Source organism: Polyodon spathula, chromosome 16, assembly GCF_017654505.1.
Source record: "Polyodon spathula isolate WHYD16114869_AA chromosome 16, ASM1765450v1, whole genome shotgun sequence".
Lineage (NCBI taxonomy): Eukaryota > Metazoa > Chordata > Actinopteri > Acipenseriformes > Polyodontidae > Polyodon > Polyodon spathula.
In genome coordinates, this window is record NC_054549.1 from 30,844,275 (window position 1) to 30,982,262 (window position 137,988).

General features: G+C 34.7%; 1 protein-coding gene across 11 annotated transcripts; it reads right to left on the reverse strand.

The window, feature by feature from the left end:
* Positions 1-44,720: 44,720 nt before the first annotated feature.
* On the reverse strand, positions 44,721-109,576 carry LOC121329026 (neural cell adhesion molecule L1-like protein). Of its 11 annotated transcripts, XM_041274227.1 has the most exons (31): positions 109,399-109,575; positions 75,345-75,544; positions 74,411-74,428; positions 74,017-74,125; positions 73,241-73,431; positions 72,375-72,497; positions 69,821-69,991; positions 69,570-69,611; positions 68,962-69,073; positions 68,341-68,522; positions 67,597-67,728; positions 66,689-66,817; positions 65,270-65,381; positions 64,564-64,730; positions 63,685-63,850; positions 62,838-62,962; positions 62,196-62,297; positions 61,548-61,745; positions 61,126-61,196; positions 59,654-59,876; positions 58,782-58,897; positions 57,571-57,775; positions 57,098-57,220; positions 54,302-54,481; positions 53,292-53,315; positions 52,538-52,609; positions 50,754-50,867; positions 49,912-50,073; positions 48,994-49,125; positions 48,745-48,817; positions 44,721-47,955 (listed from the first exon to the last, which is right to left on the reverse strand). In XM_041274227.1, the coding sequence occupies exons 2-31, from the start codon at positions 75,475-75,477 to the stop codon at positions 47,739-47,741; spliced, it is 3,924 nt and encodes a 1,307-aa protein (XP_041130161.1). In that variant the 5' UTR covers positions 75,478-75,544; positions 109,399-109,575; the 3' UTR covers positions 44,721-47,738. The 11 variants fall into 11 exon arrangements, with proteins under 11 accessions (XP_041130161.1, XP_041130164.1, XP_041130163.1 ...); XM_041274230.1 differs by lacking the exon at positions 69,570-69,611; XM_041274229.1 differs by lacking the exon at positions 53,292-53,315.
* Between the last annotated feature and the right edge of the window lie 28,412 nt (positions 109,577-137,988).

Sequence of the window (137,988 nt, forward strand, 5' to 3'; positions counted from 1 at the left end):
ATAAAGCAAGAATAAGATTATAGTATATTTCACAGGCATTGGCAGCAAAGTAGGAATTATTATCCTGAATTTAGGAATTTGACAGAAAATCTGAACCAGAGTGACTATGGTGGCATGGTAACCTGGGATGTTTTACTCATATAATGCCTTTTTCTGTTATAGAATAAACAATGATTAGTGACATGTGCGCGATTAGTATTCAAATGAAGTCTTCCTAAATTATTTTACCAGGTAGCTTTTGTGTAAGTGAGGAATGCTGTTTGATTAGCATTGTTTCACAATGGATTAAGGCCACTTTGTTGTCTTTTCTGATGCATCTTCCTCTGTCGTTTCACATCTATATGCTTTATAATGCCAATGAATGATATTTACATCCAATTTTCACAAGGAGGAGCCAGACTTTCTTAAAGGATAAAAAATAATATTACACAAAACTTTTAAAATCAATAACCTGTCCAGGCTATAAGTAAGACTTTGATAATAAACTGTACCAATGAAATAATGATAATATGGCAGAACAAAAATATACATATACTATGCCTAGTAATTGCACTCCACAAGGTGCTAAAAAGTGTCTTAACGGATGTTAATACATTCAGTCAATAATATTTTACACACTTGGAACAAATAGGTAGGCAGAGGTTCATGATGATGAAAGTGTCAATCAAGTTCGATTGAATTGGAATACAGAGATTGTACTGGCCATGGAAGTTGCTTAAAGTTGCACTACTCAGGCACAATGCACACTCCACTGGGTAAACAGGTTCTAATAAAGTGGCCAGGCATTGTATATAACTACTGTACTATATATTAACACATGTGTGTTTTTTATGGGTTAAATTCCAGGGCTGAATTTATATATTCTTTTTCCTCAAGTGAAACAACATTTGGGGATGATCTTAGAGAAAGGACAAGGTAATGGTTATTGAATTATTAAACTTTAATAGCAAGAACCAGCATCACCTCCCAAGACTCCAAACCCATCTTGGAGAAAATGTTTCTTTTGTCTCTTTCCTCAGCTTTGACAGGCCTCAAATGTATCAAGGTAAAATGATAACCACCACCTTGGGAAATGTGCCTCCTATTGTTGTGAGGTTCTGGGTCATTTCTAAGATGTTTATTATTTTTGCTGGGCTCAACTGCAAATAGCTGAGAACTCAACACACAAGTTTATGAACTCTTTACAGCTGAATGCTGCTTTATGTATTTTGGTAACATGTTTATGTAGGCACACATTTGTTGTTCATAAACTGTAATGGTTCCATGTCATCTTATAGGTGCCTCTGTATTTTTGTATTGTCCACATGTCATTTTTACCTCCATTCTGTAACTCACCTTCTTTCACCTAAGCATGAACTTGGGGTTCATTCATTGTTAATTCCATGTATTCACACTTACTCGCTTGCTTGGATGAAAAGCATTAGGATGACAGTGCTTGTGTAAATAACCCATTTCATTATGTTATGTATGAAATATTTATAGCTATGATTTTTTTACTGTATTGCATATCCCAACATGTTGGGGATGTCCATGAATGGGTTTCCCTCCTTACAGATAAGGTCTCTGCTGCCTTTAATAGCAATGAGCCAACAAGTGCAAACATATTGGTTCTGTTTTTATTGGGATCACTTTGGGGGCCTCTTCACCGAGGGTAATATGGATCTGTTGATTTTGACATCCAGGTTTCTGTAAGCACGTGCATAAGGAATGCAGTTGTTTTTATTCCATATGCAATACACATTTTAAAACCTTACATACTTTAATTCAGCACTATACAGTAGACACTGGTTTTATAGACCTTGGTTATTATTAATCTTGGACTATTAAATGTTATCTTAGGTAACATTCCTTTTTGGTCACAGAAGAATCAAGGCAGCTTTACAAACACACTGGTGTAAAACCAAAAACAGAAAAAGATAACATTTTCATTATATATCATTTTTTTAAAAAATAATAATTTTAGCTGGTAGGAACATGGTGCAGATGGAGACTCCTGATCAAATATGCAGAAGGACCCTGTCTCACATAAGAAGGCAGCTGGCTTGTTAAAAGGATCACAATGCATTTGACAGTATTAGCTTGTGGGGTCAAGACCCACAATGTCAACTGAGCTCTATAATAATAATAATAATAATAATAATAATAATACATAACCTTCACAGCTTAAATAAAATAGACGGTGGTTTGCTCTATGAAGTGATTCCTTTTGATGTATTTTGAAATGTGATGTCTATGTTTCCTGGAAACTCACGGAAAAGGTTAACATGGCCTATTTCATGCTGCATTTTTATATTCACATCCTTTTTCCAAGCCAAGTTTGTGTGGTAACACTTTTACAACCCATGATTAGTGAGTGAAATGAGAATATAAGATATCAATACTGTCCTTTTGTACAATGGGCAGCACTTATGTACTTTTGTATTGGGATCAGAAGGTAACCAGGTGATGCCATGTCAATGTATCTGGACGATGCAAAGCAGCGATCACATTCTCCACAGTCAAGTAAACAAATTAGGCTATAACGAGTTCAGAGCAGGCAGTTATAGAGTCTAAATGAGCAGTAACAGAACTTTTAACCTAATTTCTCAGAATCCGTGACAACAGTTCATCACACACTGTGACGCCTCCACCAGTTACACCTGCACCGGGCCAGCAGATGCCACATTCTCAGCATTCATTCACAACTTTAATTTCTAAAGGGCTTAAAAAGTGACATCTGCCTATTAACTTCAGTTCTGTTCAGTATTCAACCCTGTTTAATGAACATTCCCAAATAAAATGATAACATTGTAAAGGTCATCTTACTGAAATCTTACAGAGTACTTAATTGCTTTCTTTTGTCCACAACTGGCATTTAAAATACATGCTGTGGAAGCCCATCACTAGCATCTACAATATTATCCTAACTTCCGATAAATCACTCTGACAGTTATGAATTATTTATGTTAAAGAAGCTGTGATTGCCTTCCCAAGAGCTAGTCAGTGATGAGTGAAGAAGGGCTAAATTGATGTAAACAGTAGGACAGTGACAGAAACATTGTGTGGGAGGTTAACTGGGATACCCTTACAGAAAACTGATTTCCGTAGTTGTTTTTTTTAGCAATTGTCTGGCCTTAAACAACATATACGTCTAAAGTGACCCACTGTTTCATCCTGTTCAGAATATCTCAACTGTTCTGCTTATTTATGATGTTATAAACTATTTATTACTGCCATCCTAAAGTCTTAGCAGACCTCAACTGTAATAAAAATGTTAATACACAGAGTGTTTAAGGGATTTGTAGAAATACATTAACATACAGTAAAACATGATTTAAATGCTGGCATGATGCTTGGATACATATACACAGTTAAATCACGTTTAACACTGATAAACATGTATGGTATAATACAATACATTTTAAATTAGAAATAAAAAGCAATTTGCAAATCAGCAGGTGAAGCAGTCATGACTTACATGCAGTATAAGGTTATATTTCCATTGAAATCCAAAACCTTTTTCTAGAGAGAATACCCAATAGGAATATGTTAAGGTTGGCAGCTGTCAAGGACACCATGAAGAGATGTACGTGTATTTATTTCTATACTGTATGCAGACTATACAACTGTCAAGGTTATTTCATTATCTCTGCCGTGACAATTTATGATGTGTTGTATAACACTGCTAGGGGAATCCATGACATTAAGACCGTGCACAAATCATACATAATGTATACAAAGCATAACTGGTGTGCATACTGAGAATCAAAAAAAAAAAAAAAAAAAAAAATTCTGACTTGTTGAACCTTGATTTCATAGAAACTGCTTCCTTTGGGCAAAATCATGCTTTGCATGAATGACCTATTTTACTGAGGTAACACACTGCTTTACATTCAACAGGAAATCAAATATAATGATGAATGTCACAGATGTGTATATATATATATATATATATATATATATATATATATACACACACACACACACACACACACATATATATATATATATATATATATATATATATATATATATATATATATATATATATATATATATATATATGGGATCATACTTTTCTACCATCTATTAAAAATATAAGTTTGTTCCATAAGGGCAATACCTCACTCATAGTTATACCATGTTTGAATTGCATTATTTGTGAAAATAATGTGCTCAATTAACTAAGATGAGTGTAACTTCGAGGCACTATTTATAAATATAAATATTCATTAAGTGCAGTTCAATAATGAGATAGTGTTAAGAAAATATATCATTAACTCTTATCTAGCGGCAGAACATTTTAATACTTGCCGTTAATGTGCTTTGTTCCACGGTATTTAAAAAATAACTAGTGTTTTTAAAAAACATGCTTACACAGTCTTAGGGCATATATTAGCATGTATTATAATATTATCTTTGTAGAGCAAGTGATTGATCAATATGTAGTTCAGATAAGACTTCGGCACACATACTGTATTTCTCTATATACATCCTGCATTCAGGCCTTTGCAGTACAAATGCTAGAATAGTAGTTATTGTTTTGCAACTTGATCAGCCTCCTGTTTTATTCATTACACTGTGGATCTCTGATAGAAAGAACATCTAAAAAATGAAGATTTCCCAAACATCTTGTCAAGTTGCTTTGTTACTTCACTCTCCCTTAAGTAATTAGAAACACTCGCTCTGAGGTAACATATGCCTTTTCATTAACCCTGGTTACCAGCAAAATAGGCAAACAGCTGATTTAATAAACCAATAAAACTAACAGCATTTATTACTGAATCCCAAAGAGGCTTCTTAGACTGGTTTCCAGGCAAGAGGCAAAAAATAACAAGAAGTGAGCAGAGATTTAAAGTTACAATATTGAACATGGGATTTTATATTAGAAATTATAATGCTCCGCAGAATGATTTTTGTTACTATGGTGAATTCAGATTTCCTGCATGCACAGAAAAACATATGTGAACTTAAAACCATTTTAATAAACCAAAATAGTATCATCTACCACACTGTTTTCTTACTTCAATGCATTCACTGTTTCTTTCTTTCTTTAAGAGAAGCGGAACAAGTAACACAATGTGAGTTACACATTTGAACTTGGGTCCCTATGAACATGGATCACTGCATTATATCTGTACTTTAAGTATAACAAGCCAGGGCACTTACACTTGTTATAAATAACAGGACTCCCAACAGAATGAGGATTTATCTTTGCTGTCCATTTAAGAACATAAAAATGTTAAAACCCAACAAACAATATCCCCACATATACAAACATTCAGGCATTCAAATATTGCACTTAGCCGCTGGGAACATGTCCCTAAAAATCTAAACTGGAGCTGATTTGAGAGCTGAATACTAACCTATGATAAGCACTTTCTCAAGGGCCCACCAAGCCAGGTTTTATTGAACTATATATTCGAGATTAGGTAAAGTAGCTGACACCTGCAAGTTCTGAATGTTTCTGCTATGCCAGTAGTTGTATAAACATTATATATGTTTAGGGGTCAGCAGAGATGTATTTTGCACCCATTATGGATAAGGATTGCACTTTTTCATTATATAGTTTGTTTTCCTAGAAAAGGAGTGTCATGTAAATTGTTGAACCAACAGAGCAAAAGTATATTTACATGCAATTAATTGTTCTAACATATATAATTACTCAACTCACCAGCATAACGTTGTATTGAATGATTTAAAATGTCTTAATCAATAAGGATAATTAAACACATGCATAGACATAAACATCATACTGATAAATAGGAACAGTGGTATCTTGGTTTCTTATTTTTCATCACAATGCTGCTCCACTATATGAATCTGTCTTTTCAAAGACAGCACATATTTTAAGACATTGAATTAATGTTTTAGTGCAACTGACCTTAAGCATATCACAAAAAGGCCACCATCTGTGAACTGTCCATAATAAAAAAGGTCTTGACACTGCAAGATAATCAACATCAGCTGAATGAAGCTGATACACACATACACATGCACATACTCTTTCACTGAATATGCAAATTCTTTCAAATAAAAGCATATATGTGTTGTTGTATTACTTTCTGTTGGTATAATAATGCGTAAAGTAATGAGGCATGTGATTAAATGATATTAAAAAAATGTATTTTTTTAAAATATGTAGTGAGAAAAACAGAGCACATGAACCTTTAGGCAAGTTGGTACTGAGTTACTGTTTTCATTTCCTATTTTCAAGTTTATAAAACAAATACATTTGTAATAGTATCACCTTCATTTTCTTTACATTATCAGACAACCACCATAGTTAAAGGATAGTGGGAATTAAGCCAAATGTACCATGTGCATTGTGCACATCACCGAGCAGTTTCATTTAACAGCCCTTGTATAAGTGCATCCCCTGTAAAACATGCTCTTCTCGTAAAATAAGCTGGACTGATATGCTGAAAGCACAGGTGAAAAAAAGAATGACAGTAGGATAAATCATACTTTAAAATTATATATAAGCAATGTACCTATAAAGCATCATTTGTGTACCTGTTATAAAGTCGGAAAATCCAAATATAAAATCTTTTGGTTTTAGTTAATTTTTTGTTTTTCATTAATAAAGGCTTGACTGTAGCATCACGTTATAAATATCCAGTAGGACGGATGGGGAATTCTAATATAATTACTGAATGCTGCTGTGTGTGCTGCAGACATAAAAACATAAAAAGGATTAATCAATAACCCCATTGCAGTGGAAAGTGACCCCCATCAGTGCACAGAGAGATACTGAAACTCGCAATCTGTCATAAGAGTTTTGATCTCAACCTGACAAGCAGTTGGAATTCCGAATCAGGATGCTGTGATGCGAAAGGGTCAATACAGTAACACACTAGGGGCAGTTCCCCTAAAAATGACCTTTTTTTTGACAAGTAAACTATGAATAAGGTATTTATTATATAGATAGATCATTGGTCCCTAACCTTTTTGAAGTGTGGGCCAACGTTGCGTTTACATTTTCCGTCGGACCAGTACCCATTTGTATTTATAATGCAAACTTATACTTTTAAGACTAGAATGCTTCTAGAAATAATAAAATAGCTATAATCTACTCTATGTAAGAGAAAACTCGGACCATGGGTTGGGCATTAATTATCAATCCCAATCCAACTTCTGGCACATAAATACATTGGTATACATGACCATATAACCTTATCATCTTCAACGCCTTTCAAAAAGCCTTTAATTAGCAATCCATCATACAAGTGGGTTATTCATTTACTAACAATGTAGAAGCTTGGATTTTCATTTTTACCCCATGCAATAGTTTTCTGAGATTTTCACTGAATATGGCATTGAAATTAACGAATTAATCAATAAATCTTGGAGGTGAAAGACTACTTAAGAAATGTTGAATTATCTCATCCATTAAGAACTAAATGTCTTATTATATATATAAGCTGTTAGCTGGAGCTGCCAAGCAAGAGCAAACTTCTGCAAGGAATATAGCCATTCACTGCTGATATAAATGAAATCACACTTTTTACAATTGTGTGCTATTGCTTGCTTTAGTTGGTGAAATGGTGACCCTGTCAGTCCCTGAAAAAAAGAACTGATCTATAGCTCCATGACCTTGACAAATAGACAGCAACTTGCTTCATTACTGCAAACAGAAGACACGAACCGTCAAACACAGAAATGTTTTTTAATAGCATAACTCTTGTTGTTCATTTCAGTTGGTGCAAAGATGAACCTCATCTGGACAGATATAATCTGATGGGCTCAAGATCCCGACCGACCCAAGGAAATTAACTGTTAAATAAACCCTGGAAGGACCTTGATAGGTGTGTCCTGAAATCGGGGTACATCTGATTTTTAAATCTATTGGTCTAAGCCAGCCTTCAGCTGCTGTGGCAAAGTTAAACAGGGCCTATAATTGTTGCATCCTTGTCGTGTATGGTAAATGCCAAGCTGAGTCATAAAATATTGGAACCGCCTCAGGGCTTTAAAATGCCTGTAGCTACCAAACTAAGAAGCATCCACATTTCGTAATGAACAATCTAGTTACCAAGTCAACCCTTAACTATGCTATCAGTTGTATTTCTAAGATTGTAATACAAAGCTAAGTTATGTAAGTAAATATATATCACACCAAGGATTTTAATATCAAATTCAAGTTGGCAGTGCATGTGAATATTCTAAGAAATGCATAAGGGTCACTATTTAAAGAAATGCATAAGGTTCATTACCAATCACTATTTAAAAGTAAGTTGCATCTAAAGAATGTTGAATAGTAATATATACTGAAAACAATAGTTGATTTCTTGTAAGTTAAAAGTAATTGTAAAACATGTTTACAGGTTTATTTGTGCTGCATTATAACATCTAAGTTGAAAAAGTCCATTGAAAATCTTGACTGGCAGCTTGCTCATCCAGGAGACAAACATGCACTTCTCCAACTGTATAACTCACACATAATATGGTTGTGCCAGGACAGCTACTTAAACCCACAGCAACACCTTCAGCATCAGGCTAAAGTTTAAGATTAAAACTGAAGTAACCCAAACCATCCATAGTCATTGTGATCATCTTCAATATAATGTATTATCCTCCACTAATACTTCAGTACGTTAATTCTCCTAATTGTCCCCTGAAGAAAGTTTTATTTCAAACAGCATGATATCTCCAAGACAGGCAGACAGCACAGCCAGAGCAAAAACAGGATTAGGGTTAACAAACATGTCATGATCAGCATAGCATTACAAGTTCACCCCAGCAGGCATTGCTACCCAAGGCCAGAGTACAGTAAAAAAAAAACAAAAAAAAAAACACCAATAGAGCTAGAATGGAATTTTGAAGGACAGTCAAGGACAACACAAATAACTTCAGATATAAACTGTGGTCTGTTTGTTAAGCAAAAAATAAACCCTCTAAGGTCTACCTTGTCAAAGGATGCATTGAAATCTAACAGGATAACAGACCTAACAAACAATGTACAGAACATGCTTGTTGTTCTAATTGCACCAGTTTTTGTTACATACAATGTAAATGGTATAAAACACAGCAAGAAGCAACTAAGGGTTAGGAATAAGCAGTTCAAGTCATGTTGTATGTCTGTTGTCTTCGTGGTGTCATTTTTTTATTTTTTTTTATGCACAAATGTCCTTTTTGGTTTTTGAACTGATTAATTGATGTTACTTATTTCAGTATTTCTACAATTTGACAAGTCATTTAAAATTAGAATATAATATTATGACAATGACGTATGATTGATTTAACCTTCATAAATGTAACACATACCAATACATATATTTGGTGCAAAAGCCTCTTTGTACAAACCACTGAGCAATTTTACGCAAGTACAGAAAATAAGGCAAGGCATAATTTTGACTTTAACATTTTAATTTTATATTTCCTGAATCTATGAATTTATGATGAAAAGATAATGACTTTCATATTATTTTTTCTTGCCATTAGATGTAGTTCCAAACCAGAAAGGGCATGTTGCACTAACAAAAATATATTTGCTTTAGAGCTATTTAAATATTTAAGCACAAGGGCAGCTATGGACATTTTAACTATCAAGAAATGCAAATTCCATTCTTTGGAAAATTTGAATTATTTACTCATGTAGACCTTAGGAATTCAAAAGAGAGCATGAATGATGATCTTCCCAACCTGCTGTAATTAAGTGTAAGTAAAAAGAAATACAAACCAAAGAATCACATCAAAATATTTCCATTGTTTAGATATTTAAAACAATGTGACTTTGTTAAAAATAATGTGCCTGAGTCTCTTATAGTTTCCTATAAGTTACCGATCTTGGGAGTCGCATTATTTCTGGGTTTTGCCATTTTTAATTTTTTTTAAAAATTTGTGTTCTTTTTATTTATTTTTTGGTTTTGTGGGTTTCTTTAATTTGAGATACATGGCTACTGTAGTGATCCAGCAATGGAGTTACTAAATAAAGTACTGTAAAGATCCAAACATAGCCCTCAACCTTCCCTGGGGATGCCAAGCAAAGTTTGGTTGCACTGGCTCCTGCAGGCTTTGAATGCTTAAAGGAACAAAGAGACAGACAAACTTTCTTCTTTATATATTAAGATTCAGTTATTTTAGTGTTGGTGTCTTTGTCGATAATAGTCACTATATTAAAATATTGTATTGAGGCTTTACATTAGCCTAAATAAACTGGAATTAGTCTAATCAATTTTAATACATTTGCAAAGCTTATTCCCTTGAGTTCCAGTGTTTCACCATTTTTCATACAACTATTTAAAGAAAATGGGTTTCTGTTTGCCTTAGGACAGCGCTGTCATCCTGATTAGATTCTCTAATATTAGAAAGTAGAAGAACAAATGAGGTGTCAGCTTAACAACATTACATGCATGTACTCCTATGTGAAGGCTTTCTTTCTGTGTCTGGGGTCCTATACATTTTTTTTTTAAATGTCTGAATTACATTGTTTAGAAACTTTGAAAGCCCATGTTGAAAGTATCAGCTCTGTAGGTGTTTCATGTTATATCAATATAGCATACAATCCTTCAATGGTTTCAATGAAGGCAAGAAGCCCATACAAAATTGGGTGGTCTTTAGGACCCAGGGAAAGCCAAAACTAGGAATCAACTGCCCTCAACAACATTGGAAATTGTCACAGTAGGGCAACCATTTTGTTGGGTTGCTTAATTGGAGAACAAAGGACTAGCACCTGTTGACCCTTGTCTGCCAATCCAAGGTCCCTGAACTAATTAACCAAGTATAAAAGCCAGGTCTTGGCTGGGTATTTTGTTTTGAACAACTGAGCAAGAAGCTTGACGAAGAGAAAACAAAAATAAACCTGAAAGGTGTTTTGTATGTTGGGGAAAGGAGAGTAGCTCCCCTCATTTAGTTAGACAGACAACAAGTACATTAGTCAGATACTTTTGAGTTGGTTTGTTTTGGCTATCAGACCATTCTTCTTCTTCTTTTGGAAGTAGTTTTGTTTATGGTCTTAAAGGGCAACAACCCTTAAAATGAAAGTGCACCGATGGGCTGAAAATGAATATACAAGACATGTGTTTATTGTTTATTCTCTGAAAGAGCCTCCGTACCTCAGTAACTGCTTTCTTTACCCTCACCAGTGGGGGTGTTGTGCTACTATATATATATATATATATATATATATATATATATATATATATATTACAATTGAATTATATAATATCGTTTGTAAGTCCGTTTGGACTCAGAGGCAGTTCTGCTTCCAAAAAAGATTAGCCTCTGCCTGGGGCAGATTTGATAAGAGCACACAGGAAAATTACATCTTCCTGCTTAGTAACTCTACCATTGTACCAAGCCAACATTCTTCCCACAGATCCTACCTATTGTAAAAGCAAAAGGCCAGGAGTTCTGCCAACTTAGAAGAAGATGCTTTACAAAGCTGGTATAGTCTATTGTTTGTATGTCCTGTGCCAGGCAGTTCTGACTGACAAACCTAAGGTTTGTTTTTTAATCAGAAAGACAAGCTGACCTCTGATGTCACTCAATAAATAAGAAAAAGAGAAGAAATATAAATTATAAAGAGAACTATACATAGTTTATTGGAAATCCAATTTTCATTCAGGTCATCACAACTATTCTCTATTCCAGCATCAGTGTGTCAGAATGCTAATATTTTGTTTCATAGTCTTGTTTTTATTTTTTAATATCTAATTGTCAAACTATCCACTTCACTGCTTCTACCAAATCATTTTAAAACACCACAAAGCCAAGATATATGCAGTTTTATATTCTACATAAAAAAAAGTAAGAATTGTATAAAGAAATACATTATTTATTTGGTTCATGGTGTAGTAAATGTCACAGATACTACAGATAACATCAGGTCCATTTTAATATGTTAAGATTTGGCAGCTTTTGAAATCAAGAAGTTCACTGATCAATAGCCAGAAATCTGGGTACCTTGGATTTGAACTGACGGCTTCTCAATAAAGAGGGTCAAGAACACTCTAGTATTGAACAATCAACCTGGCAGACAAAACAATTAACCCTAGCACTATCAAAAGATGTATTTTATAAAGCTGCAGGGTAATAAAAGCCTCAGAAACCTACTCGAAAAACTGTAAACCCCACAGTCAAAAAAAACATTTTTACAAAACCAGTATCATTTGATGTTGGTTATGTTCAGTTTCAGTACAGTTTAACTCTGCATTAAAACGATTTGTCCAGAAAGAAAAAAGCCAACAAGAAAATGTAAAGTCTTATTTTAAATGGAAAAGCACTACATGTGTGTGATGTGCACATAGAAGTAGACATACTATTACTGCATATGTGTAAGGGACATCAGTTGTGTATATTGTACCTGTTGTACAGCGCTATTCCCCCATCACGCTAATTGGGGAATGGGCCCTTGCAAAATGGACCCTGTGTTTATGATTTTTTTCCTTGGTTGTGTTGGAACTGGGGCTAGCACATGAGAGAAGGGTTAGTACTAACCCCCATTGGCTGCTGGTCTATGATGTCAGTAATAAAGGAGTGACCAGAGGAGTTAAATAGTGGAGCCAAGAGGATAAACTGAATCTACAGTAAAAAAAATATATATATATATTATGCAGCCTGCTCAGACTATGGATCTCGGATTGAGGATGTAATTCTATTTTACCTGCTGGTTAATAAAAGCACCATATGCCTATATAACGATCTGTGCATTCTGTTTCCCTCCCTGTATTCCCGCTGTTCGTAATGTGTTTACCCTCTGTCATTGTGTTTCCCGTTCTGTATTCCCACCACTGTTGTGTTTACCTTTGTGTGCCCTGTTTGTTTGTGTTCTGTGTCACCTTTGTGATTGGTTCTGTCTGTGTGTGCTCTCATTGGTCCGAAGTGTGCGGCCTTGGACAAATGAGATGTGTGTATGCACTGCATCCTGATTTACATCAGGGGTGGAGCTAAGTGTATAAAAAGGGGCTGTGCCCGGCAGTCTGCATCATCGTTGTAACTGTTTGGAGTCCTCTGTTGCTGACAGAGCTGTGGCATCTGGTGGGTGCTGGGAGAGCATCCAAATAAATTGAAAGGAAACCAAGCATCACTGCTGTTTTCTGCCTCTTGCGTGAAATGCTACACCTACGCTCCACGGTGCTTTTTTTTAGGTACAACAATGTACTTGTGCTTTTTATGTACTTGGACTCGTCCTGATTTTCCTACCATTTCTTTCATTTTCATGTTGGTCTCCTTAAATTCACTTCATCCACTGATGTGACCTTATATTACAGTTACAAAAATAGACCATGACATTTTCAATGATAAAAATAACTATAGGTTTATACTGTGCACAGCAAATTAAGAATATAGGTCCTGATTGCACTGGTGATATTATTGTAAAATACTTCATTGGTCGTCGTTGACATTTGTCAACACACAGTACCACTACACTATACTGACATTTGTCAACACACAGTACCACTATAAAGATGCAATAAAGCACAGCAATACATTTTAGATAGAGGAGATAAGGATGTGCTTAGCACCAACATTGAAACATGACTGTGGGGAGGACGAAAGAAGCAGCTTTAAAGTTTGCCAATGTACTAGTAAGAAACTCAAAAGTAATCAATTAAGACAAGGCAAAACCAAACTTTTGTTTTCAAATATTTGTCCTAATAGTAATTTAAAACTGATTACAATGATTCCACTGAGATACTCTACATGATCTGATTGGGAGAAACACATTATAGCAGTGCAACAATATTTAGAAGTATCATTTATTTCAGTCCAGCATGTACCTACCAACCTGTTAGCAGGTAAAAATCAAATGGGTTGATGTAACAATTTCTAAACCCAGCTATATGAAAACCTTTTTTATGTTTCAAACTACAAATTATGTCCAAGCATCTTCAAAATGTACATGATTGTGTGTAAATACCCTTAAGAAGAGTTGCCAGGCAACAGAAAGAAAGACTAGTTTCTATTTTAAAAAGATGTATATGATAACACTTCATATTAAGTGTCCTAAATAATGTTGTATTTAATATTTAATACTACATCACGATCGTTATTAATAGTTTAGGGTGTATTACTCACTGTTTATCAGAAAAAAAACAAACAAAAAAAACAAAACTGAATTCATTTATGAGCAAAAGTATTAATTTAAAGTTAATATTCTGTCTTGTTGTAATTAAAAGTTAATTTACAGTATGTTAAATCTACAGCTCATTTACAAAGCGGAATGGTATTAAATATTATTTTAGGCAATGCAAAGTTAACTGCAAAAAGAGAGATTTATTTATCTGTGATTTTCTCCAGAATTGTCTTAATTTTATTCAGCAGCAAAATGGACACCTGTTGATGCTCAAGTCTTTTAACAGTGGACTAACCAAGGGTCATACATGTTGGTTGTTTGTTTATATGCAAGGCTTAAATGTGCCGATTCAGTATATATCAAAAAGCAAAACAATAAAGCACTTATTAAGGTCATAGTGGGAATAGTACCTCCCCACAGTTAAAAGTAATTTGCATCCACCTGTAATTATTTTTAACAATGACATATCATTAATTAATTTAACAATGACAGTAATTTGCATCCAAATACAATTAAGTTTAACAATGACATATAATTTCTTTTGGGTTTACTATTGATGCAGCATTACAAATACTGCGGTCCTCTTACAACTCTGAAGCCTTCACTTGGACACACACCAAACCAACAGAGCTTTTCACAGCTTGGGCTTGTTAATTGTAAATCAAACTAAAGTCTGCAGACAGTGCATTCATCATTTTAGGATGATGGTGAGCAGCTATTTCAGCCTTGTCTGCAATTAAAGGTTTGACCCAAAGCTGGTTTTGATCCACCAGCTATATGCAAAAGGAACCAAGGCCTGATGTCTCACCTAAAAGCACTTGCCTAGTACAGACAGGTAAATAACTGCATTCTTTTTTTCTAATTTCTGAAGTTCTGCCTTAAGTTTTAGAAATGCAATATCAGGCTATTTTGTTTTGCAGACTTCACCAGAGTTTTTTTGTCAAAAGCAATTATTTTGTAGTTTTCAATGGAACTTTCAATTAAGACTGTGCTGGCATTAAAGGAATGTATTGGTGTTAATTCATTTAGTAGTGATGAAGAGTGTACATCATGAAATGTAAATTATGTTTTATATTCTTAGAGATACAATTTGCCATCGGTAATTGGTGTGGCTAATATTTAAGAATTATGTTATGGCAGTGTTGTGATATGCTGAAATATCACAACGGCTATGGCCGTTATGAGGCATTATACCTTAGGACCGTTTGAATTTGGATGGTTCTTTCTTCATGTCTCACTTGTCAATAACTTCTGATGGATACCTTATGTTTTGTGACCCGTTATGGACAATATTTACTGTGTTTCACAGGAATACGTTTAGTTTGGTAGAAACATAAATACACAAGCTCACTGAAATGTCAGTTTATAGATGTTATATACAACAGAACACCCAGGCTACAATTTTTATGTGAAATGAAAGTGAATATGAAATTTCTGCCGTTTCTCGTCAATTTCTACTGGTATTCATTTATGCACAAAATCAACATTGATAAAGAGCATAATGCTATTTAAATAAACAATTAAACATAAAATGATTTATTTTCTAACTTGCCACATATAAAGCACTACTTCAAAAAATTAAAAACTATAATAAACATTTAAAAAAACTGGTTTATGTACATACAGATTTGTAAAAACAAAATTTCTTTTTAATCTAACGCGAAAGTAACATATCTTGTGTGTCACTCACAGCACAGAATCCAAGTTGAGCACACACACAAATATAAATTCTAAGTAGTAAAACTTGTACGTAGTAGAAATTATATTTCATATAATTGTGTGTGTGTTTATGCGTGTGTGTGTTGGAAAGGTAACCGGACAAACAAGTAGCTAATAAACGGCGTGATTCAGAATGTGCATGACAACATGTGAATTCATGCATGAAGCTCTCCCTGTGATATCCAGAGTCATTCTTTTTTTTTTCCCTAAATCAGAACTGCATAGCAACACATTTCCTAAAAAGTAGGGCAAACACGTTGCAGGGAAAACTGACTTGTGACTTGACAAGACTCATGACTTGGCGTATAAATGCTACCACTACAGACTTTACAGAGGTAGGCTGTGAACTGTGCAGTATATGCAGTCACTTACAACAGGACATTGATTTAACATCTCATCCGAGGAGGTTAAGTGACTTACTCAGGGTCACACACAATGAGTCAGTCTGCGGCAGAGGTGGGATTTGAACCAGGGACCTTTTGGTTACCAGCCCTGGACTTTAACCACTGGACCACACTGACTCCTTGCACTAACTTTCTTCAAACTGTAGGTAATTTGCAGTACTTTTGCATTGAACAATGCTTGCATGTCAGTGTGTCCTTTCTACTTCAATTAATTGCACTCATGTTGCAACAGCAGTGTATATTGTAGAGGGGCACTGGAGTGGTCATCTTGTGAGTTTAATATAGCACAAAACTAAGGAGCTCCCAAATAACAGTTTATACAATCCTCTGTCCTTTCTGACTATGAGTAAAGTGGAGTCAACTCTCAATTGTGTGATCAATATTTCTAAATATCTATTCTTAAGGCATGTTGGACTGGCAGCTATAGATCTTAGAACAATATCTACAAGATGTTCTCTGTATTTCCCAGAACCTGCATTTAAACCTAGTGCAGTTTCTTTTTCTGTACTTTTATCATGTGACAGGATAATAGCCCTAAGCAGTCATTGAAGCTTTGCAAAGGCCGTCAAGGCAAGACAAGAAAGAAAAATGCTAACCTTAATGGAAGAGCTCTCCAGTCACCCATAGAAAATGCCTGGGACCTATTGCACCAAACCACCAGAGAAAGATATGTTTTTAAGGAAATTTGCAGTTACAATGTGTGAAAGACAGCTAGCGCAAACCTAAAGGTGCTCCTTTCATCTGTTTGTTTAAAAAAAAAATTTTTGAAAGAAGTTTAGGTATTAATAGAGCAACATGTAGAAAACAGAAAGTACTGATTAGAGGAAAAACCTCAGAATGGAGTGTGGTAACCAGCGGTGTACCACAGGGATCAGTATTAGGTCCTCTGCTATTCCTAATCTACATTAATGATTTAGATTCTGGTATAGTAAGCAAACTTGTTAAATTTGCAGACGACACAAAAGTAGGAGGAGTGGCAAACACTGTTGCAGCAGCAAAGGTCATTCAAAATGATCTAGACAAGATTCAGAACTGGGCAGACACATGGCAAATGACATTTAATAGAGAAACGTGCAAGGTACTGCATGCAGGAAATAAAAATGTACATTATAAATATCATATGGGAGATACTGAAATTGGAGAAGGAATCTATGAAAAAGACCTAGGAGTTTTTGTTGACTCACAAATGTCTTCATCTAGACAATGTGGGGAAGCTATAAAAAAGGCTAACAAGATGCTCGGATACATTGTGAAAAGTGTTGAATTTAAATCAAGGGAAGTAATGTTAAAACTGTACAATGCACTAGTAAGACCTCGTCTTGAATATTGTGTGCAGTTCTAGTCACCTCGCTATAAAAAAGATATTGCTGCTCTAGAAAGAGTGCAAAGAAGAGCGACCAGAATTATTCCAGGCTTAAAAGGCATGTCATATGCAGACAGGCTAAAAGAATTGAATCTGTTCAGTCTTGAACAAAGAAGACTACGTGGCGACCTAATTCAAGCATTCAAAATTCTAAAAGGTATTGACAGTGTCGACCCAAGGGACTTTTTCAGCCTGAAAAAAGAAACAAGGACCAGGGGTCACAAATGGAGTTTAGACAAAGGGGCATTCAGAACAGAAAATAGGAGGCACTTTTTTACACAGAGAATTGTGAGGGTCTGGAATCAACTCCCCAGTAATGTTGTTGAAGCTGACGCCCTGGGATCCTTCAAGAGGCTGCTTGATGAGATTCTGGGATCAATAAGCTACTAACAACCAAACGAGCAAGGTGGGCCGAATGGCCTCCTCTCATTTGTAGACTTTCTTATGTTCTTAAGTACGTCTTTAAAAAAATGCATTACAGCGTGTTAAAGTGCATCATGTTTTGTTTATACTATTGAACAGTACATAAATAATCAGTGATGTTTTATAAAGGTAAGTATGCACAATATTAAACATTATGAAAAATACAAATAGGCTAAAGAAAACCATGTTATAAAGCATGTAACTAATAAAAAAAATGCATTATAAATTTATAACATGGCATTATTCGTTCTTAAATTCCAAATAAGCAAAACTACCAAACCACCACACACCTATTAGCAACATTGTATTGCATATTTCTCCTTAAGATGTATAGTTTAACACCTTTTGAATAAAACACATTTTACAATACTGACATACGCATCCAACAGTTATATGATTTGAGATAGGAAGTTGCTGAGAGTTTGTTTGTGTAACAAGGCAGAGTAACCTGTGAATGCAAATCAACAATCAATAACACAACAGAGTAGAGGGAAACCTACTCATCCATTGAAAAGGTAGTACTTGTTAAATCCTCTTGTCAGGTATATGTTAGAATAGTTTGACCTTTCTTCTGTTTGATTTTTGTATCCACTGGGGTGGTACAGATGTCAGTTCTGCTAAACTGCAACACTAATCACATATTCACAGGGAGAACGACGTCTTTAATCATTCAAAACCCAGCAGTGCTTTAGAATAGCACAACGACTGCTGTCACCTAATACATTACCATTATACTCAAGTGGCAGAGACACATTTTTCCAATTTAGCAGGGTTTCCTCTATAATAAAATTGTGTGTGTGTGTGTGTGTAATATATAAATTATACACACATACGTGTTTGTGTGTGTGTGTGTGTGTGTGTGTGTGTGTGTGTGTATCTCTGGTCATAGAAAGAAATTTTGTTCAGTGTGACTTTGAGCACTCTGGGTGAATGTGATTCCTTCCCAAAACAATAGTTACAAATGCTGTGATATGGTAAAACCATACTGAGTTTGAACTGCATTAGATTCTTAAAAGGAAGTCTACTTTTTCATTTTTTTGTAGTTACAAACTAGAAACTGTCCTTTCTCGTTGCCATGAGTAAAAGCTTGCTTATCCTTCCCAGAATCCTACTGGAAAGTGATGCTGTAGTGTGGTTGAGCATTCATCTCTAAATATGTGCATCACACCATCTGTACCCTGAAGCCTTTTGGGTTTCTATTGCACTGCTTCGTCATTTTTTGTGCAACGTTGGCGCTTCATGGCACAACACACGTGCAGAGTCATGAGATACCTATGTCGTGCACATGAGATATATATATTTTTATCATGGAGTTTTTATGCATGTGTTGTTTATTTTAGCTCGAGCCATTTGCTTGAGAAAAATGTTTAGTGTAAAATGCTTTTTTGGGGTTTCCATTCTCTCAGTTTATTTTACTCCTGTAAACTGGGCTTTTCACTCAACGTCATGAAAATGAAGGGGAAAGGTGTGGGTTGATATCTAAATTACCTCTACATAAAAGCACTCATGCTTTGAAGATTACTAGTGAAATTTTGTAAAAATATTGTTTCCATGTGCAGAGAACTAGTATGCACGTGAATCTAGGCTGCTGTAATAAAGCAAAATACCTTGTGCCTGGTTGGTTAATAATGTGTTTTACTGCTCTTGCCCACATTGTTTTTTTGTTTTTTTTCATTGCTAATTATTTTTTTATTTTCTCCCAATTTTGAAATGGCCAATTATTATTTTTACCCTGCACTGACTCGGGAGCGGCGAAAACGAACACATGCTGTCCTCCGAAACGTGTGCTGTCGGCCACCCGCTTCTTTACACACTGTGGATTCGCCATGCAGCTACCCAGGAGACAGTGTGGGAGGACAACGCAGCTCCCGGGCAGCTAACAGGCATTATCCCGCATTATTATTAAGGTGAACTACAGCACTGCTAACCATAAAACCACCCATCACCCACTTACTTTCTGCTGTCTTGGAATCCACAGTAACAACTGACCTGCTCCCTTGCAATATTTATAGTGATGTCACTAAAAGATAAACAAGCTCTCTAACAATTACATGTGAAATACGGGTTTCCATTCGAAACTGGGCATGAGATTTACCCTATCCCTCTCTTTGGCCATTTTTTTTTTTGGCCACAAAATTGATTTACATATCGCCATTTCACGTGTAAATTGCCCCGTATGGAAACCCCATGAATGACAGACAAGTACACATTTCAGATCATTTGAAGCTTCTTACACTTTAACATATATATTCTTAGGCCACAACAATTCTTTTATCAACTCAAGCAATTTCCTTTCCTATCCATGCTCATCTTTTCCCAATTTTCCAGTGTGTGATTTCCACAATTCCAGCCAGAGCGCTTTACAGCAAAAAAAAAAAAAAAACCTCTTCATCTGCTGTATTCTTTTCACAGCAAGAACAATGGTTTTATTGGGAAATTGCAATCAATCAGGACCAGATCATGTTCAATTTCTAGGTTGATTTGCTGCTGGCCAGTGAAACTGACAAGCTGCTCCACAGACGCTCAAAATAATTTAAGAAAATAAACCCCCACAACAACAGAATGTTAAGTTTTGATGATCAAATAGAAATCCCCAGTCATCATTGTCATTCACCAATTCAATTGTCTCTGAAACAGCATGTGCATAAAAAAAGATTCTTCAAATTATGCATGGAGCAGGGATGGCTCTTTTTAAGAGTAGAGAGGTGACGCATCCCCTTTTGATAATAAATCATAAATGCCTGTGAAGTGTTGTGTATTGTCAACAACACAGTGCTCTAGTGTTGGCCATGTTCTGCGAGTCTAGCATCATGTATTGTACAATTGTTTTTCAAGTTGTATTACTTACAGAGAGAGGGAGAGAAAATTAACCAGTGTATAACTTGTTGCATTAATTTTTTATTTTTTATTATTTTTTTTTTTACTAGCCTCGTTCAAACGTAGGCAGTCTATAACAGGTCACTAATAAAAAAAGTTGTTCTGATCTCTCATTTATCTACACAAACTACTCCACGTTGATACATTGATAAAATGCATATAGAATGTAACTAAGTAAGATTTACTAAGAAAAAAATTATTAATCCTATGTTTCATAAGTATTCAAGCACTCTTCTACTGCAGTCCTAAATCAGTTCAGGTACCATGATTTGTTTAAAAGGTCACAAAATTAGTGAAATGGTTTCAGCCTGTGTGTACTTAAAATGGTTTAACTTGTAGATGATTTCTCTTGGGTAAATAAAAACTTTCAAGCTGCAACTCATAGTGATCCAACAAAGCAATTATGACCAAGCAGCTTTCAAAATAAGTCGGGGATAAATTGGTAGAGAGGCACAGAGCAGGAGAAGGGTACAAGAAAATTTCAAAGGCGCTGATTATCCATCTCAGAACAGTGAAGTCCATCATTTAAGAAGTGGAAGATGCATCATACCACCCAGACACTACCCAGATCAGGTCGTCCTCCCAAACTGAGCAGCCGGGCAAGCAGGAAACTGGTTTGGGATGTCACTCTAAAGCCAACAATGACCATGAGAGATTTGCGAAAAAGACGCGAATCAGTATTCACACATCAACAATAAGCTGGTCCTTACACAAAGCTGGCCTGTATGGATGGGTGGCAAGAAAGAAGCCATTACTCAAAAAGCCTAATCTTAAAGCACAGATGGAGTTTGCGAAAAAGCATGTAGATGATACTGCAGACATGTGGAAAAAGGTTTTGTGGTCAGACGAGACAAAAATTGAACTTTTTCGCTCTAAATTCCAATCGTTGCGTCTGGTGCAAGCCCAACACTGCACATCAACTCTCAAGCATGGTGGTGGCAGGATCATGTTATGGGGATGCTTCTCTTCAGCAGTGACTGGGAAGCTTGTCAGGGTAGAGGGGAGAATGGATGGTGCAAAGTACCACTGTGAACCTTTGAGGGAAACCTGTTTGAGTCAGTCAAGACTCTGAAACTGGGGAGGAAATTCACATTTCAGCAGGCCAATAACCTGAAGCACAATGTCAAAGCCACACTGGAGTGGTCAAACAAGAAGAGAATTAATGTTCTTCAGTGACCCAGTTAAAGTCCTGACTTGAATTCAACTGGAAATTTACGGCGAGACCTGAAGATTGCAGTCCATCGACGACCCCCAACAAACTTATCAGAACTGGAACAATTTTCCCATGAAGAATGGACAAAAATACCAAGTACTGACTTAAGGTACTGAAAACTTATGCAACCAGTAAATTTCATTTTGTACATTTTTTTTCTTTTTTTTTGCTGACATTTAATTGCCTCCTCATGTAACAGTGTCCAGTTTAATTTTTGAATAAAAAAAAGTTTGTTTGAAAAACTGTGCACACATTATTTGTAATGGAACCAAATGTGATGGTATTGGTAGGGGGTGAATACTTCTGCAAATGACTGTATATGATATATATTAGTAACTAGCTTCCCACCAAATTAGACAGGAGCGTGAAAGTATGGATTTGACTGTTTGTTTTTAGAGGTGCAAAATGTAACATTGGATTTCAGATTTAGACTTTAAAAAGGTATGTAATTTCCTTACGTATAATTCAAGTAATGTCACAAATGAGAAATACCAACGATTAATCTAGAGAATGCAGTAAAGTTAATATGCAAAAAAACCCCAAGAAAACCAAGGCTGTGTAGAGATCAATTAGCTGTAGCTGTCATTGCTTTTTGTGTGTCAGCAAGAGAGTATTAAAACATGTTCAGATTTCAACCTCACAAAACATAAATGATTTGTTGTTCTTAATTCAGTAAACCAATAAAATTATCAACTGGTAAGTGGGTACCATTGAGTTTGAAATAATACCAGTACTGATTGTGTTGATGTAGTACAGCTACAGACTTGATTTACAAATCCTTACCCAGGATTTACTAAAACACTCAGAGATTGGTTTTGACATTATTTCTAGTCAATAGTGCAATCAACGAGTATTTGAAAAGACCAATAAATCCGAGCAAAATCATTTTCCCTAGGTTTGTGGAATAACATGCTCCCTATTTGACTTGCTTATCAAAAATTCATGAAATAGTGACTGATCTTATACAGTAGCACATAGGATTTACTGTAAACATGGCCTAACCATGTGAAACATTTAGAATAATTGTACAGAATAACGTGTTCACCTGCTGGGGATGATATGTTGTGGCCCAACTGAATTTCAAAATACTATTAAGAACCTCAAAATGAAATGTCTGAGCTGCTTGTTTGTGGTACTTTATTGGGTGCCGCTTCATTTCTGATAAAATTATTATGTTATGAACAAGGATCCATGAACACACATATAAAAAAGAATTACTCATCAAAATATATTTATATTAAAAAGCATAATACAATACAAATTGAGAGTGATAACTTGGTTCAGTTGGTAGCCCATTTTTAAAAAAATACGACGTTCATACACCAGGAGGGGGGGGGGGGGGGGGGGGGGTGGGGGGGGGGGGGAAAAAAGACAAAAGGTGTAACATTAATCAAACATCCCTTGCATTATAGAATGTGACTTCCAGAACAAAGGCAGCCAGACAATGGCTTTACAATCAGAAATGTTTTTCTTTTCACATTATTCTTCAATAGAAGTTCACGATTCTTCCATCTCCAGCAATAAACGACTTACAGTGTTTTACAGATTTTAAACATAGGCATAATATTAATACAGAAAGATATTGCCATTTTTTTCAAAGAATTCCTCACATAATACAATTCTGGATTTGAAGAGGGACTGGGTCTCATTGAATATCACTTCACACCATTTAACGATAGGACTGTATTGAATAAATTGCACAATGAGCTGTTTAACATTTTGTATAATTTGCTGTGTGGTTTTATACTGAGCCTTGCAGGTAACTGCTATAATCAAATATGAGGTGCTTGACACAACTGTGGTCTACTATTGTAAAGCCTTGTGATTACAAAGAGGGTTTTGTTGTTGATAAGCATTGCTTTTTGGTGCCTCAGAGAAAGCAATTTTGAGAGTGGATCAAAGAATAATCCCTTAAAAGTATAATAATTACATTCAGTTTTACTAGTTATGCTTTCAATTTAGTTTTGGTTTCACTCACCTGTTATTTGTATATTCTGAATGGCCTAACAGTAAGACAAAATCCATTTAAAATAAAATTAAATGCACCCAAATACAAAATGATGTTTGACGATATCTCTGCTAGTATTTTTTCCTACAGCGATGTACAGCTGTGGCCAAAAGTTTTGCATCACCTAGAATTCTTGGATTGAGACATAATTAAAAATAATAATTTAGATCTTTTATTTAACATCATGTAATCAAACAAATTACAAAATGATATCAGAGAAGTCTACCGTAACTCACATTAGTTCATGGAATCGGGTGATGAAAAAACGTTGGCTGTAGCTGTATATTATGTTGTCTTGTATTGTTGTACAGATACACAAATAGCATTGTCATGAAAGCAATTATGTGTTTGTATTGCTGCAAAAAGATATATGGTCTTTTTAAAATGGTATGTTGTGATACTGTGCCTCTAAATTCCATGCCAACACATCATAGATGCAATTTTAGAAATAGATGCAATTTTAGATGAAATGTGCAGCTTACCTAGGGAATGACACAGCTAATAAAATGTATGAAATTATTTCATTAGCTATAACCCTTTTTTTTAAAAAAGCAGCTGAGCTACAATTTACTTCCATCACATTGATTTGCTCATATCATTCAATCAGTTTGAAATATCTTAGAGTGGTCTCGTTTATTTATGTATTTAACGCATTGAAGAGAAAATTCATAGGCCTTTGAACAGGACTCAGAATATTGATGTTTTGCAAATCTGTATATGTGCAAGCTAAAGCCTGTCAAGTTAAAAACAGTAGGTTTCTAATATTGTCGAATATATCCGTTGCTTTTTGCTGTTTATCTTCATTGCACTGCCTTCTGGCTTTGCAGGCAACATGTATATTTATATAAAAAATGCAGTTCAGTAGTCTGTGGGGTTTCACAATTAAATTGCACATAGTCTCCCAGGTGTCTGGTATGATTTGCATATGCGAGTACTCTTATTAGCTTCCAATTAGTACTTTTGAGATGAGATTGCATTTATCAGCAGCACCTGGATGAGCACAACAGCCCTTTGGTACTCTCTGTATTTCAGCCGTATGAGGATTCTTTTTTTTAACCTTACTCTGAGGTTCCGGTCTTGCTTTATCTCGTCTGTTTTGAAAGATGCCTTTTTATAGACTATGTTTTGCATCTCTGTTAGTCAGTCACCTCGGTCTTCTGCAGTTTTGATCTCCCGGTGCCTGCTTGTAAATTCCAAAACACGACTCTATCTCCTGCATGCATCTGTCCCCCGAACGAACTTATCTCCAGCATCCTATTACCCAGAGGTTGCTTTGAACTCTGTGTATTGATCCTCCAAAGGTTGATCTGACCTCTCCATCTAGATTTGTACGGCTGCAAATTGTATTGTGCAAGTCCTTTGACTCCAGTCAGTAGCCTTCATAGGGTTTTTGAATCCCTCAGATTCCTTGATAGTAAGGTTTTATTCACCTTTAATCTTCACACATCCAGGGGCTTATGGTTTGTACAGGAACAGGCTATAGAGCATTATTTTTTGCATAACATTACTCCTTAATACATGTTCAAGTGATGTGGTACAGGCATGGAAAATTGTTAAATATTCAGACTAAATTACCACTGCTGGAAAAAAACTGGCTACTCCTCTAAAATACCTTTAGAAGACTTAATAGGACAATGTAACATACATTTCCACCACATATCTTCTGGATATTTTAAATGTGCTGGAATTTTCTTTTTATAAATCTTTTTTTCAAAGTGAGCCTGTATATCGCAGCGATACCAGAGGATATATGGCTGTACTGACAGTGCAGTATATGTGTCTATTTTAATTGTTGCCTTCATTCATCTGCCTGCCTACGTACTGTATGTAACGCAATTTTCTCTTCAGAAAATCAAAACTTGCTCCTGAAAATCAAACAAAATGCAGTTAGCTTTTGGTGTATTTCAGTTTACTTTGTAATAATTAATGTTAGAAAACATTATACTCTGAGATCTCCTTTGCAAGCATTTGCATATAGAGCACCTAATGATTGGAACTGTGTACCAGAAGGCATATGAAATGAGTACGACAAACACATTAAAAAGTACTTTACTGAATTATTTAAAAACAACTTTGTTCGTAGTAAGTGTTGATGTTTGATTTGCTGTTTTCATATTGCGAGTGATAATGGCTGTTGTCTCCCTTGTTAACAAAATGTTGCATTTCTAAGGTTATATCCTGCAGAGCAAATGTTTTAAATAAATATACTATAAACCAAAAAAGTAGAGAATGACTTCCCTCTGTGTTTTGGAAAGCAAGTGCATATAGGTTGGTGCAATCATCAAAATTACTTAAGTCATAAATCAGCCAGTATATGACCAGGATTGCCATAAAAAGTAAAGGATCAAAACCAGAAAAAAAGATTGTTATATCACCCAGTTATATGACATATTATTGTCAAATCTTGAAAAACAGGAATGGTTATAATGGGAAAATGTGCCATATCAGTGGTAAGCCGTGACCTTTTAAAATGCTGCAAGGTATGTGTCTTTTGCACCTAAGTCATTACTTGTCAGGATTAGCTCACCAGTTTCATTTATAGCTGTCACTAGGAACCTGATAACCCCCGAATTAAATACTGAAAAGGTGTGTGTGTTTTTTTTTTTTAAATAAAAAAAGGATAAAATTAATGTCTATAATATTGTTAATGTTTTGGTATAACTGAATAGTAGGCTGAAGTTTTGTGTGTCAAGATATCAGACCCTTGTCAGAACAACAACTTTTATAATGCCTAATACAATCATAGATCATCATAAACAACACAATCGGTTTTTAAAAAGCTTGACTTGTCATCACTGGTAGTTTAAACTGTGTGAGTATATTGTGGGATATTTGTAATTCTGCCAGCAAAGAGGTTGGTTTGTAAAATAGATTAGTATTGACAGTGTGGACGCAAGGGACTTTTTCAGCCTGAAAAAAGAAACAAGGACCAGGGGTCACAAATGGAGTTTAGAAAAAGGGGCATTCAGAACAGAAAATAGGAGACACTTTTTTACACAGAGAATTGTGAGGGTCTGGAATCAACTCCCCAGTAATGTTGTTGAAGCTGACACCCTGGGATCCTTCAAGAAGCTGCTTGATGAGATTTTGGGATCAATAAGCTACTAACAACCAAACGAGCAAGATGGGCCGAATGGCCTCCTCTCGTTTGTAAACTTTCTTATGTTCTTCTTATGTTCTAATCTCTGCAGGCCTTTCCTGTATACACATTTTTTGCTTCTTAAAAGCAAATAATATTTACTGGCCGTTTTAATTAATTGTGGAGGAGGGTGGTTCTTTACCAAATGCCATTTTTTTTTCAGTGCTGAGACCAGGTACTTTATTTTCTGCATGGTTAGTTTTTTGGATGTGTGTAAGCATTGGACTAGTTATTGAGTTATTCCACTGTTTCTTCAACAGCTTGTAGAGTTCTGATAGAGCTATTTCTTTCTCCTCTCTTTACAATAGAGCAGGTTGTATCGTTTGACTTTTGCATCACTCACTTAACTTCAGAGTCCCAGAATAATCATGATCCATTCGACCAATTCTGGAACACTGCCTGGATGGAATTTTAATAGGCAATCTAGCAAACTATATCCCTGAGCTGTAATTGCTCTTAATTACTGTAAATTGTATGCTGGTTTTTGGCTATGTTGCGGCTATAAGCCAGAAAGTTTGTTTAGGAGATGCTGCATCTCAGTTTGACTTGCATTGTTTAAATAAAATAGTTGTGAAGCAATAGTTTTAAAATGAGACTGCATTGTCAGTAACATTAAATCATAATATTGTGGTTTATATTTGTAATACCTCACTGGAAATGAGATTATGATGTCGGGTGGGTCATTCTCGGTACATATTCTTTATCATCAATTTTGAATGAAAATGTAAAAAGTTAAATAGATTTCATGGTTTGGAATTTGATAATGCATGACATATTGAACGTTTAAACAAGCAAAGCGTAATGCCAAACCAGTTCATCATTAAGATTGTCCTTTGGTAATGTGCCAACATGGTGCATTATTTCCTAGATGCTTAATGGTTGTTTCGCTGTTGCATTAGAATTGTGGCTGCCGATCCTGCACCAGTAAGCTCCTAAATAATGCATGTGCTGAATTTATAGTCACAATGAGCAGTAAACTCTTTCTTTTATCAGGTTTGCTTTCATTGCCGATTGATCACTACACAATGTGCACACCATGTACATTCCCACTAGGAAGAAAAGTTTAAATAAATCAAGCTCAATTCTAGAGGAGTAATGGCTTTTATTTAAAATTACTTGGCCAGAAACCAACTAACATCTCATTCAGAGTCTTGGAGTGCCTTCAGCAATATTACACAGCACATACCTTTGAAAGCATATACATGGCAGTGGTACTTTTAAAAAAGCCAAACACTTCAAACTTTAATGTGAAGAAAGACATAGCTGGTTCATAAATGTTTACTATTTTGGCTAAAAGTAGGACAGCTGTTGATGTTTGGAAACTGTCATAATGCATCTCGTTCCCTGAATGAGGGTATTCTGTATGCTGAAGACGCAGGTAAAACATTTTTATTCATAAAAAGTTTGCTGGCCTCTTTACGCTGTTGTATTGAAAACTGAAATGAAAGTTGCTATCCATCAAGAAGTTTTGTGTGCACCTGTGAAAAAGCAGTATTCTGCAATTGTTTTTAAGTTTTAATGAAATGTTTCCTTTTGAGGCAGATTCACTAAACTCATATTCCACTTGTAAAGTGTCATTGCTCTGTTGTGATATTTTTTATTTATTTTTTTACACAATAGCAGCTCAAAAAGACGACTGTAAGTGAGTTTTACCTAGTATACCACATAACCCTCTATCAGAGACATCAGCTATCCAAGTGCTGTCCTTTTAATGCCTTCTCTTACATGTGAAATGGACCAATTTGGTATCATGATGTGTGTTTCTTGGTATTGGCTATTAGGGAATGTATTATCCAGGTAGGTTGTTAATCCTTTTTGCTTTGTTACCTTGAGGAGTAATGCCAATCTCGTTGTACGGTTTCTGCTTTAAAATGTGGGATAGTATTTGTTCATGGTGTTGCTAAAAGTGCTAACTATGCATCACAACCACTTGAACATCACAAGAACATAAGCAAACCAATAGTCACTATTGACTCAACAAACTCATTAACACTTGATGACCTTGCAGTGTATTAAAGTTCTCATAATACATCAGATTTTTACAGCACATGTGTATAGCACATTTATTTGCTACCCTCGCACAGTTGTTTAACTGTTTTTTTTTTTTTTAAGATAACTCGCACATGAATAGCTAATGTAAATGCTACTTGGATACATGCTTTTTTAAAGAATATTTCCTCATGTGTTTTATTGACAAGTGAAATTAATTCTGGATTATTATTTTTTTCTATTACATTGGATGATGATAAATCATACAGTGCACAATATGTAACATAAACAAATTCGTACAACATTGTAAGTATTTTATGCAGATCAACTCGCAATTGATTTTGCTTTTGAAATGCTGGAGAACTGCAAGAGCTGCATCTTCTTTCCTGGCCTGTGCCAGGAGAATGGTGTTATTAGCTTTTCATTACACCTCTAAATGTTTTCTGTCAGCTTCCTTTATGCGTAGTGATTATCTACTGTTCTGACACCAACTCCCATCTTTGTTTCCTTGGTTACAAATACCCAATCTTTTCAAACCATCACTCAGTAATGCCAACAGTAAAAGTTTCAACAATATATTTAAAATGCATTTATTTTTTTTTCCTCTAGTACAGTGCATCTATAACTACAATGTAATTACTAGGCTTTGCAATCAGGAAATATAATTTAGCATTTTGTTATTTTGACCCTGTTTTATTTTTGTCTGTTATTTCTAATGGCTAGATGATCCAGCCAGACTGAAACAAAGTAGTAACCAATACTTTCAGTCAATCTTTATTTATCACAAAACACTTTAAAAGATACAGTAAAAAAACAATGCATAATACATTAACTACTGTGAAAAACAAAGCATAATACATTAAAGGCTAGGATGTGCACATTCTAAACTTTGCTACAGTGTAACTTCAGCTGCAATTAAACTGCAAGTAATGACAGATTTTGCCAACTCTGTACCAATTATTTTTAATTGGTGCATCATGTTTATCATTTATGTTGGGCATTTTAATTAAGTTGGATGTCACAGGTATTTTGTTATCACCGGTGTGTTGTCCTTGTTTTGAATGGATTATTTTTAAGTTCATTATTTTTGCGTAAGGCTTGCTGCATATTTTGAATATTAAATATATTTAAGGTTTAAAAGGAGGAAAAAAAGAGAGACATCTGAAAATGAGACTTAAACTGCATAGCATATCATTTTGATTGTCTAAATATGCATTGCTATGGCAATCAAAATGTCCCTGGTGCAGCTATAAAATCTTGATGAGATATGAAGGGCACTCTATAGACATGCTTGTAAAGAACATGAAGTCCTAGCAACAAAGGGTAAACAGATTTATTAAATCAATCATAAAATTACAGATGGCAGTCCACAATACTTCAGCAGATAAGTAAAGCAATGTTCTTCATAATGCTCTCTTTGCAGCCTATCGCTCTTTATACTCCATTGTCTTTTCAATGAATTGGAACATGAATATTCTGACCTGTTTATATATTCCCCATTGCAACACGCCAGAGCTAAATAATTCTGTTTTATGTAACACACAATTAATCTAGACTACATTCCGCACTAGAATTATCTGGTTTTGCTTTTAACACATAATATTGATATATATTGTATATACATGGTTTATTTATTTTATGTTGCATGGGTTTGCTGATGGATAATGGGTTACATGATGATTTGGAAGTGGTTAATTATTACTTACAATTCCATTGTCTGTTTCGTGGCTTTCACACACAGCATTTTAAACCAAGATCCTCAAGCATTAGAAATGATGATGCATACCATGATGACACTAGGGACAGTTACAAAGAAGGCTACATCTGCTCAGTCACTAGAACATTTTGGCTTGTGTTTCTTGAAGATGGAGTCATTTTTAGTGGTCACAGTAAATTCTGACATTAGCCAAAAATGCTGAAATTAGTCACAGATGTGAATAATAACTTGTTCAAACTTCAATGTGCAATATGTGGCCTGATTTGGAAACATTGCTTGCTTTTAGTCAGCCATGTGAAACACCAAGAAAAATGTTTTAATGAAGTCTTGCAACCGAAAAATCCTATTGTGCCAGTAACAGTAAATGAATGAATATTATCGATCATACTTATTTTGTAATTCCTTTTGAATGTTTCAGCAGCATGCACCAACTACTTAACTTTGTCTATTAAAGAGACTATCTAAAGAGACTTTAGACTGTATATATCTATAAGTCCTGAAGTACAAAATGATGAATACCGTGAGTGAGTCTGCATATTCATACTAACTTTGCATAATAAACATAATCCACTCAATATGAAGTGATTTATATTTTAATCCACTTCTTCTAGTTTTGCCTAAGTGTCCATGTTATATTATCAATGTCAGTTATTATAATGCTGTCTGATATGCAGCTAATGCCAATAATGGAATAACTGCTAATTTAACAGCTTGTAATTAAAATTATATATATATATATATATATATATAATAATATATATATATATATATACTTGTGCAGTTGAACAAACCTTATATTTCTTATTGGTATGTGATCCACTAACTTGGAGACACACTTGGTTGCACACTCTGCACAAGATGAATGATTGTGACCAATATTTAACTGAGACAGTTCTTATATATATATAAGGTGACCTAGTATCTAGAAAGACAGGTCTGTTATTTTTGTTTTTTTTAAATCAGCTAGTAACATACACTATTAACAGGTCAAATTACCTGGCACAGCAATATATAAAGACAATATAAGAACTCACTGTAGCCACAGGACAAACAAAAGAAGTTTAGCTGTAAAAGGCTGGTAATTCACACTTTTTGAAAAATGAAAACTGTCACCCTGGGCACACAACTAGTGTGTTGTGATATTCAGATAACAGTGTTTAACTTCTAACCTCTGTCTTCGAAAGCTTCTTACAGAAAATCAAAATGCAAGATATCTTTTGTCATCAGAAACGGTTTTCCTGTTGTAAAAAGTCACTGCTTCAGGGTATTTGTATTGTTTATTATTACATTTGCTTTCATACTGTATCCCTTGATTAAATATAAGAAATACACTTTGTGTAAACATGCATTGTGCATTAATGGTTATGGTATAAATACAGCTCTTCTTACAATGCACTTTTTGTTGTATAGACCTATTTCTTTCCTAATGTATTGGATCCTTTTTGAAGCAGTTGAGGTCTGGTGTGTGTTAAATAGGGTTAAAGCTGAAGTAATGGTGTCACTTTAGGAATTCTCTGTTGGTTCACTGTTGGATACATTGATCTGTGTATCTAGTGTTAGAGGTTACCAACCGAGAAGGAAAAGTATTCGACACAACTCCCCCTCATATGATTTCACTATTTCAATAGGACTTCCAGACTGTGCTGACTTAATTGTTTTGGTGCAATTTGGTTACAAACAACCTATAACTGATATCTGCTCTCGAGTTCCTCGGTGTAAGAGAGGAAGTTGGCTCGATTGTGGGATCATCGACACCATTCATTTATATGTAATGTGTAAGGCCTACTGTATACTCTGAATATATATATATATATATATATATATATATATATATATATATATATATATATATATATATATATATATATAGATCTGAAGTTGCCCACTGAACATTCAGGTCCTCTGAGCTGTGTGGGGAAATCGCTGCGACTAGGGGACAATATTATTGGACATTGCAAGTTGGGGAGAACGATTTTGGGGTAGAATAATTGGGCAGACTAAATAAATAAATACAATGTGAAAAACACCATTGCCTCTTGAAGCTGTTATTTTGACATATCACTTGATGGGGGAGTTATGGGATATTCAAATGAGTACTACTTAATTACTTTCTGAAATCAGAAGTTCAAAATCCCTGTAAAAACCTGAAAACTGGTACCCTTTATCATGTGATAATTCAAAATGTGACAATGACCCAGGGGAGTAAATTAACATTACTGCACAGTCATGGTTCTGCGAAGTCTCAGTAAAACAAACTGTTCCTGTTTAAATATCTCCATATCAGATGTAGCGAGCGTTGGAAGATTAACACCAATAGTTGCCATTTCACACATTTGGAGAAAACCGACAAGGACACTGATTCAAAAAGGACAATATATTTTTCATGGAAGGGGTTGGTTACTGAAATGTTGTGCAGACCTTCTACAATCCCAGGTGAAGTAAAAAAAAAAAAGACTGAAAAACTTGATATATCATATGGAGAGGTTAGGCAGCCCCTTGTGGTAAAACTCACAAGTTAACTAAAACGGGCTTACATGTCCAATATTCAAGAGAGTGTATGCCTTTAATATCTTAGTGCAACAAAAGTAGTTGAGGACCATATGTTTCTAATGAGATTTTTATTTGCTATGACTCGGCAAAGAGTAAAGAATGCCAAAATAATTTAACAAGTCATTGATCACTCTAATTTATATCTTGAGATCATGCAGTCACAAGAGTATAAGTATCCTATTTATACCTAAAGTAGGTCAAACAGTCATTGCACCCATCAAAGAAACACCAGTAACTAAGGTTACCCAACAGACACATGCATAGCCTTGCCCCACCCCTTCACCCCCCCACACATAGCTTATACATACAATTCGTGACATCCCATCATTTCAGAACAACACTTTGACTCTCATGTTACAATCAAATTGAAATCAGATGAATTTGCCAGGTGACGTCTGACTTATTTAAAAGGCACTCATGAGCCAAAATGTAATTAAAAACTGCCCAAGATAGAAGGTGATGGACCTCATTGAGTTTGAATGAAGGATGACAGTGAGAGGATTACTAAAATGGTAACAACTAGAGGGAGTAGAGAAATGTCTGATTTTACATAACCTTGCCACAATTATAATACCTGCAGGCCAACAGTAGTACTTTGCTGAATGCAAAAATTGTGTTTGAACTAAAAAATATATGCGATGAATAAATTCAGATTTTGGAAGTAGCTGTCACACTGTAAGGCAGACACCAAAATTGATGGGGGTGGTTCCTAAGTGACATTTGAGAAAAGCATCTTTGGACCATGTAGACTGATTCCCAGAATACATAGTAACTGTAATAATACACAGAGATATGGAAAAGGAGTGGGGGTCACTACTGGTGTGGAGTAGCAAACTCTTCTGTGGCAGAGAAAATAAATAACAATTAGACCTTGAAAACGGTAATGAGATCTAACAAGCTGGTGATAGAAAAGCCTGATACCCATCCCCTGAATTCAAATATAAAAACCTTTAAAACATGCATGTTTTATTATAGATTTATTATTAACTATAATTGTACAATACAGCAGGGGGAGAGTGAAACACAAATCTGAGATTTTATTCCACTTTCAACATTATATGCATTCCCACTATTAGAAAATAAAGGCTTGCAACAGGCATAAGATTCACCTCATTAATGTGTCCTTAACTGTGGAGGTACAATGAAAAACATACTGCAATGTACTAGAGAGGTATGGAAACACAAACTTGAGATTTTACTCCACTAACATATTCATGTATTCCTTTAATACAAGAGTTGCTAAAACATTATTTTGACGGGGGTCTTTGAAACAACAAGATTTGGTTCAATGTGATTTATATTAAACATCACCAAAGTGATGATCTTTTGTATATTGGCAATTATACAAACCTTGTATTTTCAGAATACCTGAGAAAGGAAATGGACATGAGGAAAAGGCAATTGAATGGCCCAAATATCTGCTATCAATCTAGTCAGGTCTAAAACTACAAGGTTCACAAATCAAATGTCTGTAAAGTACTTCTGGGTCACGATATGCACATACAAGAAAGCAGGTAGATTAAGAGTAAGCAAAATTTATTAAATGCCCTATTTTAATCCTAGCAACTCTGCTGTGGTTGTATAGCCACTAGAGGTATGCTGCCGATGTTCAGATTAAAATAGGAATATCAGTGTCGGGAGCAGATTTTTTATTTTTTTTCATGCCAGTTTAATATAATAAAATCAGCAAACGTGCTAAACATACCAAGCCTTTTGTATTGTTTGTATTGTTTTGTTAATGTGAACTTTTTGCAGATTTATGTTATTGTTTGAATACATTGTTGCAATTACTTGTATTTGTGACAGTATAAGTACAAAATAAACACCATATCATACAGCCTTGGTTGTATTTAATAACATGTCTAATTATTATTATTTATTTTTTTTAATATTACTAAGATAATCGCCACAAAACTGTTAATGCTCCCCCTTCACTACGCAAGGAGATTTTTTAGTTTTGAGAAACTTCATCTCAAAGCAGGGGGGGGATTTCCTCCCCAACAATCACTATTACTAGGAGTCTGTGTGGGCCAATGGTTAAAGAAAGGGCCTCTAAGCAGGAGATCCCTGGTTCAAATCCCGGCTCACTCACCAACTCACTGTGTGACCCTGAGCAAGTCACTTAACCTCATCGTGCTCCGTCTTTTGGGTGAGACGTTGTTGTAAGTGACTCTGCAGCTGATGCATACTTCACACACTCTAGTCTCCAGAGTCGCCTTGGATAAAGACATCTGTTAAATAAACAAATAATAATAACTAGAACTGGCAGGCAGTTTTACGGCTCCCAAACCCCAGTATCAGTACCCCGCTAAGCGTGTTTAGTTCTCAATGTGCCAAGTTTGAAATTAGCAACTTCAACTTTTCCACAGAAGAACATTTTGAAAGGTGTTTTTTTTATTTTTTTAATGCGTTAGGCAGCCATCTTGTTTAACATGAGTTTCTTAAGTCAGTTGTATTGCTACAGTGTCAAGGATGATGCATGTGAACTTTTTAGTTAGTCAAGTAAAGAGTTTGTCAACTGAGGCGGTTTTAAATTTCAGCTGAAAACATACACCTGGTGGTCATCTTGTTTGATAAAACCTAACCATTTTGACATATTTGTATTGTTTTGTTACTGGGACAATAACTACCATTTTTGGAGTTTGTTGGTCAAACGGTGTTCAAATAGCAGCAGTTTGCTGTTAAGGGCGCGTTTCGATAAGATTTGTGGCAGCCATTTTGACATTAAAATTTATCGCAGCAACTTCTGCTTAGCAAACTTGACGCGGGTTTGGATGCTGATGATACATGCCAAGTGTCAGATCAATCGCTTTATCGGTTCCCAAGAAGAAGAGTTTGAAAGGTTTTATCAAAAAATGCGTCACGGCGCCAATTGGAAGGACTTGGCAGCAAAAATTTTTCAGCATCCGACAGCCAATGTATCCAGCTTGTTACCTGCCAAGTCAGAACCTGATCAGACTCACAGCCTTGAAGCAGCAGCAGTTTAAAGTTTTGGAAAGGGGGAAAAAAAAAAAAAAAAAAAAATAACAATAACAATAGGCTTGGAAGCGTAATAATGAACTCTTTATGACAATGATACTGTACATTACTATAGTTTTAAGATATATGTAATTAGTTCAAATGTCTGTTATGCTTTACAAAGACTACAATACACAAAACATATTGGGGAATAGTTCACAAGCATAAACCAAAACAAACATGTAGTTAATAAATGAAGTCTGAAAGAAAGATTCAATGTTACCTTGTATCCATGAGTCCGTGGGAGCTGAAAAGTGAATCTAAATTATGCTACGTTGAAAAATGGTAATACAGTAAGTCTCGTGTAGGTACTGCCCCTTTTTAAAAACACCTGAACGCATGAAGACAAACGCTTGCTGGATCTCCACCATGGTCATTCTGAGGTTCGTATTGAGAGTGCTGAATATGGTATTAAGTTGGGTCTTGTCCCTGCTTTAAAAATTTGTCCCATGGTGTCAAGACAATTCTTTCCATTATTGGCACTTACACAAACCCTACATGTGTAACCACCTGCATTTAAGCAGTTTGGTGTTGGCAGCTTGTCCTCCTAAAGACAAAATAGATGTGCCATGTCGTTAACTGTACCGCATGGAGATGTTGTCAGGCTTCACATTTAAGTAATGAGTCGCGTGTTGACAATCTGATATGCTCTCTGAAATTAGAATCCATTTTTTTTCTTTTTATTTTCAGTTTAGCAGAACTCCTTGCTCAGCAGCTGTCACAATGATTAGGGTATGCATCTGCCAAATAGATAATAAGAATGTGCATGAAGGTTGGAGAGTTGTGGGTGTATGTTCAAAGTGTATGTGTAGGAAGTATGCTAATAAGTTACTACATGATAGTAGCAGGGAGTTGGATGGGGTTATGGGGTCTACAATCCTCATAGGATACTGCTTAAAACCCACATTACTTTTGGGTCAAATTTTGTCTATGTGTAACTACATTTAAAACTAGGCTTTGACTGTAATCTAAACTTTTTTCAAAAGATTAAAAGCATGAAAAATGTGAGTGGGATGAAACAATATTATCATGACTGTAAATTAACTTGTCTTTGATGTTCTGAAAATCATGATATAGATTATAATGAAAGCTACATTATGTGTCTCATTACATGATCAATCTAGCTACGCCTCTGCAGAATATTATCTATCTCGGCCAAAAGTGTCAAAGGCAGCATGCTTCATACTTTCAGGACACTAATAATAACTCAGACTCCATACCATGCTCCAGTGAAGTGACAGCTCATGAAGATCTGGTTGAATTACAAGGCATATTGTTTTGCCTTTAGGTGGGATGCTTGTTTATCAGTAGTTGCTGTTTCCATTTTGCTTTACTGTTTAAACACCCTGACAGGATTAATAATCTCTGCATAATGGTGTGCCAGTAGTTAAAGTACAATTAGCTATCTAAATCTGTGTTGATCACTTAAATATGGGTTTTCAAGAATGTACAACCTACAGCTAAGTCCTTACGAGCATAAACGGTCTAGCTATATATATATATATATATATATATAGCTATATATATATATAATTATATAATATATATATATATATATATATATATATATATATATGCAAAATAAACATGTAACTTTGTTGTAAAACAAATTCATTGTGGGATGCAGAAATTATCCTGAAAAACAATGTGATCATTTGTCTGTCTTGTCTATGTTTTTTTATTTTTGGAGAGAACTATAATTAAATGAATTAACTTTGACACAAGCATGAAAACAGAATACATTCTATAACAATGGAACTACTGAAATGTATGCCAAATAACATTTAGACATACCAGTCAATACATAATTTTCATTTTTATATGATGTCCTAAAAAATGGCAAATCTATTTGGTTCCCACTGCAGTTGAACTCTAGATCACATCATATACTAGCCAGCTATTTATGTAACCACAGAAAATGACTACAGCATTAACAAGATAAAACCACAGCCCATAATTCATTAAATGTGTTACTTGTCCTTGTACCCTGTAGCATAACCTTCAGTTAGTGTTTCACAATGCTGCTACTTTAACTACAAAAGCATGAAATTGCATATTCCATACATAGACTATTTATAACAATTAATAAACACCCCTAACACAGCCTGCCCTCTTTAAACACTATGTATAAATACATACATACCGATAAAATACATCTTGTGTACAATTTATCATAATCCCAACTGTGACTATATGGAAGCAATAATTGCTGAGCCATGAAAAGCATAGATAAAAGATAGCAGCTCAGGGCCACCCGAGTTGACAGATTAATTCTAAAGGAACTACTGCTCGTTCACTTTTGTGGTCTGTTGGTGTCCCTTCATTTATTTGAACTAATAAAAGACCAAAACAATTGTCACATACCATTGTGTTATCTTCTTCCTGGATTCAATTTATTTTGTCTGTGGATTGATGTCCAAAGACCATTTTAATCACATATGTACAATGCTAGGATCCTGAGACCTATACAATCCAATTTTCCTGTATATTTTTGATGTATGGATTATATAAATTGAGATACTTTCTGGATGGTTGGGACACTTTTTTTTTGTATTGATTTAATATGTGCAATATTCTTCTACTGAATAATATGTATATTTTAGTTATTAGTTTTAAACTCAAGGGGTGTAGCTAATGTTATCCCATGATGACTAGCAGGGTGTCGGTTTAGTGTGTTAAGACAGTTCTGTAGGAGAATCAGTATTGGGGTCCAGTAAGTGATGTTTTGTAAGTTAATTTAGGAGTGGCTATTGAGCTACATTACAGTGAGGGCTATTCAGTAACTTTATAAAAAGGACAAGGATCTATATGATAGAGATTTTACCTTCAAGGGATGTGTGTTTCACCTTTTCATGGGTATAAATGAGCTTAAACTTGTCTATTACCATATTGTGCATCCCACTTGTGCAATTTTGATCATTTATTTTTCCTACTTCCCATCCATTTTTGTGAGTGCCATCTTTAAACAACTATCACTGAGATATTATCAATATTAAAATAGGTTATTGGTTAAAGACTATTGTTTCAATCCAAACATGTTTTAAAAATGTGTACATTTCTTGACATTTGAGTGAAATGCAGAGAAATGTTTTGTAGCATACCTGTCTCCCAAGATACTCCATAGGGACAGATAACTTTCTCCCATGGACCTCCCCCCACCCCCCCCCAAGAGGTTGGCTTACTCGTTTCGACACCTTGACAAGTTTCTCATAAATCATCCATTCAAATTGTATCCCAGTGATAATACTTTTAATAAGTCTATATATTTGTAATACAGTGTGGATTAAAACTGAATAAGACTCAGTGCCTGCAAAATGTGTCTACAGAAATTATTAAAAGAAACTTTCAAACTGACAAGTGTATAAGTTACATCCCCATTTTGCCCTTATAACTTCGAAATTTTAAAAATGTATTTTACAAAATGTACATTGTGCTTACCTTGGCCTTTTTTTATCAAAATTCTAAGCATACAGCCTGATTTTTAACGCATCACCTAAATCGACCACAGTATACAATGATTCCAGTTATCAAACCACAGCTATTTTGCTCATTTTGTCGTAGATAACTACAATGTACAAAGCTTTGATGCTGGAAAAGCTGGTGCAGGAAAATAATTATTGGTATGATATGAAAACCTCATTGTCTGTTTCCTTTGCGCCATCCGGAAATATTTAGTGTTGTTTTTTAACCTAAATGTATGTTTTAGTTGGGATTAGTGCCCGCTTGAGGATTTAGCCAAATAGTTTGGATTTATACAGACACATAATTTTACACATGTTTAAGTCTCAATGACATGAACCAAATATATAGCCTGTATATAATATATAGTGGAAAATACTTTCTTTGATCTAGCCCTGTTTTAATGACATGGCTCTCTGCTAGATTTTTTTAATTCACTTAAAATTCAAATGAATGCTATATTTAATCCTTATTGCATCTATATACTGCATAGTTTGATTAATTTGATAATGCATTCTTTTTAATACCTGATATCCTGCTTGTTAAATCAAATGGCTGATATCAGAACTGGTAATTAGATACATTCATTGAACACAATTTTTTAAAACAACAAATCATACATCTATTATATAGTCTATTATACAGCTGTCAATAGTAGTCTAAAAAATGAATAGTTCCTTTCTTTATATAATCTGCTGCATTATTAGTTAAGTCTGGAAAAAGGAAAACAGCTAAAGAAATGCGTTATTTGAAAAAATCTGACTAACTTTTGAACATTTTTTCACAAATACCACAGCAACAGAATGTAATGATTGTCTAATGAAATATGTTTTAGCAAGTACTCTTTTGCAGCTTTTTTTTCAATATTTATTCTTTAACGCTCACCAGGGATGTTTTTGTTCCCTTCTCTGATGATAACGTTCAACTTGTATTTTATACTACAATAGAATGATGTGGCGAGTTTACAATTATTTTGCTGAATGGTGTTATTTTGGTTGTAAACAGTATTTCCCAATTACAGTGCTCCATTGTTATTTCACATTTCAATGATTTACAAATTCAGTTAATGTGTTGGAGTAAATTGCACCTGTACTGTTTTACTTTACATGAGCCATCACCAATTGATTTTTTCAAATTAATTGACGTTTGATATCTACAGTACGATACTGCACTGAAATAATCAGACCACTGTTTTAAGTCAGCATGTCCACTTAAAGATGTACTATCCATATGCATACCTAATATTTAGTCTATTTATATGTCAAAATAATATTTACATTCAATTGCAGGTAATAGTAGTCTCTTCTTTTTTTTCAAATTCACTTTAGAACTGGTTGCACTATTTTTAATGGGGTTTCTTAAAAAAAGAAACCGCTGTAACAACACATTAGTAGGTAAGCAGTTAAAGCACATCCAAATTAATATATAGTCAGTAATGTTTCATTCACTTTACACTTTTAAGTCCAGAAGTGAAATTGAAATACCTTATTGAGTAGGCCACAAGGCATCCTAAGATATCATGAAAACCACCTGTCACAAAAAATATGAACCTAGTGATGCCCAGAGGCCACTATTGTGTAAACATGACTCTAACACACGTATGACTTCTGAGGGCAGTCGCTGTGAAAATCTACAGACAACAAAGCACAACGTGCTAAATGGTGTCGAGTCTTGGGGATTGAGTCATGGGTTAAAGGGTTAAAGCAAATACAAAAGCTAAATGAGAGAACTGTTGTATACTGAAGTACTAAGCAGCAATTCACTACTTACCTCCATTAAGAACAAAGTCCACTGGCCCCAAACTTATTCAATTAGCCATCAATTGCACTTGTTTCATGAACTAGGGAAAAAATGATAGATTACCCTATAAATCCTAGCCACGCTTTGCTCAATTCAAATTTTTGTATGCTTAACTTGCCTAATACCACATCTTTTTTATTACTGCGGCGTGTGTGTGTATGTATGTATGTATGTGTGTGTGTGTGTGTGTGTGTGTGTGATTATATATATCAGCAGGAGAAACCGGATGGCATATTTAGAACATTACATTATATGCCCATTAGTGACCACTGAAATGTAAGGACATTATTTAATATGTCAATAACATATTCATCAAAAATAAATAAGTAATGTATGTCTTCCTTTATTGATGCTAAACCCTTCTGTTACAGTACCCTCCTCTACTCAATTGCCCAACCTTCCATTCTTACATTCTGCTGTGCACCGCATCAACCACATTAACGGTCCTTTTAAAACATTCTGCAGACAGTAAAGCACCTCAATATAATGTATGTTTATTTTTTTTAAATGATTTGAATAAGGCATTATAGAAGACACGATAGTTGAGTAAAGCACCACCAGGGGCGGAATCATGCAAGCAGCTTACTCCTAAATAATGTATCAGTAGTTGAAAGTGCCTTTACTTCATTATATTTGTAGCTGTAGGCAGTTGTGCATTTTTCACTGCACTGCTCAGCAATGCTTCCTACAAGGGGACAAATGCACACATGCAAGCTCCCAGCAGGGCATTTGAATTGCTTGTAAGGGCTAGAACACTTAAATCATGAACTGTAAATTAATTTGAAAAGTGCATGTTTTAACATTGTACAGTACAATAAGCTATTGTTTGTTGTCAGTGTGCTAACCATTGCCGTCTTCTGCTTTACATGCACTAAAAAAAAAAAAAAATAATTCTTAGAATTTACAACTTGAATAATTGGCTGTGATATAGTTCTCCTGCAGAGCTTGGAAAATAATTCGATTGCAACGAATCTCGTCGTACCCTCAGACATGCAATCTTCTACTCGGCTTTCATATTCTCCAAAAAAAAAATAGTATTTAAGTGGAGCATCCAAACCTGAAAGATTTAGAAATGTGAAGTGCATGTTCCCTGCTTTTCCTTTCTTATAGATGGTGCACTTTTTCCTGCAGTTGGTTTGTGGTCCAACACTTTTTCCCAGGGTGCTGCACTTCAGGATTTCAAAACCATGCTTTTCATCTGTTACACTATTAATATAGTGCATCTGAAAAGATTGCAAGTTGTAAAAGCATATAAATCATAATTCCAAGCCAAACCTTTTGCATAAATATGCAACACAGCAACCTTAATTAAGCAACATTATCTGTAAAACTCAATTGTGCTCTAAGATACATTCAGCTGTATGATGAACCCTACTGCACTTTAGAAAGTAGCTAATTTAATTAAAAAAACAAAAAACAAAACAGTATTTTGATAGCTTGCTCATTGTCCTTTTCTTAATCGAATTGGACTACACGGAAAAGAAAATGAAAAACCGCAAGTGTCTAACATGAGATGAAGAAACGAATTTTCCAGTGCTGAGATTATATCTCATTTCTACAAAAGCATTTTGCATCCAAATACACTGAGAGGTTAAAATATATAACCTATTAACCAATAGGGAAACTTCATAACAATATATTTAAGAACCAAAACTTCTTATTCAGTGTTTCTAATACTTTGATATAGTTTTCTTACTGGTGTACATATTGTCAACCATAACGCTGAATCATAAGAAATAAGAGTACCGGTAGTATCCTTAGAGGATAAACCAGACCCTTTTGTATCCATATTAGCAGGTTCTTCATACAAATAGAAAGTGTTGTTAGAGTCACATCTGAACTGTCAAACTATCATGGGTCAGCAGGACTTTATTAACCAATAACTTGCCTTGCCATTAATCCATTAATTCCATAATACATAAGGACACACATTGTATGAGTCTAAAGGTTGTTTTTTTTTTTCTCTGAAAAATTAAAACATTACATTGTAACATGTTTTTTTGTGTTTAAACCATTGAACTGTATTTTCTTTGTCAGCAAGTCAGCAGTTTGTGAAGAACTTGTAGAGATTTCATAGCATGTTGACTTTCTGCTCCTTTAGGGGGTCAAATTATTTCTTATTGACCGGTTTTCAAGTTCATTTATAAAATATCTCATATCCATCTTCCACTACACCCCATCTATCTGCGCCCTAAGGGATTCCTTACATCTTTGGCTAACACTATGTATCCTTAATGGCCTGTATTCCTGAGCAGTGTTGTTCATTTTTAATGTAGCCAAGGAAACAAAGCTATAGTGAAAGAAATACAGAAGTTATCTGTGTTGGGGTGTTAATGGACCAATAAAATGTGCATTACTTAGAACATGTGGTACAGCTAAACGTAGAAAAATGGTTTAGAAGATTCTATACAAATCAATGTTTCCTTCTGTCTTTCTCTGGAACTATTTTGTTGATTTTAAGTTATTTAAAGGAACATTTATATGAAGAACAAACGGTCATATAGAACAGGTTAAATCTAGACTGTAACTATTAGGTGGTAATAATAATAATACTAAAGGGGTTGCTTACCATTTAAAAATCTTGGATTCTGATCTTCCCAAGTGCATAAGGTACCGGTAACAATAATTTAAAGATAAGCACTGTATACCATATACCTAACAGGAGACTAAAAAAAAACATAAAATGAGCACCAGAAGCATTTACTTCTTAAATAAGACAGTGGTGAATTAAGCTCTCATATAGTGACTACACAAGAAATTGCTTTTAATCCACAGGTCAGAATTAGTCATCTTTTTGTCATCTGCACTTAAGTTGAGCGACCACCCACTGGAGAGATGGAAAAACAGTAAGCATACAGAGTCTGCATGCTGCATTTGACAGTGGATTCAACTTAAAGTTGTTTTCTACTATTGAGAGTTAAGAGACAAAGTTTGCCTCCATAGCACTAAATAGCTTAGTTTTGGAAGCCATGTACTGAATCGACATGTTGGGTAACAGAAATGTATCATACAATTAATAGTATACAGACCTAATATGCATTTTGGGAACTTTATTAATAAACTATTAAAATAAAACAATACAATATGCAAAAATACACATAGAAAGGCTTGCAACATATAGTCTATCAAGTATGCTTCATGCTTTAAACTACCACATTGTACTGGCTGTTGAAAATAGAAACTGGCAAACATAAGTGGCAAATATGAATTGGGATGCTATTATTCACAACTTTATCAGATGCCACGGTACAATATCAAACTTTTCTTTCTTTTTTTTTTTCAGTTGCTGATTCCTTTAATACCAAGATATGCCAAAAAAATCAAATTATAAAAACAGGTCAATGTTAAACTTGATACAAGTAATGAAAGAAAATCTTATTGTACAAGTAGGATAAAAAAAAAAAGAAAAAAAAAAACTTTGGTTCAACAGTACCATTTTTTTCCACTGAAGTAAGGGTGTGCAAGGTCATTTTTAACTACAGAACAGGTGCCTTGTACAGTTAATAAAACCCAATCCTGTTATTTTGCTACTTGCCAGGACAGATCAAACTATTATTTACTAAATCCAACCCACAAAAAAAGCTTATTCCAAAGATGAATGTATGAAACAACCTCTGATTGGGGAAATGACTGCTGAAAATGCATGACCAGGTTAAAATTGGGTTCAAACAGATCAATACCAGATCACCACATTTTAATTAATATTATCATCAACATGTATTTTCTGGAGGAAAAAAAAAGTGTAGTGGGGGAAAAAAAACTCAACAACCGATAAAACAGATACAGATTTCAGAAAATAGTCGAAAATAGTATGCTACCGCCACAACAGAATCAGACAAAACAAACCAATGTAGGACTGATACCCATTATGGCCTGGCAAAAGCAAGGCTTCTGAAAACAGCATGTGGGTCCACTCAGCCCTGACACTTTTTTTGTGTCAATGTCAAAAGTCAATGTGTTTCGTTAACTGCTACACTCATTTTTCAATAATCAAATGCAGCTCAATCAATCGGTCACGCTATCACTCTAGTTTGAATTTAATGGGCAATAGGAATGGGAGGTATCTGGAGCTGGCTAGTATCAGCAATGCATTTCTGCTTTGTGGCAAAACAACCTCCATTATGTTTGGACAATGGCATGTTTAGTACCAAAAAAGCCCGAAGCTGACAAGTTCTGACAACATCTTATTCTTATCAAAAACACACCTGTCAATCCCACGCATTTCTATTGATTTGATTGTCAATTGAACAATATTTTTTTAGTTGTTTCCATAATTTATTTTGTGTAAGCTAACGCAAGAAATTTTGGTAATACAAGATACAGATTACTAATGACATACCGTCTCAGATTTCACAAATGCTAAATCTCAACTGCTTGCACACCCATACCATAGAGGGAGAAAAGAAATGGGACAACCTGGCAAAATAGGATTCAGTATGTTAAGGGTTTGTCATTTAGAGAAGCTGTTTCTTGTCAAAATCTGTCGAGAGAGACTTTCTCTAAAATGAACACATGACATCTGTAAATGTCAATTGGGTTCTCTGCAATGAATATCACAAATGACACATTTGCAAAATCTTGAATTAAAAAAAAAAAAATAAATAAAATAATCTGTCACACTTAACAAAAGACAAAGTAGTTGTACTTAAAACCAAGCTGTAATTATTCAACAAGTTCCATGCATTTTGATAACAGCTTTAAAGAAAGGAAATATACACTGTACAGGTTGACCTTTTGAGAAGATTTGTTGAAATGTTTATAATTTCATGCCCCTGAATGTTACAATGTGTTCTTTTCTTTTTACTGGCAGACACAAGCTAGGCAGATGTTTCAACTTAACACAGAACCATAAAATATAAAACACTATATATATATATATAGTGACTGTGTGTTCTGTGTGTCCACTTTATATTGAATGAGATTGCAGTCTTTTGAATGAGAAATTGTTTGCGCAGTACATTAGTCATGTGACAATACTAAAAACACAAATTAAAACCCTGGAAGCTTTCAGTGATTTGTTTTTATGGCAGAAATTTGAAATAACATAAGTGTGTGTGTGTGCGTGTGTGTGTGTATGAGAATCACCGACACAGTGAAAGAATGAAAAAAGTGAGGAGGAGGAGGAGGAGGAAAAAAGCTAACGCAAGAGAAAGAGCTGAGCTGTGGTTGGGTTTAAATACGCAGTCAATGGTGACAGACAGGTGAAATTAGGAAATAGCGAAGCCCTGGTTCACGCCCCTGACTTTCACAAAATATGCCTTTTTTTTTAAAACATACTGTTAGGGTTCAGATAAATATTATCTGCCTTTTGACACAAATACATTTGAGTTGCTTCTAAAGTCTAAACACTTGGTAACTTTAAGTAGTTATATTAAAGGACATTTTCAATCAAAACATTAACTCTAGACTTCATTTCTGAACTACTGGCATACATGTTTAAGTCTCAAATTTAAGGGAATCTTGTTTCTTAGTTTTTACTAGTGCATGTGTTACAGTAGCATGTAGCGTACATATAATTGCCAATAACACATTTCTTTATCTAATCAGGGTTCTTTTTTACATATTACATTTCTGCTGCAACAGATCAGTACTGTCTTCATATCTAGTGATGCACACGTGACTGCTATGTATAGGCATTGGATTATACATGTGGAGCTGGATAAAATATATTCAGCTACATATGACATTGACAGTAAAAGGCTACACATGCATTTCTCACTTTAGTCATACATCAATTTACAGAAGATATCAGTTACTTTTATCTTAAGATCAAAATATGAAGAGTGTTGCATTTTCAAAAACAGTAGAAGCAAAGTAGTTTATATTTCATCAGACAATGTATAAAACAAACCACAAATGTATAAATTTCAAAACAATTATCCCAAGTCTCATACAGTATGCAGGCACTTGCCATACGGTGAACTTGAAATGGCAGTGTGACACAATAGTAATATTTAAGATTTCTCATTTGAAATTGTTCTTTAGAGAATATGTTTTAACCTCCCGTTCACTATACTGTATTGTCTACAGTTGTGACACAAAATAATTGTTGTGTCCATTTCCTTATGCAGTGACTGGATGTAATCCTTTTGAGTTTCCATTCACCCCCACTGGCCCTTTGTTCCTGTGTGCAGCATACTCTCCAATAAAAGAGCCATCTTCATTGAACTGATCATGTTCTTCGTCTGCATAACCGGCAAGACTGTCACCACTCTCTGCAGCTTTCATTTCTCCATCCAGCGACTCAAGGCTTCCCTTTAGTGGTTTTTCATCATTATCACTTAATATATGTGTGAAAAACAATAAAGAGTGTTACAATTTTTACACTTTACAAAAGGTTTTGTTTTCTTTGTACAACTCGAGATGTTGGCCGTTTTTAGTACTTGTATACAAAGATGCCAACAGTGTTAATGGGATTTGGATTGTATTAGATGAAAATATTATATTATGTGGGAAGTTTTTAAAATAAGAAAACTACAGTAAAAACACAACTTGAATCTTGAATGGAAACATTCATTCTGATGATGCAGACTTTACTTTGACTCTGTTGGATTTGATAAACTAAAATGTAAGTTTAGTCTTTGATCTACTGACTGTGCTAAGTGAGTGCTGCCCCCTGGAGGTCCACGAGTACACAAGTAAAATTATACCCATTTATGGATTAATAAAATGACATTCAGTATGATGAACCCTTCTCAAATAAACAATACATATTTACAGTAGTAAGATGCAACTGCTTACCATTCAACAGTGTAGATTTATACTACCTAATATTGACTACAATAAACACATACAACAGCTTTAATGAAACATAAATAACAACTTTATCAGCATCAGTTGTTGTTTATTACCTACATTCAAGTTACCTAGATGATAATGTGACTGGAGCTTGGATGTCTGTGATGGTCCTTATAAAACTCTTATGTAAGGTTTGCTTTCAAAATAAAAGAAATATGTAAGAACAGTATGCAAACGATTAACATGCATAAACAATGCAAAGTGTTAATGTTACACAGAAAACACAATTCAAGGCTAAATAAAACTCAAGTTTAAGAAAATATAGATTTACCTGTATTCACAGAAAGTATCTTCATTAATTCCTTGGGATTCTAAGTCTGGATGTAAATCTTCTTTTTCTTTCACTGAAATACAAAATGTTTTGTAATTTTGGCATATTTTCTTTCGAATATTTGCTTAACCCTTAAAGTAAATGTTGGCACTTTTTCCAACTGTATTACTGAGACAAAAATAACCTAAAGATATTCAAATAAAGACATTTTTTAAAGCGTACTTGTCAAAATGAAAAGTTTACACATACCTGAATATTTCCCGCCTTTATTCCTCTGTACAAAGCAGGCAATGAGCATAATTAGGGTAAGAAGAGCTACAGCACACATCACGCCAATGAACCATCCTTGTGTGGAAATCCCATCATAGATACCTGCATAAGCTGTTGGATGCAACATACCATGATTATTATTTCAACTGTATCAATAGATTTTATTTCATTATGTATAGCTTCTTTGTATTTGAATGCTGATGAAATATTGTAATCAAATGTCAACATATGGTTTAAAATAAATGGCATCCTCACATAATCAATAAGACAAATTATTCTTACTTGAGTTCTTTCTAACTCTGAAGTTCATCAACCTGGGTGGAAGCATTAAAGATAGTTTCTTTCTCATAATTTTTTTTTTTTTTTTTTTAACTAGTGTCACTCAGAGGGTTTCACTGTGTATATAAGCCAAGCTACCAAAGCAAATAGCATAAGCAGGTCATGCAAAAATGGCCCTTTTGCAAAAGGATTTTGATTAGAATAAATATAAGCACAAGAACAATGAAGGGAAAACAACAGTAGTATGTCATAGCAAACGCAGCCAAAAAGCACCTACATAAACAACTCTGGCAAAAGAGATGTCGTTCTACCACTTGTAGGTACAGAACTGGAATCTAGTCTATTTTGGCAAATTCATTTCCAGTTTGTCAATGTAAGGTTTACAAAATGTTTTGAAACATGATCCAGTCCAAGGTAAACTTTTTATACAATACAAAATATTAATTTTAATGGAGAAAATCAATTCTCATTCATACATTACACTGTGTTGATAATCCTGTAAATGTTTATACTTCAAATATTTAGTATCTAGTTTACTGTTTTTTTTTTTTTAAATTTTTTTTTAAGGTACTGATCATTTCTCTAAGAATGCCTTTTTAAACAGGGTTAACTCCTCACCTTTCCCCCTGGTCTCGACCACATCTTCAAAAATACTAGTATTATCAACCCAGTTCTTAGTCATAAGACGGATTGTATATTCAGATCCAGGATCAAGCCCCTCAATGATGTGGAAATTTTGTGAAATATTTACTGCTTCTGAAATCTTCCAGTTACCTTTACCTACAGCATGAAAGGTGCATAACCAATTAAATAGTAAATAGTTGTTATTTTTGCATTGTTAAAATTCAAAATCCAGCAAGCGTATTAATGGCCAAGGAAACGCTGAATGTTTAGTGATTATTACAGTATTCATATACGTTTTGTCATGCTCACATTATGTGCTTGTTTGCCAGATATTATAGTAATGGTACCAAACTTACAAACCCTTCCATTTCAATTCCCTGGATGGTGTTTATCAGAAATAAATCAAAATGGAGAGAGTTTCAAAGAGCATTGCTCTACCATTCTGTCAAGAACGCCAGTGTGAAAGTATGGAAACAAAGATGGGACACTGTTTTAAAAACATACAAACACTATTGCTCTGTAATATGTCATTCAAAAAGACTGTATTATAATGACTTTTTCTTTAGCCAAGGACACAAATTCATTTGAGTGGCTAATTAAATGTACTGACAGGATACATGTTCAGTTTATTCAATACATCATCCAAGGAGTCATGATTGATGTGGTCTATGTAAAAAAAAAAAAAAGTATGTCAAATTATTCCAGAATACTTTTACAAATACAACTGAGTAAAAACAAAATAATTCCCATTTTCTTAATCATTACTTTAGCGTAAGTCAGGCTAATAGGAAGTGGAGAAACTAAAGACAATAACGTGGAAAGGAACAGTGGCTTACGATTATTCATATATGCAATGTAAAACTCAGATTCCTTTTGTGCCATCCCAGTAATCCAGCTAATGTTAGCTTTGGTGTCACTGACAGAAGAACTAATGTTCAGTAAGGCTGGTTCTAATGAACAAGAAGGAAAGAGGAGAAGCAAGTGTGTTAGTAGATTATCGTTAGTAGGAAAGTTAGGACAGTTATGGTTCAATTATGTAATGCGAACAGCAGGGTCTTTAATTACCATACAATTATATAAAAGCTAGGAAATACATGCCTGCTGGTTCATAGAAAATTACCAGCAGATTGCAAGATTAAACATGTTTAATGCAGTATTATGTTGATAATTTAGTTGTTTTTGATATCATACAAGCTGAAATATAAAGGTACTGTAATTTAGAAATAAATGACACATGATTTAATTAATGGCATTTGTGTTACAATAGGTATATTCTGCCAAGCCCTAGTGGAGTGGATTGAAAGACATGTTTTGAAATGACATGGACAAATGTCTGTTTTCAATGGCCAATACCAGCAAATTGCTTGTCTTTGAACTATGTATTGGAAATATTTACTCTTCAGTTGCTGTATTCAGAGAAAGACATAGATATTCCTAAGGGATTGAAATCACTTCAGCATACTGATTGTGTTTTTAATAATAATAATAATAATAATAATAATAATAATAATACTGTAATACACATACTGTATGGTGTTATTTACCAGTATTGTATATTGAATCACTTTACAGGTGCAGCACACAATGACATGAGATTTAAACTGAAAACATCCAACTCTCAGTAAGTGTTTTTCATCTTCCTGTTTTCGCTGAAATGAAATCCTGCTGAAAGCTGCTGCTGCCACAGCAGGATGCCTTATCAGGAAGAGACATCAGAAAAGATGTTCGTTTTCAGAGCAAGTAAATCTGACAAGTAGGAGAGTTATACCTACTGTACCAACACATTCTTTTGAAGTCTCTACATAAATGAGGTTTGCTCCTTTAAACAATAAAAATCGTATCTTGGTCTTCAATGTCAGTTTATATAGCTTCTGAAAACACAAATATAAAGCTACTAAAACGTAGCACTTTAGCACTGCAGTGAAATCGTGACGTCACTTTACCCCCTTTATATATATATAGATATATATTATATCATATATATATATATATATATATATATATATATATATATATATATATACACACACACACACACACATACATATATATATATATATATATATATATATATATGTGTGTGTTGTATATATATATATGTGTGTGTGTGTGTGTTTGCAATTTACAAATAAAGTACACAAGTCTTTTATTGTATGGTAGCATTGCTGTATTGCCTATATAAACTAGGATATCATAGTACTTGGTGGTGGTTCTGTAGCCAAAACTACTTAATCTCTGTATCAGTTCTCCCAAGTCTTATGTGAAATTTGCAATATGAGAGCTCTGGTTTGAGCCTTCCCCACATGGGTTACTGATTTAGGGATGGTGTTTATAAATCTCAGGTCATTACCAGGTAGCATACAAATATTGGCGTCAAACACAGCAAAACAGGTCATCAGCAGAGTGCATAGATAAAATAATATTAAGCACACTGGACAGCTGAGAGTTTGACCCGTGTTTGATCTTCTACAAACCCCCTGATTAACTTACTTGAGTCGGTCAATGTTAAAAAGCAATTTACTGGTAGTCATTTTACAACTATAGCCTGAATAAGCAGTATAGCATTTATTTTTTTTCATCAGAACAAACAATTTAGGGAAGTTTGTATATAATTGAATACCTATGGAAGACAGAGAGACATTGGCAACTGGGGAAAGAGTGGTAGTTGGAATAGAAAGATCAGGCGTGTGTCCTGAAAAAAAGCAGAGATAGACTTTTGAGCATATGCATTCAGTATTAGGTTAGAAGGAATATTAGTACCCAAGGAAGCTACATCAGATAGTATTGATTAGTAGCATACAAGTTCTATATTTGCAACCAAATTAGTGTTTTATACCACAATACACTTAGAATTACTGTACACTTCTAGTAAAACGTATGGCATATAATTTAAAATATATGAATTTAAAATACTGCAAATAACTCTGCATACAATAATGTATTGTAATTTCAAATAAATCATCATTATGCATACAATAATATGCATGTGCTGCACTTATGTCTAGTAGTGTTTACTGTTAACATAGGACCAGCGTTAAACTCTGGGTTAAAAATATGTAATTGCCTATTGTGCAGCTCATCTCTGTGTTCTTTGACTTTCATTTAGTACTAGACAGCTACAGTGTTGTTTTGAGAGACAAGTTTAAATTAAATATGGTTATTATGTTTTAATTATACCATCAGGCCTGTAATGATGATTATATTGCATTACATGGAGACACAGTTTGCTGTTTTTGGGATAATGGCGAATACCATCATTATTGTGAAGTTTGAAGCATGAGGGTACTAACACAAAGAGGTTAGTTCATTCTACTATGTGAAGGTGGGAGTCATTTTGTTATTTTCTACTGCTAAAGAAATTGAAAACCACATACTGGAGTTTGTATCACTTGCCACCACTGCAGATGAAGTAAAATCAAGAAACAAAGGTAAGAGTAATACAGGTTGAAAAGTAATAGTTGAGTTCATACCACCGCTACACTGTATACCATGCATGTATTGCAACAGGTTAAAAGAAGGTAATATGAAGTACAAGAAACATGCAGTACAGAGAGATAACAGTGACCTAAAAAGATTAGCAAAACACCTCTGCTATAAATGTTTAAACAATATTTTGATATTGTTTTGCTAAATTCTGTCAGAAATGTATTTAATTTCAATATTGTTTTGTCATTCAAAAAAGTATATTACTAGGAGCGTGAAGGATATTACACTAGGGGTCTAATGTTTTAGCGTGTCTTTCTCTAAAATAATCAAACTAAATGACTGTATTTCAAGTGCAATACAAGTGGCAACCATTTAGCAATATCTAAAATGAAAATAAAAACGATTGTGCCGTTTCAAAACCAGGATTAATTTTTAAAACCAGTTACAGTGTGCGTAACCCCTAATCCTAAAATGAATGCTGGCCCTAAACCTTAAAAATCCCCAGTTTAATAAACTGCAATGCAAGTCATCAAGGTTAACATAGTGTACACCAGTTAATGGGTACCGGTATGACAAATATTTGCAGAAATCCTTGTTGAATAGATGAGACAGAAATCAGGTGACAAAAAGCTCGATATGCAATCTTTAAAAAAAGGTTTGAAAGCCCTGTTCATTTTGCTACAGAACAAGTCAGCTGTAACACTGAGAAAGCTTTTTTTCCATACAATTAAGAACTGCAGTTTCTACTCTACATCTACTAGATGTGTGTTCTTTGTTCCAAACAGAGTATTTCTGCGTTTTAGTTTTCACTGTCAATTCAATATATAGTTGTACATTTATCAAAATGATAAATGGCACACCCACCATGATATGCCTGTGAATATAGTGGTACAATGATGGAAATATGACAAGCTTGGCAGCTTTCGTATAGCTTTGATCTCCCCTTCTTTCCTTTTACCTCCTTCCATGGTGGTTATCCCTTCTTCTGTAATTGGTTTTCCGCAGCCCACCCTGGTACAGGCACTCATATAGAACTTGTACTTGCTGCTCGCCTCCAAGCCCCCAACCTTCCACCTGGTCACTGTGAGGTCTGAGATGGTGATGTTGTGCAGGTTGCCTAGCTCTTCAGTGTCATTAACTGAAATAAAGGAGAAAAGGAACATATTGCCACCTACTGTAGTTTTTTGTTGTATTTTTCCACTCATCGCAGACTGTTAAATCATTGGAAGAGGAGGCAGAAGAAGATGGCAATTAAAGAACATATCCAGACAAAGAGGGCATTAGCAGCTATTGATCAATTTTTTTAGGAAAGTCATTGTTTTGATTCAGTCTGTAAATTATTATAGGAAGTAAGGATAGAGTGCAGGCAACCTTTGCACTGAGGTACAAGAAGACATGAGACCCCAGTACCATCACTACCATTAACACATGATGTGGTTTAATGAGGATTCTTAACAGCAGTGCTAAGTAACCAAACTATTCTGTAGCTGTTCAGTTGCCACTTGTAGATACGTACTGAAGGCATCATATACATTTTACTTCTCTCTTAAGACAACAGAAGGGCATCTTAGACACAGTGAAGTTTTGGTTATTTTTCCCGTACTGTATTTTCATTGTCCTTTTAATATTTTCCAACCCTGATTTAGTCTGTCATCAAGCATTTCACATGATGTTTTGAAAAAGATCTTTTCACTAATGGAGCCGGGTGCTCTGACCATGACTAAGTTGTTTTCCCATTACTGTTCTTTACAGCTAGGACTTCCCAAGCAGTAAGACTTTACACCAAACCACTTGTTCTGTGTAAGGCAAATTAAACTGACTGTTGTTATCTGGCGAATAGACTTCATTGTAGTTAACAGATTTGTGAAGATATGTTATGCTGTATATTTCATGTTTTAAACTTATTTGACTTCATAGGGTTCATGTAGTGGGCAAAATAAACTATTTTGGTTCCACAGCGTAAAAAAAAAAAGCCTTGCCTGTAAGCTAGGACTCAAACATACTTCTGCCATTGACTACACAATTGTCAATACCTAATTTGAGTGATGTAGCAAACTAATGCATGAGTCAGTTTTACGGTCACTCACCTTTCATGAAAATGTGTTCATTTAAAGGGTTAATAGCCACATTTTATAATGTAATCTTACTAAAATGCCATATATTGCCCAGGAATCTGACTGTGTCTTTCATTTACTATGGCATACTATGGTAAATGTGTTGCAACTTATTGTGAAATGATGGTAAATTGTCAGCAAACATGGAAAATGACAGAAAAGCACATCAGTCTTATAATAAGGTAAATACAAATATGGTAAACTGTAAAATGCCCCAACGCAAAGAGGAATAAAGGCAAAAGAAATAACCGTTATCCACTATAGAAAAAAAAAAAAGTAAATATTCAAACCTTTGTTCACCTGTTTCACCAATGTTACTCTGAAGACAGAATTACCCCCTTCAGGTAACAACTTGAAGTGTAGTAACACTGGTTGTACATGTAAAGACCTGTAAAGCATATACTGCACGATGATGTGATTTATACATTTGTCTTCCATGCTTTTTTCCCCATGCTTTCAGCTGTCCGGATCTAGTGTATCAGCAGCTGGGAGTATCCATATTTCCTGCTTTATAAGCAGTTTAAATGTGCATATCTAACATAAATTGGACTACAGAGTAATACCATATGGGGAAAGTACTAGCTTAAATAAAAAGGAATAGAAAAGGGTGTCTATGCAAAAGATTCGTAAACAATGTACTGCAATTTACAAACAAATCTATTCATAGAGAAGAAAATAAGAAAGACAAACTGAATAAAATGTTGTTTATATATATATATATATATATATATATATATATATATATATATATATATATATATATATATATATATTAATTTCCTCCTCTTCCAAGAGTGTCTGGTCTATGTCTATTTGAAAGACTGTCCCATTCTAACAGGCGTATTGAAAAGGAAACCCAGAAACACTGCAAGTGTTTGCCCTGGTATTTTTTGTTGGATTGGGTGTAAGAATTTCCTGAAGCTGAGCTCATGCCATTGATCTTGATCTCGAGGGACAGCCTCATCATTTTGCATGCTGCCCTACAGGCTAGAATGGATGTGCTGGCAGAGCCTGACACAGCCTTCTGTAGCTTGCTGTTTTCATTTTGATCAGAATCAGAAATTGACAAGACCCCGCCAGAAGGAAAACTTAAACTATTTCATCTCTGTCTCACTGGTATCTATTTTTGCCTTGAAGACATTTCAAAAGAAATCAATGTGAAATACACTCCTGGGAACACAACAAAGTATTGTTCTTTTTTTTTTACTTTCCAGTTTGTTTGTTTTTTCTTGCTGGAGTGTTATCTGGTCTGTTTTAGCCCATATGTAAGGATGGGATTTTATTTGCATGGTCTATCATTCAATTATGTTTCTACTATGCTTTAATAAAAAAATACTAGTAATAAATATAATGTTACGTTCCCAGAGTGCTTTATAGTATTCTGGCAACAGCTGGTGCTAGGGAAGTCTCAGGAGAAGTCATGATACCAGATGCTGTGGAGGTTAAAATCTGGGTTAATGGCCGTGTTTAATCATCACACTACAATTAAAAGCAATACCCAAATACATTGATTGGTTAATCCTGTCAACACTTTTACTGCCTAATTCACCAGCGATGTAATACTGAGCAAACCATTTAACTGTGTTAGCTAATCCCACCTTATACACAGACTGGATGTGAACATTTTAACTTGCACTTACTTAGTTGGTATTGCAGCATGTGTCCTGTGAGGATGCCATTTTGTTCCAGTGGTGGTACCCATAACAGAGTTATTGAATCCTTATTGAAACTTGCAACTCTCAGTAAAGCAGGATGTTCTGGAACTGGAACGCATTAAACAGATGGCACTTAATATCATTCAGATAACCTTAAACTAAAATGTATTTGGTCTTCTAGAAACATGCTTGTTATCGTGTAATGGGTAGACATAGTACAGTATTGAAGGGATTTTGTAACCCCTCAAAAACCATTTTATCCAGCAGCATCTTGCACACCTATGGTTATTGTTTCACCTTTATATGTTGCTTTTGTCCAGATTTACATTCTAAATATTATTGTTTTTGTATTATTAATGTATTTAATAGTGTATTTTTAATCTATAAAATAATGTGTGCTCAACAATATATTATCTCAAAGTAACTTTTGTTTCTGGAATGTGAAAATATTTTCCTACCTCCTTCTGGGGTTTTAAATGTGAAAGGCGCACTTGCTGGTCCATTTCCTCTCCCATTAAAAGCCATAACGATTAGACTGTATTCAGAGAAAGGTTTCAGTCCTGGAACCATTCCATGGTTTCTGTCCCCAGGGAATGTCAAAGAATGTTTTTCGCTATGCCCTCTCTTCTCCTCCAGCAAACTTCTCACCTTCCACCAGTGAACCTGTAACAAGATATGCTCAAAGTGTCCAGTATTTAGTTAAAAAAAATGTCTTGCTACAAGCGGGTTAATGTGGAATGTTCATCATGGGGGAGGAAAATGTTATAGGTTATACCTGTCTATCCTTGCATCTACAGTATTTAAATAGGTGGTGGAATTTTCATTATAAACCATGGATGGTAGTTTGTTTTGGTGCTTGGACTTTACTTTTTCTAGGTCCTCACACACACAAACACAACATCGTCTTTGCATGACTTAAAAAAATTACAAATTAAAAATCAATTTAAATAAATGCAGGAGCTTAAATAGGTCAAAAGAATATCATGAATGCATTCCCTGAGGTAGTGACATGACTCTGGTAAAGTGGCATAATCCTGGAGCTATCCATCCTCCCAAACTATTCTTTACAGGGACCATGCAGTGCTCAAAAGCAAAGTTTGATTATTATCGTCAGCTGTTGGTCATGTTTTGTTCACCAGGGGCAACAGTTTTCCACTACAAGTCAATGTGTTTTATTAAACAAATATAACTAATGCTGTATTTGTATCACTGTAAAAATAGGTATTTCAAGATATTCCACAACTAAACATGATATTTATTAAAGCAGAAAAAAGTGTTGTCACATTAAAAATGTATAATTTTCTCTGCAGTTAAGTGATTACCTGAAAAACAGCAAATGCTAAATGGCTAAATATTTCAGTTTTTTATGCCCACCTTTTAAATACATTCTACTTTCATCATCAGTGTGACACACACACACACATATATATATATATATATATATATATATATATATATATATATATATATATAAATTTTGTAAATATAAGTAAAATAACAAGAGACACGTGAAATGTCCCCTTCTTGTACTGGACAGATCGATCTTAAGCAGTATTTCCGATCTTTGATGCAGCTTGTGTCTTTTTTGTTGACATTTTTTAAGAAATCGTGCAGTGTGCTCAATCATTTACCAGATAAGTTATTTAAACAACAAAAAATTAAAACCCACCCTATATCCCCCAAGATGGCCACGGATATTCTCCTGTGGAACTCTTAACCAGTTGACCTTGATTACTGTGCTGTTCATGATCTCCACGGCAACATTTTGAGGAGCAGATTCTGGGACTGAAAAAAGCAGAATGAAAATGGTGATAGGCATCATCAGATGGTCTTATAAATCTTCAATACAATGTCAAATATATTCATTTTCCATACAAAACGTTTATTCTTCGGTGATCTTAATAGCTTCACCAGCTAAAGATGTGAAAGTAGTGATACGAATGATCTGCATTTCACAGTGTGGTTAGGGGAGTGGTGGCACAAGCTATGCAAAGTGAATGTGTATATAATTGTCAGTGACGGCTCCCCACACATGAATAGGTAAACGTGAGCTAGTGGGAAGCCTGGAGCAAGCTGCCCTCCCAGTCTACAGCAGAGTGTAAAATGTTGGCTGTAAAGCCTAATTATTGTTAACGGGGAAGAATGCTACTTTAATTGTGGTTCATGAGTAGAGTACAATCCATAACTACTTAACACTATAATGCTGAATTTATAAATACAGAAATAAACTACAACTAAAATGTCTGACATCAATAAAAAACTGTATTCAAGTGTGGTGTTTTTTTTTTTCCTATACCATTTGGTTGTCGTGACTCAACACTCTCAGGTCTATGTATATCCACGATATGAGTAAACTCATTTACTTTTGTTTTTAAGATCACATACAGTGTTGTTCAAATCGTTGATACTTGCTTATTCGATATCATATTCTGATAACATGAACCTAGGTTGCCATGATTAGGGCAGTAAAAGAGGAACATTTCTGCAAGATCATTCTTCAATTGGAAACATTTACAACACTTCAAATTCAAATACACTCACAATCCTCTCCTGAAAATCCAGTGACCACTTTTGGCTCAGGACCAAAGCCGAGATGATTTATCGCTTGGATTTGAATCTCGTATGGTTCAAATGTCGGAGTGTTACGTATAAAGAAGGAATGCCTTTTTACTATTTCTTCATTCCAGTTATCCTCAACTCCTTTTCGTCTCCAGCTTACTTTGTACTCCAGTCCAGGACCATTCTGTTCAATGGGCTTCAGAGGCTGGGATGAGGTTAAAATGAACACTTAGACACAAACATAAAGGTCACACATCAGTTAAAAAATATTAGGACCAATTTCTGAACTTCTGCCCAGCTTTTCTCATTTAGAATCTGCATTAGGTTGTCTCTGAACCTTTCAGCACTCTTGAACCTTCTTGTTTTCCACTTAGCTTCTGTTTGCTCTTGCAGTTGATGCCAAATATCTGTCACTGCAATGATCTATATAAATGACTCCTGTAATCTCTTAAATGTGGTTGATATATATGTCAAAGTGTAGAAAAGCATTGTGAAGTATTTTATGCTTGAGAGAAATAAGTAAATTATAATGCAATTAACAGAAAACAATTAATTGTAATTATTAAAATCCAATTAAATTAAAACTAAAAGCCAAAAAAAAAAAAAAAAAAGTCGCTATTCAATATTTACCAAGTCATACTGTTATTCTGAGAACAGCAAATGTTATAATGTATGCAGCTGAGCCTTATTTAAAAACAACAAATTATTTATTATTATTTTCTTGTTATGCTCAGTGACAAACTAGTAGATTTGAGCTGAAAAGAGAAGTACAGTTTTACTTGAACATATTGGATTGCACTATTGCATGGCAACCTGCTGAATTGAAAGCAAAATTGGAATTGAAAGAACAAATTATATATATATATATATATATATATATATATATATATATATATATATATATATATATATATATATATGATGGGTATGCTTCATGCTTCACACTGTGGGATACAATTACAGACCATAAAACTGTGGGCATTAATGATGACAGATTCAACACATTCTGTAACCTCTTTGATGTCACTGTAGGCTGGAGAAAGAATGCATGCAACATTCTTCTTTTAAGTTAGAAGAAACAGAATACATGTATGGATACTCTTCTTTAGTTATTATTATTTTATGCAATCTCACAAACCTTTACACACGCTCTTCTTACACAGGGTCTAATTATACCAAAAAAGAAGGTACCTCTGAGTTTAATAATATGAAAACCTTTAATGCAATTTAACAACCACCAGTACGCTGCAGCTAGTGATTGCCATCACACACCACTTCTATGTTACTATTTATACTTTGAGAGTAATATTCTTTTACTGTAGCTGTACATCACGTTTACTATACTGCATTTTTCAATATTTTTACTGACCTAAAAAGTGTGCACATACACGTGTACAATATTAGCAGACCCAAGATAAAATCCATACATTAAATAAATGTATATGCTTCCTTACCTCCCATTTAATATGAATTTCGTTAGGCAAATTTCCTTCCATTACGATACCACCTGGATTGTTTTCTGGCGCTTTTAAAAAGAAACCTTGAATTATTAAAATGGATCATCTATGGTTATTTACTGCACAGTATTACTATTAAACAGACAACACACAAGCAAAAGAGGGTACAAATGGCTGGATCTGTCAATCCTCTTGAGGTAAATATATCAGAATAAAGAGATGAAATATGAAAATAACTGTTATTTAAGGTTAAAACTAAAAAACCAACAATATGTACAAGAAAGCATGATTAAAACATCATGTTTCACCTTTTTTAAATGAAGTAGGTCATATCTTATCATTGCAGCACAGTGTCATTGTGATGCAACGATTCTAAATAGCATGCAGCTCAGACAATGACAGTATCCATTAAAACAAACCTCTGGGTAGAGTTTTGTATCTGTCTGAAGGGTCACTGGGTTGGCTTCTTCCAATTTCATTAACTGCTGAGACACGGAACTGGTAGTCTACATGGCCATGTAGCTTCAGAAGTGCTGAAGTGTGATTCCCAGCAACTCTGACCAATTCATGCCAATCCCCTGGCTTCCATCTGGATTCTTCATATTCAACAATAAATTCTATTTAAAGAGTGACACACATATTATGTTAGGTCCCCATGTGTGTAACAAAAGCAAGATTTGCAGACAGAATTAGAAAAAAAAAATGAAGCATGGTGACACCACTGTAGCATATATTGTAGCAGTCCCCTGTACTATGCGGTTTAGAAGCTGTGAAGATATGCCTGGAGCCGTGAAGAATTAGGTTATTACACTGATCTTGTCATTCTTGATTCTAAGCATGGATACATGTGGATTTGAGATTTTAGCAAGAGAGTGTAGTCTTAACAGCAGCATTGCTGTGTTGAAGTACCGAGAGATATAACGATCATCAACAATATCAACATAGTGCTCAAGAGTGAACTTAATTAGTGAGGATGTTATACACAGTAGGTGTTCTGTAATGCTTTTAATGTGTTCAGTAGAGGGTGTTGAAGAGCAGGATGTTCACTTGTAATGGCCTTGATGTACCAGTTATTGGCTTGTTATGACTGTTCCCAGGGGTCCAGTTCAGTCTCACACTTGTGTTTTTAGGTTCGGAGAGTTTCAGATCTTCTGGTGGGTCAGGCACATCTAAACATAACAAAGTACATACTGTTTTAAAAAAAAATAAATAAAATTAAAGTAATGTAGAATATGCATTTATAATGTAATCCAGAAATCAGTGTTTAACATTTAGTACTTTTCCTGAATATTGCAATAGTTATATTTAAATCTGAATGTTCGGTGTAATGAATGTGCCTGTTCCTTTAATACTACTACAAACAAGTTAAAGTAGGCAAATGTTTTGCCAAATTGTTTACTCAATGTATTTTTTTCACATGGAAAGAATATAATATTTAAATGTAGTTGTACAGGTAACAATATCATTATCTTTTTTACTTGCACAGTAAACTAAAATGAAAGTTTTGTGGACTGGGTTTATCAATTACTGGTGTACAGCATATTTACAGTTAATTTTTTATTTTAAAATGTTTATTTATATCCACATTATAAAGGTGTGCTGTTGTGACTGGTGTAATGTTATACAGCTACAACACTACAACTACTTTCTGATCACACTATCACAACTACAAACTAAAAGCAAATGCTTGAAGTGTTTTAAAACCTTACCCAAGACAATAAGCGCTGCTGTTTCCTGAGCTTGGTCTAAGGCAGTGCTAGCTACACAGGTGTAATTTCCTTGATCCTCACTACTCACGTTGATTATTTGCAACACACCATCTTCAACATAAAATCTGAATTTAAGGACAGAAAAATGTCTAAAACAAAGTATAACATATAGGGCAATTAATGGTAACCATTAATGTATTTCTTAATTATATTAAAAATAAATCTGTATGTTTAAACACCTATTTTGAGCAAGGAGTAAAACCACCATTTCGTTACACCAGTGGGGCCCTGCTATGACAGGTGGAGACGAAGCAGCAGTGTGCTTCCTTTGGGACTAAAACCTGCCGTTTTCCACTCCTCTTCATTAAACAACAGCTCAGACAGTGGCAAGACATCTTTAATAACATCTTGATTTTGTGTCTTCCCTGGAGAGCGGCCCCGCAACCCAGCTGAGAAATGTGTGAGCAGCTGCCATGTCTGATTGAAATCACAAACTTGCTTTGTCTCTCCTGTGGAGAGTCAGTTTCAACACTGCAGCACAATGGTGTTCTGTGTCAACTCATAGTTTGGAAACGCAACTGAAGTTTCACAAAAACATTAGGAATGAGCTGGAGAAAATTACACACTTTACAAGTTTTTTTTAATTAAAACTCTAGTTTTTTTCTACTTTAAAACCTGATGCCTGTGGGTTTTCAAAGGGAAACATGCCCGATAGCTGAACTACAGTATGTGTTTATAGACAAGAGAGAGGAATGTGCATTAAACAGAAATATACTGTAAATAAACCACATGTACCACACAAGTAATACATATAATTATGAGCTACATAAGCTGTGGTTGTTCTTACCTGCTGTTGTCTGTGTGGATAAAAGTTATTTCCTCGTTATCTTTATTCCACGAAACCTGGAAGTCATTTGCGGAAGCAGAGTCATACTTTGCTCCACATGTGAATTGAGCTGTGCTTCCCCTTAGAACCTTTATATTTTCTGGAGGTTCCACAATTTGTGTAGCATCTAGAGCATAACAAAAAAAAAAAAAAAGGTTTTATTATGCAGTTTTGTATTGCTTGTGAATAGATGATAATAATAATAATAATAGTAATAATAATAATAATAATAATAATAATAATAATAATAATAATAATAATAATGTTATCCTACAGCACAGTGCCATCGTTGCCCAGCCCGGGGCTGCTCCAGTAAGTGTTACTACTACAGTCATTGCTTTGTTGTTCAATCATGTTTACCCACACAAAATGACGACCCATGCTAATGCATATACGTGGGTTAAAATAATAATTATCTTGTATTTTCTTCAGATATACAATGCATGTTGCATTGACATAGCCAGACAATATAGAATTGGAATATCTGAAATCCATTCAGAGATGTGTGTTCATTTGAAAAAAAAAAAAAAAAAAAAAAAAAAAAACATAATAGCTCATGCTTAAAATAGTATTTGGGGAGTACAGGAAATTTACTAAAACACTTTTTTCGTAACACATTAGTATCTGTTATTAATGTAACCGATGTATTAAAAACCTGAAGCATAGTGTTATTATGTGTTTGTAATAAACTGTTATCCCACATTCATATTTTTCTTTTTTTTTTTTTACAAATGGATACTTAGTGTGACCTTTTAAGAAAAATAAAATAAAAAAATAATATGGCACATTTCATCAATACTGGAAGAGTTTAACAACTTTTGTTGCCAAGATTAAAAATACCTCTTATATCTAATATGGCAGTGATTGCAGCTTTTCCTTCTGTGTTTCCAGTCAAACAGGTATACAGCCCAGAATCTTCCTTTATAGTATTCTTTATGTTCAAGGAACCATTTTCATATATAAAATACTTTGGACCTTGAACAGGAGAGGCTGAGTCTTCTCTGTCCCTGTTGATATGCACATCAGAATAAACAATGTCAGGAGATGACGGTCAGATGTTAACTGCAGGATTATCTTTGGAATGTAACAGATTATTTTAAAACATTTCAGTTACAATGGAGATTTAAATGTTGATGTCAATGTAATATGATTCATAAAAAGTGATACAGACATTGCTATATATGAATTATGCAGAACAATATTGACAGAAATGTCTTCAGCAGGTTCAGTTATATTAAAACAGCATGAGCAGCATACACAAATATAGCATGTGCCAGACTTCATAATTTTGGCCCATTGACAAAGAACTGATATCACATGTCACATACCACACTGCTGATGTTCGCGCATACAGCCATGCCTTGCAAGTTCAAGATACATTTCCTAGCCATTGACTTATTTGTAGAGAAGCTTTAAAGAACTTATACACAGACAGTTTCCAGTATGTTTTTATGATCACCATTTCTGGCAAACTGTAAAGTCTCCACCCTTATATTGCGTACGGTACACAGTAAGTTACAAGAGTAACAAGCATGTCGTCCTTTACCATTCAACTACAGGGTGTGGTGATCCAAACACTTTGCAGTCCAGGAGAACATCTTTCCCTTCCACTGCTGCATATTCCAGATTATTATCAGTAAGTAACATTGGAGGAAGATCTGTGAAGAAAACCAATACACTGAAAACAGCATGTCGTGTGTCACCTCACATTAGAATAGGGTAAATAATAGTTCTTTAAAGTGGAGGGAATTATATAGTGAGGTTGCTAGTTTTTTTTTTTTTTTTTTTTTTATTATTGCTATTATGATGATCAATATTTTAATATAAGAATATAGCCTAGAGAATTTATAAGCTTCAGTATGCACACACAAACCCTGCAGGTTTATGGAAACAACTGATTGTTATTAAGTAAAATGTGTCCTCATGGTGGGAGAAGATAAACTGCAGGACTGACTGTGAATCCTATCTGGAAGTGGCAGAAAACCCACAACCAAAGTCACGCTGGCAGCTGTTGCCAGCTTGAAGCACCACACGTTTACAATTAATATTTGTTTGTGAAGAAAACTGATCTATTGCCATGTTCCCTGTCTCTGCAGAAGAAAAACCGAATCTCTGGGGTAGCCAACAGGCTGTGTAAGCCTACTGTGATTTTCTCTTTGGGGTAACATTAACTTTAAAGCAAGCTTTTATTTGCACTAAACCCGATAAACAGCACCCATTTAAAATAATGAATACCTATTTTTTGTCATTTTAAATAAAAAGAACAGATGTTCAACATCATTCAGACACAATGGACATGTTTTATTTATTTTTATTAAGAGCCAAAACATCTGGAGAGACAGAAGGACAAGCAATAAAAGCAGAGCTATAAAACTGTAAATAGATACACTGTAAGATGTTGACCTTGATGTACCAAGAAGAACTGTCAAAGACTATGTAACTGTTCATACTGTTATTTTGTAGCAGTACAATTTTGATAGGGGGCAATGATCTGTTGGGGGCTCAGTCTCAGTAAGATGTTAAACACAGGTCCTGCCTGGAGCCTATTTTAAAAGGTTTGACCTCTTAGACTTAAATTATCACAACAGCATGTTGGTGAAATTGGGCACATGCTGTGCATAAACCATAGGCCGCACACTCCTTAAGCAATCATCTTAACCACTGTTGAAAAGAGCTAGGCTACTTTACAAGAGCAGTTACAGAGAATTTAACACACAGTATATTCCAAAATTGAAAGTCCACCCTTCCATCAGCAGATTGGATAATTTGCAAAATACACAGTAGGGACGTGATTGGCTGGGGGTGGAATGAATCAATCTGCGTGTTTTTTTTTTTTTTTTTGGCTGCAGCAGTTGTGCGTCTGCCATTTATCAATCTGAATCTTGGGAACTTCACGTTGGGATACTCATGATTTGCAGTGGATACTTATTAAGATGTTGATATCTGTATAGTTTGGTATACTTACTCATTACCAGGATATTAGCACTGGCAAGAATAGTGCCATGCTTGTTGGAAGCTTCACACTGATAGACTGCGCTGTCAGTTTTTTTTACATTCCTGCGCACAATTTGATTGTCAATGGAGACTGGCACATCTAGAAAAAACACATTTAAAGGAATTAATAGCAGAGTAATTCAATTCATGGAATATCCAGAGAATGGGAAACGTTGATTAATTAGAAAACATAAGAAAACAGAAGTGTACTGAAGAGTACTTGTAACAAAGTAATATGTAGCACTTACAGTACATTTTTTAGGTAAAGGTAATATTATTTAATACTAGAACTGGTAGGATAATAATAAACACCTGTACAGTAATCTGTCACGTATTCCGACTGCGGTGGGACCAGAGTAAGGGTGGATACGTAAAAAGGCAGTTAAATGAATCCTGTTTTAAATACAAGTATACACAACTGTAACAATTGCTATATGCACACAATTATTGTTTATTCACTCAGCTTTTATTAGGGAGCTGCCCCTAAATCCCTTGTTTAGAAAGATACAGGGTATTAATGCTTGTGACAGACTAGCCGTCTGCTGTGTGGGTGCGTGCATTCGCTGCTGAGTGACAGGCAGGAGATCGAGACGGAGGTTGAGGTTGATACGCCCCCCGCAGGCGAACAGGATTTATTTACACATCAACACACTGAACAGCTCACGTGACACTACCAGCAATGACAGCGCACGTTGCACATACAACACAGTGTATGAAAACTTTGGTAAGATCTACAATCTCTGAACTAATCTTCTCTGCTCAATAATAAAATAACGTTGCTTAAGAGACTGATCATGGCACTAAGTGGTTAGGGCAAATATGTGACGAGTGGATACACGACGGATATTAATGGCAAGCATTTTGTGATGTACTTCTTACTTCTGAGAGGCACTCCATTAACTTTCCATTGTATTGTTGGCTCTGGCTTGCCAGCAGCTTTGCAATCTAATGTAACATCTGCTCCAATTGTATATATCATACTTTCAGGCTTAGATAACCATCGAGGAGGCTCTGGAAGATGAAATGTAATATTAATACACCAGTAAAACAGTACACCACTATACAAATGCTAAGGATACAATACTAAATCCAATAACATACTTTGAAGTCATTATGAATTCTGCTCATTTATCTAAGTAAACAAGTCATTTTAAAAAATGACACATTTTGCTAATTAATATTTTTTAACTAAAAGAACTGTATTTACTGAACTGCATGACATCATTATTCATGCAGCATTAATTTGACATTAATTTATAATGCATATTCATTATTTGAAAGATATTAATATAGCTGAACCTGGTATTAGTGATACTGACATTCAACACTGCAGCACAACGCAGAGGGTAAAAATGGTGCCTGTGTTGCTTCTGTTGCTTACTGATAAAAGGAAGGTGATGCAGTAATAATAATATCCACTAGATGGAGCATTTCACTTTTAAATCATCCTCCTGTATGGGTTTGTAATTATCAGTCAAATAACACGAAGAAATAACCCAGACAAAAAAAAAAAAAAAAAAAAAAAATACAGCAAAAGAAGTGACAAAATCTCACTTTCTGGACTGATGTTGATTGCATGTGAAATGTAAAGTGGCATTATTTAAATGAACATTGCCTCGTTACCTTCAACTGTAACTTGGAAGTTATGCAGTACTTTCCCCAAAGCATTAGCAGCGTTGCACTGATATAAGCCATTTTCAGCTTCTGTGACTTCAGATATTTTAAGGAGTTTTCCCTGGTTTGGAAACGCAGCTCTTTTTGGTAGTTCTCCATCCAGCCGGGTCCATTCGATTTTAGGAGTTGGGCTAGTAATACATAAAATAATCAAAAACAGTATGAATCCTACTATTTCCATACAAGTGAGGCACATTTTCGGAAAGGGAACCTGTGGTTTTAAAGTTTTAAATATTCCCTGCAACTAAGTTGCTATTTTTAACAAATTAAGCTGCAGTTGTAATATTCATCAAAAACACTAGAATAGATTTTAAGGGGGAGGTAAGAAATTAAGTCAAGTAAACACATTTTTTCAGCTGGTGACTTCATCATGATGATGCTGACGAAAGCAACTCCCCGAAAGCATCTGTCTACTTCCTCTACTCATTACTGGTCCCAATGCTCCTAATGGATGTAAGAAATACAAAATACTTACTGAAACTCAGAGTAAACTAGTGGAAGACTGTTGTGGCAGAGGGTGATGGTAAATATGTTACATGATATATTGTTATAGTAAATAAATATACTGACAGTCCTTCTGCAATGCACTCGAGCTGAAGTACATTTCCCTTCACAATGTTTATTGTAGAATGACCACCAGAGGGTGTCAGAAGCTTGGGTCTTCTCTGCAGAATAGAGTTTGCTGTACAGGGAGGTAGTGTTCTTATTAAAACTGTAATATGGAACTTTATTAGATCAGCAGCAGTCTTTAAATACATGATGTATTAAAATTTCTAGAAAATATAACTGTAACTAGAACATCAATTAACATTTACAAATTGCAATCAGTTAATTAAAACACAGAGATGGTAGGACAGAAACCTTAAACAACAATGGTTAAAATGTTCCTGATTGGCTTATTTAATTAATTTTAAGATAAACAAAAAAAATAAAAAATACAACATATATGATAAAGTCTATATTATCCTGCCTGGCATTAGTATTATGATGCATACAAGTATCATATAGCAAAAGTATTATTTTATTTTGTCAGGAAGGGTACTGCACATGTATGTGCAATGCAAGCCCACACTAAAACACACACACACACACACACACACACACACACACACATATAGATCACAAGAGACATGGGTAACACGTGTCATAAACATGGCCCAGCTTGATTAATCACTCACCCCCAGAGGTAACAGATGATTCTGTGTCATTGAAAGATTGAACTGAAATAAAAATATGGAAATGATAATGCTTACATGCAACAAAAAGTCTACAAAAAAACAAAACAATATAATGAACATGAAAGCATGGTTCTATGAAAAAATGAACAATACATACAATGAAAATAATATTTAATAAAGCATAAAAAGAAATAAATTAAATGCATTGTGTTCATGAGTATACCATGCATATCCACCACAATAAAACTTACTTCTATTGACAATCAGCGTCATTGGTGTCTTCTGCACAATAGTTCGGATTCGTGGAAAAGCTGCGAAACAGCAATAGTCTCTCCGACTGTCCTTTTCCAAGACATTCGAGAAATACAGATCTCCATTGAGCCCCACAGAAACCCTTTCATCTTGATCAATATGCTGCAGACCTGTTCAGGATGGAGATATTTATAAACACAAGTCTATTTCTGATAATTCAAAGTCCAATGTGTCCCTTCATTCGGAATCATCTGTTTCTGGAGCGCTCATTAATTTAAAACCTGTGTGGTTCATTATAAATCTGTACTGAACTTGGAGCAGATGATGCAGGGGACTTGGTAGTTTGAGGAAATGTTAATGGTGTTGCCTAATCCCAGTGAAATACAGATCCAACTGTCCATCTGAGGGATTTATGCTACACACACACACACACACACACACACACACACACACACACACAGTATTCACTCCCCTTGGACTTTTTCACATTTTATTTTGTTACAATATGGAATCAAAATGGATTTAATTAGGAGTTTTTAACACTGAAAAAAAAGGCCATAATGTAATTATTTGAATGGAGTCCACCTGTGTGCAATGAAGGTGCTTCACCTGATTTCAGGTTAATTAAATACACCTGTCTCTGGGAGGTCCCACAGTTGGTTAGTACATTTCCTAACAAAAACTACAACATCAAGACGAAGGAACATTCAAAGGAAATCCGGAATAAGGTTCTTCAAAAGCACCAATCAGGGGCTTGATATAAAAACATTTCCAAGGCACTGAATATCCCCCGGAGCACAGTAAAGTCCATTATTAAGAAAAGAGAATATGGCACAACTGTGAATCTGTCTAGAACATGCCGTCCTCAAAAACTGAGTATCCGGGCGAGAAGGGCACTAGTCAGGGAGGCCACCAAGAGGCTTATGGCAACTCAAATGCAGTTACAGTCTTCTACGGCTGAGCTGCATACGGCAACAATAGCCCGGTGCTTCACAAAACTGGCCTTTATGGGAGTGGCAAAAAGAAAGCCATTGTTGAAAAAAACTTGAATCAAATCTCAGCCAGAGTTTGCCAGAAGGCATGTGGGAGACTCTGACACCAAGTGAAAGAAGATTCTATGGTCTGATGAGACCAAAATAAAGCTTTTTGGCCTCAACGCTAAGCACTATGTTTGGCGCAAGCCTAACACCTTCACATCATCCTCAGAACACCACCCCTACCGTGAAGCATGGTGGTGGCAGCATCATGCTATGGCTCCTGAAGATAGAGGGCAAAATGGATGCAGCAAATTACAGGGAAATCCTGGAGGAAAACCTGCTGAAATCTGCAAGAGACCTGGGACTTGGGAGAAGATTCATCTTTCAGCAGGACAATGACCCCAAGCATACAGCCAACATAAAGCCTGGACCTCAATCCAATTGAGAATATGTGGAGAGAGTTGAAAATTGCTGTTCACCAAAGGGCCCATCCAACTTGAATCAATTATTTTCTGTTTTGTATTTGTAATTAATTTAGAACAATTTGTTGATTTTATTTGTCACTTTGACATTATGGACTTTTTTTGTGTTGATCAGTGGCAAAAACTCCTAATTAAATCCATTTTGATTCCATGTTGTAACACAATAAAATGTGGAACAGTCCGGGGGGGTGAATACTTTTGAGAGCCACTGTGTGTGTGTGTGTGTCTCTCTCTCTCTCTCTCTCTCTCTCTCTCTCTCTCTCTCTCTCTCTCTCTCTCTCTATCTATGTATATATATATATATATATATATATATATATATATATATATATATATATATTATATATATATATATTCCATCTATAATATAACAATCATTGTTAAATCCCTAGGGGATCTTTGCAAAAACAGAAATGTGTATTAAAAGATGCCCACTATATGGGTAAATAATACTCACCCTTAAAACAAGAAATTGAAACAAAGTTGCATCTGAATATTAGGTCACATAATGCAATACATACAAGTGTTTTTTGAAAGTGGTGCCAGAAAAACATGGACGACATTTATAATAAGCATGTAAAAAAGATGACACTAGTAATCACATTCTGTCTCTGAAATATTCCAATCACAGATGGAAGCCACTGCAGGCAATATCCAGACTGCACTACATTTTAGCTGCACTCTCATGGCTTCTTTCAGTGAAATGCAATACTGTAAATTTGTTTCCCAGACAACCAGCTACAGATTTTTTTTTGTGTGTGTAGCTGGTATTCTCAAGTGATTAGTGCCAAAAGCACTGCAAGATGTTACTGCACATGAAAGCTTTTATAGTTCGATGCATTATTTAATGCAGTGTTTCACAAACGTTTATGCACATTAAAGAGGGGTGCAGCAATCCACAGTGGTTGCAGATTCATCTTTGAGGTCACAATACATACACTTTTTAATATAGATGAATTATCTGTCCTTAAGGGTAAAATTACCACAATTGTGTTGTTTTTTGTTAAACTTTAGTAATTTGGCATTGTTGTTTTGTCACCTAATGACACCTTTAAACACAATTTAGAAATAATAATGTGAAAGGAAATATTTACTAATTGTCATCCAGTGTATTTTTAAGGGAGGGATTCCTTTAGGAGGGTTGCACTGCAGAACAACAGCATTTCCTTCTTCAACTGTTATTGGTGGATTTTTTTCTTTAGGAAACTTCGGGATGGCTGCAAAAGAAGCAATAGTATGTTGTTTTAAACAGTGTGGTACTCACTTAAAAATCAATCAATCTATAAATACTAGGTTCGAGAATGCCAGAAGTCAGCAATTGCATTTACTTTAAATGCAGTGCAAAGACACCACTAGGTGGCAGTTGCTTCATGTTGCTGAGCTGCAATAATTAATAACATGCAAAAAAAGTTAAACAAGCTAGACCGCATTATATACTATGTAGGACTCTCTATAAAGACAACCTTAAAAAGCTTGTATACTTTTTTGGCAATAGCATTACCAAGGGACATATACGCAAGTTGCTATATATATATATATATATATATATATATATATATATATATATATATATATATATATATATATAAAACAATGCTATATACATAATTTTCCTTTGGAAACAACTCCTGTACGTGTGGGATTATAGTTAACAGCACTTACAAATAAATACTGCCACAACATTTATAAGTAGAATCTGTCTACTGTGAGTCATGGAATCTAATATTATTTAGGGCACAGTTCAATTATCTTAGGAAAATAAAATAGAAAATACAAGTAATATGCTCAGAAAATTTGGAGCCACTTTTATTTTATAAAATTAACAGATGATTGATCACGTACCAAAATGAAATTTGATTTGTTATGTTTATTGCATGAATTTTCATTTGTTACCCAGCTAAGAATAATATTTACACTAATTTGACATTATTAGGAGAGCACAGAAGTAATTCTCACTTACTTGGTATTATGATTTCAATCTCTTCTGAAATGGCTGTTCCCAGTTTGTTCGTGGCAGAACAGCGATAAACACCCTGGAACTCTGATATGTTTCCACTGTTTCCGATTATAAATGTTCCTGAATTTTCAACCATAGTCACCCGTGGGTCGTTTGAGGGATCGAAAGGCTGACCGTCCTTAGTCCATTTAAATCTAATTAAAAAAATAATACACTGTCAGACACCAATTGGGGCTGTAGAAGTACACTGTAATAATACATGGTGGTTACAAAACCAAAACAAAACAAAAACAAAAAAAAAAAAAAAAAACAAGCCCTCATCAAGATAAATGGTGGCCTAGACCAGCACTTACAGCAGAAATGAGTTTGCATTAATTGTTAGCAGTGCATTGTGGCTGAAACAGTGTTCTGTACATATAATGTCAGATAATACAGTTCTTAACGCAACCTGCTATAGTGCGGAATAGGTTATAACACGATAAGGTGGTGGCTCCCATCTACCCCATAATGCAATTTGACTCAGAAATGTTCCAGATATACAGTAGGAAGCATGGCAGACAGCACAAAACGAAAATCTTTCTCTGTTAAAATGAAACTCGATGCGGTGGACAGAGTAAGAAAAGGTGAAACTCATATGAAATTCTTCTGCGATTTATATTGGGGTTTTCACCCATTATTCAGCCAGAATAATTCACCAGTATATCTAAGATCATTACGAATGAACCTCATTGATCATATGTCCGAAGCCATCCCCCAAGGAAGGTGTCTTAAGAACTCACTCTGGGTGCGGATTCCCTTTTGCTTCGCATTTAATTGGAAACTTTTCATCGAAGGGAAACGCTACTTGAGAGGTCGGTGACTGCTCTGTGATCGTTGGAAGTTGTTCAACTGGGTTAAAAAAAAAATATATATATGCTCATCAGTCGTACAGGAAGTATTTAATACAGCATACAACTATCAAATTATATTTTTATATTGTCAAGATTTGTTGTGCACAATACATATTACAAAGAATGTCAAAAATATATATATATATAATGTAGTAATAGTTTTTTCAAGAATGAGATTTGATCACCAACTTAGACATCTTCAATATTATCACTAAAGTGCATTATACAGTATTGTGTTTCATTCTGTATTGGTGATTTCACATTAGGATACTGGAACACTTACTGTTTGTATGACCTAAGGCTAGGAATCCAGGAGAGCAGAGAGGCAAGACATGAGAAATTAAACAGGTGAACAGGATGCATTTCATTTTTAATATTCAAGAAATTTCAACTTCATTGAATAATGTGCATCAGTAACTGGAAGAATATATTAAATTGAATAAGTCCTCATAAATTGTTAATGGCTAGTGAATAATAAAATCATAAATTAAAACATGTCTTAACAACCAAAGCAATAATAAGAACACAACAGCACCAACACCAGTACAGTTTATAGTGATTTTTAATTAAATCTCAGTACACCCTAGAGGCTGTAGTTGACGTGATGAAGTAAAATCACACCAGCTCAACAGCAAGACAGTATTAGTATTCAAGTATCATTTTTCCAGTTTCCTTGTTTACGCCTGATGTAGTTTCATTGAGAGCATTACCACAGTTATATTATTATATTCTGCTAAACCTACGAATGTAGAGCATATCTGAAAAGAGGTTATCGGAGGTTAACTCAAGTCAAAGACCAGACTTGGTTGCACCTGCCAAACGCATGAATGAATACACCGTTTTAAAATACAACATTAACATACTGTTTTGATTGAAATTGGGAGGGGGTGATGACGATAATTATTCATATATGATAAATATGCTTGAAATGACTGGTTTAGAAGGTGGGCTATGACATTGGCTTTCACAACAACGCATTAGGGTAATTATTGAGATAAGATGCTGAATGTATGGATTCTGCCCATTTCTGTTACCATTAGATATAATATAACACAAAATGTAATTTAATAAAAAGCTAAACAGTAATGTGGTAAGAAAAAAAAAACAAGAATGTTGTTAACATACTGTACATCCCCCACCGCATAATAAAATAATGAATGAATGACCGAGTTAATTGAAACCAAAAGGCAGTATGCAGTACATGAAATTGAACTTACCCTCAAGTGGTATGTCTAGGGCTGCTGTCCAGTTTAATAAGCACAGTGTTGCAGACAAGGAAAATGAGAATGAAACACCTGCATTCCATAGCATCTTCATCATTTTGCAGCTGAAGCACGTTGCAAATCCCATAAAAGAAATGCTGATCCTATGTCTTTTCCAGCTTTAGTTCATCTCAGTAAATGGAATGGCTGAGGAACTGGAAATAAACAATACGAAACACATATTAATCTTCCCACGCTACAAGAAAACTAAATTGAAGAAATCTGAAGTGGTTGTAAGCTTTTCTGTTATATATTTGGAATATTGTTTTCCTTACAGAAATTAGATTATACTATTATATTTTTGGGGGGTTGGGAAATATGTTGCCACTGTTTTAGATATTTAAACAGAGTATAGAAATGTCTGCAATTGGTAATGAAAATTACATCCTTGTGTGTTCTATCCAATAATGGTGGCCAGACCTGTGCTTCCATATTCAGGACTGCATAAATTATTAACGTTTGACCAGTAATAGTTTCAAAACCAATGGGTATATGGATTATTATATTGTACTATTATTATATTGTATTAGATTGTATTATACTGTTATGTCTGATGTTTCAAATTTAGTTTTATCTAAATACATATTACCATACTTTTTTTTTTAATCATATTAAGTTGACCCTTAAAATGTAACGTTTCTACACAGCTAACCCTAAAACAACAACCAATGCTGGTCATCTGTTCTTTAATCATTTGTATTAAATGTGGTTGCAAAAACGATGAAAAGACTTGTTCTACCAGTACGCGATTGACATGTTTGAGACTAAAGTTTAAATTTAAGACATAACATCAATCCTAAAGTTTGGATGCCTGCTGATATCCATTACTGGTATTATACAGAATAATGCATATTCAGAAGACAAGTAGAATTTGGGATATTTCACAATTCTTTAGAATAATAACTGAATACTCGTACATGTAAACAGTTGCTTTCAAATCCCTTCACACATTTGCATGACTATGCGAAATGTTAAATAATTCCTTTAAAGATAACACCAAGCAGTGAATCAAGTTATGGTCTCCTACAATAAGTATTTTAAACAAGTAGACAATTTTTTGTGTAGTGACTACAACTCCACAAATTACATGTGTTTTTTTTTTTTTTTAAGTTATTTATTTATTTTTATATATAGTTTATACTTTGAAATAAATACTTGATTTTTTTTTTTCTAAATGATGTTTCAGAAGTAGATAAGCCACAGATGGTTTGTATGTACACAGGAACGAGTTTATGAATTGTTAGTAAGCCAACCACTGAGCTGGGGAAGTTTGTGCAAGATCATTTTTTGAGGCGAGACCATGTTTCAATAAGCTTGATTAAATTCACCTCCTGCCTCTGTCAGTTAGGTTAGGTTTGTCTTTAAATAGTCTGTATCATAGAAATAAATAAATAAACAACCATGATCTTGACGATATTGGCCTGCAGTGTTTTAGTTGGATTCCACTGTACAAGAGCAAATACACAATTTGACACATAGTTTCTCAAAGCTATTAATGTAAATATTAGGTATTTCATTCAGTGAGGGTTTCAGTTTTTCATTTAGCCACAAGTAGGTTATGTCAACGCCTAACAAAAGGTCAAGAAAAAACATTTGACATAAGATGGAAAATACATAAATATAGGGCTGGTTTCACAGATTATCTTGGACTAACTAATGTTATTTAGGTAAAATAGTCCTATACTAGTGCCCGACCTCTGTAATCACTGACATTCAATTCTTATGCATGTTTAGCATACATTCAACCTTTAATGGGATTAGCAGGTTCTGTCCTGTTAGGGAAGATACAATAAAACAAACTGCTCTATTTAATTTCAAGCAAGTAAAAAAAAAAGATATTTCACGAACAAAGCCTTGGACAGTATATGTACAAATAATTGGTGTTGCTAGACATGATTGGTAGATTACTACCTTAACAAAACATAAAACACTGTACTGCCTTCATACTGCATCTGCAATGTTCCTGTTAAATACACTGAAGTAAGACAATGAAGAAACAAGAATGGGCTTCATTCTGGAGTGTATTTGTATACTGACCCCCAGGTTATTGTGGTTATAGATCTGATACACTATAAAGACATGAAGAACATTGCATTAATTAATAATGAATGCCTGTAGAATGAGTCTGTTCTTGGTGCTCAGAAGCTTCCACTTCAGTTATAGAAGCACTGACTCCAATTTAGCATTTGGGGTGAGGATGGATGAACTGTTCTAAAAAATAAAATCAAGTGAGCTATATTATAATTTTTCTATACGTATAACGACAAGTATTTCAAAATGTCTTACATACATACATTCACTCAAAATGTTCTCCTAATTATCTACACACAATGTAAATAGCTGAATTAAAATGATTTCATCCATATGTACACTAAGTAAAACAAAGATACAATACAATGAAGAGCAGTGTGTTTGTCTGTAAAACTCATGAAAGAAAGCTTTGTGTCCAATGTTACATACATTGACAGGTTTGTATGCTACGTCTTGTACGATTGTAGAATCACAGGGGTTCATTTTAATTTCTGTAAGAGTACAGTATGTATGTACTCTGCATTCCGTCACACTGATCTCGTCAACATCAACCAATAAAACATGTCTAAAACCTGTTCAACTTAACTAAAGAGGTATTAACACCTTTAGCCAGTGTAAATACACGAACATAGTTTGCATTATGGTTTAATAGAAGTCCTATGACTGTGTCACTGAAGTGAGACTTGACTTGGACGGACTTTTACTGGGTACAACTTGGTATTACCTGACCAGATGGACCATTACTGGTACAACTTGGTTTATATACCATATATTATATATATATATATATATATATATATATATATATATATATATATATATATATATATATTAATGATTAACAAGATGATTTTATACAATATCTTTTCCAACGTGTGCATTGCACCAACAGATGTCATTTTAGAAAATTGAGTTTTTAAGCAAGCGTCTGACAATTTTGCACTATAAGTGAACTTGGTTTATTTGACAGTTGACAAATCAGTAGAGAGATAAGGGTTCAAATGGAAGGGCACTGGAAGTGCTGTCCTTCTTGGTGTCTTATTAGTCAACCTTTACAATGTGTTCAGAATTTCAGTTAAATACATTCTCTGACAGCATACTTAAAAACCTTCCAAACCTGAGGTAAAAGCTTATATACTGGAGAACTAAAACATGTCCTGTCCTTGCAGAAACAGCACAGTGTGTAAATGCATCATTCTTTCATAAAATTGCACATAAGCAGAACATTGTGTTACTTTCAAATTGATCCAAGGGAGATATTTCAGCATAAACTGGCAGATAGTGACCTCAGGGGGTGGTTGGACCCGAAGCTGAAATTGTGTCTTTGATTAGTATTTACTGTAAAAAGCCGATACTTGCGTGGATTGACTTTAAATTTGGAGCCCCACTACAGCTGGAAGCCGATTGGCAGAGGTACTGAATGGTTTTCTAATTTTCAATCTTTGCACCTGTCATCGTTGTGACTAATTTATGATTCACTGATGGAAGTCATATGCAGAGTCAACAGAACAAGAGTAGAGATCAGGTTCAGAGGTCAGAGAAAGAGATTCTGCAGTTTCGCTGAATAGTTGCCATGGTGATTGGGAATTCTGGTTTGTTCAGTGACAAGTTGATGAAGAACACATGGAACAACACATACTTTGACCTGTAGGCCAAAATGATTTATTTAAAATGAGTAAAAATACTAGTTATAGACACAAGTCTCCTCAGCAGCTAGAAGAGCGTTTGTATATTTGACTTCTGGTGAAATATTCTATTGATGTTTAACTTGATTTTCTAGGGGTTTCAAAGCCAGTCTAAGTCTATATACATTATAGACATCTCTTGGAATAATTCCTTCAAGGCTGAAAGGTTTCAGGGATAGAGACTTTTTTTACACTGGAAAGCAATAATCTTAGACTGATGCTATCGGCTTAATCAAATGTAGGCACCAGCAGGTTGTGATGGATGACATGGCAAATCTAAATATATTTAGCACATGTTAAGAGTCTGGGATTTGGTTTAAATATTTTGCCTGTCTAAAACTTGACACCGATTTTTCAATAGGAAATAACATCTCTTTCATAACTTATATCTGATTAAATTTACAAATACATTTTATTGGTAATAGTTTTGCATTTATTTGTCTGTGGCAATGCGTGCAACATCTGAACTGTAGACAGAATCCTACTGGAGAGCTTTCATCTTATACAGATTTAATAAAATCTAGGCTACACTTCTTTACTTATTCTCTAAGAAAAAGCAATTACAATGGAGCTTGTAGAATGCTATCGCAGTGTATGCCGTGGACATTCATTTATATATTTGTTTATCAATTATAAATTATTTACTGTACACCTGCATTTTTTTACCCAGGCAAATTCCTTTTCATAATACCAATATTCCACGTATTTGAATTTCAAATTTCTTCAAGTGGAACCTTTCGAACAATAGAACCTTTATATATTATATATATATATATATATATATATATATATATATATATATATATATATATATATATATATATATATATATATTATATACTATGCCTGTTATGACTAATAGGACTACTACAATACTAATATTGGTGATATTATAATAACATTTACGTATATATATGACTTATAATATATATATATATATATATATATATATATATATATATATATATATATATATACATATACACACACACACACACACACACACACACACACACACACACACACACACACATACATGGTTCACACAGCTAAATAAATATAGCTCACAAATAATTGTGTTATTATCTGATTAGTTACAAGACAGTACCCATGTACACATATATTTCAAAACTTACTTACATGAAAGTGAATTTATTTCTGTTAAGAGATCATCCTCCATATGGTTGTTACTCTGTAGCTTTTAAGCAGCACTGTCCATAATTGGTAAAACACTCAAATAAAATGCTGGTACACTTTACTTCATATAATATGTATTAGTAAAGACACAAATAGTATAGCACTACACAATCGGTCAGCAGCAATGGGATTCACTGTGGACATATGTTACCAAAGCCTTGCAAAAAAAAGCTCATTAAGTTTCTGACAATCACCTGAACAAAGCTGAATCCAAAGTCTATTCAGAGTCTGTGTGTACAATTGTGAGAAAAGATCCAGAACCAGGCAGGAATGTTTGAAGTTGTGCTTACTAATGTTTGAAAGACTTAAGACTTAAGACTTAAAATGTTTGAATGACCAGTAACAAATAAAATAAAATAAAAAATGTTTATAAAAAAAACAACAACAATAAAACCTTTTCTCTAAAACCCTATTAATACTGCATTAAAATGGATTATGCCAAGTCGTCTTCATTTTAACACATGGAATACAAAAAAAAAAAACACAATATTGCATTCAGGAATTAGTTCAGAACTGAAATGTTGTAGTGCCTTCAAAATCGTAGTTCTTTCAACAGTATTTAATTGTATTAATTTCTCCCACAGTTGTAAGGTAGTACAGCAGATGAAAAGTGAAAAGGACAATTTTATTTTCAGCTTGGTATGTAATGGTTTATATCATGTTACTGATCTACAGTGTTATGAATGTTATGCATTTATTAATTGCATTTGTCAATCTGAAATTATACAGTAGTGCATCTTTTTTTATCACTTTAACTTTTACCTCAAAAGTCTAGTAATTTTCTTAAAATATATAATATATATAGTTTTTGTTTTTTTTCTGGTACAAGACCATGTTGCCCTATTGCTTTTTAACAAAGACCATGTTGCCCTATTGCTTTATACTTTGCACTACAAGACAATATTTTAACACCATGCTCTGCGGTTTGATTAAATTACATTTTAATGGCAGTTCAGTAGAGTATCTTTTTTCAGTCCCTTAATGTGCTGCATGTTTCGCTGGCTTATGCACCATATGAACATAACTAATGTGCCACTTGGACAGCTATGAATCAGATAAATTATGCTGTCAGAAAAATAAAGAAAACTTACATAAAACTGAATTTGATAAATAATTTGATTGCACCACAGATGACATGTGCTTTGAATTTTCTCTCTGAATATGCATGTCAACATTTCAGTATTTTATTTTTTCCTCATGAAAGGAAATACATCATGCAAAACATGTCGGGTGATTAAACTGTACACTGGGTTTTTGTAACTCCAGACCATTTAAAATAATATCCTAGTTTATCATTAGCTCCAGAGTCAACTTGTGAAGCTGTGCAATGACGCTTGCTGCTACACTAAAGCAAATGAATATATATATATATTCATTAGTAACCTATATAATACATATTTCTGTTCTGGGTCACCACACACAAATATAAGCATGAAACTTGTAAACATGCATTAGAGACTAAATATGAAGGCGTATTAGTATGTATACCATAAAACCAGTGAAATCTGTAGCTAGTTATCACTTCTGATAAAAAATTATAAACCTGTAAGATTTTGTGCCCTAAAGTTTAACTAGGAGTTTAAGACATCCGCCATTTAAATCAGAGCTAGCACAAGCTTATTGTAACTTAATGGTGATTTAAACATTAAGCTTGGATTTGGACATCTGTAATGCAGGTTGCACTTCATCAAAACCCTAGCTCTCCTCTGTGTTCTATCCAACAAATCTTATAGTCTTGTGTTCAGAAAAATCTACATCCAGACCTGGAAACAACACATATATATATATATATATATATATATATATATATATATATATATATATATATATATATATATATATAAACTACTTTTTGTCTTGGTAGTCTGCATAACGACATGATATTAAACAGAACCATCAGACGTATTTTGACTAAATTGATGTGTAATCCTATTAAAATTTACTAAGAGGAACGGCCGGCCTATTGCCGGCAAGTAGTAATAATAACAATATCACTATGATCTACAGTACATCCACATTACAGAACATATCATATAAAGCATACATTAGTTTCAAGAACCCTGGTTAAGCGTATTTAGATATGATTCTCTTTATATAAAAAAATTACAAACTATATCACATACTGGAAAGTATGAGTGGGACACCATAAATATAAGTGTACTTGCCATTGGTTTGTAAGGTTTTCCAGCTTCTTTATAACTCCAATGGTTATCTACACTTTGCACAGGTCTAGACAGTTGGATAAATTATTTCTGGAGTCTGCACTGGAGGGTACAGAGGCAAGCTGCCAATGTGACCCTCAGTATGTAAAAACCATGAATGCACAAGAAAACCCATAATTGTGCCTCAGTTTCAATGTCATGGCATCCTACCTTTTTTACACAGAAACATACATACATCATGCTGCCACAACATTGTAACAGCCCAACATCTATATGTTCACGTTGTTTGTATACTGTTGTCTTTCAATCTCAATCAAAACGTAGGCTGTAGAGACTTAGGTGGATTAAATCAGGAAATATGGTCTTTATTCAAGCATTTTTTAAAGGTCTTTTCAAACGTCAACACACATTTTGAACCTTTGCCTGTGTGAACAATAGGTGTGCTTGGAAATGTTTTAAATCAATAGAGCTGGACAATGACCCAGGTCATAACACCTATCTGTATCTTTCAGTATAGTTGTCAAGGTAATTAAAACAAGTCTAGCGCAAACAGTTTTGATAAAATTCACCAGGCCAGGTTTCAAAGATAAAGCATATATATTTAAATGATGTGCTTCAAACCCATTTGTTTTCCCAAGAAATAACATTGATCTCATCCCACTGGGAGCTGAAGGGGCCTTTCACAGAGCTCCAGCTAGAGGACTGTACAGCACTGAAACCCTCAGTCAACTGATCCTATCAATAATATCAAGACAGGAAATATTGCACCTTGAAAATTCAGGCTGATAAAAGGATTAACAGTGTCCCTTGAGAAAATCGTTGAATGGGTTGATGTGGTAGCACTGTAACATTTCACAGTCTACAAGATTACATATCCTCGACGACCCACAAGGTACAATAGCTTCATACAGAGAGCTGAGCACAAACTGTCAGGAACATGTTATCTCTGGTTTAACTGAAGAAGATGAATCTGCCAAACAATCTAATTCCCCGCAAATCGATCAAATATTCCTTACCCCACCTCTTTTTCTTAAGGTGTATTGATATTTCTTGGCAGATTGAGTCGACTGCATTAACACAAAGCAGTTGATTCTCTTTACAAGAAATCTTAAAATCTTTACAATCACATCATTCATTGCACAGTTAAAAACTGTTATCTAAATATAATAATACAAAATTGTAATAACATTTTTTTGTTTTTTAAAGTATCTTTCAAAGGATTTTTTTCAATTAAGTTTAAATATGAAAAAAGTGGTTGTTCCACAGAAGATCTTGTTCCACGCTGGACTGTACATTTCTATAGAGGGGTGCAGTGGCCATGTATACTATTAACAGTTAATAGTATTATATTAACATTAGCATATATACAACCCATTCACTAATACATTGACATGATACTTGTATTCCATTGGTAATAACAAGCTTGCCTTACTTAAAGTCATGCTTTCATAACAACAGATAATGCAACCTAAGCAACAACAATCCTATCAGAACAACCACAAGGAGAAAAGAGTTACATTTTTTATCCTACACCCAATGTTAGCAAAATAATACAACCATGTTTTCACATATAGTAATATAAACATTTCTAGCAAACCATCTGCCCTAAAAATGTGTAATTTATAAGTGAACAATATTTTATTCATATAATTTATATCTGAATTACAAATACCCTCACTGCTACTAATTAATTATTTCTGGTTTTGTATGGAAATGTCATAAACAATTAAAATCAACCTAAAACAGTCAACAAAACAAAAATAAAATACAAAATGAAGCTTAGGGATTTTAAACTGGTACAATATTGAGTGGCATTTTAGAACTGATTTTATCGGACTAACCTGGGAATTGTTGTCCATAAGTTTTGTAGATGTAATTTATGCCCAGTCTGATTTTAGGATGTTAGAAGAGCTACATCAAATTGAATCCATGCATCATCCTTAGCCCAACATAATAGATTAATAAATTATCAATATATCTACTGCAGTCTAGTCTAAGCTGAGTGAGTGAGAGCGTGCATTTTGCTCAGTGATAAAAAGGGAGTACCCTGCATATGCAAGATTAAGTCAACTCTTTACTTTAAAGCACTTTTTGTCTAAAACAATGCTATGTCGTCTGCTGCATCTCCCCAACTGGTGTCTGCAAAACTGCTGTATACTTTACAGTTGCTGCTCTTTCTATTAATCAAATGGTATAACATGTAACTACTGTACATGTACCAATGTAATATATATATATTTGAAATGTAAGCTAAACAAGGCACACCAATTGATTTAACATAGTACCACATAGGTACAGGGATTGAAAAAAAAAAATATAGTTAGTTTGTCTGTTTGTTTGTTTATTTGTTTGTTTTTTAATGGCATATAACATCTTGCTGTCAGCACCCAGTGCCTCCTTGGTTGCTCATAGTGACCCATCCTTTTGACACAAAGTTAAGCATGATGATTCCAGTATCTCTAGTGTGAAAGCTAACCGTAAAACAATGACAGCATGTTGCAAAATCAGATCCTTTCCTGTAAATACCAGGCCTGCTATTTGCATAACAGGAGCAACTGAATACATGTCTACAATTAAAAAATATACTAACGATATATAAATGGGTTTTCATACAGAAGGTCTCATCTGAGATTTTTAAGATCATTTAAAAGTGGAAATTGACCTCTTGCATGAAAATGTATGGATTGTATCCATACTCAACTCAGCCACTATTTTCTACATTTAAAACGAAAATGTGAAGAGCTGCCACTGCATGTCAGTAAAACAGCTCCCCAGACCTGTAGTTCCTGTATTTTTCATAATCATTTCAACCCAATTAACCAGCTGAAAGACTGTATAAGCATGTTTAGTCCTGGTATCTAAAATTCAAGCTTCTCTTATTTCAAAGGCAAACAGGAATCAAAGTGTACAATGTACTGTACAGTCCTGTGGGGTTCACAAAGTCATCTCTAAGAACAAGAGGACCTACTTTATTCATTAATGACATATATTTTATGCAAAATGCTATAGAAATTTGGTAGAACTCCTTTGCTGTGTTTATTGTACACCTCAAAATAGTGGGCTACTGCAGGGCAATGAAAAGTACGGGTATCAAATGCACCAAATGATGGACAACAAGATTCTTTGAATGGGTTATAAAGGGTTTACTTACTGTACAACTGCACACTTACTTGCTGTATTAATATAGACATCAAAATTAAAAAAAATCATAATGCAGCAATTCCAAACAGACACACACAATCCTCCAAATCAGTATTTTGTCCCCACAGCTGCATTGCAAGTTATTTAATCACCCTTCATGTGAACTAATTGTATCCAGTAGCAACTGAATCATCCAGTTACTGCATTATTTGTTGTATATTGAATCAAAGTAATGAAGAAAAATGGACAGTGGAGTAAAATGAATCAATCATCTTGGGTCTTCCAATGTACATACCGTACTGTGTTAAAGTATGCATTAGGTATGCCGTGGGAATTCAAGTATTTTATAGAATGGTGTAAGACAGTGTTACGTATACAGCAAGGACTTGTTTACTTTGAGTGAACATTGCAATTCCTCATGCTACAGCACCAGAAAGGTTAGCTTATATCAAACGTCTTGGAATGTGTCCCACAACCATTAAGCTAGAATAACACTGTGTAACAATTTTATTTATTTTTTGTTCCTGGGTAGTAAGTGTTATTTCCTAATTGCTTATGCCTCAAAAGTATAGAAAATGGCTATTATTCCCCACAAACTTTACTTTTGTGAGCAGGACAGGTACATTTCAAAATATCACTATTTCCAATGAGAAAATGGGTGAATTTGTGTCTTTTCGTTCACATAAAGTCAGAAAAAAACAACATATAAATCCAAATTAACATGTATTTATATTAAAGTAATACAAAAATGACTATAAAAGAGTTAGAAGTGAGTAGTTTTTTGAGATTTATGATTATACTAAATTTACAGTTTAATCGTAAATCTCGAAAAACTACTCATTTCTAAATCTTTTGTAGTCATTTTTGTATTACTTTAGTATAAATACATGTTAATTTGAATTCATATGTTGTTGTTTTCTGACTTTATGTGCATGAAAAGACACACATTTGCCCGTTTTCTCATTGGAAATAGTGATATTTTGAAATGTACCTGTCCTGGTCACAAAAGCAAAGTTTGTGGGGAATAATAGCCATTTTCTATACTTTTGAGGCATAAGCAATTAGGAAATAACACTTACTACCCAGGAACAAAAATTGTGTTACATAGTGTAATTAGTTAAACATTGCATCTCATTATTATAACAGTTCAATACAAATGATGAAAGTAACATGAATTAGCTGGGGGCTCTTTATGAGCTGCACCCAGTTTGGACAAATACCAGTTGCCATGCAGGCAACCCCCTCTACCTCCATGAGTAACCTAGTAGCTGGATCAAGACTAGGAGTGTTATTTTATATACTGAGCTAAATGTATATCAGTTTTAAATACTGAATGCCAAAATCCACCCAAGCTGAGTTATATAAATTGACAAGTCCATGCTGAACTGTAACACAACATGAGTCTCACTTATTCTGCAACTGTCACGCAGCACATGCTCTGCACAATATGATGTCATCCAACTATTAAAATTGACAGAGTTCGGTTCAAGTGGTCTAGTCATACAACAGCAATAAGAATCTTTACCAATCACTTTGATTTGCTATGTACAAATTGATGGAAATAAACCCTGGTAAAGCATCGTGAAGCACAACTGAAGTGTAGTATACACAATCCTACAGTGAATGCCCTTTCTCTTGAATTGCATCGCAATGGTGAAGTTGCAAGTTACAGGTATACTCACTAAAAAGACTGCTGTGGGTCTAAAGTCAAGTACTTTGATAGATTTTGTTCTTCTTAAAGGAAAGTTAAAACAAATAAGAAAGGAATATCATTTCCAAGAATAAACCTATTATTTCCACCCACACATAATTGCTTCAGGCTTGGTTGCCTAGACAGGCAGTCAAAGTATATGAGCAGCAACACAATCCTGGGAAACGCCTGTGATTGTGTCTTTTTTACACAACAATTAGCATATTGTAGCCACATAGTTGCAGACATTAGTTTGTTACAACTGTGCCTTGTTAAAAGCTGCCTCCTGACATTTTTTTTTTTTTAATTAGGAAATTCATTCTAATTAGATGGCAATTTGCTGGCTTTCCTTCAAAGCTCAGCAAGCACAACAGAAACATGCCTGTATTATAGATATTATACCGTTATACTCCTGGTGCACTGTACATGTTTGGGCAGCTCAATGGAACGGCAATTTAAATTAATTATGATAATCATGATATTACATACCAATGTAATATTAGATAATTGTTATGAAGTGATAGATAGATAGATAGATAGATAGATAGATAGATAGATAGATAGATAGATAGATAGATAGATATTACTATCAATCTTAACCTATTATTTTATCTATTTGTTTACATAATTTCCTCCTGTCAATATCTGCTCGATAAATGTCAAGTACTTCAAAGCTATACTGCCAGAACCCTTTTTTCTCCATTGTTGAAAGTAAATACTGCTTTTAGCAGAATATATATGAAGGCAACAGATGTTCTTTCGTTAATCAGCATTAACATTCAATTTACTGACAATGCTGGGTGGATTAATGTCAGTGATCTAATTAGTATTACACAACATTATCCTACAGTGTAGCATAAATATACTTTAAATCAATTTCACAGGAATATTTTTCTTGCATTCCTTGCTTGTCGGATACCTGGTTCAGTCAGTGATAAACTGCAGTGTACCACGCATCCACTCTACTATGTTTGATATACCAGTACCTTTTTACTGTTTTTGTGGATACACTAAAGTTATTATGTTGTGTGTAGGGGGTCTCTTATTGTTAAATGCGGTTGTTATTAGAGCTATGTTGAATATTCTATGCAGAGGATGACGTCTATACATGGCACATATTGGAATTTACACAAATCCTCAACAGTGATTGGCTGATTTCTCAGATGTGATTTATAATTCAAAATAAACGGACTACACTGTAGGTTTGAAGTGCATGCACTAAATATCAGCACATCATATATCTATACTGTATAACCTCATGTATTTAATGTACCAGTTGTTTGAAGTGTATCAAAATGATATATAAAATTGATATTCATTCGTTGTATTCAGGCTCTTTAGAAATACCTGTATCACTTGAATGGGGAAAAAAAAATCAGGTTTTACACTGTTGCTAAACAAATAAACAATAAATCAAAAACAGAACAGGACATAATGGTGTATGTCAGCAAAAGATATAAAAGTGAGACGAACATAGGCAAGAGCTGACAAAAAAATGGGTTAGATCCCAAGATAACATTCATGAAAATGTATTTATGTTAATAACAGATGCTTGGAACATTGTGAATATTTCACCTTAAGAAATAGGCACGTATTTTAAAACTAATTACAAATATCTGGAGAATTTTAAAACCAAAAAGTCTCCTTCATAGTGCAATTTGATTATCCTGACACCCTCTTTTCAGCAGCCACAGAAAAATTATAATACCCAGACTTAAAAGGGTATCAGACTAACTATTAAGAAAGGGCTCAGGCGTTGTTTGAAGAAGTCTCTTTTGATGGTAATGTTTCATGAAACTGACTGTTTAGCTCGGCTTTGATTCACATTGTCCATTGAAACATGAAACTCTACTTGCCTCGTGTTTGTGGCATTTTTTTTTTTTTTCTTAGAAGGTAGCCATCGATTGATGGAAAAAAGAAAAATGCTGTGAAACACTCACACGAGTAGGATAATACTCCATTCTGCAATAAGCTGTCAAGGTGATTGATTTAAGAAGACCATTTTTAGCTGCAGGTGCTCATTATACCTTTGCTCATATCTGCTGCACCAGAACCAAAATAAAAAAGACTAGTATTTTGCTTCTTAATACATGAAAGTAAATTTTTTATCGTTTTAGTACATTTTATATTAACTCTTATTTACCTACTCAGGCAAACAGGCCTGGTAACAGGACAACAACAGCACTACACTTTCTTCCCTTTTGACGCCTTAAAGTGTAACTTTTTTGTGCTGATCACAGCATCCTTCCCATAATAATCTGGCATATATTTGACTAGGGTAGCTGACCACCCACCAAAGAGGTTACAGAAAGTGAATAATGCCATCATTAACCACTATTGAAAATAACAATGTTAAATTATGTGTTTAAAAGACTAAGATTGGCAAAACTATTATTAATTTTTTTTTTTACAATAACTCTGATCCAGATAAGACTGCAGAAGTAACTGTTGATCACAGCTTTTAATAGCCCTTGATAAGGAATAATTGCTTTTGGATGCCTGTTATTACAGTCCCTGGATCTTTGTACTCATCAGTTTGATCAAAATATCAAAACTACTTATGTTCTCATTAAAACATAAAAATGAGGGAAACCAAGATTTAATTCATACCCAGTAATTGCCTGGAGTCATGTCATCAGCACCTGTTTCAGTTTTGGAGAAATATCTGCTCCAGTAGTGTTTCTCACAAAAAACAGAGATGGCCACAGCCTTTGAAACAGGGGTCATTGTTATTATGGTACACTTATCTGCATTGAATTCAACCAAACATCTACAATCTAGAAGAACACAGCCTTTTCTGTGAGAATTCTGAGCATGGCCCATTTTATAAAAGTACTTTTTTGTAAATATATATATATATATATATATATATATATATATATATATATATATATATATTTTAAACACCTTTTATTTTACCACTTAAAAGGAGTTGCTTTACATTTGTAATTGCGTATAAATACCATGACCTGTTTCAAGTACTAATTTTAAGATGCATAATTTAATTTCCACCTGTTAAATTTGCTCTCACAACACATTATTGAGACTGAACACTAAAAGCAGACCAATGGTCCCCTTATTGTTCGCTGATGTTGAAGGTGGTTGTTTTTTTTTTTTGTTTTTTTTTTGATTGGTGGGAAATATTCCTGGGCCTATAATAGTCAAATGTAAATAGCAGTGATATATTATGCAAACAATCACAGCTATTTTTTTTTAATTATTTTGTTAGTTGACCGAAATGTATCAATTCCATTTTCATTTAAGGGGAGCATTCTAAAATACCAGCCTCTACACCAACCGCAATTGCTATACTTAAACAGCAAGTCGCCTCAAATGCCTTCTCATTTATTTGTTCAGCATTTCTTTTGCAATCATCGAGTAGTGGATGCTCCAATATTGACTTATAATATTTGTTTCTCTATTTCTGAGCTTGCTTTGAGCAGAATTCTAATTGCTTTGCACTGAACAATCTTCCTCAGTCATTCAAACCATATGACAATGTGAACTACAGTAAAACCTGTTTTGCTAGCCCCTCTACATACTGGCATTCTGTATAAACCCAAATAAATTCTATAATTCTATGAATCCCTATGGAAATGAATGGTGTGATACCCTTTAAACACTGGAACCTACTCTGGAATCTGGCATGATTTCTAAGTCTCTGCCTAAATTCCATTTAAATCTGACTGCAGTACATGCAACTTTTATTTTGTAAATTTAAAACCAGTATAAAAAACAAAAACACAGAAATAAAAACAAGATGTTGCGTATATACTCACATGACCTGCCGGCGCCATTCTGAATTGTGCAGTTATTGAAAAGCAAATACATCTCTAAACGTCCACATAACAAAGAGCTGAGTGGAAATGAACTTAAAGAGCTGAGTGGAAATTTCTAAATCGCAAGGCAAAAGAAAAGATGCCTACTTAAAAGCAACATGAACAGTGACTTTACCTTCTTCTAGGTACAGTATTAGTTACATGATTAGAATGGAATGAGGGAGTCTGTTCAGTCGAATTTTAAAGACAAGCTCACACACACACACACACGTCAGGTACGTCAAGTCAGATACGAGAAAATAAAATGATAATCATTCAGTATTGAAACAAGAACCCAGAACTACTCAACATAATAGGAAACATCACAAAATATCAAGGAAAAGGTGACAAAAAACGAACCTGAGATTTTGCCATAATATATGTACTTGGTAAAGTTACTGTGCAGTTACTGTAAAGAGCTTTGCCAAACTGTGCTTAACCATGCTTAAACTTCCCTGAACTATACTTTTCCCATTGCATATTAAAGCAAACCTGGAGCAAACTATGTACTTATGCAATGTGCTATTAGTATTCATTACAGATACAAATGAGTCATTAACCACAACGTAAATATGGTTGAGTTTATGTTATAACCATATTTTGCCTACAAATCAAAATAGCTTCAAAGTACCTAAAGATGTGCATAAAAACAGCCTTATTTACCATATATAATGCTCAGGCATGCACATGTACGCGGTGCTGCCATTATGGTCCATTAGCTATGGCGTGACATGGGAACCCCTATAAAAAGTGTTAAGAGCCAGAAGCATTAGCATTTTGGAAGCAGATGAATGAAAGCATTTGTTCTCTCCTCTGTTCCCTGCTGAAAGAGTCTATTAATGAGTGTTTGCAGTTCTTTCTCTTTTGCTCATATTAAAATTGAGATAGCAGGCAAGAAAGAAAGTTGTAGTGGAAAACTTACTTACTCTTGGTTAATTTTAGAGAACACTCACTTCAGTCTCTTACAGAAGGAATTTTCAGAAAAAAATAGGAAAACATTCTTCATTCTCATGATTTCTCATAAAAAAAAAATATGTTTATCAACATGTTTTGAACCTAAAGTTATTTTCTGAGTTCTTGTTAATGTAATTCATACTGAGATAAACATTGATGATTTCTTTCCAAAGTTGCAACCTGAGTATTGTTTGTGCAAATATGTAGGTAAGTACACCCATGTGTGTATAATAATTATTTTGAAATATAGTCTGATAACAGTCAAAGATGAAAAGTAAATTAATGTATCACGTTTAAAAATGTACTGGTTGGTACAAATTTCTCTTACAGTATTAGAAAAGTAAATTAACAGAGGTTTGATGCATTTTGAAGTGCAGATGATGGTCTTATCAATGAATGCTGGGTGTCACTGCAGTTAAATATACACAAATCAGTGCTGGAAAAATTTAATAAATTGTCCTTAAAGCAAGCTTTTAATGACAACCCCATCTGAAGATTTGGATGTGTGACAAAGCATTTTACATTAGCAATGTCCTGGAGCTTTTTAAAACTTTTCATTGTAGCCAATATTGACCTCAATGTTTTATTCTGTACCAGGAGCATATCCTTAGGATGACAGGTTCTTTTGATCTATTATTTACAGCAGATTATTAATAGTGTTGCAATTAAATACATCTGGCTGCTTGCTATCTAACCAACTACACCTTTTAGAGCTTCTACACATCTGGGTGCAAAAGTCAAGTTTAACTGTGAACTGTTTCTACTAAGAATGCATTTATTTGGATATCCTTCAAACTAAGTCACTGTTCATAAGTAATTAACAGTACTGTAGATACTCCATAGAATGTAAGATTTTCAAGTGAAGGATACAGTACTGTGTCATGCAATTATATTGTTTGTTTTTTTTTTTTTTTTTTTTTTTTTTACATTAATTCAATATTAGAATATTAGAATATGCAATACACTATAATTTCAAAATGTAATTATCGATACTAATTATAAAGTATTTGCATTTATTTTTGAAGGTTTAGATATTTCATAAAAAAAAAGAATCACCTGCTGTTGATCATTGTTCATTTAATATGATAAACCAACTTACTGATAGCAGAGCAGATTCCATTTGTACTTTTACATTTACTTTGATGTCAAGTGTAGACCTGAATTGTAATTTCTTGTTCTGTGATATAAAATAAATGAACCCCAGAAGATTTCTAAAGGTACTCAACCTATCAAAGCTGTGATTATCTTCTCTTTTTTAATTCAGTGTGCCATTGAGTTAAGGTTTAGGTGATGAGCTGAGGAGAAAGAACCAAAAATGAAGGCAACGTTAACAACATGGGTCAATTTCACAAGTGACCTTTTACAGTATCATTCTGGCATGTCTTAAGACTACATTTGTGAGATGCATTGAAATGCACTGACCCACTGCAACCCCTATACATTCCTTTTTTAATGATACAGTATGTGCTACAGCAGGAGCCTGACTCAATCTATTTTTTTTTTTAATTTAGCTTAAAGGTTAATTTAAAATAAATCAGTACGCAACATTTGGAAGTCTTAAGAGCCCGCTTCCCAACATCTCACAATGTCTCTCCTTCCTCAAGGCAGCATGTGTTTGAAACCAAAGATTTAAAATCTAAAGCTATTTGTACTAACTGAAATGGTAATAATATAGACAAGACGCTTTGCTAGGTAGCTTGGTGCTACACAGCTAGTATTCCACTTTTTTTTTAAATAACAACAGACGGTGGGGAAATAGGTAACCGAGGCCAAGGTTCATTTGGAGGTGTCAACCTGATGTAGGCCTAGTTTGCGTTCTCAAGACATGAATTGTTTAGTGGCAGAATTAAAGAATTACACATTGGGAAATATTTGATAGGTTTTTTCTCTTTTGCAAAGCATGCACAATATTTTGTGGAAGGAAAAGAAATAGAGGGCCGATATAAAGTTAGCGCTAATAGATTTTGTAACGCTGATAGTACTCACAGTATATGGATATGGATAGTTCCTGCAAACCACAACTGATAGTTAGTTTGGGTTTACTTATTTTTATGTTGTATAAGACAAACCTGCTTTTACAAGACCATTTAAATAAGCAGATAATGCAATATTATGTGTGGGGACTGGACAGCATGATTTCTGTTTTTTATCATTTGAAAATGTTGTGAAGCACTGCATGTATAATAGGTGAATGTCCTTCATGTAGTTAGTTTAATTAGGAGCTTGGGGACAACAACATCACCAGTGGGTTTCCAAGGTCCAACTGCATCCTTAATATAGTCTCAGACCTAATATTGGAATCTGGAAACAAAACAATTTTCATTCTATGGATTGCTCATTTTTAACCACAAATGAAGATAAATGACAAGAGGCAATAATTAGGATCCAGTCCTATGGGAGACATGTGAGAAAGGGCTAAATTGGGTTTCTCTCATTTATAGAGCACTATAAAATGCACCTGCTGTTTTAAAATGATTCTATGAAATCCATGCCCAATATGTTCTGTGCATTTAATATAATTGTTCAGCCAGTGTCAGGTAGTTTAGCTTGTATGTAAACCACACATAGTGCATTCTTCTTCTGCACTGTCATTTTGTGGTTGGAAGCTGTTGACGGGATTTTGAATAATATTTTCAGTGGAAAAACAAGTTATTTCAGAGATCAATGCATTTATAAAGGTGCAATTGAAGTTGCACTGACAGCAAAATAACACAGTGCACCATTAATCTAGTGCTGCTGTTTGAGATCGGGCTGCTGACTCCATGTAGATTTAGGAGGTTTCAGATCTCTACAATTCTACAGTTCCATAACCTAGTGGTCACAGGTATTATTTTAAGACAAACAAAATTATTTCAGCATTTTAAAAATTCATATTTTTCCAAATATACTCTTGTAACAGAAGAGATCTGTACCTACTGTCTGACGCATGTGTGGTACTGCAGGACGAGGGAAGCAGTCTCAAGATCTGCCTGTCAGTCATGGCGATGGCACGGAGAGGTGGGGAAGAGGGTGTATTGGCTTTCCCTCTCTCTGAGTGGCTGAGCGGTGGGCCTTGGGGGATTGTTGGCCTATAAGTACTGTGCTTGGTTGTGCATTCGGGTGGCCGTGATTGAGAATACACAGAGAAGGTGGCGGAGAAGGCCGGTGTAAACATAGACCAGGCAGGAACGCCAGTGGTTGGAGCAAAAGACTAAAATCAGGCAAGCATGGCTGAGGAAGACAGCCAGCCTTAAATAAACCAATTATTAAAATATGGTTATGTACCCGAGGGGACATGTGTAGTGATAGGGGAACCTTGGCCACCCCAGTGTATAGTGCACAGTGAAGTGTAGGACGGAGACCCGAGCTGACCGGCATAGCGGCAGTGAGGGCACTGCATAAACAGCACTTTTGTTTTGTAGTTTTATTACTGTTTTTTATTTTCCCTTTTTCTTTCACCTTTTGTTTTAATTATTATTTTGAGCACCTGTGAGTGTGAAAGCATTGGACTGTACGGTATTGGCATTACTGTGGCCCTGACTACCGTTGTCGGTATTCAGGCCATGGACAACAGCGCCCTCTGCGGGCTAAAGAGAAAATAAAGAAAATAATACGAAAATAATAAAACTGGGCACCAGTGTGGTGTTGCAACACAACCTTCTATCTCCTGTTTGTGTCAGTGAATTGCCCACCACTCTTCCACAACTCCATATAAAAAGTGCAATATAGAGCTAAAACATGCACTTCCTAAATTGGACATGGACAAAGTTTTGTGTTGTGTAAATGTACTAAAACAATAGTTATCGTGATTTAGTAACCATCCAGTGTTCTGTAATTAAAGTGGTATGCATCTGCACAGTTAATTAATAAAAAATACAAGCATCTCTACCTATTATCTGTAGAGACTAACATTACTTGAATTGATAAATGAATACCTGAGACAATGCAATTCCTCTTGTTTATGAGGTAGCAACTGTTCAGTCTGATTGACTTTTGCAGAGGCTAGCATTCACTTTAGTTAATTGACATTTCAGGGAAAATTGATTGCAAAAAATGTTTAGTGTACAGTTCAGTAATTGTTTCAGAACATTGAAAATGCAGTGCACTGAAGCAAATGCAATAATTCAGAGATGTTCTTATGCTGTCAAACTTAGTTTGCTACTTTTTTTTTTTTTAAGGGACACACTGAGGGCCACATTTTCATATATATCTAGTTTACTGCAGTCTTTAATTACCATAACTTCTATTTTTTGAAAAGAGAAAAACATATTAACTTTACAAAGCTACTTTCACACATCTAAGTAATGTAAAGTAATAGAAGGTCTCTTAAGCACTCTCAAGTTTTGGTTGTCAGTTTTGGACGTTAGTGTTGAATTTTCCCCTGGAGTAAATGCTTTGAAAATATGGTCCTGAGTGTTCTGTTTTGAACTGACTGTAGTGGAGTGCATTTATGGGGCACTGAAGCACGGTCATGTTCATTGAGGGAATCCCAACTATTTCCTAATGAATGAAGAAGAGCCCAGCTGAGTGTCCTTACTAATTAGCAGAAACCAACACAAGAGGCTTCTTTTTACAATTGGCAGTACAGTACTTTAAAGAGCAAGTATTTCCATTTTTCTGTGCCTTTCTATTATATTTGCAATCATGGAGTGGGGTTCTGGGTTTTGATGCTGTTCAGTTTGTGTATATTTTTTGTATCTGTTTTTACCTGGCTATGAGCTTGCTTTGAGCTTGTCAGGAGACTTCTTGATCTTTCAAGTCTGCTGACCAAACCTACTTTACATATACTGTATAGAGAGGCTGATCTGTGACATGATTTAAATTTAATGAGAAAAGTCTGTTGAGTCCTAGGCAGCTCACAGATGGGTAAAGGAAGAAATCTTGAGAAACATATTTAAAATACAATGTGTACAATAACTCTTAGCTTATAGAATCAATTGCTTGCTCTGGCTATCCTTTTGAACGCCAATCGCTCTTTTCCATATGACTCACTTTGGTGTGACTTCTATTAGAAATGCGTCTGCAAATTGTTTTTGTTCATTACTTGCTATAAAAAATAAAGCAATTAAACCAAATACTAGTTTGCCACAACCTTTCACATATGAAAATGTGAGATTATGAATTAGTAGTAATACATACTATTTAAGATAACTGGTATGTTATCTTTATGTAATGTCTGTCAGGAATTATATTATACTGTAGAGGGAGGTATTATTGACATAATGACACTTGCTAAGTCCCAGCAGGTGAGGTAGACTGCTGCTGGTTTTTACATTTGCTCCCATCAGCAGATAATGAATGTCATGAAATAAGCAGGAAACTGGGATAGTAACAACAGTGAGACGTACAAAAGACAAGGTAGAATTAAAGGCCACTGTAAACAAGATGACTCATAATTGACATTTAAAGTCCAGGTACATTTTTAAAAAGAACACATAGTGGCATCCAAGAGTGAAGAGATTTACAATAAAAGAGATCTCTCTCATTATTGTACCAAGCCCCAGACACCAGGAATTGAAGCCTGCGGACACAGGTTTGTGTGTAACGTTGGTTGGTGCCAGAAGCAGAACAAATCCCACAAGAGTCATGTTACCAATGGAAATCACTCCTGCTTAAACTGGTGAAACTTTGAAAATAAGCTTTATACAGACAGTTAAATCAGTACTAGTACTATAAAACTCATATCTGAGCTATCTGAAATTAAAAGCTCAGACGCAACTTCTGTTGCCACTTTTTATTAAAAAATTTGCATTTTCTGGTAGAACCACACTACGAGGCGATTTGTACATTAACGATTGCATGATGTCATTTTCTGACCACTAGTAATCTCTAGTTTTTCTTTATTATTTAAACAGCGAGGATGGGCAAGCTGAAACAATACCTGCTGTGTATATGACAGAGCATGTCACACACACAATTTTAAAATACTGTGCTTTTTATAACATATGTGCAATACATTCTTATTATGTGTATAATGTGCAGTCATACACATTAGATGGTATCGGTGCATCATTGCCGTTATTTAAGATTTAAATGCAATCTCTCAAATATTTACTGTTACAGATTAGGAATTGCAAGTTCTCTCAGATTTCTTCCTTTCAGGTGTCCAGGTGCCCGAATATATATATATATATATATATATATATATATATATATATATATATATATATATATATATATATATTATTTTATTTTACTTCACAGTCGTGTCTGACTGCTCTTTGTAAATCACCACCAATTCCCTTGAAACCTAAAACGTCAACACAAAAATGTCTAGTAAAGCAGTCTGCTTCTTAAATACAACCAAACTTGAATAGTAAAATGTATAATAAGTATAATAATCATAACAAAATGATTTTTTATTTTAATTAACCACATTTTTCACTAGAATCTAAACTTGTAAATGAAGGTCATTCCATACTAATTGGTTACAACTGCCATGAATTCTGCACAGTGATATTGACAAAATTGTTCTATAGGTCTACAAAAATGCTGCAGGCTGTTTGCCCGCCCTGATCTTTACCAACTCTATTAACAGGTGCACAATAAAAGCTTTTGTACTACAAATCTATCTATACGTGTAGTTTAAAGCAAACAGTTTTTTTTTTAATTTTATTTTATTATTATTTTAGTTTGGGCTGAAAATGAGAATTAATCTGGTGTCTTCACTCCTGCTATAATTATCATAGACATAATGAGCCATGCAACATAAGAAATTCAAAAACAATACAGTTAAATGAATTGGGAAAGTACAGGATGAGAATGTGCATTGGTCTGAAAGGGTTGACTCAAAGAGTCAATTCTATCAAAAGCATTCCTTTATCACTGTAGTTCTCATTAGTTTTGACTTCAAAGCATAGTTTCTGTAGGATATCTTCCATTGTATATTGATTGTAATGGAAAGGCCTGAAGCTATTAAGAACTCTAAAGGCTCTGCCATATATATATATATATATATATATATATATATATATATATATATATATATATATTATAACATTAAAAATCATTACAGTTAGGGACAAATATTTGTGGCCATGTGTTATGTTGTACTAGTTCTTTTTTTTTTTGTTTGACATGAAGTAACGTTTTCTGTCCAAGTCTAGTCGATAATTCCCTGTCTCTTCTCATTTTTGCTCTCCAGAAACACTGGTTCCCTTTTCTCACCCTAGTTCTTTCAAATCCCTGTTTTTAAATAGTTGAATTCATTTTGAAATGGTCTCCCTGACCTTTCAGTGATTGAATATAATACATGTAAGTCATACCATTCTGAAAAGATTGCTACTACACTGTCTGACAATCATCTTCAGGGGCTCTAGCAACACGCTTTCCTGGTCTGAGACGCTTCAAAGAACCAGAGTTCAATTAAAGCCACAAAAAAAGTTACAAGCACTTTAAACCAGTTTGCTTTGAAGCAAAACCATAGGGGATCAACACTCATTATACTGGAACTGCAAAAATCTAGGGAGGTGAGTTCCAAATTATTATTTTTTAATTACTCACCATATCCTGTCAGTGGTAGCACATTTTATGTCCAAATTACAAACAATAGAGTGTTTATCAAAGTTGAGATTTTCTGAAACTACATAAGTAAAAATATCTCCCCTGATACAGTTTATCCCCACAGCCAGCATACTGATGGCAAGATACGATTGACACATGTCACCTCAAATCAAACATGCTTACTAGGCAATGAAAAAACATGAGGGACTGTTGGTTCTCCTGTCCAAAGTCATGGGCAGAGAACAAAGAAAGAAACGCGATAAAGTTAAAGGAAAGTTAAAAAATAAATAAATAAATAAAATGATTGCAACATGTCAATTAACATTGCTGCCTCCTAAAGTGGCTTTTTTTTATTTTGTTTGATATTTACATGTTCTTCACTCTGACACTGTCCAAAGCTTACGTTCACCACTGATCAGATCAGTCTGTAAACTAAGCAATCACATAATATGAACATAGTAACAAAATACATTTGTAAAATTCAGAACAGATGATCATGCGTGGCAACTATACAGTACAGCCCACATCTCTATGAATCTGGGAGTCAAACTGACTATCAAACTAGGACAAAAAAAAGTAATGGAACAGAATATTAAGAAATATTTCAAATGAAACTGCATTACTAAACAGGAAGTGGAATGCAACGTTGAGTCCATCATCAGACCAGACCTGGATTGGCAAAATGGAACCATGCTACTGGAACATGACAAGAGTGATTTAAATACTGCCACCCCTAAATCTGTTCCTTGTTATTGTTCCCGTCTCTATAGTGTGTACTATAGTGCGCATTTCTTTTGTAAATTTTCATAACACTTTATCAGGCAAGCAAGATTCTTCAGTTTAGTTTTAGGAAGTTAAACAGACACAGTACAAGAAATGAACATCCAGGTTTCTAAATTGATTTATATTAAAATCTTAACCTTGCTCTCTGGCATAATAAAAGCTGCAAAAGCTTGAATTTGACAGAAACTTTTGCCTGCATCCCATGGTAAAATCAACGATGGAGCAGTTGCAGTTTTTGCACATTTTGAGTAGAGGCGTTCATTATTTCTCATTTTACTGAATTATATGTTAACTAAAATGCACAACAGGCCCAAAAGGCTGATCTTTATTGCTGTATTGAAAACTGGCCTCCAGTGGACAAAGACTTAAAATTCTGTGTGCCGCCTTAGCGTTGGTCTGATTAGTGGAAATGGTAACTAGTTCCCTCACAAAAATGCAAAACATCTCTGCTTTATAACGCTCCTCCAATTTTGTGGTTCCTTAGTATTATATTGGTTGTTTCTCAAATATAGAGTGTATTGGTGCAGATTTAAAATGAGAAACAATACCACTGAGCAGTTTTGAATGCCCTTAGAAATCAATAAATTAGCCTACCTACCCGTATTAATAGGAAAGAAATAATAAGGTGATGTCAAGGAGAAATAATGCTAACGCAGTGAAGCATCACTGCCATAAATCTCAAAATCTCAGGAAAAATGATTTGTGCTTTACCAGTGGTTACCAATGTTAGTTGCCGTGTACCTTTTGTTATACTGTATGGTAGTACACATTATATAGTGTACAGTACTATGCATTATGCATGCAGCAGAATGCATACTGTCTGTGGTTTATATATTTATGAAGAAACAATGTCAAGCCTTATCTATTGTGTTCATATGAATAAAAAACAACTAATGGAGCAGAGCGTTATCATTAGCCTGCTTTAATAAAGCTTCTCTCACAGTGTGCTGGGGCTGTTGGTTCCTATTTTTGAATCAGGAACTGAATTATTTGTGTGTCTTTAAGCAGTCTAGTTTTCACTGCCCGATGTTCAGATATTATATTCATACCTACAATAAAAAGTGCCCAGCTATTGATGTTTTCAGAAAGAAATAACATTGCACTTGATCCATGTAAGATTGGTTCAACCTTCTCTCTGGTTGGTTCGTAATGTTTTCACCACTGGAGTATTAGCTATGTGTAAGACGTCGCGCTTTATCAAGACAGACTTCAAAATTCAGAACATTAACAATTAGCTTCTCGAACTGTATGTTCTCTGAATGGTCTATGCATTGTTTTCTGGTTGAAAATGTGCTTTTCTTGAAGATGGGTATTCCATTCTACTGATCACTGTATTATTTCTTTACCAAAACGCAATAATAATCACGTATGAAACAATGATGAATGGTGCTTGTAATGTAGACGCATAACTTGTAATGAAATTCGTGCTGGTACAAGAAGGGTTGAGCAGAATCTGAAACACATCATTTATCCTATAAGCCAGCCTGTCAGCACACTGAGGCAGCAGGGCTGCCAAACAGCCTGTGCATGGCACCCAAAGGAGCAACAAACACCTTAATGAGATCCCATAGGAGTTCACTACTTGGACCTTCTGTTACTTAGACTGCTGTGTACAAAACTCTAGTTCTGATATGTTACCTTATTTAATGCATTCTTATTAAATGTTGTGGGTTTTTTTTTTTTTTTTTTTTTTTTTTTAAATGAAGCTGAAAAAAAAATGTATTTTTCAAGATGTCCTATAATGTGAATATTCTATCTGACCTACACTGTAAATTGCTTCAATTATGCTTCAATAGAAAAGTCCAAAATATAAATATAACCTTTGATTCAGCTGTTCCGCAACACAACATGTGCTTTAAATTCTAATAAAAGCTTTACACCAAGTTTAAGTTATATTTCGAAAATGATTTTAGAGATGCTTCAATAGCTCATTATGTTTTTGATCATTATATTTCACCAGTCCCCACCAGAAATTGTTTTTCACCCCCCCTTTTTTTTCAAATTCATTATCCGTACAGGATTAATTTAATTGATAATTTAAAAAAAAAATGGCTTTCCCACTGTTATGCTCTGTTAAATCATGAATCATAAAGGGTTGAAATCCCAACAGATTCACAGCTGTCTCTGTGCCATATTTTCTCTCTTTTAAAGGACAGTGGTAATAGTTAGTCTGTATTAAAATAACACTGAAAAAATATGACCGCAGAGATCCAACAGTGTTGCATTATTCATATCTTCTCTATTTCCCAACTGAAAAAAAAAAACATTCAGGGAAAATAGAGATGAAGTTATAAAAATATGCAAATTCAAAATTGAATTATTCTTCTACCACCAACACATATCAGTATTTATTTCACCAGTCATATTAGAAAACACTACATGCAACAAGTCTAAGACCTTTGCACACACACACACACATATATATATATATATATATATATATATATATATATATATATATATATATATATATATATAGAGAGAGAGAGAGAGAGAGAGAGAGAGAGAGAGAGAGAGAGAGAGAGAGAGAGAGCATTTAATCTAATATTGTGTATTTCCTAGAAAATAGTACTGGAAAAATTGTGAATAGTAGACAAAAAATTGGGTATAAATCAGTAAAAACTTACGTTCAGTTAAAAAAAAAATTAAAAATCCTGTAATTTCAAAAAGAAGTCAAGGTTATCTGGCAGTCATACACCTACATAGCATGGCAAATGAAGATCCACTTCATTGATTTCCTAATAGAAATGGGCACTATCAAGCTGAAAATGTCTTTCTCCAGAGGCTTTGGTCTGTTAGGAAGAACATAGCCAGATCTGTCTCATCTCTCTTGACCTGCCCAATTGCCAGACCTCAATCCAATTAAGTCTTTATGGGGTTAATTTGACTTACTTCCTCTGAGCAAAGCAACCACATCCTGCATACTGTTTGAGGTTTTGGAAGATGAATGGTACCTGATACTGCACCACAGGAGTCCTTACATGTTGTAGTCCAAGCTGCTATTGCCTCTGGGGTGGATCTTGTTAAAAAAAACAGTGCCTGGTTTGTAGCACATGTATAGCAGCATAAAGAAGATATCTTTTATTTTAATTGATATATTCCTGAACACTGTTCTGATATCACCATCAGTCTCTCATATGTGCAGTATAGCAGTTATTGCTATACTATATTTGTAGCATTTCTTCTCTCCAGGAAAACCCTCTTGAGCTGATCCATCTAGTTTTAGAGCAAGACAATGTATATTTTGACATTTTTTAAATCTCTTTTGTTACCTGAAATTACTTTACCGATGAAAATTGCCTGCCACACTATAAATTACATTTTATGGCTCATTAGTGAGGTGTGGAAGAGAAAATAAACGTATAAACATATACACTGTTTATGTTTGCAGCACTAAAATCAAAATATGTTTCCCCTAAAGGGAAGACTGTAACTCCCAATTTTAAACCTAAATACATTTCCTGACAATAAAGATGATCTTACTACTGCTGCTGTTTCACAAAGGACAATCATGATTAATGATCCGTGTAACATAATTATGGGTTATACTGAACCAAGCAATATATATAATTCATCAAACAGAGCTTCATTTTTCATTCCTGGTACCATCCCCTTTCATCAGGACTTAATGTAGGCTACTCAATATTAATCCTTACATTGTACTGTATTATTTGGGAGAACAATGCTCAAACGTGTATGTTTTCACAATTAAAATCATATATCACCATATGATATTACATTTACTCAGGTCTAAATGTTATATTGAATCAGCTGCTATGATAATTCACTCATCAGAAAGCTGTCATGTATAAAAAGGTCACAATTCACAAAGTGATATATAATATTTTCCTCATTTGTTTGACATGGAATACTGGTAGGTACTGTCGTTTTGTCTTTTTTTTTAAATTATAGATATGGGGTTTATCTTTACTAAAGCCATAAAAAATGTTAAAGATACTGAAAGGCACCTAACATCAGATCATACATTTCTAAAGCAATGTGCTTCACAGGTCACTCTCTGTGGTACACTTGAAATGTCTCCAACTCATGCTCTGGCAGAATGCAGAGCCATTGTATGGTTGAGAACAAAAGAGTCTGTTCAGTGCTTTTTGAGCTCCTATTTTAAAATAGGTTAAGACTTTATCTAATGAGCAAGATATCAAACCAGACAACATTTAAACAGTACACAATGTACTCATTTGTAACATAATGGCTTTCATCTTCCTCTATTTCTTTGCTATTTGTGTGGTCAGTGAAGTAGAACTACTGTAGCCAACACATTGTCCTATACGCCTTCAAATTGCTTAGCATAAAGAAACTGAGCAGGAAAAGAACGTCATAATATAATGTGAATGTGAAAATAAATAAGGATGCAAGTTCAAAAATTAATTAGAAAAACAACATGTTGTGGTTAAGCATCTACCAGTTTTTCTCCAATATATATTTCATTCATTGGTTGTCCATTGGTTAGTACTGACTTCCTTTGAAACAAAGGGTGTATTATCCAACATATGACTTACTGACCACTGCAGTTATTCAGTAAATGTCATAAAAGTATTTTTTAAAAGAATGATATGCTTCTTGGAAAAGATTCTTTGTTTGGAATGCGTTGCAAGCTCACTGCTTAGATCACAACTGAGTTAATCATTAAAATGAATGTGGATTAAGAATGATGTCCTATATTTCAACAACAGTCAGTGACCTATGACTATGATGGAAGGTATTCCAATAAACTGTTTTTATTAAACAGTCACTAACATGTTATGAACAATTCACAACTATATATATATATATATATATATGTGTGTGTGTGTTTCAACAATATTTCAACAATATTTTGTTCTACAATGGCACCACAAAGTATTAACTGTTTTAACACAAATAAATAAGATATTGGCACTTTTATGTATCAGTTTAGTGCAGAATTTAGTGTCCTCTAAGGTGCTTGAGTTCTTAACTCTCAACTGATATTTCCATTTTAATTTTGCATGAGAGATTTCTATGTACTTGCAATAAAACATTACATTTATGTGCCATAGTCATAGTTTTTTTTTTTTTTTTTTTTTTTTAACAGGAACACAATGATACAGAAAAGACATTCCCCATGTGTAGTTGTTCATAAGCAATACATTGATTTCCAAGGTTATTATTGAAAGTACCAATGGTTGCCCTGTCAGTGATCCTTAACATGAATCTGCTGACAACACCTGTGGTTTCCTTCAGGATCTGGGTTCTAAGGCCTTTCACAGAGTTGGCTTTAAACTATAATTTTATCGAGAACTACTATATTGAAGGGAGCCTGTTTATGGATATTATTTTAAGTGGATGAAAGCTGGAAGTTATCTGTTATAACCTACTACGGTGCTCTGGCTGTAACAAGGGAAATGTAGTCAAATACAGATTTGGAAAAAATAATTAATTATTTTTCACAGCTGTGAATGACTTACACATTTTACATATACTGTAATCTTTTTTTTTTTTTTCATTTAACTGGTACCAATTGTTGGTGCAGGCTGAGACGCTATTACAAACAACCCCAGGGGTATTTGATAGAGAATAACCCAACTCAACCGCTATTTGTTAACCTGCAACCACAGATGCTTTGGAAAGCCAAGAGTGCCTGGGCTGTGTGTTGCAATAGAATACGTTTCACTTGTTGTTCATCAGAATGTCCAATATAGGGGCACAGGAGGAAAAATGACATTAACAGTATTTGTGTCTGTAAAATCTTCAGTAAAATGTATTTTTATTTTAACACCGGCAGCAGCAAAGCTGACTTTCATTCCACTGCGGGAGTTTTAAAATGCTCAACTCAATGCTAAGGTCTTATTATTCCAGAAATGATGCAAATAGAATTGTTACAATCTACCCCTGTCACATACACTGGACATCAGTGCACATACAACATATAAAAATACAACAAGCTGTGAACTACCTGCCATACACCCAACAGAACAGGATACAATGTAACAAATCCATTTCTGTTGGATAATACAGTAGTCTCTGTGTGTATAGAAACACTTTCTAAGAGAGCATTTCGCCTAAGGGAACACCCTTGTTGTGAAACCGATTTTTCCCATTGCAAATGATAAAGGAACAGGAACTTTGATTAAAAGAACACCTTCTTGGCACCAATAGCGACTCGTTCACAACCGATACAGTACCGTTTTGTAACCTGATAACTTATCATCATGAAACTTAAATTTAAATGGTTTATTCACTCTCTTCAAAAGTGACTAGTCATCGCGAGTGTCTTGAAGCACATTAAATCTTTCCAGAACCACGTCACATCATCGACGCGTTTTGTATTCTGACTTCCACGAGTGCACCTCATCGCTACAAACTGACATGTAAACAAACGGCAAAATGCGCCACTGTTTCTTCTACAAAAAGTTGGAAATTGTTCGAGCTTTTGAAAATAACCTGAATCAGACACAAGTCGCTGAGCAATTTGCTGTTTCCCGTTCTGGTGATTTGCTTCATCATTATGTTAAATAATGTGCATGTCTTGTATATTACTGCTGCATTTTTTAACGTGTGTATGGGTGCTGGGTTAATTTAGTTTGACAGTTTATTAAAGTTAGTTTATTTGTTACTTTATTATTCTAGTTTATTAACATACACTTGCGTATTGCTTTTCCTTTTTACTTATTCAGTTAATTTCATATGTTGATGCATGTGCATCATGACAAGTAATATTTTTATGTATTTATTTATTGATTGATTCATATTTTGTCTGGTGGCTAACTCCATCTTAGGGATGATGTAAGGATATATGTAAAGTGATTTGCAGGTGCAAATCCCCCATAATACTTCCATAAATCGTGTTTAGCAGCAATAAAGTGTGATTTTACCAGCTGCTAAAAATGCGGAGTATGTAAAGAACAGTGTTCACCTGGCATTAACCTGAGCATGGAATTGGGCAAGATCTGGATATGAAGCGGGCGTAAGGATTTTGCCTTGCACTTAGGCAATTACTGACCCTCCAAAAACTTTACACTACTTCTTACATGGTGTAAACCACTGTAGAAGCTAGTAACTAAGAGCTGTATAAAAGCACACACCTGCAGAGACCGTCACTGGCTTCAGCATGGCTGCTGTGGTACACTTCCTGATGCAACGACACTTGGCTCTTGTTTAGGAGAGACTACGTTCAGAGGAGAAGGGCAAGACGAAGAAGACCCCACATATTCAACCCCAGGGTCACTTTGTTTCGGATGACTGAGAATGCGGTGCTAAAGAATTATTGTCTCACTCCGCAGGTCATCCTTGACCTCATAGGTGAATTGAGGGATGAGCTAGACCCCAGCATCAATCTAGGGACCACTATCCCTGCACATGTGAAAGTGCTGTGTTCTCTGCACTACTTTCTGAGTTGGAATCTCTGGGTTCCTTTCAGACCACAGCTGGAATGTCTGGAAGGCTAGCCCTAATCCACCTTGTCCAGTGCTAGGCAAATTTCTCGATGTCATGCTAAAAAGGGCAGGCCAATACATATACTTTCCTCATTATCATAATTGTGGATCATTATATGTGCATGATGAGTAACTTGCATTGCTTTTAAACTTATATAGGGTGCAGTGCAATTTGAATTTTGCATCAGCAATTAGTTGCACTGCACCTATACTTACCACCCCCTTACAGAACACTTCAGCCGGTGGTGTAGTGTTATATTTTGAAGTGAGGGGTTGCTATTTGTAAAATACTGACACCTTAGCACAGCGTTAGTACAGGTTCCCTTCATCTCTTTTTTTCATTATTTATCTCTCATGGGTTTCTTACGGTTATTGTATTCTTTGCTTATTTGTATGGGTTATACACATGTATATCTCCATATATTAATAGTAGCAAAACAGTTCAATATTCTACATGTGAAGTATGGAAGCGGTGCTCTCCCTGCCAAAGAGAAGTGGAGGGTGGCGCTCCCCCTCGATACTCCAGCACTACAACATTGACTCTTAGCCGGAGACTACTATATATGGATAGTAGTATAGAGTTTCGGTAAATAGATTTTACTACACTTCTCCAACATTGAAGGGAAATACACCCAGTAAAGTTGTATAATATATATATAGTATATATTTGTATTATATATATATATTATAATATATATATATATATATATATATATATATATATATATATATATATATATATATATATATATATATATATATATATATGTGTGTGTGTGTGTGTGTGTGTGTGTGTGTGTGTGTGCGTGTGTGTGTGTGCATGTGTGTTTCATATACCTGCATAGTGTAGTTAGCAAAACTGAATTCAAGAAACCGCACCCAATTTAGGATCTGCTGGTTGGTAGGTTGCTCACATAATAGCACAAGCACTGCACTACATGTAAATGTAAGGTTGAAGTTGCGTGCCAAAATTGAGTAGAACTACTACTTGCTAGTACAAGTATACTGTAGCTAGTGTTGTGCACTATCAAAATGCTTTGGACCAGAATACAACGTCTAAACTCTTGTTTAAATACAGAAAACACGGTCAAGGCACAAGTAGTGTTGCTATGCAACAAATATCTCCACTTTCACATGCCTTGGTACTGTACTGTGGATGTATTCCTTGTGCACCATAACACACCTTTCAGTGAGTTTCTTTCCCTGCAGTTATTTAAATAAATCAATACACGTAATACTTCTACAGAACTCTCCTTTACTGTTGATGTCTTATTTTAATCGTCCAGGGATACAATGGTACCCAGCATATGCGTATTTAACCCAGAAAATTTGCATATGGATTTTTTATTTTTAAAACTCTACATTCCACTTCTTGGTATTTTAATTGCTTACAAATATAAAGAAAACAAAACGACTATGTGCGCAGCCATAGACACATATCAGGTCATATTATTAAACAACAGTCAACTTTTTGTCACCATAATCAGAAAAAATAAATAAACATTCAGCTAAATGCAAATACTAAAGTACGTTTAATTGTATTGTATTGAAGTATATATAATCATATATATATATATTATATATATATATATATATATATATTATATATATATATATCTGCAAAGCAAAAACAAACACGTGTAACACTTACCTTTAGCACACGTTAAATCCACCGCAGCAGCTGAAAATGAAATCAGGCTTCACAGTTCTCTGTTCTCCCTAGCAGCAGGAAACTAGTAAAGTACGAAACAAAATGCATGCAATTGGCCAGGAGGAGCTATGACACATGAATGTATCTCTCCTAAATTCAGTCACACCAGTGCAAAAAAAAAAAAAAAATCAGTTTCCCACTACGAAGACGTTAAGAGGAAGGACACCATTCGTGACCAGCATCGAGAGCTTCACAGAATCCATGGCAACAAGGCAAACCCTGAAAAATTCCAACGGAGAGAAAGACTTCACTACTGAGATGATTAACACTCCCCAAAACAGCAACGTAGTATTAAACTGATAGGGATGGAATGGTGTAGAATCACACATATGTCGGTGCTTTGCCTTGTGAAACCATGTCAGTTCAATTATTATTTATGCCTCTCCCTCATTACCATTGCTCCCACTTCAAACTAATTGTAATATATGCCAGAATGTGGGTATATATTTATTATATTATTTATTGGTTTGTTTCTTTCATTTTGATCAAGCCTATTTTTGTTTTCTTTCTAATTCGCCAAATGGTCATTTCCATGTGCCATATAGTTGGGGCAGTGTTCATTTTTCTCAGTATATTGTATTTATGTATCTATTTATTTATGTATTTATTTATTTGTTTTTGGGTCAGAGCTAGTATTTTTGTTTTTTTTTTATTGGCTTTCTAGTGGCCATGCTGGTTGAAGAGACCTAATACCCATTTAATTGTTGGTAAGCTGGTTCAGATAATCAATTTAAAGTCCCTGGCTACTTTAAGTTTCTAAAGCCACTTGATTGTAGAGTACACCCCTCAAGGAATCTTTTTTGCTGTAAACCTGAGTTTCATATACAGTACCTGTTGTGTATCAAGTTCTAAATCAGTAAAGATTTGTTCCAGCTGACAACTCTTGATAGTCACCAGCTCAGCAACAGCTGAGACACCAATGAATTCTATGATATTGTCAGATTGAACCTCCTTGTCGGATACCACTTGTGTAAATGAAATGGAAAGCAAAACAAAAAAAACAAAAAACTATGATCTGGAAATTTACGTTATGTCTTGCTGTAGACGTCAGTGATAATAACCTTCCATTGGTATTTGGATGACTGCCAATGCTCCATTTAAATAATAGATACCTGAGCAGCTGGTCAAGGTTTAGTTGACGTTTTGATTTGTCACAGCTATGTGTATCTATTTACAGTCCATGTTTTTTGGGAAATAGACAATGGAACTCTCAGACATGGTCTTGTTCTGGTTTTGCTATGGTGACATGTGCTGTGTAATAACAATTTAAAATTGTGCTTTCTAATAAGTGTTCTTTAATGTTATGATTTTAACCTTGATGATATTGAAGAACAAGAATAACAGCCTGTGGGGAAGTAATAGTGATTTTCTACCAGTGTTTATATGCAGTAGATATCGTAGTTGGTAAAACAATTAGAACTTATAATCTAAGAACTGTAGATTTAGTCTGATTCTTTTATTTCCTCAGGAACTTAACTCCTATATTTTACCAAGCATGTTCAATTTATTCAACTCGTATCTGAAGCTTGTATGTGACAAATTCATAGAAATCTTGTAACCTTAAGTGAGTACCTGGGAATTAAAGAAATGTATTTAATTGAGTACATTGCCTCCGGGAGCTTTGGGAAAGGTTTTTCTTAGCTGATTTAATTTTCCTTTTTTGTCATATATTTTACATTGTAGGGCATTGTTTAGATAGCCACCCTTTCCAACTGCTACTCAAATGTGGATATGTAAATATGGTCAATTTCATTTGGATCTGTATATGAGCTTATCTTACAGAATAATATGAGAAAATGTCTATCTATAGATATATCTAGATATATTATATATATATATATATTATATATATATATATACCGGTACATCATATATAGGATATATCTATATATTAATATATATATATAATATTATTCAGTATCATAGATATCTAGAGGGATGCCTATGGCCTTATCCTGTAGATGGATGTATGGTCAATATATAACAACCAATGTGATTTATAAAGTAGGTATACATTTATTTTATTTATAAATGTGTTTATGTTTTATACTAATGTGACAATTGCACTGTATATATGTACTTATATGTCTAAAATGTTTACATTGAGATCAATTAATATAATATAATCTGTTTAAATGCAGCCTGGTCTACATCACCAGCAAGAATAATGCCTTCTTGTTTTTATTTGGGTTTGATTAGTTCTTGCAGTCAGAACAGAAGGTAGCTGCGTTATATAGAACATGTATAGAACATCAATACAAAATATAATGGACCTTTCATTATTTTGTATCGTAGAGAAACAGTGGAATGTCCCATGAGCATGCTGTGTTCCACAAAGTCCTTGAAATTTCGTGAGTGCTGTATGAGATGCAATCTGCTGTTGTGCATTTCATTTATGAAGGGTACACTGCTCCAGGGCTTATGAATGTTTTATGCAACAAAAATATTGCAAAACTATAAAAAGGCAGGTAGTCAAGAGTTACTGTCAGTGTTCTAAAATGGATAGACAGACAGCCTCCATATACCCGCAGGTTATGATACAATCAATGAGTTGTGCTATAGAAAACACTATGCAAGTTTCAGAAAACTTGGACAAGCAGTTCCACGCACTTTCTGATTGCTGGTGACGTACACATCATCACCAGTAGGGGATGTAATGTCCATTTAATAGAAATGTTATTGACATCACATTGTTTGTATGAGATGGTAATGACTGCACATTAAAATTAGCTGTAACTGTACATTATATGGATAAAATGTGTCATACTCATACTGTATACTTCCAGTTTTTTATTTACTTTCGATAACTTACCCTCAGCTGTATACTGTACTCCTTGTCTAAGATGTGCTGGAGTAGAAGCGATAACTCTGAATTCCCATACAGCTGACATTCTAATAAAGTACACCTTTTGAGTCTTTCTATTGAACAATGATCAGGTTGATTGTGTTGAACACATAGACAGTTAATACCAGGGTGTTTCTCTTGACGATAGAAAAGCTATAGACATGTTAATAACGGTGTTGACAATTACTAACACATAACATTACTTTATTACAGTATCTGTCCTGCCTTGTTGTAACGTTTTAAGGTTTCTTGTAATGATTGAGTTGCATGTTTTAATACACTATATTCCATAACCTGTTTTTTTTTTTTTTATAGTCTACTATTATTTTAACCTCCTTTTAACGCAGCTGTGCAGTAGACTTATTTAAATTATGTTACCATTATTTTTAGTATTAATATTTGTAAATATTAATTCTACAGGTTAGGAATATCAATAATAAATATCTATAAAGCATGTATTAATACAAATGTATGTTCTGATAATTTCTGAAAAGAACACCCTTGTGATAAAAAAAAACAAAAACTTCCCTTTTGTCATTAAATGCTTTTTCCCATCAACTACACATGTCATGATGTGACAAAAACCTCAAATTAAGAATATTACATTTCTGATTCTGTTTCATGTCTGTTATGCACTGGTAAGCAATATAATTAAGTTAAAGGGACTCTCTCTTAACATATGTTGTTAAATGTGCTGGAAGCTATATTCCTGAAATTTTATTTATGCATGCTTTGTGCAATATAGGACCGTTTCTAATTAATTAATTCAGGCTATTCTAACTGATAGTGAATATAGATTTTTAGGTTACAATAAATACAAAGTTGTGGGACTCCAATCAGGAATGATAGTAATAACCATCGTCATAATCTTAATATATGAATCCATAATCAGAAAATAATACATTATGATCAAGGTCTTATGATTCCCCTAAATGGAGGTTCGTAAATTGAGAATGGAGAAAAACGTTTCCCTACCAAAAATACGTACCCATGTGTGGATATGAGCAAAGGAAATGGTGGCAATATTATAAAGACATGTTACGATTAGACATTTTGAATTACTGGTAGCAATATCAAACGCTTAATGAGGCAGTTAAAATGGGAATGATAGCAATATTGTCTTGATCTCCATTTTAGTATCCTACTCTCTCTCCTTGAATACTCTCTCACACAGTTATTTGACTACTGTTTATTTAAGTCATTTATCTTACACTTAAATGCTCCATGTCAACATCTGAACCCCTACAGTATAGATACAACTGTGGACTGAATTCAAAGCCACTCTGAACATAGCTTTTGTGAATTATTGAAGGTGAATTCAATATGTTTAAGCGCACAATGTCACAATGTTAATGTGTTTTTAACAGTCCACATTTTAGAAAAAAATAATTAAAAAAGCTCTTCAATATAACAAAATGAAGTTTGCGGTAGCATAGCTCAAAAGAGGCCAAGCTGTTTTAAACAATTAGCATGCAGCTTTAGCAGGAATATTTAACAGTGAAAGGAAAGCTCGGTGAGACTAGCTGCCTCAGCTTATTCATCTGGCTTTTATTTATGTACTTAAATGTGAACTGCCTAGCAAATTATCATATGGTGATTATTGTTTCCCTGGAATTAAAATAATTTGAGGTGTTATTGTTCTCTTATCTCATATGGTACAATCTACAAATGGAATTTTATGCTTAATACAACACCCACAGGCTCAGTCACTTAACTGCACCTAACCAGCCATGTTAAAGCTAAAAATTGTAAAAATGGTCACAGTGTTTGCTTCATTGCTAAGAACAGTCATTAGCACATTGATTAGCACATTGATTGGAAATACATATTGCAGTAATAAAGTAAATGTGCTATTTTATTCAATGTAATAATATTAAAAAAGTAGGAAAGGTCAGAAAATAGTCTAGGAAATAGTCAGAACAAAAGCATTCAAGTGATAAACACCCCCTTACACTACCTGGTTAGGGTTTGGTGATAATCAATCTGATACAGTGAGGTTATAGTAATCTCTGCCAATGGCCATGCAGTAGCTTTCTTAATGGTTTAAGCACAGGAAAGTCATTGCACAGTACTACTAGCTGTAACATTCTCAAACCAATTTAAAGAAAAGTAGAGATCCTATTCTATTTGAGAAATGAACTGGACACAGCTAAATGGATATACCTACTCCAAATGTGCCAGTGGTGCAATCTCTGCTATAGTGCTGTTTTTAATTTTGGACATATCCTATCATGTGGAAAATATCTATCAATAGGTTATGAACTTGTAGAATCACAGAAAGTGGTCACATCTGGTAGATTACATCACAGTGGCCACCATATTAAGAATGAAGCTAAATAAAGGGGCTATTTGTATGGCACAATGAGCGCTTACAGACTCTTAATGAATTCTGTTTCTGCACAATGGTGTTGGTCTTGTTGACAGCCAACACATACTAGCATTAAATAGCAGAAACGGATGGGCCAAAACTTCATGCAGTGATATGTAATTGGCAGCAGAATCTAATATATCACTTTGTTTAATTAACATTTATAAAGTTTCCTTTCTGAACAGGAAAGTGTGTTTGTTTTCTGAAAGGAGTCCGCTTCCATCTATTAGCTAGAGTATGTCATTAACCATTAGGTGATACCTAATTGTCATTGCTGTTGTGTGCATCATTGATTAGCTGTCTACCTGGTAGCCTGCATGTTTCAGTAGGAAGGAGATATTTTGACTTTCCTGCTGTATCTCAAAGGCATCTGACTCATGTTAGCATTTTAATGAGTCACCAGGTGCTGGTAGTTTGGGCCAAAATTATCTCATACACCTGTGTCTTTCATTTCAATCAAAAGCATTTATTCTTTTGGAACATTTAACAAAAAATAAATAAATGCATGTTGGTTCATGTTTGTTGTTCAGACTTATGTGCTTATTGTTCCATTAAATACTGTGGCTTACTGCTTCACAAATGTGTATTATCATAACAGTAGCCCCACCCTTGGAACACATGCAACGACATTCAAATTCAAGATCACTCACTGACCTAGTTATTGAACCTGTCATCTGTGGATTCTTCGTCAGAATTCAGGTTTTCAAACACTCACAGCAAAAGGGGAATACAACAGGTAGAGAAAACAAAAAGACAGAGTTGGTATACTTTTATCATTGTTACTGATGAGTATAGGGAATCCAATGACAAAAACAGATAAAGAGGGTTTGGTATTTTGATTGTAATTTTATAATTGATATATTCACAAAGACAAGATGATAAAGTCAGGGATTACACTGAATGTGGTAAAAATATCTTCTGTCTCTACTACCCTACCATGAGCAGAAGTGAAAGCAGAGAGTACCCAAAAAAAAACATGATTTCAATAATGAGGGGGAAATTTGATCTGTGCCACAATTTCTGTTTCATGTCAGTTTGCTTAGTATTACCTTGAAAAAAGGGTAACACTTTATATTGTGTCTCTAATTGATGTCTGTTTACACTGTGGTTACTTAGCAAATACATCTATACTTACACATATTACAATGTTATTGAGCATAGATATGGGTATTGTAAAAAAAACATGCACTATATTGTAAATCCCAGGCAATTCTTTTACAGTTGACATGCTTTACGTGGAATAATGTGAAGAAATCATGCATAAGTAAATATTCATGGCTATTTTCAATGTGGTAGCAGTTTACTAATCCCTGTAAAGACTTTCCGATAACATGATGATATGTTTTGGTGCCAAAGGCATTGAAATGTCACTATTCAGGGATAAGGTAAGACGTTGGAATTCATTAATAACAAAAACATTTATGTTTAAGAGAGATCATTCTATGCCTACGCTGTAAGTAGCAAACCCATAAAATGTTTTTCATTATATTTATGTGATGCCATCACATTTGATACCTAGGCAATCAATTAAACACACCTGTTTGCTAGTTATATGCAAATGTATTGAAAAATAATTACGAGTAATCACTTTTAGTAACCTGACATTTTCTTTGGAGCTGTACTACTTGTTTGTGTTTCATTCAGCGAAATGCCATGTCTAAAAGAAAAAGATAAAAAGTACATCTACAACCTAGAATACTGTATTTAACAGATCTGTTTTTTGTAAACTGTAAGCTTTCAAGTTTCAGACTCGCAAAACTACTGAATGCTATTTGATTTAGGTTAGCTGAAGAGAAACTTAATTTACTGAGTACAGTTTAGTTTAGATAGCTGAGGAAAAAGTACAATATAGTGATTAATGTTCTAATACCGTTTAAAACAAATACGTTGAATAAAAAGGGAAAAACCAGCTCACTTAAAACTAAAATGATACAGTAAACTGCCCTGAAAGGAAAGCACCGATGAGCAAATGTCGCAAGCTGCAGTCTTTTTTTCTTCATTCTGCAATATTGGGTATACTTTCGAGTTGCCCTTTTGCCAAGGTCTTAAGATTTTTTTTTCTCGCACTGATCATTTATTTTTTAATTGATCACAGCCCACAGGTGTGATTAATTGATTAATAATTAATCGATTCAAACCCTTAATTGAAAGTATTCTGTATGTTTGAATCCCACTCGATTCAGTTGACAATCTTGGTTGGACACACAGGCAGTATTTTATCACCCTTGTACAGGGTTAGAGCAAAGAATTGAAGGAATCTCGTTTTGTTCCAGCAGCCATTACTGGTCAGGCGCCCAAAGAGTCCTGGCAGAGAATTCCCAGGTTGGGCCCTTGCCTTAAGGTTTCAACAGCTTTATTTATCAAAATGATGGCCTCAAATAGTTTTAATCTAAGGAAAGGAAGAATTTCCAGGGGCAGTAATCCAAGGATGATAAAGTTTGTGGATCAGCAAGTGAGCAGAACACAAAAACAAATCATACTTTCACTTTTATACAATGATGCAGTTTGTATGCTGAGCACAGCATATCTAGAGTTTAAACAACAGCATCTTAAACCCGTAATTGATTCAATTCCATAAGGTGTCATAACATTACAGTCATTATACTCATTGTAGTAGCTGGCGGTTTGTTTTCTGTAGATGCTTTTGAAGTTGGCTTTTAAGCCTGAAGAAGCATCACAGAGCAACAGCTTGGATCATGCATTCTGCTCATGAGCCACACTAATCACCGCTGGTTTTAATTCTATGCAAAACAATGCACATTCTCGAATAAAGGCGACTTTTTTTCTTAGCTCATAGCAGTGAACATTTTGGTATTCTTGATATTAAACATTCAAATTCTTCGATAAAATAGGATTCTATATAAAAGACATCACACTTAATTTTATTACTAAACATACCATAGACCAAAATACTTTCTGTCACAATTTCACAAATAATTATAATCATAAAATAAAGCATAATCTATTTTATACTGTTCCTACACGTGTTGACTGTAATATCTTACGCTATCATTTACAGTAGTGTTCTTCTATAGCTGTAATTACATTACATGTTGTGTCAGTGGGATTACTGAAGAAACAATATTAAATGTGTTCTATCACTTCAATTGTAGTTGACAAGATAGGAAATGATCCATGACTATAAGCCAGCATGATTACATTGTTTATTCACAGTAGGAGAACAAAAATCACATTTTGTATGTCATAAATCTGTTTTAAAGGATTTAACATAATGTATTTTAGTCAGAATAACAAAGACATCAGGGAAATATGCCTTGCCCTATATTCCAGCCTTTCCAGATTCTTTCCAATTGAACCTCACTCCGCTCTCTGCCCTTAGTGACACTTATAAAATGTCAGTGAATCAATGCAGTGATGAAATGGCAGGGGGAAATCTTACAAAAAGCCCTTTGTTCCCCTACTGGAACTAGGCTGAAAACACTTCCGTTTTTCAGCAATCAGTGTCCACAAACAGTAGTAACACAGGCCAGGGTCACATACTTCTTCCTGAGGCAGTCTACAAAATAATCTACATATATGCTTCCAATATATGCTAGTATCAGTCAACATCCGCTGTCTGTTCAAACATTGTCTTCCCGTACATCTTTGTCTAATTATAAATATACACATGGGACTACTGTAAATCATAAAAAAAATAGCTTCCATGGTTATCTATTGTTCTCAGGCCTAATAACTCAATGCCTTTTCCACAGGCATGTTAAAACAAAATGGCATGTTAAAACAGTATGTGCCTGTATTTTATCATCGAGTTCACAGATTTTGCACAACTGCCTTATTCACGACCCATGTTGTTAACAAGGATTTCTGTAAAGATCAGATCAGACAATAGGCTCTGTGCAAAAGCAATTGTTGTATCGTTTTAGAATTTCCCCTAGTCGTACCAGTAATTTTAGGCCACCATATATATATATATATATATATATATATATATATATATATATATATATATATATATATATATATATGGAATGTGAGTATTGTGTTTAGATAAAATTTATATTAAATCATGCTTTCTCCATGATTAAATGAGTAATGTACTACTGGTGGTATGAACTTGCCGGTTGTTAGTCTTGTCTGGGGGCAATAAGGAGTAAATAATTGCATTGGCTTTTGCGCTCTCATAGCTTGAGCAGGAATACAGTACTGGCATACAGTAGCTCACCTCTGATGGCCAGGTGCCCTAGAAATCCAAAGCACCTTATTTTAGGTTATTCTCTTGCCTACAAGGTTCAGTGGCTGGGTAAGGTTACTTTGGTTCTAGGGGTGAAAAGAGAAGACTGGCATGACAGCACGTATGAAGAAGGTCATCCACTGATCTCAACCCTCCTGATAGGTAGCAGTGAGGGGGCATTTTTAATTTAATTAGTAGAAAAACAGGTAGAAAATGATAAGCAATTGATAAAAAAAAATTACAAATTGCATACAGTAAATATGATTCTGTATGATATATTTTGGTACGAAAATTACATTTAATTGTCGGAACTAGAATGTTACATTTCATTAAGGGTATTTTGAACTAAATAAAAATAATAATTTTAAAATAAATCTTAATTATGCTTATTACATGCATTATATTTTTGTGCCCCAAAAGAACACATCTTTCTGGTACAAATTAACAATAACCAAGTTTACATAAAATTAAAAGCTTGTTATTTATTTAAATATGGTCATGCCACTATGCTGATGTAATCGATTGCATTATTTATAGTTTTCAGATTTTTACTGTTTGAATCAATATGTTCCCCCAAGGAAAGCTTTCCATATTATATTGACAGCCCTGCATAAAAGAGAGACTCTAAGATTCCCTTTCTCTAAGATTGGTTTATTTGTATGTTATTCATGTCTTATATTTAGTGATGGGAAATGGCCTCAGCCACAATGCTTGCATACTCAGCATGCAGAATAAAGCCATGGCATTTTCTTCTACTGTTATAGGCACTCATGTGGAACATGGTGGAATGTCTTTGCAATCCCTATGCTTTAAAGATTGGCCACTGAATTATAAAATCACACTGCAGCTAATTGAATCAGCAATACTGTGTATCTGTGTATTTTGTAATTAAGATTAAGGGTAAAAGCTGCAGGTGATGTAGTCTTCAGAAATTGTACAGCAGATTATCTGTTTAAAGCTAAACAGTTAGTAACACATGTTTTTTTTTTTCTTTCTTTTTAATCCAAAAATGAAATTATGTGTGCAACCACAGAACAATTGCTCAAATGAAGAAAAAATCATTTTAAATCATTTTAATAATAATAATAATAATAATAATAATAATAATAATAAATAATAATAATAATAATATACAATAGCAACTGCAGCACGGACACACAGATACAGCACAGACACACACACACACACACACACACACACACACACACACACAGTAGCAACTGCAGCACAGACACACAGATACATCACAGACACATAATGCAGGTGTAGACCAATGCGTAGTTCTGACAATAAAACTTGGATTATTAGCCTCCTGTACTAATGCCATAGTAACATTTATATCTGCACCATGAAACCAGTTAATGAAACTCATTATAAGATATCCACAGCCCTCATATTCCAGCAACAATCTAAGTTTTAAAACCGGCCACTTAACACAAGTCCCACACAAAGTCACAAATCTATTTGATCTCGTTCTGCTGTTGATGATAATGAGCGAGCTTGAGTTCAAATCGCTCTCAAGTCAAGTCGTTCCCAGTGGCTGACAGTCACCTGAATAAGTCCCCCCAAAAACGTTCTTTAATTTTCTGGACCTTGAATAACTAGCCATCTGTCCTGTCCCATTCAATTCTGGTTTCACTGTTTTTTTAAAATAAATAATTGTCCACATTTTTAGTAATTATCGCAGCTTTATCGATTAATGTTTTTGGAAGAAAAAAACTTAATAATAATAATAATAATAATAATAATAATAATAATAATAATTCACGAGACAGGAGCAACGGCTGAGTGGAGGAAATGCTTTGTGACTTAGAAAAGAGTTCCCCAAGGGTTTCCCCTTGGCTCTCAAAGAGCTGCTCTGGCAGAGGTGAAACTGAACCGATGGCCCTCCAAATCTGGGAAGTAACCATTACCAGCTGCTGCACAGGTACAGCACACAGACACACACACACAATACCAACTGCAGCATAGACACACAGACACAGCACACAGATACAGAACTGCAGGTGTAGACCAGTGTGTAGTTCCGACTTGTCTCTTCCTCTGCCTCTCTCTTAGGATTACAAGAGGAGCCTGTGCTTGTTGAGTCTGGATAATAGTGAGCAGCTGGCAACCCGCATGCTTCACCCTGAGGCTGTGGAGTGCATGGAGCTGGCGCTCTCCTTCCAGGACTGAGGAATACTTCTGCTCTCTCCTTCTCCTTTCACCCCTCTCTCCCTCCCCCATGCACCCCTTTCCTGTCTCCCCCTCTACCCCACCCCCTCCCCCCTCCCCTTCAGTGTCTGTGTAAAAGAATAGAAGGTCGCCACCCGTGTTTAAAGAATAAAACCTCTGGACATTCCTGCTTGCCCACTGGCCAAGTGATTTAGCAGCTCAAGATGATAATCACTATGGGTATCATTTCACAATAATGCTAAATATGAACTGACTATTCTTTAATAGTTTGGACTGGAGCATTTTATACATGCTTACCCTGTTTACTCTAAATAACCAAGCAATGATCGCATGTACAGATACAGAAATATACTATATAACTTTTGTCATACTTTAAACTACTTCTCTAAACCATTTTAAGCCTTTTCATGGTCCTCCACATGCCCTTGATCATAACGGCTGTCCTTCCTCTAAAGGGGTAGTTTTCCATGATAATCTTCCTTTTCTCCTTTCTCAATCCACTTTGTCTCTTTCCAGGTCCACTTCTGCAGAAAGTAACGGAAAGTGTTAACAGAGCTCACTTCACTCATGCAAAGTCAATAAATCAAGGTTATTTTCTGCTTTGGTCACCAACACCCGAGTGGTTGCTGGTAATGCTAAGGCATGTTGACAACTAAGGAGCAGTGCTAACTTTGCCTATTTAGGCAGGATTGTTACTCATGTTGTTGCATCAGTAATAATTAATTAAAACTAGATTGAGTACAGTAGTAGGGGTGTGGCAGAGCAGAGCTCTGCCCTTTATAAATTGGCAGGGATGGGGTTAAATTCCCCTACCTGCCTGGGTTTATTGTGTTCAGGTGGCTGTAGTTGATTGGAGTAATTAACAATCAATCAGCACCCAGCCATCTGACATAAAAGGAGGCCTCAGTTTCCCATTAGGGGGAGGAGGGAGCTGAGGAAGCAAGTTGGTGTTTGTGCTTGCTGGTTTTTGGTTTGCTGTTTTGTGTTTTTTTTTTTTTTTGTATTTTCTGATCCAGTGAAGGCATCGCCCAGCCTAGAAGCCTTATTAAGTCTTGTTCTGTGTCTTTCTATTTGTGCTTAAATACCTTTGTTTTGGCCCTTGTGCCCTTTTTTTTTTTTTTTTTTATTTATAGTAAAAGTATTATTTTTTTGAACTGCAGTCTGTCTCTGGGCCTCTATCCACTCACCAGCCTGTCACAAAGGGATATCACAATTTAATTCATAATAGAATGGCAAGAAAAACATCAAATTATTATATTAATAATAATGTATATTATATATACACACACACACAAAAGCATTAACATGCATAGAATTTACCTCATAGACCTTCTGTGCAAAAGGTTTGGCTTTGAAATCCCTCTTCTTTTCAGTGGCATGGATCTGGAACTGTGCAATATCCACGATTCTCACACAAAGAAATGAACCTCATACACAAAATTAGACTGCTAAGTTTTTTACAAGGAACCAGTTGGTGCAGTGGGTTATTTTTCTTGCATGTTGTGATGGTCCACCTTGTGAGACTGGCTTTGAATCCAGAGTAATTCCTTTCATAACTTTCAATGACTTTGTTCATTTTACCTTGTAGTCATTGAAAAAGCAAATTTTTTCCATGGAAGAGAGATGGCACAGTGCACTAACTCATTAGTATGAGGTGCTGTTGTCCAACACACTTGGTTCAAAGAGAGATGCTGACTTCCTTTTAAAATAATTGGTTTATTTCCTATATGGTTGATGATAAAGGAGACTTTTTTTGTGAAATTGAGATGGCACAGTGAGTAATTCGCTAGCATGTTATGTTGTTCTCCTTTGAGTTCTGGGTTCAAATCTACTTGATTTCTTATTTTAGTTTCAAAGAATTGGTTAATTTCCTATATAGACTATGAAAGAGCAAGCTCTTCCATGGAAATGAGATGGCACAGAGTGGCAAACTCACTATAATACTGTGCTGTTGTCCTTGGATTACTCCCTTCCCTTATTTTCCAATAATTGGTTACTTTCATATATAGACAACAAAAAGTCAATTCCTTCCATGGAAGTGAGGTGGCATGGTAGGTTAATTCACTAGGATGCTATGCTGTTGTTTGTGGAAGACTGGGTTCAAATCCGTTTGGTTGCTGTGTTTATTTTTCCAAGAATTGGATAATGCCCTATATGGACAATGAAAAACCAAGTTATTCTGTACGAGTGAGATGGCACAGTGGACTAACTCACTAGTCTGTTGTACTATTCCCCTTAGTTGACTGGGGTTCAAATCCTACTCATGCCTTCCTTTATTTTCAAATATTTGGTTAATTTACCTTAAAAGTCATTGTGAAAGATACATTTATTGTGGGAGCTGGTGGTGCAGTGGGCTAACCCTATAGCTCTTTCTCCCTGAAGATGGTGGTTCAAATCCAGTGGCTGGAGGTGAGTTCCTGTGGTAAGTAATGATGTTGATAGTAACTAATGGTGTTGGTTGTGTTTCCACAGATGGTGTCCTTCCCTGTGGAGGGATGAAGAGGGGGGGGGGTCTGCCCCCCCACTAGGGGGGAGACTGAGAGGTAGGTGTGTTGCTGCTTGGAGAGAAAAGGAACAATAGTAAAGTGTTTTTTTGTATAGATTGTGACTCTTTAACTTTGAACTGTCATAGTAAAAGGTCGTCATACTCCTTTTCTCTCAAAGCAGCAACACACCTACCTCTCAGTCTCCCCCCTAGTGGGGGGGCAGACCCCCCCCTCTTCATCCCTCCACAGGGAAGGACACCATCTGTGGAAACACAACCAACACCATTAGTTACTATCAACATCATTACTTACCACAGGAACTCACCTCCAGCCACTGGATTTGAACCACCATCTTCAGGGAGAAAGAAGCTATAGAGTTAGTCCACTGCACCACCAGCTCCCACAATAAATGTGTGTTTCACAATGACTTTTAAGGTAAATTAACCAAATATTTGAAAATAAAGGAAGGCATGAGTAGGATTTGAACCCCAGTCAACTAAGGGGAATAGTACAACAGACTAGTGAGTTAGTCCACTGTGCCATCTCACTCATACAGAATAACTCGGTTTTTCATTGTCCATATAGGGCATTATCCAATTCTTGGAAAATAAAGCCATGGCATTTGAACACTCCACCGAGATGGATCAGTGCAGCATACTAGGAAGAGTTTGGTTTTTCATTGTCCATATAAGGCATTATCCAATTCTTGGAAACATAAAGGAAGGAACAAGTGGGACTTGAACCCAGTCCTCCAAGAATAAAAATATTACATACTAGTGAAGTACCCCACTGTACCACCTCACTTCCATAGAAAAGCTTGCCTTTTTGTTGTCTATATAGGAAAGTAACCAATTCTTTGAAAATAAGGAACATCCAACGAGAACAGCACTATTATAGTGAGTTTGCCCACTCATCTCACTTCCATGGAAGAGCTGGCTTTCCCATTGTCTATATTGGAAATTATCCAATTATTTGAAAGTAAAAGAAGGACTTGAACCAGCTACACTGCTCATCAGAGTTCAATGTTCTACCAATTAAACCAGCCAAAGAGTTGCTTTGCAGTTGAGTAAAATGCTTGCCAGGACTTCAATTAATTCTTTGTAAAATACGAAGGGGCAGATTGAGATTAAATAATGTGCCCAAAACATAATGCAAGGCCTAAACCACAACTCTGATGTTTCTTTATCAGTTTCTTTCAATGTTATCTACTAAGCAGAGAACACTAGTGCTGTGTCTTTGTGGTGTTCTGGTTGGTATGGCATTTATTTTAGCATCATGGCAACCAGAGTTGGGCAGGGTCCTGTGGGAGGGACATCGTTTTTGATTGAAAATGTATTTTCTCCAGCCAAACAACTGTGTCCTTCCAATGCAATGATTTTTACACCCATTTTATAGAGGCAGGTAATGAATAAAGTGTCAGTTTTATTGATTCAATTCATATCTGGTCAGCTTACTTTGCCTCTTATGTGGGCAGGACTATATTCTGTGTATAACTTTAAGATCAAAAGGGTAGATATCATTACCAAGCTCTTATAGTCAGTATTTGCTTTTTACATGGCATAAAGATTCTGTTAAGTGGTCTCTCTTTAGGCTCCAAAATCTTAAAAACAAACACACAAAAAAGAAAACAGATATTGAAGTAGAGTATCAGCTGCTTTGAACAATAGCTATTTGATACAGGGGGGTTTGTGTAGAACTGAACTGTTTCAAGGCTTGAACCTGAGGTCTGTTGAAGCTGTACGATTGTCAGTAGAACCCATACAGTGAATATGCTGCTTTACTGTTACTATAGTGAAGTTACAAAATGTAACTTTAGTTATCAAAACATCTTTAGGAGATGCCAATATTGAGATTGTAGAAAGGCAAAAACTCAGTTGGAGATGTTATTGATGACGACCGGGGTTTGTTTGTGATACATGGTGGCATTCAGGATAAGAAACTGGCACCTTGCAAGCTTACGCTAGTTCTCACTCAGTTAGGAATCATATTTTAAACTGGAAATAGTCACTTTTTGAGATGAAAATAGAAAGGCAATGAAAAATTGACAAATACACGTCAGTTTCTTAATATTGACTCAAAATGTATTACAAAAATGACAATATATCTCAATACATGTTAGTTGTTATTGGCTGGATGAAAAAGAAAGCTGATCTATTTAAAATACTGCAAAGGCAAAAACGTATGGAATGGTAAAACAAATCATTGTGAACTATAATGGTCTATTCTAGTTTTCACATGGACATCCAGTATGAATTACAAATGCTGTTTGTTGCATGCTCCCTGGAGCAGACCATTAAGGAGTAATAGAACTGAACTCTGGAGACCAGCAGAGGTGTTATCTCGTCACATTCAATCAAATGAATGTATTGATCTGCCAGATACTAACCACAGGCTCAATTACTCCAAGACATACTACTTGAGGATGGGGAGCAAATCTTTTGTAAAACAAAATAAATGATTTAATTGCTCCGTGATTTCTAACTTTTACAATACCATATAATCCTTAAAAACACACATACACATTATTTAGGACATTATTTTTAAAACTGGTAATAACAAGTATGGTTCTCCTTAGGGATTCGCATTGATTCCAATTACAAAGCTGAGTTTCTTTAACCTTGTAAGGTTGGATGACACTGCATCTGTATGTATAATATGTATACCCATCTATAATTAAAGTGTGAAATACATTTAGCGAAAGATGTTATTTATTGAAGCAAGCAGAAAGACAGGAGCATAAACAAACCATTACATTACATTTAAACAGGTGTGACAGATTACAATATGGCATATGAAATACTATATTGAGATAACATTTGTAGTTGATTACTTTGCTAATGATGCTAGTGTTTTATTAGTCATATTAACACTACTTTATCGTCTCTTACTTGTGTTGTTGCTGAATGTTCGTTTTTATTATGAGTTAATTATATAGCACCTGTGCTTTTCTTTGTTTGAACTGTATTCAATATTTTCCCCAGTGTACAAAGGCATACACATAGGGGCATCTCCAGCTTAAAAAAAAAATGTATGCAGTTTTAATATCAGGGCTCTTTGTTTACCAGTGGTTTGAAAGTCTATACCAGTACCTGAGAGTCTCTGAGACTGTAACAAAATGCAAATGTTAAGATTTTAATGATTTTTATAGGATTCCATTTCATTCTGAAACAAAAACAGTTTCCTCCTAGGGCCTGAACCCAAGATTACTATCAGCTCCCAACTTGGTCAGTTTCTTCCCTGTTAGAGCTTGATCAATTCCTTCCCTTGATTCTGTCCAGTGAGACCATCTTTTCAGTGTGTAGCTCAATAGAACACTGAATCATCAACACAAAAGTTCACTGGAGGTTGCTGAGTAAGAAATAAGTTGTTTTTCACCGCCACCAATAATGGCACTGTAGTGTTGTATTCTTTTTGTGATGTTTTTGTTATGTGGATGTAAGAAAATCCCCATGAACTAGCCCATAATGAAGCAAAGGGATACACCTTTATTTTTCCCTCTTATAGCTACAGTATACCTGTTTGTTTTTTTAAACAATTTCCTCTTGACATTGCCAACTTTGTTACTTCTAAAATAAAAGCCAGTTTTAACCTGTTCAAAACTGTTTATTAATCATAAAGCCTGTGCAACACCAGGCAGCTTTCTGGCAACTTCTCTTGTTGGGGGCAATTTTTAAGCAATTAGCTCAAATCAGGATTGTTTATATTGTGGTTTGAACACACACTTGTGTGGTATATATATATATATATCTATATATATATATATATATATACTATAATATATCAATATATATATATATATATATATTTACATAGCAAAAAGTGCCTGAAAATTGTCGCCTACAAAACTTTTATGGGCTTTAGCCTAATTGTGACCCAGTCCTTGACTTTCGCATCTAGTGTTTAGTGTGACCTCTTGTCCTTTTCTTAAATTTGTTAAATTAAATTATGGCTGGCAGGAAGTCTTTCCTTCAGGGTATATCAATTGGAGAAAGCAAAGTCTGTTTTACATTTATTTATTTATTTTTTAATACAATTGTTTTTGATTTTGTCTGGTTGTTGTTGTTGTTGTTGTGTGTGTTACTAGATTACAGAATGAAACAACAATTTGAATATGTCTGATATTTCTGTAGATATTGTAAATGTCCTTCATATTCTAATATGCCTGGTTTCCATTTTCAAACATGGCCCAGTCTGCCTAAACATGGTTTCAGTCCTGTTAAGGCAATTATCACTGCTGAAAGAGTACATAAATAAGAACATGTTTGATTACTCATTTTCCTTGTTACTAGTTACTGTATTACACTTATACCCTTTATGTATGAATTAATGAGCTAACATATTCATTCCTTTTGAATTCCATAAAATAATCATCAATCATGACACAATCCAACCCTTATGTGCCAGTTTGTTCTTTTCTCTAAGCATTTTAGCTGGCTATTACGAGACAACTAGCACAGTGTTAGCAGCTAAACAATTGAGCGAGTTCTCCATTTTGACAGACTCATATTCTTTCCATTTCGCAGTGCATAAAATTCACTGCTCCGCAGCTACTGTGAAGTAAACAGCCAACTTGCGTTACCATGGAGACGCACAAAGAATGTTGGACGTTAATTAACAATCCACTTGCATATCATTATCTTTCATATCATGGTTGTGTCATAGAATGTTATTTACCTATATATATTTTTTCTTACAGTTGCATTGGTGAGTGAAGCGTTAGCAAACATTAAAATGACCAATATTACTATTTATTAATGGAAACACTAAAAACTTGATTACTGTGAGCCAAAGTGAAGAGGATGTGAGGGTTGTTAGACTTAAAAGAATGTTAAGTGACCAAAGCCTTTGTCACTGTTGTGAATGCTTTTGGTCTATCACATTTAAAGGCTTAATGTGGCAAGATAATCTGGACAGACCACAACTATTTGTCTTAGATTCTTTTGCTGAAACCAAAGGGTTATAAAGTGAAAATCTTCACAAGAGAAAATCTGTAAATCTGTCAAGGGTACAAAGGAGCCCGACATTAAGAACTAAGCGGACAGACATACAGAGGAAAGCAGGGTGTATGGCATGTGGTTTATGGACAACCAAACATAATTCAGTCATAAAGCAGAAGCAATTTTTTGGTTCACGCTTTGTTTGAGTGTATTTTCTGCTAAAGCCTAGACATATGTATAGTTCTGATTTACACAATAGTCAATAGAAATTATATTCTTATGTCAGACCATTCTTGATCCACAAATATAGTAAGTCATTTCTAGTATTTTTTTTATGTACTGTATATTTTTTACTTTCTTCTGACAGCATACAGCATGACTTCAGTGTGCAATACGCACTTGAAAACTAAATGAATGCTGGAAACTTGGTTCTGTTTGTTATCTCTTAGTATTCGCTCACACTGCCCATAGAGATTATATTAGTCATGTAAATTCAACCATTCATGTCCTCTTACCCCTGCCCTTTGAGGCACGCTTAATTAATTAGGATGGACACTTTGAACACTTAGGATTAAGTCACATCTCCTGCTTGGGTTTAAACCAATGATATAATCTTAATTGATTGATCCTTGCTATTAAATATTTCCATTAGTTACCTATGTACACATTTGACATGTATATGGCCTTGCTGTTCCATATACTGTACCATTATAGCATGCGTCAACTATTGCTTAAACTGTTTGTTAAGATTTTCAATCCAAAGAGCATTTTTTTCCTTTTATATTTACAAAAATATAAACAAAAAGGCTGATTTTAGGACTCAGAACCACGCAAAATTATCTTTGATGTATGTACTTACAGCAACCATACTTTAAAGATTATATGAATCAAATAATCTCCAGTAATGATCCTCACATCTTATTAAAGGTGTTTAATTTCCCATTATCATGAGGTTTTTTTTTCCAATGTTGAGTACACAGCATTGCATTTTGTGGGCACAAATGTTTTTTGTTCCAGTTTTTCAAACAGCGCTCTTCCATAGTTTAGCCTGTGTGCACTTTTGGTCTTTTGAATGCAGACCTTATTGATTCCTAAATTTCTTTATATTCCCTAAAGGCAGTTTCGTCTGAAGGGGCACAGGCTCATGCACCTCCTCAAAACCTGCCACTCCTTGTGAGCCAAATAGACAAGCTCCTGCTGCTGTTTCCCGCGGCAGTAGAAGGTTATGAGTGCCATTTCCAAGCTCTGTCATGACTAGGTTGTTTAAAATAGAAAATGACCACTGCAGCGCCCCCTCTGGTGGGCATCGAACAAAACCTTCAAAAGTTTTGTCCATTAATGACTGACTGCACTACTGTTATGGTAGTTTAAAATAATTAACCCTTTAGGGCCAGCGTGCAATTTAATTAACTTAGAATTAGTACAGATCATAGACCATGATGGATTTAGAAATAAATACAGATGTGCTTGTTGTCCAAGGTGAATAGTGTCTGCCAGTGCTTGTAGATTTGCAGCCTCAGATTTAAATTTGTAAGATCTGTTAGATTAAGATTTGTATTTTCTTCCCATAAATGATCATATCTGTTTAACACTGGTGTGCTCTCTTTAGAATAACTTTAAATGATCTCCATCTCATGCACAACCCAAATGCTACCTGACCTAGAAATGCCTTCGGCTACTCTGAACCCTGGAAAAAAAAAAAATCAACCACCATGCCCCACTTTTAATGAGCTGTCCATGTTAGAGATACTGTAGTTATCATGTGCGCTAATGCTTTCCTTAAATTTAATCCGGGGCCCAGTTTAGAAAGCTTAAGAATGTGTATAAACTGTACAACATTTTCTTTTTGTCTGAAAAAAGATATACCATATCATATCATGTATACAGACACATTTGGTACTTTCTTTTCTGATTTGTCAGTTTTTTATTATTTAGAGCGTTCATCTCTCGAACCTGATTAAAAAATGGTGTGACCATATCAACAACAGATCTCAATTTATAGGCCTGCAATGTTTTCAAATCGTTCGACTTGTTTTTTTTTTCAACACTAACTTTTCCTCCTAGGTGTTTTTGAGGAGACTACAGTAAATGAGTCATCAACAGAGCTAAAGAGAGAGCAGTAATTAATAATTCAGGACATGTAAGGATATCATTTCCTGTCAGGGATAGCTTACTGAACAATTGTAATTGCTCTTTTATGCTTCATTTTGAGCACATTTTGACAACATAGTGCCAAAACCAAGAGACATGACAGAGACAGAATCTAATTCATAATACAAAATTAAAACGTTGACCCATATAGACAGCAAAATAAAGCTTCAAAGTGTAGTGAAGATTAATACCGAGAACAACAGCTTGGTCTCATTTTGAGAAATCCAGCACTATTATACGCATGTGAAAAATACAAGATGTCAAGTGGTATTGCCATGAAAAGGTGCAAAAAAAAAGAAATCCGCCTCTGGCATGTTTGGTCTGAAGAATAAATAAATCATCTTTGAACAAGAGCCACAAGTGTTTGGTATGCAAAGAGTGTTTTTCACAAGTAAATATTCAGTTTCCCACTGGGTCAGACACATTGTTCACCACAAACAAGCTTAAATTTCTTCAGAAGCTGTTTTTTTTTTTTTTTTTTTTTTTTTTGCCAGACTGTTTGCATATCATACTGCTTCAAATCCTTATATTTTTTAAGAGAAAAAATATATATAAAACCCAAGACGAGTAAAAATATTACGACCGGTTGGTGGCTGTAAATGCCACTGAATTTTAATATAAGATTATAAACACGAGCTGTTTTCTAATTTTCAGGCATGGTAACCTTCCTGCCAAGCAGAACTGCCAGGCTGACAATTTAACAAGCTGTGCTTACAATGGTGTGACCACAAGCAATTAATTGTGTTGTTCCCTAATGTCACCAGCAGTATATCATTGAACACTGCAGAGTTTAAGAAGAAGAATTAGCATTGGCAAAGAAAGGTAGACTTCCCAACCAAAAACTTAAAACCTTTATTTAATTATAGCAGCCTGTCTTTAATGGCTGCCAAACTATAAGTGTTGCTTATCCATACAGGCATCTGTACATTCCCACAGCAGTTGACATTCTTTAAGTGAAATGTCACCCCCTAGAGATTCTAATGAAAAGTTCTTACTGCATTTGACACACCAATACATTGCATAGATCAAACTGTTAAGAACCACTTGAGAAAGGGGATGTCAATGTTTCTCCCTTTTAGTTTTTGTAAAATCAATGGCCACACATATAGAAAACATGCCTTTCATCAACTAATACAGTTTTATGCAAGTATTTTGTAGTGCCCTGCAATGCAGCTTCCTGGTTAGTGTTAAGGTTTGTACGAATGTTTCTTAGCTATCAAGCATAACCAGCCCATTTTATATATATATATATATATATATATATATATATATATATATATATATATATATATATATATATATATATATATATATATATATATATAAAACTCAACTTGGTAAATTATATATTTAACCTTACTAATCCGGCTACTGTAATTTCAGTTTGGGTCAATGACAATTATATTAATTTTGTTTTTTAATTATAACTGGTACATGGTTTGAGTAGAACATTTCTTGATATGGGAAAAGGTCTTTTGAAATGTTTAAGGCTATTATATTCTATTAAGGTCACCATTTCTAAGCTAAAATTAATTAAATAAATTAGGAAAACTATTATAGAACATGGATTTGTGAAAATTAAAGGTAAGGTCTTTACAGTCAAGATATTCTGTCTGCATTGATAGTAAAACATGTATTGTTCTTGTGCTGCCCTCCAGTGGTAGGCTATGAAATGGTGTTTCCCACTGATTGTGGGGAAATGGTTATTATTTTAATGCCAATGGCACATTGTTTTTGAAAATCCACATTATAGAAACAAAAAGGGGGGAAAAAATAAACTTAAGTTAAGTGAAAGGTATTTCTGGCATACAGTAAATTGTCCTCACACAGTCTGGTTAGCAGTTACTTATTTTCAATTAAATAGTTTTTTTTTTTTTTTTAATGAAAATAACGAGGGATTTATAATCATTTTAAACCAAATTGTTTGAACTCATCAGAAATTTCAACAGGAATACAAATGTTACAATTAATTTGTTCTGTAATATGCAGCTGTACAAAGGGGATTTTAGACTGAGAAAACTATTGCCACCTAATGGAGAGTACTAGCAGGTGCATGGGAAGCAATACAATTGTATTATATACACACATGAAACAGCTTGGCTATGCCAGGATATAGTGCCATACCCAGAAATGTGAAGGTACTTTATAGTAAAAGATAGAATAACTGCTAGGCTTGTATAGTTTCTTTTAACTGGTACAAGTTAACAAATGTCTTTAGCTTATACTTAAAAACGTGATGAGTTTCAGTTTCTAAGATCTTGTGTCACAGGGTTTCACAAAGAACACAGGGCTAAAATAGCAATGACCTTGGGTAGTGTTAGGGATGGGACTAAAACACGGCTTCGAAGACATAGATTGCATAGGGTGTTGACTGGGTAGGAGTGATATTTTAACAAATGGTGGAGAATCACTTTGTCCAGCAACACAATGTAGTTATCAAATGGTAGGGGTCCACGGTGGACAATGATGATTATAGCAATTGTACCGTATCTATCAGTCTAACCAAACTGTAGAAAATTAGGAGGGGCTATATAACTACTGTGAAGATTGTTGATGAATTGTCAACCTATTGAATGACTCACTTCACTACCGGTATTGCTTTATATCATGAGTTTAGCTTAGTTATACTATTTCTGACAATAATAAAAAATAAACTTTTAAACTCTGGATCATTACTTTTTCAAGACTTCTTACTGTCCAGGTTTCACAGAGTCATAATCATTCTTCTTCCATCTTCCTTGAGCTCACTGTTAGTTATCCCTGTGTTTCTAGTCTGCGATAAAATGTCATGCATATTTTGTTGGATACTTCTTGTCATTATCCAGTCTCTACCAACAACAAGAGGTCAATGTCCTACAGAATAACCAAAAATAATATTCTGGTTGTGAGCGTATCTTTGTAATGTATTAAATGCACGTCTGATTTGTGACAAGACTCCATTGTTATTGGCTTTGGTATCATTAGGTACTCCTTAGGAGAGTTTCAAAATACCTCTATGGAGACGGCAGAGCTCTGTGGAACAGTGCTGTGTGTGCCCTGCTATTACAGAATATGCCTCCATGCAGGCGAGACAAGGGTAAAAGCTCAATTACAGTTTGTGTAGACGAGTCTGGCTCTTTTGTACTGTGGTTAAGGCGACCTGTTGGGTGTTGGTTCACACCGCAAGTTGAAGGTCAAATCCTTTTCAATGGTTTGTATTAAAATTGATTTATTCCTGCGAAAATCTTTTAGAAACCCCCCCCCCCAACCAACTGGAGTTAACAATTTACCTTTGTCCTCTGACAATAGAAAAAGGTCAAGTTTACATTAACTGCATAGTATACTGAAGGCAGTTTTCAGTGGAATAATCTTAAATACTATTTATAATAATGTATTATTGTTGGTAAGGTGTTTGAGATCCACTATAATCATTTGATAATTATACTGTTAACAGTTATATATTATGATTAGAAATAATAACAGTAAATTACAGTAATATATCACTCACACACAAGCATAAAGTATTATTTATATAATTATAATGCATGGTAGTGTGATACCTGTGTAAAATAAGATGGTCACAGCGCCAGAGTCCTGGGCTCGATTCCAGCCTAGTGGTCTGTCTGTGTGGAGTTAGTATGTTCTCCCCATGTCTGCATGGGTTTTCTCTGGGTACACCGGTTTCCTCCCACAGTCCAAAAACATGCTGGCCAGGTTGATTGGTCAGTCTAAATTGCCGTGTGTGTGTGTAGTGCCTTGTGATGGACTGGCGTCCTGTCCAGGGTGTAGTCCCGCCTTGCACTTTGTGTCTGCTGGGTTAAGCTCTGGCTCACTGTGACCCTCTAAAGGATTAAGTGGTTAATGGTAATGGATGGATGGATTAATATTGTGTTTTAACTTCACATGTAAAAGACTAATTTCAATTTCAAACTGCAAACCCACCAATCTCACAGTATATCACACATAAAAGGCTTTTATGCCTCAGTATCCTTCCATCTCTACTTTCCATGACTTGGCCTCTCTGTGACATGTTCAGAACTCCACTCAGCATTTCATTTCCTTTTGACCAGATATTGCCTAACTGTACTTACTCCAGAACTACATATCTTAATTAAATCTTTATTGTTCAGTTTTGTAGTTTACTAAAGCAGGTCATAATTCATTGTAGTCGTTGGACTGATATATTTTCCTGTCAGCAATCCCATTACTTATTTAATATCAATCCGAAGCATTGTACAATGTCTAAGTTTTTAATTGGAAACAAGTCAGCCTTAAAAAGAATTGTAATTCATTTGAGTCAGATTATTTTCTGTCTATTTACATTGCCCCTAGCCACCCGATTCAACCGTGCAAAGTTCATAAGAGTTTGCTGCATTTTTTTTTTCTGATTTAATTTTTATTTGTAAAACCTTAATGTAAACTTTAAATGACTACTAATTCAGCAGCAGCTAGTTCTACTTCTGAAAGCACTTTTAATTAAACATCTGAGCTGGTTGCATAAAACACTGAAAGCATTTCACTTAGGCTTTCCTCTTAAGAATAATATGGCATGTAAAATAGATTTTTGAAGTCGCAATCAGAAATAACACCTAATAAAATTAAGACACATATTTGAAAATCTTTAAACCAGTTGATTTATTCCATCAGATGCTTAGTGGTGAACACAACTAAGCAAGACTCCACACAAATGAACTGCATTAGTATAGGTCTTCTGACTTTTTACAACTAAAAATATTCTCTAGCATTTAATATACTATACAGGGCTTCCCAACTCTGGTCCTGGGGATCCTATCTGCTGGTTTTCATTCCAACCAAGCTCTCAGTTACTTAACAATATCTTTAATTGAACTAATAATTTGCTTAATTATACCTTATATGTTTTCAGATCTTAAACATTTGCAGATTTCAAGTTAGCTGTAACATTTTATAAGTAGCTTGAACTGCAACTGTTTAAAAGCTGAAAACAAGTAAGGTCTAATTAGGCAAATTATTAGTTCAGTTAAAGATATCGTTAAGTAACTGAGAGCTCAGCAGACACAGGGTGTCCCCAGGACTGAGCTTGAGAAACCCTGTACTAGCATTTGGTTATATAAATCAGCTGAATGCATTTTAATTTCCCCAATAGGAACAGTAATATAATTTGCAAGGACGTCATGGTGTCTAGCACTGAAAAAGCACAATTTAAATTATGAAAGAAATAATGCTTTTTTCAGCTTCTTTTTTATTCCCTCTGTACATGTAAAGGTTCAGTGGAAACAATGAAAAACTGTATAGGGTCTCGTCACAAAACATTTATATTTTGCAATTACAGTGTATCATATTTCTTTGTCAACCCATTACTCTTTAAGAACATACACAGATTAAAAACCTTACATCTTGAATCCATCCATCAGGAAGTGCCATTAGACGAGGTCTACCACAGGGAAGATGACTGCAGAACTGTCAGATAAAATGCATAATTAAAATAATAATAATAATAATAATAATAATAATAATAATAATAATAATAATAATAATAATAATAATGAACAGAAAAATATATCTGTTAAATGATAAACAAATCTTACATCTATATTTTAAACAATGACTGCTGTTTAAGGTACTGTTGAATGGCTTCTAATTGCAATAAAACCCTGTCTACCCAACATTACCTTGGTACTGTAGTTGATATTGTCTGTTCAGTAAGTTCTTACCTTAATGCTTAAACCAGAATACATAATTTAATACAGAGGAAGGCATTCAACCCTACTGTAAAATATACCTGTTTAACCTTCTATCATTTTCAGTTCTTGTGAAGTATAAGACCATGCTTACCTGAGGGACATAATCCATATCAAATCATGGACCCTACAGCTTTTGCAGCTTAGTAGCTGCTCTTGGGTTGAAAATGTAAAGTTCAGTACGTGTTTCATGCTGATAAGGTGTGAATTGCTTTCACATCAATACAAATCCAGGGGCACCCAGGACCAAATATGATACGGTACAGTTCCTATTATTTTATTATATTTAAATAGTGCCTATTTCTATGGATTGCAAAAACTTTTTTATATTCAGTTGTGCAAAAAAGCATTGGTTTTGTCATAAATACATTATAACAATGCAATGCACCTGAAACACAAAACCCAGGTTGGTTAAACTATTTGTTATAACAGAATATTTACTCTGATTAGTGTGGCACAATAAAATCAGTGTGCGCCATAATATACCCACTATTTCGCGTGATAATGAATACAATTGCAACAGTAAATACGGAAATCATGAACGTGCACATGAATTGCAATTGTGGTGAACCATAATGTTTAGTGCCCTTTCGTAAATGAGGCCCTTAATGTCCTTTTATTTTAATACTCTGGAGGCCAAACTTGCAAATTGATTCTAATATTTTGGGTTTAAAAGTACATATTCATAAGTTCCTATTTTAGGATTGCTGCCATAGAGTCATGCCATGCCACCTTAGCTCATCCCACAGATGTTACAGGTCTTATAGTATTAAAAAGTGTTAAACTGTATTGCATTCATGCAAACATATGCTGCCATGAATGAAAAGATTTTTCCGGAAATTTGATTCTGCCCAGCATGACGTCCAACAACTTTTTTTTTTTTTTTTTTACTTTAATGTTCATCTAATTGGTTCCTAATCAATAAAGCAATTCATTTTCACAGTACACTGTGCTGAAGAGCTCCCAGCATGTGTTTGGGTGCAGCAATCTTCATTTATGCTTAATGTTATTTCTGAATTCCCCAGCTGCTGACCACTATATTAGGTTGGAGAAAAATAAGGATGGAGTAAAATCTGTGCTCTAGTGCCAAAAATAATGTTTTAGTAAACACAATGTAAATTAATAAAGTTATAAAACTACAGTATAGACCAGAATAATCCTGACTAGGTTGAATTTTCAATCACAGTCAATAAGCATTTTGATCCATTCTGATTTTAACAAAGGGGTCACGGTCCAATAGGGGTTCTTATTTAATTTGGGACTGATTTATATTCCTCTCCAAATGTTTAATATTATTAAACATGTCCAGTTCACTATTTATGAGGCCATATAATTGTATTTATGTCTAAATTACTATACGAACTAATCACCAGATGACAAATGTTGTGAAAGTAAAGTTTCATGTTTAATGTCACCTTACTCTTCAGAGTAACAAATGTTATAATAAGCCCTCATCTTAGATGTTATGGTCCTGACGAGCTACTGCACTGCAATATGATCAAATGCTCATTAGTGACTCATTTGTTAAATGAAATAGGCAGATCATATACCTATACCAAAGAAAATCACACATATTTCAAGTATGGATCACACCTAATGAACATCTTACAGTATTTTATATGAGGAATTATCACAAGATGGGAGTGATCGTAAAAAACAAAAAAAAAACGAAGGCTC

Bases quoted from the DNA above. Each gene is read 5' to 3' on its own strand.
- LOC121329026 (XM_041274227.1), bottom strand. From the start codon at position 75,477: ATGGGATTTGCAACGTGCTTCAGCTGCAAAATGATGAAGATGCTATGG. The intron at 68,523-68,961 runs GTCAGTATATTT...ATGTATTACTAG, and splicing joins GAGTGCATTGCAGAAGGACT to CCCAACTCCTAAAATCGAAT. The intron at 57,776-58,781 runs GTGGGTTTTAAT...ATCTTGTTACAG, and splicing joins GCCATCTTGGGGGATATAGG to GTTCACTGGTGGAAGGTGAG.